Genomic DNA, 130,167 nt, shown 5'->3' on the forward strand with positions numbered 1-130,167 from the left:
CTCTCTTTTATTCCATTCGGACTCTGCTCTATTCTACTCTATTACTCTCTGTTCTTTTTTTCCTATCACTCTCTGTTCTATTCTATTCTATGACTCTGTTCTATTCTACTCTATTACTCTCTGTTCCATTATATTCTATAACTTCCTGTTCCACTCCATACCGACTCTGTTCTATTCTACTCTATTACTCTCTGTTCTTTTGTTTTCTATCACTCTCTGTTCCATTCTATCCAATGGCTCTGTTCTTTTCTTCTCTATTACTCTCTGTGCCAGTCTCTCTGGCTCTGTTCTATTTTACTCTATTACTCTCTGTTCCATTCTATGACTCTGTTCTATTCTACTCCATTACTCTCTGTTCTATTCCATTCTGACTCTGTTCTATTCTACTCTATTACTCTCTGTTATTTTGTTTTCTATTACTCTCTGTTCCATTATATTCTATGACTCTGTTCTATTCTACTCTATTATTCTCTCTTCTATTTCATTCTGACTCTGGTCTATCCTACTCTATTACTCTCAGTTCTTTGTTTTCTATCACTCTCTGTTATATTCTATTCTATGACTCTGTTCTATTACACTCTATTACTCTTTGTTCCACTCCATACCGACTCTGTTCTATTCCACTCTATTACTCTCTGTTCTTTGGTTTTCTATCACTCTCTGTTCCATTCTATTCAATGGCTCTATTCTATTCTACTCTATTACTCTCTGTTCCATCTGTTCAATGGCTCTTTTCCTTCTACTCTATTACTCTCTGGTCTTTTTTTCTATCACTCTCTGTTCCATTCTATTCTATGACTCTGTTCTTTTCTACTCTATTACGCTCTGTTCCATTCCACTCTCTAGCTCTGTTTTATTCTAGTCAATACTCTCTGTTCCATTCCATTCCTTGACTCTATTCTGTTCTATTCTACTCTGTTAGTCTCTGTTCCATTCTATTCTATCACTCTCTGTCCTTTTATATTTTATTACTCTTGTATTTAGTTACTCTATGTTCTATTATAGTACTCTCTGCCCTGTTCTCTTCTGTTATTTTTCTATCCTGTGCAATTACTCTCTATTCTCTTCTATTTTATTAGTTTTTGTTTTGTTCTACTATATTACTCTCTGTTCTATTCTATTCCATTCCTCGGTTCTGTTTGTTTCTATTCTGTTAGTCTGTTTTATACTATTCTTTTATTCTCTTGTTTATTCTATTACTACTGAATTGTTCACTCGACTATTTCATTATTATTATTTTATATTGCTATTGAAATCAAGTCTTTTCTTTTCAACTCCTGTTTTTTCTTTTCCTCTTTTCCTTCCATCTATTACTCTCTTTTCTATTCTTTACTTTTTGTTCTGTCCTGTTCTATTAGGTTAGTCTTCCCTGGTCTATTCTGTGACTCTTTATTTTACAGCACTACTATACTAAATGGCTCAGTCTATAACATTGTTCTGTGTTATTACTGCGTACTCTATTCTATGCTTCTCCATGTCTCTGTTTTTCTGGTCCCCTCCACTTTATTCTATTCCACTCTACTTCTGCGCGGACAGCGAAGTCTAATGATTTTTGTCCGCACTGAGATTTAAAAAGCCCAGGACATATTTAGTGAAATGCAGCATGCCCGCTCCTGCGTGCATCATGAACGAGGCTCGTGGTGATATTTGCGTATAACAGAAGCACCGCCTCCCTCTCATTGGACAATGTCTACGTGAGGGCGTGGCAAGGAAAGATGAGAGTTGCAAGTCCATGCCCTTACTGGGAAGACATGGAGAGCTATGGACACAGTCTACACGAATCCAGTAGGAATCTCCACTAAACACATGAATATAACTCCAGCGAGCAAACCCACGATTTTAGAGTGTTAGAGGAGAGAGCGGGCGGCCCGGTTGAGGATGGAGTGTGCATTCGACGCACAGAATCTGATCTCCATTTCACTGAGGAAAATCCAAAGCTCCAGGACGCAGAGAGGAGGCATCAAGCTCCACAAGAACTTGCTGGTAACGTACGTACTGCGAAACGCCAGGCAGTTTTACATGAGCAAAAACTTGTCGCAGGCGCAGAGGACGCAGCACTATGAGGACGTGGCCGCAGACCGTGACAGGCAAGAATACCTCGAATTGACCGGGAGCTTTACGGAGTTGGCCGATGACTTCTACTGCAACTTTACTGGGGTTGAGTCGGACACTTGGCACTGCGGAGCGCACCAGCCCGGCGGCCAGCCTGCAGAGCTGGCGCACCAAGACGCATCAGCGTGCGCAATGGTTCCAGCAAGCGACTCTGAGCTCATGGTTCCTGAAGCCTGTTGGAGTTGTGCGGACAAATCATCCTGGGACTTACCTGTCCCCAACACACAGGCCAACCAGAAGACGGTGCTCGACCTGGACACGCATGTGGTGACCACTGTCACCAATGGATACTTCCACTCAGACTGTTGCGCGCAGCCGAAACAGCCGCAGGGCGCGCACTGCTACGCCAAGAAGCGAAAGATGGACACAAGTTATCACATTGTTGATCCAGAGTTTTATTTACCAGACTTTGGGCAGGTGCCATGTAAGAGAATGAGGAGTGACGATGACTCTTATTCAGACTCGGACAGCACGAACATCTCCAACCTGATCTCAGTGCTGGGCTCAGGTGGACTCTCTGACTTTGTGAGTTGGCAGCAGACGGACCTTGAGCAAATATTCGCCGCGCAAACAATCTGTATAAAACACACACTGTTGACAGGCAGCGGCTGGACCAGAGCCATCGAGGCGTTTTGATTTGTATGACTGATTTTTCTTTGTATTGCCTATTTTATTGCATTCAAATAAACCATGACACGACTGCAATCCTCTCTCTCTCTCTGTCTTCTGTTATGGGAAGAAAATGTTGATGTACAGAGCACTCACAATCATTCTGAATGACTTTTACGCATTAACACTCCAAGTGTCCATTCATATGACTTAAGATTAAATGCACCTTTAATTTAAACTGATGTGTGTGGTGGGTAGTTGCATGGGGCTGGAGGAGTCTGGCTTTGGTTTGTACATTTCCTGAAGGAATGAGTTTGCCGCTGTTTCTCTGTATAGATGTTTGACGAGCGCCACCATGTGGCCTCTAGAGAGCTGTGCAGCCTCATGCACCAAACAGATAATCATCAGCCTGTAAATGTATTCTTTTATCAGTCAATAAAAAATAACATCATTTAAAAACACTTCTGATTTGTTGGCTTTAAATTACAATATGTTATGAATTATTATAAGCCTGTTATATTGTTAAGAGTGGCTATATAATAGATAGGCCACATGAGTGGGGTATATGGTGACCTTGCACTCTTATTTTGAAATTATCATTCTTACACTAATATAATATAAACTGTTGGACTATGCCACAAGAAAAACGAATGAATAGTCGTTTATTAATAGTTTCTATCATGACAATGATGTATTTGTTCCTCAGGGAAACGAAACGAGGCTTTTACACAGCAGGGACATGTTGTGATCGCCAGTTTAAAGCAGCAGTCGCACATGTAGCAGAGTCCACAGATGAAAGCGTGACATTCAGAGGAGCTGTGTGTTAGCTCGGTGGGTCGGGGGGGGGGGGGGGGAAACAGCCCCTCTCAGCTGAGAATAGACGGTGACTGAGCTTGTCCTTGAGACATGTCAGCCCGAGGCTCCACCATCCACACTCCCCGGGACAGTCCGAGACCTTAGCGCGTCTGTCCGCCAGCATGTGGACCGTGTTAGTCCGAGCCGGGGTGAGTGGGTTGTTAGTGTCGAACTGTGTGGTGTGCTTGTGTTTAGCTTCATGGTAACACAAGGCTGAGTTAAGGGGGTGGGGCGCAGCAACAGGACAACAACAATATGACGATGTTTAGGTTCAAGTCAAACTAATGTTTCCACAGCTACAGGCCGTTCTTATGTTCGTTGCCATGCTAGTAAAGGCAGTGTTTTATTATTTTATTATCGAGTGTCTCTCTGCCTTTCTATGTGATATTTGACCTAATGTTAGCCTAGCCGTTAGCATAACGCTAGCTCAATGCGCATGCTGCAAAGAGGACATCGGAAACTGTGCCACAGTGTTAGCATTGTCGTCTACATAGCTCAACTCAGAGCTGTATTGCTATTTTGTAATAGTGATTGTGGCATTTACGGTCAAAAACATACTATTAACGCTGCAAGCTACGGTTTAAATAACACTTTTATTTTTTTTATCGTGCACCGGAAGTTCCGTTACACCTGGAAACTTGACCAAAAATAAATATGCCCACTCATGTGAACGTTGGAGATTAATTTGAACTCCCATTGTTACTCAGTTTATAAGTGTGAAATCCCTCCTGTTCCATTATACAAATCTAATCATAATTCTACACTATGGCTTTAATGTTGGTACACAGCAGTGATCATGATAGCACAGAACTACTTCTGGTTTCATGTGTTTGTTGTAGTTGTCATTCCAAAGGTTCAACTGTGTCAACCTGCTATTTTTAAGATGGCACAGTCCACAGCAGTGTGTTCAAAGCAACAGTACGACTGTGTCACGTTTCACCAGATCAACTCATCCTGATACATATTTAGTAAATAACTGAGTCCTGTCCTCTCACTTGAGGCCATTTGCCCTTTGAGGCTCCGATCGTGTACAGTAAACATTTAACAACATGTTGACACCTGGATTTGTGAGGCAGTGTCCGTCTATAGAGTCCCATTAATCATCTTGCTGGAGCAGTTATCACTGAGATTAAATTACACTTTTATATCAATGCACTGAGCCATGTTTTTGCCAGGAAGTCAGTTACTATATTTAAGCAAAGAGTAGTTCATATTTTTAAAGTAATATGTAAGGGCAGAGGGGACAGGTTTTATTTCTAACATGTTTTTAATAAATATAGAAATACATATATATAAGTAGGTAAGAAAATGGCACAGCAAAATAGTGAACTTCAATAACAAATGTTCTAAAGGAATAAAACATGTCTGTAAAGGAGTAGGAAGAAGAGAATACTTATCGAGTCCTACCCTATTTTTTCATATTACATCAAAACATTTAGTGAAATGCTGCAATATTCCAGCTTTCATTGAAAACAGCTGAATCACAATCACCAAAACATTCACTACTCAGTGAGAGCAGATAATCAAAGTTAAAGCAGACAAAGCATTAACACATCCTGGTTCCTGTCTTATTGTACTACACTCTGACTCTACATCAGTAGTTTAGTTTTAACCATCAGTTTAAAGTTTAGTTTAGAGTTTGTGCTCATCCAGTTTATGTGTTCCAGCTCCGGCCAGGTGTGGTGAAGCCGTGTCGCCTGCTCAGATCGGTGACACAGATCCCACAGAGGTCCCTGGTGCACCAGGAGAATTTACCCAAGCTGCCGGTGCCGCCCTTGAAGCAGACATGCGAGCAGTACCTGGCCTCTCTGGAGCCCATTGTCAGCAAGGAGGAGCTGGAACACACCAAGGAGCTGGTGGCAGAGTTTCTGAAGGGTGGTGTGGGAGAGAGGCTGCAGAAAGGCCTGGAGCGACGGGCACGCAAGACAGAAAACTGGGTAGATATCTGGACTTATTTAGCATTTTTGATATAGTGGGTGGACACAGAGGATACATGTTGTTTTTTTATAAAGTATCTTTACTAAATTAAACTAAAGCCTCCCTGCTGCTGAGTCAGGATAAAGATCCTGTGTACACCCAGACTTTTTATTTTGCAGCGAGGTCTATGTGGCTGTGTGTAGTCTGACTCCTGCTTCCGTTGCAGTTTGGTTAATGATGAGTTCATGTAAACTCTTCTACAGGAAGTAGTCTGTTGTTGTATCAGACGTCATGAATTCTACTTTCTTACCACTGCTGTGTTTACGTAGCTGTCAGAGTGGTGGATGCAGTCGGCCTATCTGGACTGCCGTATGCCGGTGGCGGTCTACACCAGCCCCGGGGTTGTCCTGCCGCGCATGCGCTTCAGCGATCGCCAAGGACAGATGAGGTGAGAAAGCATCGTCCATATCGAGGACCAGCCACCACAGTTGCTAAGCTCTGACTAAACAAAACACAAAAAAAAGACTTTTAAGGCATGCTGCCAATTTGTGGTGCTCCCTGAATATGGGTTTTACAGTGAAATCCAATGATAAGCAGAAGTCATTAAGTTGTTTCCAAAAGTGATTTTTCTTCACGCTGAAGCAAAAGTATAAACAAGCTTACATGAGGCTGGATGTTCTAGCTGACCTTTGCGCAGGCTTCCCTCCACATGCTGGCTATTTAAAGGGCTCTGGCTGCCCACACCGTGGCTCAGCTGTTTTTGACCTCTGTGACCTGTTGGATATGGTGAATACGTCGGCCCCATAATGAAATACTGCAGTGAAGCCAAGGGTTGAATTTGAAGTATGCAGGGTATAATAAACTAATCATTCTAGTGACACAGTTTGAATTTACTTGTTGAAGTAAACAAGAGGAGATCAGGTGGTTGACAAAGACAAATGTATATCTCTTCTCTGCAGATTTGCTGCCAGACTGATCACAGGAGTTCTGGACTTTAAAAAAATGATTGACACGTGAGTTTGACTGAAGCCAAAACAAGCTGTTGTAACAGACAAATCTCTTTGTCATTGATGTCAAAAAAACTACAAATGGATGATTTGCGGTGCTGTGTCACAGTGACACCCTGCCTGTGGAGTACCTGAGTGGGAAGCCACTTTGTATGGATCAGTACTACCAAGTATTGTCCTCCTGTCGTGTCCCCGGCCCAAAGAGAGACACCGTTGTAAACCACTCCATCGGGAAAACCCCTCCATCTCACATCACTGTGGTCCACAACTTCCAGGTACTCTAGATGGCAGATGGTCATCATAAGCTCATTTTAGTATGCCATTATCATTGGTGCAGTGGTTTATAAATACTGGCTCTGTGGCTGCATGACCCTGACATTGCTATTGTCTCCTTCAGTTCTTTGTATTGGACGTTTACAACAGCGATGGCACGGCACTGACAGTAGATCAGATCTACATGCAGCTGGAGAAGATCTGGAACTCGTCTTTGCAAACTAACAAAGAGCCGATTGGCATCCTTACGTCACAGCACCGCAACACCTGGGGCAAAGCCTACAACAACCTGATCAAAGGTGAGCAGAGGAGGGGTAAACCGTAAGCTGTTATCAGACATGGACTCTGGAACAAGAGGAAAATGTCTGAGTAGAACATGCAGGAGGCAAGACATTATGGATAAATTCTGCTGTGGAAATCACGTTTTAGTTTACAGTACATCCACACCCACATTGGCCCTTATCACTATGAGCTCTCAAACCTGGTTGTGTTTCCAATTCAACACATTTGTCGGCATCTTCTTTATGTATGGCTCCTCTTTTTCTTCCTGAGATATTTGGATTCTTGTATTTTTAGTTTTGCTTCTGTCTAATGGGCTCACATTTTCCATTTATTTAACTTGGGGGACTAACATAATTCTTTTTAGAAAATGTCCAGAGCGACTAACTAATAAATGTGTGGTCTGACATACAGCTTGTTTAAAAAATTCTGGAAAATGTGAGAAATTCAGTGCATGTCTGAAAGCAGCTTTAGTATCAGCTAGATGGATTTTCTAATTTTAAAGCACATTTCAGGGGAAATATAATTTAGTACTTTTAAAGCCATTTTATTCCCCCTCAGATAAGACGAATAAGGAGTCAGTGCGTGCCATCCAGAAAAGCATCTTCACCGTTTGCTTGGACGCCCCGATGCCGCGTGTGTCCGATGAGCTGTATCAGAGTCGCGTGGCAGCGCAGATGCTACATGGAGGAGGAGCTCGCTGGAACAGCGGCAACCGCTGGTTTGATAAGACATTACAGGTCAGATTGAGACTTCAAATATAAAACCATGAACTGGAGTTTGGTGGTGGTTGAGAATTTAAAGGCACCTGCATCATCCACAGTTCATAGTTGGTGAAGACGGTACGTGTGGGCTGGTGTACGAACATGCACCCGCTGAGGGTCCACCCATCGTGTTTCTCGTGGACTACGTTGTTAAATACATGTGAGTTTCATTCAGTTTTTAGATACACGTTTTGTCCCTTTTCAAATTAACTCACCATTTGACCTTTTCTCAACAGGCAGAAGACTGAAATAGTGCGCTCCCCCATGGTTCCTCTGCAGATGCCTCAGAAGCTGCGTTTTAACATAACACCCGAAGTCAAGAGAGACATTGAGAATGCCAAACAAAACATGAACATGTATGTTAGGTGCCGTCATGATAATTATTAGCATCTCAGCTTTTAGGATTTTGTGAAACTTGCTCATCTTTCTTTGTTTCATTTGACTAGAATGGTGCACGACTTGGATGTGAAGGTGCTTATGTTTTCTCATTTTGGTAAAAATGTGCCATGGCAACATAAGCTGAGTCCAGATGCATTTGTGCAAATGGCTCTTCAGCTTGCCTACTTCAGGTAGGAAAGAAGTTTCCGCAGTTGAAAATGATCCTGACATGAAATTAACTGCATTTACATCCTGTTATTTCTGAATTCCAGGATGTATAATATTTGCTGCTCCACATATGAGAGTGCATCGTTACGAATGTTCAAATATGGCCGAACGGATGCAATTCTTGCAACTACTATTGAGTCGTCAAAATTTGTCGAGGCAATGCAAGACCCAGCTAAACAGGTGCTGTTGAACCACGAGACTTTTCTCAATGAATGTAAATTTAAAACCATGTAAGCTCTGACTGAACAGTAAATACCTTGTCAACAGAACACAGAGAGGCTGGAGCTGCTGCAGAAGGCCGTTCAGATGCACAAGGACAACACTTACAAGGTCAGACTTGGGCTCCATCGATATAATGTTATTTTTTTTTCAGAAATCATCAGATTAATTTCAGTTCTACATATTCCACCTTTTTTTTGTTAGGCGATTCATGGACAAGCCATAGAGAGACACCTCCTCGGGCTGAAGATCCAGGGTATTAATGACCTGACCTCCATGCCTGAGATATTCATGGATACGTCTTTTGCTGTGGCTCAGCATTATAATCTCTCCACCAGCCAGGTAAATTTGCATCTAAGAAAACAAACAGTTTATTATTACTGAACAAACGATTATCTGCCATCAAATTAGTTTGTCGGAGTATTTGCCCTCATCTCTCTCTCCCTTCTGCGTGTCCAGGTTGGCTCCAAGACAGACTGCGTGATGTGCTTTGGTCCAGTGGTGCCAGATGGCTATGGAGTGTGTTACAATCCCATGGATGAGCACATCAACATCGCCATCACGGCCTTCAACAGCTGTGAGGAGACACACGCTGCCAAGTTTGCCCAGGCCGTAGAGGAGGCTCTGTTGGACATGAGGGCACTCCTGGAAGACACGGCCAAAGCCGAGCAGTGATCCCATACTGGATCCTGCCGTTGTGTTTGTGTCCCACTGCGGCGCACAGGAGCTGGAACTGAGTCGCTGGCAGAGCGCCGCACTGGCATCAACTCACAATGTACTGAGTGTGTTGGAGCTGAGGGGGAAACCTGTTAACGATGGATTGTGGGAAGAGAGTGGGAATGTCTGACGGTTAATGCACTGCCTTTGAAAGGAGAAGTAAATCTCTGTGATGGGAATTCTATATTTTAACATATTGTGTTATAGCCATTTGAAATTTAAATGGACACAATTTGCTAAATGTAATAGTTTTATTTTTCCTTTCCTTTATTTATACTTAACCAGTTTCTAGAATGACACTGTCCTCGCTTGACTGTCGAGTGTTTTGGTTTGTTTTGTTTATTCATGTCAATATAATTATCACAGAAGTATGAAAATCAAGTTTTGAAGGATTTTGTTCTCTAACCATATACATTTAAATACATATTTTAAACCAAAGATATGTGAGACATAAAAATCAAACCCTCTTCCAGGTGTTTTTTATAAATTAATATCCACGACTGATAAAGGAATATTCCGCTCTGAAGCTTCCTTTAGAATGGAGGTAGTCTCCGTGAAACTCAATCTCTGCCATATTTCCAGAGGAATGCCAAACAAACAGCTGTTGACCTTTGAACACGTTGGTCTTTAAGATGTCCATGTCCCGGATCTGAACAACAAAAAAAGACAAAATATCCCTGTAGTTATTACACTTGCACTTTTTCCTTTGCACTTTGGAGCACACTGAAACAACAGCACAAGTTAAAGAAGCTGGCCCGCACCATAATGTATGTAGACTGCGAGTTGGTGGCGTTAAATGCTAATCCAATGTGCAGTGCTTGGACTCTGATCTTCACGGAGGGAGGGGCGTTGATGAGCACTCGACAGGTGTGGTTGGTGCTGGAAGTCGTCGGGTTCTCAAAGTCACCGCTGGGGGAGAACAGCTGAATGTCACAGTCTGTGGAGAAAAGACCACTTAACCTTTTGTAAAAGCAAACGTGTAAACAAATTACATATGAACACCTGTATGAGTGTTATACGTAAAGATCAAAACATGAACCTTTTTTGGAAACAATATTAGCAACAGATTCAGTTCTATGGTGTTTTTATGGGGAGTTGTATTTCAGCTTCACTGAGTGTTCAGGTTATACATATATCAACCATCAGTTTTGAACCTTTTTGTTGCACTGGGCTCCCACATTTGACGCATTTTCCTTATAGTTGCATCCATTCTAATAGCCAGTGAAACATCTTCTTTCATTAAACATCTTCGTGTTTTTTGACATTACATCCTGGGTTTCTTTCTTTAGTGCAGCTCTGCACACAGAGAACGAACACGCTGTCTCACCCTGATGGTGGCTCCTCTTCAGGTTTTTCTGTGACGTGTAGCTGAAGACAATTCCACTTCCAGGAGTGAGCATATTTTGACGAACCAGAAGGACGTTGGTTCTCGTGGTCAGCTCACTACCTGCTACCTGCTCACACTTCCTTACAAATGCCAATCGGTCAAAAAATGCCACAGACTCCTCTGCAGGGACACATGCACATAGGTACAGGCAGTTATTTTGGTGCAATAGTCATAGCACAGGAAGTGACATCCTTTGCATATTTAAAAAAAAAACATACTTTTTCTGCAATTCAAGGAGCTGGATTCCACTCTAATGTGAATAACCTCATCCAGAGGTCGACCTATGGAAACTGTGCAGCGGTTGGCTACGTTTTTCAAATCCACTGTGCCTGATTCCTCCAGGAGTAGCTGTCCACATGCACCTGGAAAAGAGCACACACCGTTAACCCTGCATCTGCAACCAATTCGCACTGCAAATGGGTCGGCAGTCAAAGAGCTTATGCCTCTAGGGGTTGGGATGGCTGCCGTGGTGGTTTGTGGGAAATCAATGGCCTCTGTTTGACTTGTAGGAGACAGCAGAGGCCCATCTGTGAGGTCAACCATCGGGACAGCCTGCGTTGCGGCGGCGGTGGGCGCCACATCTACACAGCTGCCCCTGTTGCAGCCCTGGATGGTGATGGGTTTGGGCATATGCATGCAAAGCAGAGGGCTGAGGGGCTCTGGCTTGGAGGGGCCCAGGCAGGACACCGGTCTGGACTGGATCCCATATCCACAGGGTACTGAACACTGGTGGAGGAATGCAACATGGGAAGTAAGCTTGGGAAACTGCATCAGCAAAATCATGCATCATATCACATAATAAGCAGTATTCAGGTGGCATAGGGGTATTGACATTTTCTCTTATCTAAGACTGCAACCAATGACGCCTTATGATATCTTGTGCAGACACAAACGTTATATTTTCTGTGACCAATGGCTCAAAACCCAAAGTTATTTAATCTAGAGTGATATATAAAGCAGTAAATCTCCCAGAAGCAGGTACCACAGAATGATTAACAAGTGATTGACATGTTGAGTCAGTTGACTAAATCCAACAAATCATCAGATCTATTCTAATACAATTTAATCATCACATTTTGAGGCCATTCTGTCTCCTGTGAAAGTACCTGGCTCCACGGCTTCACCTCCCACCTAAAGGTGCAGATTTGCACCAGGCAGGGCACCGTGGTGGCCGGTTTGACCACTTCATGGCAGTTTTCCACTGGCACCACACTCTCCTTGCCATGGACAAACTGGACACAGGACACAACCCTCTTAGCTACGCCCAATCCGCAGGACACAGAGCAGGGGGACGTCCTGAACAACTTCCACCTGGATGAGTGAAAGTGGTGGTGAGATCATTTTATTTGGGGAGGTGTGTGTATGTGTGTGTGTCTGTCTTTGAGTGTGTGTGTGTGTGTATACGTGTGTGTGTCTGTGTGTGTGTGTGTGTGTGTGTGTGTGTGTGTGTGTGTGTGTGTGTGTGTTTGTGTGTGCGTGTGTGATTCACCTTGCTGGGCAGATGTGGGTGTTACATGAAACCACTGATGTGGGTTTGAGAGAGTCACTACACTCTGAATCCTCCACAACCTCCTCCTCCTCTCCTGCTTCCAGAGCACAGTACAACACCCTGTTGGCCACCCCTCCTCCACACGTTACACTGCAGACTCCTTGCTTAGAGCGCCACCTGGTAGTTAGAAATATTTTACTGCTGGCATTTGTTAAATCCCTGTTTCCTCTTCCTCTAAATTCCCATATAGAATAGTGTGCACTACAGGTAAATATGAGATTGGGGTTTCTCACATGGGAGGGCAGGGAGAGGGGCTGCAGATCTCAGACTGGGGAGAAGGTTTGGAAGAAGCATCACAGCGGAAGTCCGGCACCCCCAGTCTGCTCTGATGGTCCACACAGGAAAACCACACCTGCAGGGTTCCTGCATGATACCTTATCTGATGAGGACATGCAATCTCTAAATGAAGGCAATTATATATTATTTCCTCTTACCATTGCCACAGGTCTTTGAGCACTGGCTGACTGAAGGGCTCCAAACATACACAGGAGCTTGTCTGGAGCGGGGCAGCAAACCGGACTTCAGCACGGGCTGGGACTGGAAAAGTAGAGCTGTGTTTAAAGATGATTCATTTTGGAATAAGAGTCAGATTTGAGTCATTTTTAACTTTACCTCTCCCTCAGTGTCCCACCCGATGGGACAAACGTCCACCACACATGGCACCGAAACAGGAGGTTTGATCTGCTTTGAACAGAAGCTGTGATCCACTTCAACATCCTGACCAGCTTCTGGACGGACGCATGACACATTCAGTTGGGCTTGTCCTGGCCCGCACACTGCTGAACATTCCCCTGGTTCTGATACACGCCATCTGTCAACATGTGTGAGTGCTGTTGTTCAAACTGGGTAACACCTGGACCCCTTCATATTCTGTGGTCATGGGAAGTTATTTGACCCACTACTCCCAATGATCAACACTACAGACGTCATACCTGGCAGGACAGTATTGTAGGTTGCATCTTTCCACAGCAGGAGGCGCTGTGTCAGGAGAACACTCAGAATCTGGGACAGTCACCACATCAGATCCTTGTTTCTGAACACATCTCACAGTACGCACCCTCTCTCCTCCACCACAGGAGGCACTACAGGGCCCATATTTCCCTTTTTCCCAACTGTGAAACAGGACATTTTTCTGTCAACCTATTTGTGCTGAGCTGTAACTGTATGTCAGCCCAGATGAAAACAAACTGAAACGACGTGAACGTACCCCGGGGGACAGGGTGAGAGCGGACAGATCGTTTGGCGCGGTACATGCGACCTAGGTGTCTCACAGTTGTGTTCCTCCAAATGGCTTTTGCTATCTTCATCTGCACAGACATATATATGTGTCTGTACACCTGCAAATAAAAGAATATTAGTTGGACATCCACAATCGTACAATACATGATTTCTGTTCTAGGGCAGGTGTTTACATTTCAGATGCAGGGCAGGAAATGTACGTACAAGAGAGCATCATGTATGGATCATGTATGTAAAATGTTGTACATTTGCACTACACTGTTACTTTTTTTACTACTATTTATCTTGCTCATAGTTCTTATATCATACAATACCTGTTAATACTGTACAATTCCATATATATTTCTTACTGCTCATAGTTATTATATCATACAATACCTGTTAATACTGTACTATTCCATATATATTTCTTACTGTACATATCTTATTTATTTACATTCCACTTTATATACGCACAATACTCTGCACTTTACTGCCTTTTTTTGCACTTCTGGTTAGATGCTAAACTGCATTTCATTGTACATGTACTTGTACTGTGCAATGACATATTCAACACATATTCAACACTTCAGAGTCCTTGTAACAGAGGGGATAGAAAACGGTTGCTAAATTATTGCTACACACTATTACACACGTTCTCCTTTCATTCAAAACCACTGACTCCTAAAACAAGAAAGCCAGTCTGTGAATTTAAAAAGGCACCAGCCACAGAAAATGTTGCTGTAACTTGTATACTCTTATTTTGTGTTTTTCATTTTGACTTTTGATAAACAGTGACTTACCAGATCCACAGGAGACAGAGCAGGGTGTTGTAAAGACAGCCCATTTGCCTTTAGGTGTGACAGTTGTCGAGTACCTGTTTCTGTTGGGAAGATAGAACTGGTAACTAATGTTTGGATTTGTCTTCTCGCCATATTCTTTTCCATATTTGCGATAAACCTGAAAAGAGAAAAATCGGTGTAAAAGTTGGGCACATGGGATTTTCCATTTCAGTTTTTGGAGTATGTTTTAACATCTGTTCGCACTGTATAAGTTAAAGCTGCAACCTTTGAATTTAGATTTATTCTTATTGCGTGTCCTTACCTGTACGAATGTCTCCTGTTGCAGCGGTCCAGGCAGCAGCAGCTCCTCCATCGCAGGCAAAAAGTCAGGGGTCAGGTTAAGACGGTATTCTAGGTGGTTGTCATCCAATGGGGAGGGGTGGGTCGTATTCAGCGCCATGCTGCCGGATCCGGACACAACGTACCGACTCCCAACCATTACAGCTGAGGACACAGACGTCAAATAACAACCATAAGTTTTAGTGTGTCCTGTGACACCTGTTGTAGAAACATAGACATTTTTGTAAAGTGATGACGTTCACCAATGTGAGTGAAGAGAGGCGCCCTGTTTACAATATGAACCTGCGTGGCATTCACTGGCACAGAGAGGAAGGTGGTGTACTCTGAAACAGAAAGCACTGAATTATAACTCGGTGAAAACAGTAGAGATATTAGAGATGTAACTATGATTATCAGTTAATTATTGATAACTTTTGTGATGAACTGACTAAGCATTCTGTCTAGAAAATAGTTTTCAAAAAAGTGCTCAGATCACACGAGAAAACTTTGAAATTGCAGCCCAAAAGATGCTAAATCAACATTAAGATAAAACTGAAACATTTGACAAGTAAGGTGAGGTGATGTGAGGTAATGTTAGGTAAGGTGATGTAAAGTGATGTAAGGTAAGGTAAGGTAAAGTGAGGTGAGGTGGGGTGAGGTAAGGTAAGAGAAGGTGAGGTTAGGTGAGGTAAGGTATACTTTATTGTCCCACAGGGAAACTTGTCTTGGGCTCCAGGCCACTGTATCATACAAAACGTCAGAACCTACATGTATCACAATACACATACCCTCACACACAAGTACGTACATTCAGACGTGTGTAGAGAACGTGCAAACATTCATATGTCTGGTGTAAACCAGTGGTGGGCAGTGGTGTCAGTGATAAGAGAATACCAGGGACAGTAGTGAACTTAAAAACATAAATAGATAGAGATAAATACATCACAAAATTCTCCTACTTGTTATTTAGTATTTTGATAGAGGATAAAGGGATTCTTGTACCGGTTCAGTCTGCATTGTGGCATCCTGAACCACCATGAGGGCAACGTGTCTTATTATATGAACGTGCGTCTCTAAGCAGAGATTTTTCATGTCACGACTGGAAATAGAACTGATCTCTTTTTCCTACGATCGTCACGGCCGTTTGAATGACGCGTACAGGCTTAGACTTTAACTGTGCTGACAAATTACCAGACCATACTTTTATACCGTAGCAAATTACACTCTCTAATTTGATAGAACGGGGACATAACATTGTAACCTAGAGAAATACATCCTCTGCTGTTAACAAGAGCAAAGATTTTCCACATGTACATGCCCCGTAGGAGAGCTATCATCGTGGACACAGAGGTATTTATATGTTGAGACCTGGTTTATGGGTGCGTTGTGAATGAGTACTGGACTATTCCCTCAGTTTTCTTCACGTTCACAAGAAGGTAGTGAGCATCGCACCAGTCGACAAACTGTTTGAACAGGGATGTGTCTTGATCTGTATGCAGAGGATGTCATTTTGGGGGGTTGTGCTCACACACCCTTTTGAGTATAATGTGAAGAGAACTAGGTAGGAATCAGAGCAACAGCGCCCTCTGCAGCTTCACATGTGGTGATTCATTCTGATGGGCTGCACGTCCGAGTGATGAACTAGTTTTCATGTCAAGAACAAGTTAAATCTATCAGTGTGTTAACCAGAGCTCTGACTGTCACTGAACTAAAACACAACAGTGTATTTTACCCATGATCCCCGGCTTCTTGAATCAGAAGAGCTGCTGCTGTAGCTTATCCAGCAAACTCTATAATCACTTCTAAGTCTTTTTAGCTGATCTGCATTCAGTATTACCCTTGAACTTGCTGGGCCTGGTTCTGACACTTTTGAATGGTGACTCTATCACTCAGTTCCTTACTTCTCACATATCCTGCTCACTCAAGTTACACAGAGCAAGAACAGGCGTTCAGGGTGAGGAGTGGGAATGAAAACCGCTCCATCCTCCTTGCTTCAAGTCAGTGTGCCATCAAAATTATTCAGAAAATGCTATTTTAAAGCAAATAACATGCACAGTGCTTGTAATGATTTAAATCAATTCATTTTCTGGGACTGATTGTGTTTGGTAATTACACGCTGCTGTTACCTCTGGCCTGACCAGCAGTGTAGGAGTCAGAGGTCAAAGTGCAGGACGATCCATTTCCACCGCACACCCCACACTCATCCCACACCTTCCCAGAATGCAGCACACCGTCACAGCCAAACAGCTGATCAGAGACAAACAGTGAACAGAGATTTTTTTTAAAAATAAATGTGAAAGAGTAAAACTGCATCTGCTCTCCAGCATGCTTTGCTTAGTCATCGCTACCTGGCATTTCCCTCTCAGACAAGCAGCTGTAGAGCCGAAGGGAGGCGGAGTGTCTGACTCACAGCGAGTCCCATCCGCAAACTGAGAGCCACGGCTCACCATGAAGTTCTCTCCCTCTGACTGGCACATGTATCTGCATTGCTCATCCCCTGGTTTTGACATTAAGCACAATTTACACGGGGGGGGGGGGGGGGGGGGGGTGTAGCAGGTGTAGTTACTGTCATTTAACTCATAGAAATGAAACGTTTTCTGCAGGCCCACCTTGTGCAAAGCCTACAGCAGGGATCCATGTGTAGAAGGAGGCAGTGTTCGGGAGCAGGTAGAGCGGCTGGAGGTCTGTCATCGAACACTGTTCTGCCATGAAATCTAGCTGGGTGCCCTTACATGGCTTCAGCAACAGTGGTGATAAGATGAACAAGGCATTTTTTACTTTTCCAGCTTTTTAATCATTGTTAGTTTGCCAAATACCACTGAAGAGGCGTTAAAAAATACATCTGTCTTTATCTAAAATTGATTGGAAGCCCAGCTCAATTCTTAACCTCTTTGCATCCTCAGCTATCTGAGTCATCAATGCTTATGTTTCTGGAGGCTTCAAACTACTAACAACAAATCATTAAAATGTGGGATGTTGCACTCAGCAAACAGTACTGACGGACACTATGGAGACTCACTGTAAACACAACCAGTCAGAACTTACCTGCTGGTGACAAAGTTCAGCCTTGATATACAGACCCTGACAATCATTCCCTCCGAAAGCAGGCCTGGAAAAAAACGGCATCACAGACGTTTGATTTTACAAGAATATTAAAGAATGATGGCCATATGTTTGACTGATGCTTGCCACACAGTTGTCACCTGGGGTTGTTGCATTGCCGTGTGCGATGAGTGACTCCCCCACCACATGTCCGTGAACAGGGGGAGAACTCGGACCAGCTGGACCAGGAGCCGTGCACCACCACAGAGGAGCTGAGCTCATCCGGGGACACACAGCGACCCTTCAGACACCACTGCAGGAGAGGATGGCACCTCGTGAAAATAACATACTTGTGCCCACTTCTGAGAGTTGATCATACTTTGGGAGGAAAAAAATAAAGCACACAAATGGCTCAGTGATCCCAGAGCAGTACCTGGTTTGGTGCACACTCGGTCCCGTCCAGCAGTGGGACCAGGAGACGTTTGCAGGAGCTGTCGTCGTCAGGGTTGATTTGACAGGACAGGACACGACAAGCTGGCTGATGGGGAAAGAAAGACAATTTTGGACACATGGATAGAAATGAGGTCATTATGTGTGTATTTGTCATGTGAAGCGACGCCTGGTGGCGCCATGCTGTTATTGCAGGGGACTTACCAGGTCAGGGTTGGTGAAAGAGCAGGCTTTGGCAGTGCTACCAAAGGCTATTCTGCACTGGTCATCAACTCCATAGTATAGACCAGGTTTCCAGTCTTGCAGGGAGCCTCCCATTACAGGCAGGTCTGTCACACATGTAGCCTTCCCTTCACTGGGGATGGAAAACCAACGCACCTGACATCTCATTCACAAACCACTTGTTGCTTGTTATGACAGTTGGATTTAGGGTTAGGGTTAGGGTTAAGTGTACAGCATAAGAGTGGTGCGAAAAAAGCCCCTGAAATATCTAAAAGAAATCTTTTGTCCCTAGTGCAATTGAATTGTTGAATTATAAAGTATGAGCTACTTTAATTTATATAACCTTTGTAATAAGTGTGTTGAACTGTATTTTACTATGATTGAACTTTGAGCTCTGCAGATGTACAGTTTTATTTGTTGTTGTTTTTCTGTAAAGTCAAAGACAATTTAACACATTGTGGACAGTAACGTTTAAGTTTGCCTAACCTCACTGATCTAACATGACCTGACCTAACCTGACCTAACCTATACTAATACAAACAGACCTGGTTTAACCTATTCCAATCGAACCTGCTCTAATCTAACCTAATCTAATATAACCTAACCTTAACTAACCTATTGTAATCCAAACAAACCTATTCTAATTGAATCCAACCTAACATATTCTAATCTAATTTAACCTATTCTGATTTAATCTAACATAATCTAACTATTATTCATCATATCAAACAAACATAAATAAGAATTTCGAACTAAAATCAGATCAAACGTCCTCGAAATGTGAAAACTTCCACCAGCCTAAGGTGATAACTTTTAACTGTGACTTATAGATTAAAGATTAACTCAACGGATGAATGAGAGACATTTCCAGGCACAGCTGCGGTGAACAGGTCGACCCACCTGAAGAACGAGAGCAGCTGCTGTCTGCTGCAAGGGGACCAGGTCAGATCCACACTGTTGTAGCCTCCGTTAGAGGCCATCATGAAGCCACTCCTGCCGCAGGGGTTCCCCACTCCATCGTGGTTGATACCAAAACTGGGAGGAGTGACACAGGGAATACATAGTTTAATGAATTGTAATGCACATTTTTAAATAGATATTGAAGTGTGTTAGTTTTCAGTCTGTTCTACCTGTGGCCAATTTCATGAGCGATGGTTACGCCCAGATCAAAGCCTGAATCTTCTGCAATCACACAGCTCCATTCACTGGAGCAAGCCCCGCCCAGCTGTGCTACTCCCCTGACCAGCTTGTTCCCATCAGGCAACACCAGGTCATACCTGTTTGTGATGCAGGATCCACAGTAAAACACGGTGTGCTCATGCATAAATAATGAAACATCTACTTGTAACACAGCCAGATAGATGCCCCCGACATGCCTTGTGATGTATAACAACAGGTCAGCATGAAGTGGGTCTGTGTCGTTGGAGGGGTTTATCCTCCTGCTCCAGTCACACACACTCCTGAGAGATGACGTGATGTTGGTGGACATTTGGATCTCTGGCTAGAAGAAGGTGCAGAGTTACAAGAGAGGAAGTACTCCATTCTCTCAAATCGTTACACACATGTTAAGTCTGAATATCAAGATTTCACTTACAGCTATTGAACTTTTGGATTTCACGTGTGAACTTGACTCTAACGTGAACTTGAGATGTAACTTACCTCTGGCTCCGACAGGATGATCATGCGGACCAGGTGCACACGCATGTTGGCGCCCAGGGTCGTGTCTCGCAGCAGCTCTGACGCCTGCGTGGATATTGGTCCATAAGTCAATTTAATATATTTCAGGATGTTCACAGTGTGTTGGGACTATAGTGTTGCAGCACACTCTCTAGAGCTGGATATGAAAACATTTCAACGAACAAAAATCCGAACCGATTTTTCACTTAGACTTTAGTTGTTTTTCACTTGTCTTCATAGTTTATTGAGAACACCTTCTTTTTTGCCTTACAGTGTAGTAAATAACGTCAAAGTACCTTGTTTTAAAGAGCGGACATTGTAATCCATATAACAGAGGTTACTTCTCTTGCTCAGACGTACAATATTCAGATTGGTGAGGGTGTATCTCTCTGTATCCTGCTTGTGGACCTGCTGGACATCAGGTCCCACCACCACCAGCAGCTCCAGGTGGGTGATATCTGGCATCGCGGCTGAACGAGGCAGCCGCACACCCTCTGAGAACAAGAACAGAACACAGTAGAAACATAAACCAGAACATTTCTCATGTATATTGTTACTTTTTTCTCAGCAAACAGTATCAGCACTTAAAATATTCTTGATTGTATCTCATGTGTGTCTTCGTACTCCCATAGGAATACATACCAGAGGCATCAGGAGAAGAATCATAAGAATAAACTGTGTCTCTAGGACTGGAGGGGTGAGGAAACAGCTTCTGAAGGGAACAAACATTTTTAGCTACTGCATCATTTAGTTCAATCAAATCTGTTCCTAAATTGAGATCCAAAAATACTAAATGAAAACACAACAAACAGTTTGTTGTTCTACAAGTCATCATGTAACTACAGTCGGACACAGCTGTGACTCTCCAGGCCGTGGGCTTCCACAGGATGATAAACAGATTAAAGTGGGAGAGTTCAATGTACTTTGCAGAAGTCCCAGGCAGTGGAATCACTAACCGCTGTGCTCCTGTTCACCCGCAGCTTTCCACCTACCTCGTCCAATGGAGATCTCATTAGAGCGCTTAGGCCAGGCCGCAGTAACAGCAGACAGAGCAGGGTCGTAAAAACCATGCTTCCCCCTCTTCCTGTGTGTCTACCTGCTCTGCTCTAGGACAGCATGTGATCCTGCTACTCAGGCAGGACAGTTCCACTGGGGGGCATGTGTAACATGTGTTTATGTAAACAAGGGGGACAAAGTTGATGTGTGACACACGTATTTGCTGTTCTTTTTTTCAACGTAGGGACCAAGAGGACATCTCTCATTGGCTGTTCTCCTTTTTTCGTTTCTTTTCTTAATGCTATGACTAATTTGTGTCAGTACCCCTCTTTCATCACTGTATAATAAACAGGAGAGAGAGAGAGCGAAAAGAGAGAGAGAGAGAGAGAGAGAGAGAGAGAGAGAGAGAGAGAGTCAGTGTCGACAGCTGGATGCTTTCATCAAATCCCACCTTTTTGGATTGTACCCATCATTTTTCATTTCGGCTTCTCACAGCTGCTGTCACTGCTGAATTAATCCTTATTATGATATACATAGGATTAAGTGCTGTTGCTTCATGTGGCCATTAGAGGGCAGACACAATCCTGAAAAAAACTGGGAGGGAGCAGACGCACACACATTCCTCCACAAAAATACGTCCTTTATATATATATATATATATATATATATATATATATATATATGATAGACATAACACATTGTCTAATGCTAAAAGTCTTGTTTGGAAGTTAAGAGATTCCCTAGAAACAACACAACAATAACTGAAAAACCTATTCATTTGGATCATGGTTATAATAATTTTCTATTACTACTTAAACTGGGTCAGATAATAGACGTTTCTATCGTTTCAACGTTTAGCACTGATTATATATATATATAGAGAGATTATATATTAATATGGTAGAAAGCAATTTTACATATTTCCATATATGCTGATAATATAGATAGCATCAATCTTGGGCCCACAGATTGTGTCCTACTTCTAACCCTCTATTGATTAATCTTTAGTGCTTAATGGGCGACCTTTTACTCCTGCTATGATAATCATACACATGTCCAGCAACAACAACAATGTATTTCACTTATTGGATAAACTCTTAAGTGTCTCACCATACCGCAGACAGTGTTGCCCCTGCCTTCCTCTCCTGACGGGGGTATATAGTTTATCTCCATAAAGCCAGGATTCAGGCCCATCTGCCAGATATCTGTCCGTTGTCAGTCTGAATTAATAGCGTGTCACAGGCATTACAACATCATCGCCACTCCACTAAAACCTCAATGCCCTGCTGGATTTCCCAAGCACAACAGACTGTGATAAGTGTTGTTGGATCCTCGTGCCCATGTGTCTGTTGGGAAGCTGGTGGGGGATTGTATATTTATGATGTCCTAAATTATATATACGCAGTCATATGGGATACTCAAGTGGGCACAACAGATGACGCCTCGGGGAAAATGCTGCTTGCTTGCAGTTTCTGGAGAAGGAGGGAGTTGTTTGTGGAAGGAACAGAGTTAGACACAAGGAAGTCACAATCTCTGCTATTCTGTTATAGATACAGTTTTGTCGTTCTGTTTCTTCTTATTTCATAGTTGTAATCTATAATTAAAATCCCCCTAAACCATTAAACCGTTACTCGCTTCTGGAAAAACATTTGTTGAAGAAGATTTTCATACTGCAAAGCCCAATCTCTCAGCATGTAGAGTTGCTGTGGCTTGTGCATGAAAAGATTCTCGTCCATTTTCTCCTCATTCCCTCCATCTGTCACTGTAAAATATTCATGTCTGTAAAAACTATAAATTCTTCACCTGCTTTTTTACGAAAACTCATCAACTATAAAGATGACCATCATAGTTTATTATTATCAAGGATGTTAATTTCTGGAGCTGTATCATTTGAACCTTGCGTATTAAGCACATACTTGAAACACTGAGCGATACAATAATTTATCTTTTACCTTGAGCGCAAATGTTTATTTTTACCATGCAGAATTATCAATTGTTATCATAACCAGACAGCCATGGCTAAATCCAGCGCACCTTTCATGTGTGACTCACTGAAGCTGCGTTTCTGTTTAAAGTTCGGTGCGTGCCTATTTATAAAACTGCCAGATTGATGGATCAGCTGTTGAATCAAAGTTAGAGCCATGCATAAAATTATCACCACTAAATGGCCTTAGAACATCCACTTTTGAAATATATGGCTGCTCCTCTCAATCATGCTGCTCTTTGTTTATGAGCAGCTCTATCTTCAAGCTGTAATGTAAGAAATCTGTAAACTGAAGGATATTACCTCCTGCTGATGGAGTTCTTCTGCTAATTAAGACAAATATAGTGTTGATGGTAAATCGTCAGCTACAGAGACTATGACATGAACGCAACACTGAAGGTGGTGAAAGTCAGAGGGCAAGATTATATATATATTTTCCAGGTAGTGTTTTTTTGCTGTCAGTCGTCTCCCAGCTGTTTTTGCATATGCCAGCAGATCACATTGATGTGAAGACGCTACAGGGGCTTTTAATTGTGCCCCTGTGCTGACGATGATCGTCTAATGAGCGCCGTGTCAGGTTTCTCGTAAACGGCCAAATATGTGTGAGTAATTAAACAGAATTGTTTTCAGGGGAGGTGTTTCTGTTCTGGGGTATTCAATGATGGGAAGGGAAAGGAGAAATTATAGTGAGTGACTCATGCTCTGCATTACTGGAGAGAACTGTCATGCACCAAGCAAAGCAGAATGAGAGTTGGATGGCACTGTATATTTCAGTCGAGATAGCTCTAGTAGTGGGATTTAACAAAGTACATATACTTTAGTAAATGTGTATGTACTTAACATTTAGATCCAGGTACTTTTCACTTTTACCTCACTAGGTTTATTAGTTAATATCTGTAATTACTCCACTACATGTTAATCAATAACAATCAATCAATAAGAGAATTGCTCCACTGGAGAGTGGGCAGGTAACAGTAAACCCCAACCTCCTGCAGCAGAAGCACCTACTGCTGAGGCAAGGTAAAGGCCATCGCTGAGACTCAGCCATAATGATGAGGTAGACCATTGCATTAAGGAATAGGCTTCACTCGCCAAGTATGTTTACTTATCATAATACAATGTTTGATTATCTCCTCCCCAACTACTAGAAACACTCTGATACATATGAGTGGGTTAACTTAAAATGTGTTTCCCCTTTGACTTCTGTCAGCCACACAGCTGTAATCAAAAAGGAATATAGACAATGTCCTGAGGTTATAATAATTGAAAAAACAAAAACATAAAAACATATGCGGCACAGTGTTGCAGTGGTTAGCACTGGTGGCTCAAAGCATGAAGGTACTTGATTTGAATCCTTGTTATTTCTCTGTGGAGTTTTGGATGTTCTCGCCATGTTTGCATGGGTTTTCTCAAGGTACTCCGGCTTCCTACCAGTCAGAGACATGCAGATGTTGTCCCTGCTATACACTGGGGACCTGTCCAGGGATCAGCTCAAGCCCTCCTAGACTCTAGAAGGATAAGCGCCATAGATAACGGAGGGATAAATCCAAATGATATCAGAGAGCAGGCTTAATTGATGACCTTTTCCATATAAACCACCTCCAATCGTGACACTGACATAATCAGAAATGATGTACTTACAAACCATGTGGGACTAAATGTGTGGTTATAAACTGCACTAGCAGATAAGGTGAGTATCCTTAGTTCGGTTCACCGTCTGTCTTATAGAACTCAAGGTAAATTATGTTTCTGAAAAGAATCAAACTCCATCTACTCTCAGATCTACAGCATAAAAAGATGAGAAACCCTGCATTGATTTATTCCCTTTTACTTTGGCCCCTTTCTCCTGTGCCTTGCTCCCTCTATTCCTACGAGGCTACTGTAACTGCAGTTGACTGCGTGAGGGACTGAAGGGTAGGACACTGAATACTAAGCTGGCCAAGTCAGACAGCCTATTTAGATACAAGGCTCCTGTGAATGGGCAGAAAGCTTCTATACCAGGCTTTAGGACGATGGTTGTTAATGAATACAACCTGTAAGTGATCAGATGCTGCTGGGAGCTGAGTTTTAATAAGCTGCACACAGAAAAGTCTGACTGCAAAGTTTGCACTTGAGCAGGAGGATCATGAATAACACGCGCGAGCAACAACTGTGATAAATCGAGACTCATGGGAAAAATGACTCGTCCTTGCATCTTACTTGTAGCCCTAATAAGCAATCAATATCTGTGAAGACTGCAGAACATTCATCTTATGCTCCAGAGCAATTTTTACTTCTGTCCTTCTCCTTCAGCAAATATGGTAACCATTTTCTTCATTCCCACACTGCATGGCTGGCCTTATACTCTCCAGATCAGTAATTACAGGAGGCTATGTTTGGATAGACTTAACCTGATTTTTTGCTGGCGCGCTCTCAGCTTGACATCCCACTCTCAGGCTTCTGGGTTTATTTTATAGTCTCAGACTGAGAGGTGGATTCTTTTTTTTCTTCTTTTTTTCTATAAAGAAACATCACAGCAACACTTTGAAATAACTTGGAATGACTTGGAAGGTCCCTCTTTAATCTTAAACATGAAGATCGCATTACTTGTTAAGTACTTTGTTATGTATGAGTTATTCACAGTCTATATTAAAACAGCTGTATAATGTCTACTGTGCTTCTAAATGAAGCCATGAAACGAAAATAGACCTGGAATGGATTTTGAGAGACATCGACATTTACTAGTCCGAGACAAATGAAAAGCAGCATTGCGTTGCATTATTGGAATGATAATATTTTTTAAACTTGATCCACATTAAGGAATTGCATTATCTTGTCTTATCTCCCCTGATTAAATAAAAGTGAAATACTAAATTGCTGCAAACTCCCTTTAATACCAACTTTAAAGCAATACATATTAATACATACAATTAATATTATCTACTGTATTATTATCAATTTAATTGTAGATAAAACACAATATTAAGCTCATTAATCAGCTATACCATCCTATATAACTGTCAGTTTGTCCATTAGCTCTGCAACATTAACTTTCATATTGACATTGTTTTCAAATATAGTACTATAGCATAAATTCATACATGAAATTCAGTTATGGCTTTGTCTTACCTCAACCAAGGAGGTTTTCGTTTTTTTCTGGGTTTGTTTGTTTGCTTGTTAGCAGGTTTACCAAAAAAATACTGATCAGATCTTACATAACATGCTGTTTTGGGGTGGGTCACAAGCTACTGATAAACTCATACAATTTTGGTACAGGCCTGGATCGGGGGGCTAATCCAGGATTTAGTTTTTATATATTGCACAATAGGGCATTTTTCTACATTGTCATTGATTTCTCCGTGAATAATTCATGGACCTTGATGAAAATGGCACGTTTAGGGGAATGATATTTATAAGTGTGTACAGTTGGGTGTAGATCCAAATAAAACAAAAACAGGATGGAGAGATCTAAGATGTGGTTTGGTGGGGGGGGGGGGGGCTGCTGGGCTTTAGCAGAGGCATGGACTCTATCCAGTGCCATCCCAAGATTTTCAGGGGCCTCGTCTGGCCACCCCTGTTAAGAAAATGTTTAGGGGCGCCACTGGCCACATAGACTAAAGCTATAGCCCAAGTAGAAAACTACGTACTTTAGATTGTTGATTATATAAAAAAATAAAAAGGTCAAGCCCCAGATCTCTATAGTGTTAACTTATAATGAGGCACACACGCCTCAGAGTCCATCCTGAGGATGTGCGCGGGCTGTTCAGTGGATGCGACGTGACCTCTTTATGGACAGTCTATGGACATGACACGTGTGAGCGCTCCGAAGCACAAAGAGTCAGTGTGTGAGCGGCGCGACGTCAGTGTCTCTGCGGCGCCGAGCGAGGGTTGGTCGGGACCGGCAGCGGCGGGAGCAACGTCACCGGCTGACGGCGGCATCAGAGCTCCGCACACGGGCTGACCGCGGAGCAGCGAGCCGCTCACTCCGGAACTCGGCGGAGGAAGACAAACAGTGGACAGCGACTCGCACCGGAGCGACTCCCCTGAACTGCGACTGTCCGCCTCTGGAGCTCAGGTAAAACCCCCGAAGAAGCGTCACACGGGTACTTGTTCATTTGTTATACATTCATCCATTTATAAGTGTTTTAATCTCAACAGAGGAAGCAGCGTGGGCAATATAGTTCCATGACTAGCAAAGCGGTAGCCACGGCACTGTAGCCATATACTGGGTTGCTATGGTGCTGCCAGGCAACATCCCACACTGCTGAACCCAGTTCTCTCCTGTTCACCACCAGTATAAGAAACAACACGCACTTTCCTCTGTGTTTCTTCAGCCATTCATCCTTTAAAACTGGGTTATTATGTGTTTGAGTTGGGTTGGTTCCTCACAGCCACCTGTTTCCATTAGACTCGACTGGACTTAACACTACAGTTCATTTGCTCAGACATGACATTGTGCTGATACACAGGCGTGCTGCTGACTAGCTGCTGCCCCACACTGTGTCCTGCTGCCTGCTGGCTGCACTCAGCAGCTCTGGCAGACAGGAGAAAAAGGTCGTGTCTGTTGTTGAGTGTTTTTCCAGTCAAGTGCTCGTGCGTCTGTGGCTCTCGGTGGCATCACGATCCATTTGCCCTCCGCACATAGACTGTGTCAAATATGTCAAAATGTCTGTCACCTCTTTTATAACCACCCTCTCATCTGTTAATGTTCCCAGAGTCGAAGTAACACCCGGGACCCCAAGGCTTGAGCAAACTATGGTGATCCCCAGCGTGCCACCTCTTAAAAGGACATCACAGGCCATGGACGTGAAGAACAGATGTTCCCAGTGAAGGTGCCCAGTGCGTACAGTAGTTTTCCCATTGTGTCCCTCAGACAGCTGCTGTGGTGAGGCATCAGTGCATGCCAATGCCAGGGCCTGTGATACAAAGAAATCCCATTATCTCCCATCTCCTGTCTGCTGTGACAGAGAGAAAGAGAGAGAGGGAGGGGGTTCACCATACCATTCTGTCGTGAGGCCAGCAAGGAGGCAGCGCTATGAGTCAGAATGGGAGCAGAAAAGAAAACTGTCACTCTTCAAATCCAGCCATGAGCTCAGTATACAGCGCACACAAGCGCCTTATTTTAAGAGCAAGACCAGATCCCCTTTTTTTCTTTCGCTTTTCAGCTGGCATCTACGACTGTAGCGCTATGTCGAGACCTGGCTCCTTCTTGCTCTACGTAAATTATTACTGAATCTTTATTTTTTTCTTAGACGGTTATGTCTGTATACATTCCACGGATTAGCGTGGACGCTTTGAGAGAGTGCAAAGTGCAGCGGGGTGCATCCAAGACGAGCTGTGTTTTAGTTTACACACCTCCTTATCTCAGCTGTCAAGAGGGGGGATTCTTCTCTACAGTAACTTACCCTGAGCAATAGAGATAGTGGTGGGAAAGGAGGGGTGGGAGGAGTGAGAAGAACAAAGAATGACTGAGAGGGAGTGAGCGTGCTTAACCCAGCCACTGAGTGACTCTTGTATCCAAGGATGAAGGTAGCAACGTATCTGAACGCCACTCTCCGCCCACGGACTGCTGTGAAGGAATGAGGTGGACACATAGGCGCTCAGCTGCACTCGTATAGGCTCCACAACGTGCCGGCCTCTCTTCACGCAGGGCCCCCTGGGGTTTGACTCATCCGTCTGGAGTGTCAGGGCCGATGACTGAGCAGATCATGGCCACAGCTAAAGTGAACTACGCAGGACGATAGACTTGTTTAGCTTGAATGGGATTTGATTTGATTTTTTTTCTTTCAAACCAAAACAAAAGTGTGTTTCTCTTACTCCGCCGGTGTCACTGCACCTAAACCGGCCCCCGTTTGTTGTATGCTTTTGGCAGAGGAGCAGACCGAGGAGGAGGTAGTGACAGGTGCTTCGTGCCAAGGTGGATTTGGAGGTGGGGAGGAGAGCTGAAGATCATGGGTAAATCAAACAGCAAGCTCAAGCCCGAGGTGGTGGAGGAGTTGACAAGGAAAACCTACTGTGAGTACCTTCGGCCCTTTTTTTGGCTTCTCATTAAAAAGGAAATTCTGCAAAAACTATTTTCAGTTCGAATAATTCAGGGACATTCTTGCCATAGGTAAAACAATATAATATTTATTTAAATTTTACAGTTTTTAAATCATATTTGAAACATATTTATAAAGCCCAGCCTGTTGTATTGTAGATGATGCTACATCATTCTCTTATTATCGATACAACAGAGCTACAATCAACTGCAGCTGGGAGTTCATGTTAAATTTACATTTAAATGGTGTTTTGCAAATTGCAATTGGTTAAGGTCTGGCAAAAGTTGTAATCAGCAACTTTAAATCGTGCTTAAGGGATTTATGAATATGGAGATGGCTGTTTGTATCGGCTGTATCAAGTAGGGGGGGGGGGGGTTCCGAGATGAGCATGTGATTAATATGTAGTCCATGGACGCTCTATGTATGTAAATATTTGATAAATGCATACATAAACAGATAGATGGATAAAATATAACTTGACAACATTAATTCATTTATTGTCTTACCTACCATAACTATAAGTGGAATTTCTCTATAGACACATAAAAACCTGAAGCCTGACCACAACATTGCAAGTACATGGATTCTAGTTGTTTCTCAGGACATGGCAGATTGGCGTCACTAGCTTCTCTCCCCATGCTGCACCTTATTTATTTATGATCTCCTGCTGGACAAATCATGTTTATAATCTTCCACCACAGCTTCCATCAAATTTGAGCAGAGATCACCACAACCATGGCTGGTTCGAAGACACCATATTAATCACTTGCTTATTTCTGGAGCACAGCGTGATTATTATTGTTATTATTATTGGGAGTACAGTGTGCAGGTGTGGGTGGGAGTAGTCATCCATTGGCTGCTTAATGACAGTGTTTTCCATGTGGCGAGTCTGTCCACAGCAGAACCTTGGAAGGCTGTTGTGGCAGGAAATTACTGTGGAGGAAGATTGGGCTTCGTGCTGGGCTGGGCTGCTCGCTACTGTCCTTTACTCACTCCCTCTCTTTCTCTCTGTCTTTCTCCCTCTCTCTTTCTCTCTTACCCTTTCAACCTATCTCCCTCTGCTCTATTCCCTAATTGCCCTCTTTGAGCAGGGAATGGAATAGTATAATTAGGATCTTATCTGGTTAGCATTGCTGAGAGGGGCACAGAGCTTTCTCTCCCAGCATGATCGTTCTCCCTCGGTCTGTTGTTTGCTTGACTTGAGACTATCTATTCTGCCTTTATCCTGTTGCCTCTTCCCCCTGCTCTCCCACGAGGAGCTTTGTCTGCCATTTTAGTCAACACTTTCCTTTGGTTTGTGACAGATTGGGGACTTGGTAACTTTCTGTGCGCCTATGTGCCTTTATTTGTTTGAATGGTAGAAGGAGGGGGGGGGGGGGGGGGTTCTTCCCCAGTAAATAATGCCCTGTGTGTTGACAAGCCACCAGCAGTGCCAGGACCAGAATAAGGACTGTTCAGTTTGTAAATGTGGGGATATTCAAAAGAAAATACTACGACCATATCTTTTTAATTACACACTGTCATGGCCAAATCCGTGCAAAGGCTTCAGCTGCCCAGTGTTTTTCCTCTTCTGAGTGAAAACTGTGGAAAACGGTGGCAGCCTCACCTGTACTTTAGAGAGCGCTTTCAACACAGCGTGCCTAAATATCCACCCTGCCGCCACAGGGAGAGAGCAGCAACCCTATTCAAATGTCTGCAGGCTCTAGGCTAAACCCATGTAATAACACAATGATTTTGTGAGTTGTCAAAACCATGAAGAGGCTCCCAGTGACAGAATACAAGCTGGATGTGTTCAGTGAGACCCTGCAGGGCAGAAAGGGCCTTGCAGTTGGCTGATTGCATTTATTGCCCATTGCCTCTGACTGAGTTATGTAATACATTTTTCCATTGAATCATAGCCATGTTAAATTGCCTGAACTTTTGACTAGAATGACTTTTGAGGCCATTTTAATGGTGGCTTGGTCGAAAGTTGTGAGTTTGACCCTGACATTTATTGCCCTGGAATGGATCACATGATTGGTTTCTTGGTGAAACACTCAGCAGAACAAATTGAGGCAAAGATATTAGCACACCTGGCCTCCTTATCAATTGCCTGCATATAATTCTGCTCCATTACTCTGACAACTAATTCTCATGGTAAAGTGTTCACCAAAATCCCCTTTAACCCTTTGCCAAGTCTCTTAGAGTGTGATAGTGTTGGATAATTGTAATTAGATTCAAACATCTAATTTATGGCAAGTGAATGTTTATGCCTGAGGCTAAACTTATACAACTACATTTGTCTTTGAAAACGCACATTAACTATGCTATTGATTTGTCTGGGGTCCAGACTACTCTCGAGCTATTGAGCTGCTAAAACAAAGAAGATTAGAAACACTGCTGGCCAAGTTTTAGTTTGAAATTCCAGGTGTGCGTTGGAGTCTGGATCGGCAGAAACGTAGATGTTTGGAAACCATGACCTAGACACTCACAACCGCATGCTGATTGGGTCTTCTCAGTCACTACCTAGCCTTCGGTGATCAGTCAGGCTCCTATCGCAGGACCTTCTTCTGGAAAGAAACAACCAGTCTGATCCTCACATAGCAGTGTAGCTTTAAACATGGGTAATTCATTAAAACCGTTGCTCACCCTGTTTTCTTTGTTAATAGCTGTTGTGCAGTTAAATTCTGCATTTTACGATGATAAAACTGATTAGATGCCCAGGAGAAGAGCAATTACTCAAGCAATTCTATTTACATAGCCATGCGCATGCCCACTGTACATGAGTAGTTTTCAGGCATGTTAGTATGGACAGGGGTTAGACCTAATATGGAGCCATAACACTCCTATGGACAAACATTTTTCAAAAATTGTGTTTTCGCACAAACACATAGTAGCCTGGAGCCTGAAACACATTGTTTACTTTCTTTCCCTGGTTGTATATTTTCCTGTAACCATGGCAATGAGCTGCTCAAGGTTAAACATTAGAGAAGGGGAAATCATCAATTAACTAACTAGCTATTTGCTGTATTTATAGGCCTCTTGCTTTGCCTCAGGCTCAACACAAGTTGAAGTAGATTGGCATCTGTCTTTAGACGAAGAGCAGCATGAATTCTAAAAGTCTCTCTCACAGGACCGCCGGATTAAACTAATGCTATTGATTTCCAGCCCTTGTTTTCATTAGTAACCTCAGGGGCCAGGCGGCTGAAAATTGCGTGGGTTATTTGAGAGAAAATACAGAGACAAGGGGAAGCCATGAAGGACTGGTTGATTAAATACTGGCAGACAAACGTGCTGGTGTGGGCACGATAACACATCCCACCTCCGAAACTGTTATCGTTCTTAGATCTGCCGCTGACCTTCATTCCTTTAGCCTTGTTTGTCTTTTTGCGGCTCCCTGGGGTTTACTCCCACTCAACAGTGCTGACCAGAAGAAATGATTATTCATCTCATATGCGGCTTGAACTGTTGAATTCCACACTCTTGGCTACATGTGGCTTTTTTGCGATAATTGCGTGTTGACACTGTTGAATATTTTCGATCAAGTCAAAAGATATGTGTAAGAAATGAGTGGGCCAATATGATGAATGATGCTACTACTTGGCTCCTGTGTTGTTTCTAACAGCAAGCTTCTTTTTTCAAGGACAACCATTTTTAACTAATGCGACTCTTTATTTATTTTACAGTTACGGAGAAAGAGGTGCAGCAATGGTAAGTGTGTTCTCTTATTGTTAATGTGAATGATGCAAGGACCCTATTGTTTCTTTTAATTTTTGTCTTCTGATTTATTTTTTGAGAGCTTAAACGTACTCGGAAACTCAATACATGTGATATCTTATGGCACTCACACATGGGCATGAGAAATTGACTGCCGCCTTGAGAAATTTTAATAAACAAAGCAAGCTGTTTTAACTTTGCCCCATAAACTGTATATAAAGATGGACAATGAGGCAGCTCTCCATAAGTGAGGCCAAAGTTTCTTGATTGCCACCTGGTGGCTGCCTACAGTGTAGGTAATACATCTTGCCTCCTCCATGTTAGTGGATGTGCTATGGGCTAAAAAAGTACATGTTAAATACATTTTTAAGAGGGTTTCTACTGTTTGAGGTAGTTCTTATCACACTCATGTATGTTCAAGTGCAAATTTGTAAATTCTGGTAAATTTGGTTTTAACTAGTTATTCAATGCTATAGAAACAGAGTGAAACGTCACGATTGACTGCTGAGACTGCTGATTGGTTGAGCACATGTATTGGTTAAACCTTGCTACTTCAGCGCAATCCCCTGCAGTGCAGGCTCTGGTTGCAAATGTGCAAGATGACAGTCTACATATCTGTGATATATACAGGAAGTCCGCCATTTTTAATGCAAGTTGAAAATGTTAGATTTTTTTCCGGCCTTTCCAAGTCTCGTACAAAGCCATTTGCATAAGTCATACTAATATACTTTGCCCAGGTTTGAGTCTATAGTGTCTTTACAGTTGGCTTGATAGTTAATGTGCAGCCATCTACCTCACACTACCCTAAAGACAGAAGTGTCCTAAAAATAAAATGACTTTGAAACCCTTTGGACGCTTATAACACCGATACAAACATTTCCATGATGCATTCCTCAACAACCCTATTAGTCTATTTTGCAAAAAGGGACGTCTGAAAACAGTAGCATGGTGATGGCAGAAGGTCGTTTCAATTTCAGGCTCTTAATGACTACATGGCCTCCCAGGCTCCACGAGGATGGCGATTAGTAAACCTTCCTGTCAGATTCTGTACCTATTAGTCAGCGTGACCTGCACCAGCATAATCTTGTAGAGCTGTAGCCTTTGTCTGCTCCCGGCCTGCACTCGCAGCATTGTAACATGTTCTTACATATATCGAAATGAATGAAACACATGAAGGAGACTCCTTGGGCCAGGATAAGTCACAATGCTGTGGTAAGAAATATCATTACTGTTAAGGTGTGTTTTTCTGAGGGCACAATTTGATAGCTGCTGGCACACGGATAAGAGAGAATTCATCTTCATTACAGAGATGACTCAAGCAAGAGGGTAGTCATTGCTTTTGCTCGCTGCATGCTGCTGCTGGGCTTTTGTTTGTTTGAAAATGAAAAAAAGAAAGGAATAGTATATGTCAGAAGAGGGAGCCTTGTTATAAAGTGATCACTCTTCCGTGTTCACACTTGAGTTCTCCTGCTTCGGTTTTGCATTTCACGCCCTAATTCTGCATGCATGAAAAGAGCTCCTGCCTCCAGAGCCGGTCGATGTTTTAAGGGGGGAAGGAGCTATGGCACATACACAGCCACACAGCAGCATCAGCAACATTAGATATCACTGGGCATTGGCAGGTCCAGAGACTCAGAGCTGGCCTGTCTCTAGGGCTGCTTGAGTGCAGTGGGGCGGAATACCCCCCATCGCTCGTCCCTCGTAACCTTCCCCCACACCACCCCCTCCCGGCTGTGCAGCCAGATAGCTCACCATCACTCTCACTGTCGTTCACAGGAAAGTTTGCATGAGTCCTCACTTGAAGATCAGCAGCAATCAACACGGCTGAGTGTGAGGGATGAGAGGGAATTTTACCAGGGGAAATGCCAGATGGCGTGTAATTAGAGCACAGGCACAGACACAGAAGAATTAGCAGGGTTAGATAAATGCCAGTGTTGTGCATTAAATCCGTTCCCCCTTTTAAATTCTCCTCTAAGGGTACATCATTAGCATGCTTGAGGCTCACCTGAAATCAATAGCAAAATGCCATAGCGCAATGATGTTCCTGCCAGCCAGGCAGGAGCAGGAGAAGCATCCTGCACAACTCTTTAGCGAGCCACCAGCTAGATGCCAAGGATCAGGAGCCGGTGCCAGTGATAAATAAGGTATCTTCATGCCGACTCCCCTTTAGCGCCTGATGCACAATGTCACGTCTTCTATGTCCCCGCAAGTACAGTGGGTGGTTGCATTATTACACCGCTTCAAGTACAGTCTGACAGTGTATGTGTCATGGCACCAAGTGTCATCAACTCAGACTTCTCGCACATGATGTGTTAATGTGCTGATCATGACAGCTGAACAGCTCACACTACACAAACATGTATACACTGATATTTTATCTACTGTACCAGTGTACGAGTGTTGTGTTTTGTATAACCGCACTGGTAGCCAGAACAGGTATTCTTATTATGGGCAGTCCATCCCTCATAAAGTGACTATAGAAGAGGGAACATTTCAGCAACAGTAAGATTTTCACAAAAACATTTAACATAATATAATAATTTCCTTACAATTTTTTATAAGAATCCCTTAAATCAGGTTTATGCTGGAATATGTTATTTTGGGACGTTTTAGAGCTAAAAGTTTATTTTAAAAAACACATCACAAAGAGCAGATATAACAGTCAATTTTAAGATTAACAGTGGATGAAACGACAATTAATAAGAAGCACATCCATACATCCTGCTAGTGGGGTTCACCCTGGACAGGTCACCAGCATATTGCAGGGCCGACCTACAGGGCCAAATAACCAGTCATACTCACATTTATGTCAGAGTCAGAGGCTGGGGACTTTCCGTCTACAACCCCTTTGTAAAAACTCTGAATAACGTTCAAATGAGCCCATGTTAGAATGAACCCAGACATTTACCGGAGGATTCAATGCGAGTGATTGGGCTCAATGATGACGATTCTAACGTGCTACGGACGCAAACATTCAAAGGAGAATTTTCTGTTGTTGCAAAACTGTCTGACCCAGACAATCTCCTGCTGTGTCTTTCATATGTGAAAGGCAAACTCCTAAAAATGTCTCGACCCAAATGTTCTGACAGTTCCTGTCTGAAAAAGGCTCCATTAACCTAACCCTCATCTGCATGTCTTTGGACTGTGCAGGAGTACAAAGAGAAAACCCATGCAGACACAGGAGAACATGGAAACACCACAGAGAAAGGAGCCGGAACCTCCCTGCTGTGAGGCGACAGTGCTAACCACTGTCCCACTGTGCCAAGAACATCACACATACAAAAACAATACGATTTTACTAGTAAATATAGTAATAATAAACGGTGGATGGAGTACCAATTGTCTTCACTGCCAAAACCAATCAAACAGTGGTTATTTCGGGGCATATACACTGTATATATAATATATAAGTATATATGTTCTGCACCCACACAGAAGCTATAGAGAATAATACAGTATCATTCAGCCTTTTATATTAGTTTCCAGATATTCCACAGTCACACATAAAAACTGATTGAAGAACTCAGGTGAAATGAGTCTGTTTTGGATTAGGATATGCATTGTGTTCTGCACTTTGAATACCAATTAGGTTGTATTCTGCATTATATGGAGCCAGGCTTTCATTTTCCTGCACATCTCCAGATAATTTAAATGTGAGAATTACATGCTTCTGTTCTCTTCTTTGCTTCCCTACTTGCTGAACCTTTTCCCAGCTGCTCCTCAAAGCTCCTCTCTCCGTCTCTTTGACTAGACGAAGCTGGCTTCATTATCTCCCAGGCAGATTAAAAATAAAGCATGTAAGAGGAGTGAGGAGCCAGAACGTCAGTGCAAAAGATCTTTGCCGACCTTCATCCTTCATCAGAACACACTCTCACTCTCTGGCCTTAATTACAGTCTTGCTTCATTTGGAGCAGCCTTAAATGAATCAGAGACGAACAGGCAGTGCTCCTCTGTGAGAGCTTGCGTCATTTTTGCTGTTGATCGAGAGCAAAAGCTTTTTGCAATGCTTTTTATAACCGCCGTTATTATTTCCTCCTTCTCCTACTCTTTATCTAGCGTTTATTTTCGTAAAGGCTAACACTCTCCCTTGCTCCCTGGCGTGTGGCAGTGTAGTTGGTCTCTGAGGCTGCTGTGTTCCTTTACGAGTGCTTGCAAGGAAACTACCTACCTTTGAGTGACTGCGCTTGAAATTGCTTATGAAATGGTTCTATATTTAGGCTAATAGAGATGTTAAGTCGCCTTCCTGATATGTGATTTCCAGGGGCAAGAGGAAGCTCTCAGACTTATCTATCAGCCACGCATAATATCAAAAGAGGACTAGAGAGTAATTTGATTAGAGCCAACCACTCTGGGCTTGCTATTGGATTAAGGCGATTGTCTTATCTGTGAACAAGACAAATAGCTTTGCACTTTACCTTTTTGATCTTTCAGAGTGAGTCAGTGATGCCGGCTGTGTAACTAGGAATGTGGCCTCAGGCTATCATCATTATTGACACTTTAATATGTGTTAACTCGTGAAAATAATCTCTATCTGTGCTTTATGTTTCAGGTACAAAGGCTTCATCAAAGATTGTCCCAGTGGGCAGCTCGACGCTCTGGGCTTTCAGAAGATATACAAGCAGTTCTTCCCTTTCGGAGACCCCACAAAGTTTGCCTCCTTTGTCTTCAATGTCTTTGATGAAAATAAGGTTTGGATTTAGATTGACATGTTCTGTTACCTCATTTTGCTTCAGAATGACAGATAAATAGTTTCCGACTGCATGTTTTTGTGAGGGAGTTTATGTTAAAAGCATCATTTGCTAGAGGGTACAGCGAGGGGTCTCTATTCAGGTCAAGTCATTTTGTGAGAAGAGCAGTTGCTTCTCTCCGGCCAGCCAGCGGGTTGCACCAAATAAAAAGGGCAGCATGGTGTGCAAATCATTTTCATTTTGCTGCTCCTACTCTACCAGAGGCCTTTTCATTTGAACTGGAGGCGATAGAGGCAAAAGATACAGAGAGCTACACATGTACATTCAAAGCTCTTTTAAATGAATGCTGTTTGATTTAAACATCTTATGCAATTCTATGCTAAAGAAATTCTATCTTCAGTGTACACTGCATACAAATGATTTATTGTATTAATGATTGATCTTTGTATTTCTTTAATGTTAGTACAAATAGAATTCTGATATATTTTTGCACACATTGGAGGATTTTGATAACAACATAACTACATGCACCTTTTTCCAGTCAGTATTGCAACAGTACCCATATTTGAAGACAGGATCATCGAACCTAATTTTTTAAGATCTAAGGAGAACTTCGGTTGTATTATATATATACATATATATTAATATTTGAACACTTAGTTTTGTCTCATTCATATTTTTGGAAGCCTAGTGTAAATTGACAAAACACCATATCTAGATATCTTGTGGGATTTGGCAATAATAAGTACATGAGCACAGCAAAGTCTTTTATTAGACCGGCTCCCTCTTGCCACTAGAATATTAATTGTTGCTTGCTGCGACAAAGTTTGGCGACACGGGTCTAACAGTTTAGGCCCAGATGGTTCACAGATGGTGTAACAAGTTAGTTGTCGAGCTTTCTTTATCGGCAAGCAATTACTGAAACTGTTTTCACTGTCGTTTAAGTAAGAGATTAAATCTAAAGACGTCTATTGTGAAGCTGGTGGTGTCTCCTGTTTGAGTCTTTTTCATTGATTTGTAACTTTAGTCGTGCATTTGATGGCAGCTTTGCTAGTTTTAAGTTGTGGTGCAGTGACCATGCATGGATACTGGCACTCTGCATGCAGATAAGTGCTATAGAAATAAAGCTATATTGGTTTTATTATTATTACTTGTAACCTAGTAGTCTATCCTACTAGATTATGTGACATAGTGAATACATGAGAGACATACTTGATAACAACAATTAAGGTAATAGTGTAGACAACACACCATTAGCTGAGTGCTAATTTTTTTCATAAGTTGTATATGTTTTTTTTTTTTCTGAATAAAGCTGTTGTACTAGTTACTAGTGTTCTCCTCTAAGGATTTGGGAGGAGGTGATAAAGTAAACTGTAATAAGCTACATCTGTCTGAAGTAATCCACTTTATTGCAGCTGTACAAGATTATTCGCTTTGTGTTGAGGATGACAAACTGAGGATGAACAGCTCCTGGGATCTTGGTGAGCCCCAGGAGGTTTATTGACTTCAGTTAAGAGGCTTTGTGTCGGGAAGATCAGATAAAAACCCTGTGTCTGATGTTTATCTCTGACCTTCATTAGCGCTCTGCATCCCATAGTTAAGAGAGTGCATTGATCTTAACAGTTTTTATGACTTATGTAATCAGCAATGCATGACTCGAGCAGTGTCTGGCTGCTCAGATGTCTGATGGAGATAAAGTTTGCGGACCCTCGGGCTATGAAAAGTGCTCGTGTTTTCCTACTGACTGACATGGCCGGACACAGAGGTTACAGGTAGGCAGCTGTTGTAGCAGAATGAGATGCCACATAATCCTCTTGCAGCATCTGAGAATATGAATTGACCACAGACCTGCAGGCTCCACTTCCAGCCAGTTATGCAGTGCTTGTGGTCCACAACCTGTTGTTTTCACCTAGAATATGAATTGCATTTCTTTTATGCAGTGTGCAGCAGTTTGGTTTTAGGGAGTCTCATGCAGTGGCTGGGGGCTGGAGGTCATAACGTGATTATTTGGTCTGAATCATCAAAGTTTGAGCCACTCAGTTTCTGTGTTAGCAGACGTTTCTCTCTGCTGCACAAACTGTGGCCTTATCGACGAGCGCTGAAGGCCTCCGTTTTGGGAGGTTAATTGGATTTTTTTAGCCTTTGTGCTACAATCCAGTACATGGGACTCTAACAAAGCTTAAAAGAACCAGGTGTCACAGATGAATATAGTTTCTAACTCGTCAGACAGATTTATCTGCCCAAAAGGAGTGAAACTTCTTTATCCTCGATATGCAGTGGTTGTATGTTTGTGAGCTGTAACTGTTAAGACTATAAGCCGGAAGAATCCATCTTCCTAATGACCTGAGGTGACATATTTCTGCCTCGAGAGAAAGAGCCAGGTGCAGGGCGGAAAATAGCAACTGACTTGGAGCAAACGTCTGGCCCCGTTTTCAGCAGAATGCAAGAAGGACATGATGAAAAGAAGAGTTCATGAAATCACAGATACCGAAAGCGTGAAGTAGAATACTCATCTTTTCTCTGGCCCCTGTCCACTGTTTCTTCCTCTCCCTCTTTGGTCACTCTGTAGGATGGACGCATCGAGTTCTCTGAGTTCATCCAGGCTTTGTCCGTGACATCTCGGGGAACTCTGGATGAGAAGTTGAGATGTAAGATCGTGCACCCACCTCCCCTACTTCTTGACATTTAAATTGAAAAATGTGAGATTGATTGTCTTGCGTTGCATATGAAAGAGGACTGTTGGGTTCTGAGAGAATAGCAAATAAAAGATTATTAGCAAGATAAAGCCGGCTTCTGCATAAAACACTCCAGAAAAACTTTTTTTACACGTTTTTTATAACTTTAAATTTAGCAGTAACCTTAACTTTTTAATCTACAACAAAGTATGATGATTATTTTGATCCAGATTCACCACTGTACTCACCGTGAAAGGCTGCAGTCTGCCTCCACTCTGCTGTCACCGTTTTCAAAGGCATGAAAGACTGTGTGCTTTGTAATCCATGAAAATATATATTTTATTCTAATCTTTTGTTTTACATTTTGAGGTGACAGCAGCTTTCAGATCTCAACATGAGCTCACCTACCTGAAACAGTTTTCAATCTTTCCCTGCTGCAGTAAAAATAACCATATATTTAAACATCTTTCTCCACACAGGGGCTTTTAAATTATACGATCTCGATAACGACGGCTACATTACCCGTGATGAGATGTTGAACATCGTAGATGCCATATATAAGATGGTGGTAAGTGTCACGAAATATTTAAACCAGTAATCTTTTGTTAGTTGTTTAAAGTGAAATTGTTTTTATGTGTAATATATGGCTGTTATCTTAGGGGAACACCGTGGAGCTGCCAGAGGATGAAAACACACCGGAGAAACGAGTGGACCGTATCTTTGCGATGATGGACAAGGTGAGAAGTAATATATTGAAAGACTAGTCATATACAGCTGCTGGATCGAAGGTGCTGAAATCTGATTGGTCCCTGATGTGCCCCTGTCCTGTCAGAAGTCTAAAAAAAATATCACTTACTTACAATACTAACAAGGAATATGACAGTTTGCTAAGAATTCTTTCTTTCAAGTGTACAGCACAGAAGTGTATATACAGTACAGAGCTAACATCTAGTAAGGAATGACTTCATTGTGCACCTTACTGGTCAGGAGATGTGCATGGATGAACATGATATAATTGGGCCCTCTGTATATTGTGGCCCCTTTATGACCTCTTATTTAGAACAGTCCTAGAATGGCCACTGAAGTTGCACTAGCTATTGTATAATTTTATGTTACTTTCTGCAGTTGGACATCAAACCTGACCTGACATTTATACAAGTGCAGTTAGGATTATTAGTTTACCATCAAGGCGACCGAGTCTTCCTTCCTCCCCTCCCTCAGGGCTCTGACATGTACACTGTTAAGTTTAGAGCCGTTAGCCGCAGCCATCACAGCGTCACTAACACCGCCTGCAGTCTATAAACATCACATATACAGCCGTGGCCTCGACTGATAGCCCTCTGTGCTATGCCCACCCCCTCAGCCCCCAACACTCTCATCTGTAGTGAAAGATGAGACGCAGCCTGCACTGGGTGTTTGTCAGCCCACCACTGCCAAGATCAGTCCATTGGTGTAGGTGGGCAGCACAGCAGCACTTAGTGATTTATATTGGCAGAGAGTGGCCACCATCCAAGTGCAATGAACCAGAGATCAGTCCAACAGCAAAGAAGGAAGAGCAGCATGGCTTTAGCTTGAGAGACTCTTTTGCCCCCTTCTGGTCGCTCTGTGCTAAAGCATCAACATCCTTCAGTTACATTGGGTCTCATGTTCTCGCCTCAGAATGCCGATGGGAAGCTGACGCTGCAGGAGTTTCAGGAGGGCTCCAAGGCCGACCCCTCTATTGTCCAGGCGTTGTCCCTCTATGACGGACTTGTGTAAGGATGTAAGGTGAGTGGGGTAATAATGAGCTTCTACCTGCAAACCTCTCTGCATGGGGGATTTCCAAATCCCAGGTCACAATTCAGCATCGAGAGATAAAACCGTGTAATTCCTTTTTCATCGGAGCGGAAAATAGAAGACAGGAAATGTAGTCCGTGGGCCGAGAGCAAAATGGAGAAGCTGCTCCCGGTTTGTTCTTATGAATTATTCAAATGGCCCACTTGATTGCTGGCAATCAAATAGTCTTGCAGCACTGAGTGAAGAGCGAGACAGCCTCTCCACTCGCTGCCTATTGTGATGCGTCAGCCGCTGCCAATTGTTGCTGACATCCTGCTCAGCTCTTTGTCAACAGGGAAGGAGCTTGTGAAGACATATTTTAGTATCGCAGTAGCTCTGCTCACTGGTTAGCTTGCCTGTTCATTACTCACCCAGGTGTTATGACGCAGCTCTATGTCTTCTATTCAAATGGAAATGTCTCTTCTGACCTCTCAGATGGATACGACGCCGCATCCTCCTGCGCGTCACCACACACGCCAGTCCAGCACCATCACACCTGTAACAGGAGGACGCCACATCAAACTCCTTCACCCAGACGTGGACTGCAACCTTTTGTCGCACGGCCATATGGCATTTGTGTCAAGTAGCTGTTCGTCTCCATTTCCTCCAAGTGTGAGGAAGCAATATCCTCCGATGTGACGGACGATTAAAAAAATATCAGCAAAACCCTCATTTATCTGTGTTTCTACAGCTATGTGTGGCACTGCGCGCACACTGTGTTGTGGACCGTGTGCGAGCGTGTCTGCGAGCCACAGTGATGTGGTTTCCCCCACGGACAGTCCAAGGACCTGACTTTGCTCGGAGATGTCAGTTTGTGTCAAGGGGATGCACGAGAAGTGCTCAGAGGAACTGTGCTGCTGCTATTTCAACACGCGGAGAGACTCCAAACCCGTGGAAATCTTGAAAAGTGTATTCCACTAGCTTACAGTTACAAAGCAGTATAGTGTATATAATATAATGTAACTATACCTGTAATTTATTTTCTGCTTTGCTGCATTTATGGGAATTTATTCCTCATAAATATGGAATGAAGTTTTATTTTTATCAAAACGTGTTGAAATGTATTGCACTGTATTTTTTATTACTATTGTGGGATCGTTTCTTTTTTGCTTTCTCACATTCGGAAGTTTTCTTTTCCTGAGAGAACAGTGTTTTTATTTGTGAAAGAGTGTTGGGAGAGGTGGGAGCTTTTATATGGATGATTTTACTATGTTTGCCAGTCTGTGCATCCCATTGTGCTTTCACCTCCTTGTTGGCACCAGCGTCTAGTGTTGCACGGCCACCACATCATGAACGACTCGACCTAGCAACACAAGTGAATTCTCACAGCTTACATCTGAATTGAGGCTCATTATTTCTTTTGTGCGTGTCGCGGCCCGCCCTCGGCACACACAGAGCCCCGGTCATTGAGGGGCACAAACACACAGCCACTCTGGCTGTAAAGCTTTTTTGCGAGCTCTGTGGTTGCAGTCGTCCACTTCGTATTGGTCCTGTGTGAGGCCGGAGCATGTGATGATGATGATGATGACGATGATGATGATGCTTTTTCTTTTTTCCATTCTTGGATGATTTTCGAGCATTACGATGTTTTATCAGCTTCACTGATTTTATGCCTTATGCAAATGATGATTTACGAAATGATAAATGTCATTTATCTGTTGATTAGCAGTATAAGAGCACAGAATAAAATGCATTTAAGTGACTGACTTTTTGATATGGCTGTATTTCTAGTCAAGGAAAATGTATTTCATTTTAAATGTACTCATTCTTTGGATAATTTAAGAAGCTGCTTTGTGGAATGACTGTCACTTATCCACAACTGCCCACGTCCTATTGCATGGAAAATTAAAATCCAATATCGCACTGAGCCACTACAAGAGAACTGAAGAATTTCACGTGAAGCATTAGTGCCTCTTAGGCTTTGAAAGTGAATGGTAAATGCCTGCTTGCTCCGCGGTATAGGCCTGCACTGTGCCCTTGTATAATGAACAAGGAAGTGTATAAAACTGTGATGTCTTGCTGTTGATGGGGGGGGGGGGGGGGGGGATTAATGAGGCTCAGTGTGTGGGCTCACATGGGCCTGCTCAGACCTGCTCTCCGTGTTCTCCTCATCAGCGACAGATGGAAGTAGGAGGACGGAAGGGCCCTGAGCTTTGACCGGAGACGGCTCAGTCCTTTGGGGTACATCTTCTGATTAGCTTTGTAATTTATATGGGTTTCAAATGTAGCATCTGCAACCAAGTGCAGCACAAAAGGCAGAGGATCAAAGTATAAACCCACACACTGTACTTTGGAAGAAGACACTGAATTATTTAGATTCATAAGATCTGGGGCTGGCTGACTCTGTGAGATCTTATCTCCTTGGACAAGATGTGTCATGGAGAAACTTCAAGTGCGTGAGAATAACGTTTAATGATCAATACCACTTGTATCCAGATCAGCAACTGAGTATAAAAGGGACAGTGACATTTCTGTGTGGCGCGTCAGGTCACCAATGCACCCATTCATATGCCAAGGGGATATTTCTACGTTTAAAATTAGATTGGTGTCGACTGAATATAAACGATGGCTATTTATAAGAACCGGGCTGTTACTGAGACAATGTTATCGCCGTGTCCGAAGTTCAGACCGCTCACTGGTAATGTGCGTAAAGCTGCTGAAAACCGCGTCTCCAGCGGCCCAACTGGATTGAAAAAAAAAGGGATTGAGCGAGAGGGGGAATGTTGGACAGGGTTAAAGTCTGGAAGTCACAGTGGGGTCGAGTTACACACACACACACTCACAAAAAAAAATCAGGTTGGGTCTCGGGAACCTTTTAATACCCATCTCCGCCCCCGTTTGAAGCGTCAGAGCACCAGCTCTCCAGGGGCTTTCAAACGCGGAGCCAGTCCACACGCTGCTCCAAACTTTACGCACGGACGTTTTCCTGTGGACGGATTTTTCTCTGGATTCCGATGCGTTTCAGCTGAGGCGTCTTCTTCCTGAGATCTTTTCTGCCGATGGGAACAATCCCAGAGTTCTTTTTCCCCCTTTGAAATCTTAAAAAAAAAAACTTTCTTATAGTTTAAAAGCCGCACTCCAGCAGACAGATGCAGTAGATCTAAAGACAGGTTACAAACATGAGCGGTGTGTTGAAGTGCCTGGTGTTGGCGCTCTGTATCAGCGCGCACAGGCTCTTGGCAGTGCCCCGCGTTGAGGAGGATGATGGATCCGCTGACAGTGCCTCGACTCTGGCCTTTGTGTTCGATGTTACCGGCTCCATGTACGACGATCTGAAACAGGTGATAGAGGGCGCCTCGCGGATCCTGGAGAAGACGCTGAGCCGGAGGACGAGACCCATCAAAAACTTTGTGCTGGTCCCCTTCCATGACCCAGGTACTGTTTCATCAAACACACTTTGAAGTAATCAGCCTCTGTGACAGTGGTGGTCTCGAAATTTTGAACATTTTCACTGAATTGTTGTGCGTAATTATGATCCATTGCAACATGTAACATCTCCAAAGCCAAAGTTTGCACATACTTCGTGAGACCCAGGCAAACACGACAGTAACGCAGTGTTAAGTGCCCTCATGTGATTTGACTTTTCTCTCATTTGCAAAATTTTACTGGCAAAGATCACACAAACAGCAAAGTGCAAACACATTTCAGAACCTGCAGCACATGGTGCAGCTCATATAGCTGCTTCATTAAAAGTCCACTGATATGGGACGGCACCAAGTCAAGCTGATACCAGCACTCAAAGCAGGACCCTGTGAGTCTATGGGGTGGGAGTGGGACAGGTAAGGGTCCTCACTCACCTCCTGCGTCTCTCCTGCTATCTGGGAAAGCTGCAGCTTGAAAATAAGAGTGCCCTATGGGGGGAGGGTGTGTGAGCACTGATGAGAAACATATGCTGTCTGCTTGTGTGTAATTACCCCAATCACCCTCCCTCACTCACTCACCCCTCCTCACCCCACCCTGCTCCTCCTTCTCCTCCATCCGAGCCTCCGGAAAAAACCCTCACACACCCCAGTTTTAGCCAGCCAGGGGGGTCGGGTTGGGGTGAGGCGGTGGTGGGTCTTCACTAACACCACACATTTTGTCTTGTGTTTAATGTGCCCTGCCCCTGGGGACCTTGTAAACTTCCAACACTGCAAAGAGGCCTCAGTGGCTGACAAGGAGGCGTGACAGTGCTGTCAGTGTTTTACAGGAGGGGGGGGACTTGAAAGCTTCGGCTGTTGGGAAATAGATTGAAAATGAGTCAGAAGTGTCATCCGCTGACGCACGTCTGCAAGAGCCCTGTATCATTAGTCCCACAAAGAATCTTCATAAAGTGATATCTGACAGTTGGAATAACAAGCAGGGGCACAGAGATCAGGAGGCTCCACCCTACCTGATGATGAGGGGCCCTCTCTGTGATAAGCTCAAGTTTGTGCACAGCAGTGTTCTACAGCAAAAACAATATGTACTCTGTGATTTTCTTAATGTTTATTGTTCCGTCGTTTTGGTCCCAGAAGGCGTCCAACTAAGTGTCCCTTATCCATCATGCAGGGGTCTGCGGCTGCTGGAGACCCGAGGAGGTCACGGCAGCTGCAAAAAAAATTGTTCTGTCATCATCAAAACTCTGAGCACATTTCAGCGATTTGTGCAAAAACAAAAGCGTATCAATTTAATTTAGTCAGTGAACGAGCTAAACTCTCTTGTGTTGTGTGAGAATGATTTCCATGTCTTGCACAAAAGCTACAGAACGTCACTCTGGTTCTGATCTGTTAGTTTGGGCTGATTCTGATGCTATGGATGCTTTTTCTTTCGATCACAGAGGCTTATCTCTTGTGTGGATAAACATGTTCTGTTGAGTTTGAAGAATAATCCAGACCTGATGGTCCGGATTCTTTGGTTTTGATGGATATATTAACAAAAACACTGCTTAGTAAATTCTTAACTTTAGAAGCCTCAGTTTGGAATTTGACAATTCTGCCTTTGTAAACCTGCAGAAATCGGCCCAGTTTCCATCACCACCGACCCAAAGAAGTTCCAGCAAGATCTGCAAGAGCTGTTTGTCCAGGTGGGAACAAGGACCTGTGGGAGGATTCTTCTATAAGAGAGGAACCGCTGTATTGTTACCTCCACCAAGGAGGTTACGTTCTCATCAACATTCGTTTGTGTAGTCAGTAAGCAGGATTGCTCAAAAACTATTCCACAAATTTCCATCACAATTTGTGGAGGGGTGGGGCATGACTTAGAGAAGATCCCATCAAATGTTGGTGCCGATCTGGATCAGGGGGTGGGTTCCAGGAATTATTTGTGAGATTGGACCCTTATCAACATTTTTCTTGATTTCTCAGAGTAATTCATGGATCTTGATTCAAAAATCCATATCCATGAGTTTGTGGCATTTGGTGCAGATCCAAATACAAATCTGGATCTAGTAAATTGAAATGTGGTTTAGTGTTGGCAGAGGTATGCACTCTACTTAGTGCCATTCTAGTTCCATATAAATTCAATCACTTCCATGTGGGCTGATGCTGCGTGAAACTATCGTGTTTAATTTTTACTGGCCGGCAGCCACTGTAGCCACAAGGGCTGATTATGTGATAATGGTATACACTATTATGTAGTGTAACGGTAGAGGAGAATCCGAGTCAGCAAGTTGACTCAGGAATGTGTTATAATGGCGAGTCCTATCCTGAATTAAACAAGCTTTTATGTACGAGTTCAATGTTTTTTTAATTTTCAAAAGGTGTATTGTTTTATTACCCCTGTAAAAATGACTTTAATGAGCATTGTATTTTTTATATTTTCCTGTTCAATTTTACTTTAGCTGTTTCATTATATTTTAAATTATATTCCAAAATTGTAGAATTATGCTTGAGTTATTCAAGAGTAAAAAACAGTCTGAGTGAAGTGTAAGACGAGATACTTTGAGTTTATTTCGTCCATCTGTGTTTGATCGTGTGTGATTCTGTCACTAAGGGAGGGGGCGACTGCCCTGAGATGAGTATCGGAGCCATAAAGAAAGCCTTGGAGGTGTCTCTGCCTGGATCCTTCATTTATGTCTTCACTGATGCCAGAGCCAAAGACTTCCGCCTGAAAAGAGATGTTCTGCAGCTGGTGCAGCTCCGTCAGTCACAGGTACACTCAGGGGACCTCACAGATCAGGGCTAGAGTCAGTATGACGGCCTTTCAATGCCAAATATCTGAGTCATTCAAATTGTACAAAGGAGGTTCCTCCTCAGTCATATATAAATCATGTTAAAAATGTTACAATAAGCATTTCTTTCCTCTTAAAGTTGAGAGTATGTTTTCCTTTATCACATGCTGCAGTCAAAGGAATACATTGGCATGCTGTGAAAGATCTACATTCCAGTGAAGTTCCCCCAATGGTCAGCTGAGCAGGAGAAAGTCTCTTCAGTAGTGACTCGGTCTCAGCCCCTACGTTCAGCATGAAAATGAGCATTAGCGTCACTTTGGAGCAAAACTGAGAGTAATTCGGTGGAAAGCAAACACAACACAGTGGTAACGCTCTTAACTCTCCTGCCCCCTCCATTCCCAGGTGGTGTTTGTGTTGACCGGGGACTGCGGGGACCGCTCCCAGCCCGGCTACAGGGTTTACGAGGAGATCGCGGCCACATCCTCCGGACAGATCTTTCACCTGGACAAGCAGCAGGTTAACGAGGTGAGAGCACGAGAGTCTCACTGCAGTGCAACTGAGAACACGAGGAGAAAGTTACATTCACTGACTTCGTAATAAACCAGTAGAGCTCAGTGGTGTGTGTGGATATGAAAAGGGTTACATTCCCTAATAAAGAGGAGCAGCAGGAGCTGGAGAGAGAAAACACTGTCTGACCCACTGATGTAATAATAGCGATTTCATTTAGTGTAATCAAATAATTCCAACGGCGATATTAAACTTCCTGGTCACATGATACGGATGAGTGACCCTTTTATAACGGAAGCAGTGTGTAACAGGAGCCGTGTCTGAGCAGCCAAAGACGGCGGGGGCTCACTTCCCAGGCAGACGTAAAAAGAAGCCAGAGTTTCCTCTGGAAGAGACACTGGTATCCTGCATGTCAACACAGGAGGTGCAGGCCGGGCAGCACCGGGCTGGAGCCAGCAGCTCTGTGCACTGGTGGCCCACTGAACCTCTGAACTCTGATACGTTTGTGTGAAGGGCGGGGGGTCTGTTTTGTGTCAAGTAAGGCTTTAACAGATGATGGCTGTGTGTGTGTGGCAGCTCCGTTCATTATCACTCCATAATCCTTAGAGCTGTTTAAAGGGTGTTTGAAAGTAATTTTGTTTTTGCTGTATAAAGGGAATAAGAAACTCACTCTAGCCGTCACACCTCGACCCCAGATGGCTTTGTGCTAAAGTGGCCTGGGGTGTTTTGACGTCTTCGTGGTATACGGTTACATGTAAACATGTGCATACATATGGACCAAAAAATGTCTTGGATCCACATTGAATTACTTGGTGTCAGTCATTTTTAGACCTGTGTGATTATAGCTCTTGGGTGGCGTGCTTTTACCAAATTAATGCAAATCCTTTAATCCTTAAAAACCTCAGAAGCACTACAGATCTAACCAAAAATATTCCCCCTTAATAGCAGTTTAATGAAGTGGGGCCAAATCAAATATACAAAGTCTTTCTGCAGTCTCCAGGGGGAGAGCGGAGAGAAAACAGACTGCTTATTTTACTCTCTAATCCCAGGATATGATCTGTCATGGCTTCCCTCCTTCCAACACAGCTGCCCAGTGGTGTTTGGCTCCAAGGCCTCACACAACAGTTCATTGTGACCTTGACGTATCGCACTCTTTACACTCTTTATATGTTTGACTGGTTCTGATTAACCAGAGAGGCTGCTAACGAGAAGAGAAAACCACATTTATGTGCTGTCAAACTGGGAATATGATCTGTGCTCTTCACAGTGCTGATGCCATCCATCATCGGTAGCCTGAAGTGCTGATTGGAAATAAGGGCTGTAATGTTTTAGCCTTCAGAAACATGCTTTTAGAGCAGCATGTAAATGAAAATGCAGTTCGTCATTGTGGGCTCTCAGCAAGTTGTTCTGTGCGCTCAGCTCAAATGCCTTGAAGAGTCGTTTATGACCTCGTCCTCATGCTTTCCTCATTATCTGGATGCAGTTGTGCGTTCAGGGGCTGGTAAAGCTTGTCAGACATAAAATAAAACACAGGTAACATTTATCTTCAGTTGTCTTCCTGAGTGTGTTAAACAAAAGGCACCGTTCGAAATGTAGGAAGCTTTTTCAAATACAGACCAAACTCTGACAGGAAAAGCTTCGACAGGTGTGTCCCAAGTCTCACTGAGAAGCAGCAGGGTCTCTGTCTGTGACTGATTTGCTCTAACAACCTTGATGTGTAGTGGGACATCTTCCTGCAAAGGCCAGCGGTTGCAGTATTAAAACCCGGGCAAGGACTAAGCTGACCCTGCCCAATGGGAGGTCTGGAGTCAAGCTGCTCTGCTTAACCGCAGACCATCTATTTGTTCTGCTGGCGACGTACCTGGGCCAGTGAGGGAGAACACAGCATCCCCCCAGCCCCATGCTTTCTCTGGCCCATCTGTCATGCATGCTTCTATAAATAGCAAAGGGGGCTCTTTCCTATAGCAGCCCTGTGGGCCCGTTGAGCTAAGACTCGCCGGATGATGTTTCACAGGACTTAAAATCCCCTGCATTCCCTGTGGTTGAGGAAAGGAGTGGCTGCAGAACTCAGCGTGCTCCTGGAGCCCCACCGTAGCCCGGATAGCTCTTCGTCCCCACCTCCGTGCTCCACTTCCTTTTATCTGAGGTCTAAGGGCAGAGCGATGCCCGCTGCTCTCCGCTCTCTTGCTTACACTGTCCTGAGGCAGATGTAGGTCACTCCTGAGCAGTTTCCTGCCCTGCTGGTGATGGCTGCACATGTGGCAGACATTACAGCTGTTTCCAGTTGTAAAAAAAAAAGGGCGAAGGGAACCAGCTGCTCTCAGTGCCCAGCGGTCCTGATAGACAAAAAGCTGAGGCTTAATAATGAAGTTATCAAAGGCTTACCTCCTTTCAGTTATTCGTAAATGTCTTAAAACGTGTTGCCGTTGGCTCGATCTCCAAGCGCCCACTGCAGACATGTTTCATTGCAGACGCAGCTCTGCTTTAATAACTCTCAGAACAAGGTCAAAACAAATACTAGACAGCAGTTGCTTGTTAAGCGTTAAGATGGAAGACATTTGGTCCATTGCGGCCACTGAAACGATACTGTGAAATGCCAATAGCTGCTTCTGTTCCATTTTAGAGGAGACAAAAGGAAAACTGTGTTCCCAGTCAAAAGTATGATGATGATAATACCCAGAGGGTGAAGCACCTGTCAAGACTGAAATTCTATAGCGTCTGATATTTCTCTGGAAAACCACCAAGGTGTTTACTCTGGTGTAAGTTAGGTTTGGTTTTACCATTATATATAATCAAACTGTCCAACATTATTTTACATTTCAGACGTGGTGAAGGGACTCATTTAAGATGAAAGCCTCCCACATCCCTAATGTGTTGCTGTCTGACCTCATCTGGCTTCTGAATCTTAACCGATTCAGTGGAAAAGTGGGGAGACAGCCACTTCTGTCCAAAACTGATCCTAAAATTAGCCAGGTTGATTTAGTGGAATATGAACTTTTAGGGGTATTTCCAAAACAAAGGCACATCTCCCCGCATTCACCACTGCTTTCTACTCCGAGGAACAAGCCTCATGATTCATGAAAGCTGTGCTGCGGGAGGGGGATGGCTGGCTGACAGACTTCCACTGCGAGAGACACTCTTCTGGGAATACATGCTTGAGAGTGCAGAAAACTGTATGTTATCAGTTTGACAGTTGAGTTGTTTCACTTTTCCTTTGTTTAGGCAAAATCCCTCAGAGGGATACTTCAGCAATGAAAGAATAGTCCGGAGACAAGGAGCAGCCTGCTGTTTGGGCAGGGAAGAGGGTGACAGGGGTTCAGTCAAAGGTCTTAACGGCATCCTTCCTGTGCTTGTTCCGTCTTTCTGAGTTGAAAGAGGATCCCTGAAAGTTTGAGTTTGAAAGATTCCAGTCTCAGCCACCGACAAATGTGTTTTCCACCAGCATGACATTTCTTCTTTACGGGTTGTAATGGCGTTTTTTTTCCTCCTCCTTCCAGGTTTTAAAGTGGGTTGAGGAGACAATTCAGGCATTGAAGGTCCACCTGCTGTCCTCCAACCATGAAAGTGCGCAAGAGAACAAGTGGGAAGTGCCCTTTGACCCCAGCCTCAGAGAGGTCACCGTGTCACTAAGTGGACCAGCACCACAAATCGAGCTCAGCGATCCATTTGGTAGATACCACATTTATATCCTTTTCCCAAAATGTATTTACATTGCCCTAAATTAAGTAAAGACGTATATATATACACACACTGAAATGTTTCTGTTCCTTTAGGTCGAGTAGTTGGAGTGGAGCAGGGCCTTCAAGAGCTGTTGAACATTCCCAACTCCGCACGCATTGTCAACCTGAAGTTTCCCAGACCTGGAGCATGGAAACTGAAGGTACCTCTTTGGAGAATAATTCATAAATCTTGTATCGTTGACAGTTTCAGACAGTTGACTAATTGAATACTTTTGCTTTATTTCTATAGGTGAGCTGCAGCGGGCGTCATACTCTGAGGGTCACAGGAGTCAGCAATCTTGACTTCCGGGCTGGCTTTTCCAGTGTACCAGTTTCTGAATTCAACCAAACCAGGGAAAGGCCAGTAAAAGGTGCCTGGCATATTTATTTTAGCTTCTTTAGGCTTTTTTCAACGGGAATACCCACAGCAGATGAGCTCATGGTGACCTCTCTTCATCTCCCCCAGGACTTCCAGCCCACGTTTTACTGAAATGTACTGGCCTGAAGCCTCCTGGTCAGCTGAGCCACGTGGAGCTGATGTCCGGCTCAGGACGCTCGTTGCGCACAATCCCCGTACCGCTGCCCTCTGACCTCGGCCAACAAGGACTGTGGAGTCTCCCGGAGTTCCGCACTCCCTCTCAGAGCTTCTTCATCAAGGTGACAGGCAAAGACGAGGAGAGCTACCGCTTCCAGAGGCTGTCTAGTGTCTCTTACACCAACATCATTCCAGGCAAGACAACCCACCCCCACCACCTCCCTGCAGACACATCTCACCAAAGCCACTCCACAGTGTCTCTCACACCTCATCAATCTCTCCTAAGACCTTTAACCTTTCCTTCCTCTCCTGTAGATCCCCCAGCTGTGAGCATGCCTGATGTGGTGAAGGGTTTCTACATGCAGCCCACTGTGATTGCCTGCTCCGTGGAGAGCGACGTTCCCTACAGGCTCAGATTTAGCAGAAGTGGGAGTACACTGGGAGAGGAGAAGTTCTTTCAGTGAGTTTTTCGCTCTTCTTCAGATTCCCCCAGATGCTGTAGCTTCATGAGCCCATTACCTGCAGTAAAAACAGCAATTAGGTCAGTTAGCACGTCTGTAGAGCATTAGTGCTGCTTGACTCAAGCTTTATTGGCTCATCTGTAAGGAAACAGGTATACAAAGTAGAGTTTGAGATCATTACATGTTTGGTTGTGTCATCTCCAAAATTAACAAAGTGCTTATTCTTTCGTGGCTCTGACACTCTGCCTTGAATTAAATTCATGAAATTAAGCTGACGTGCAGTGAAAACTATTTCCAGCGTGTGTGAGTGCCAGATATACTATTGAATGTGATGTAAAATGGGCTCTTGTTGCGATTGTCATACTCCAGCCAACGAACCAAGCGTGTCTTTGTATCAGGAACTCTGCCATAGCATCATGGGAGATTGCCCACGCCTCAGCCGAGGATGAGGGCCATTATGAGTGCATTGCGCAAAGCAGCGCAGGACAGGGACGTGCCTTAACCCAGTTGACTGTTCGAGGTAAAACACTCGAACACTAATACACGCATGCACACATACACACGCATTCACAGTCATCATTTTGCACAAATGGATCACAGTTGCAGCAAAGCTTTGAAATCAGTTCCAAAATTTTTTCTTAAATTCATGGCTAAAACATCAAGGTGATACAAAGCAGGCCAGTACAAACATTTGGATGCAAAAGTAAACTTTATCCGTACGGTTTGTATCATGGCTGATAACACCAGTTTGATGTTTTGGTTGCGTTTCAAACAGAGCCTCCTCCGGTCCTGAAGCCGGCAGTTAATGTGACTGCCGTGGTGGGAGGCGTCGCTGTGCTGTCCTGCCAGGTAGAGGGATCCATGCGCCACAACTTGACCTGGCACCATATGGATCGTACCATTCGAGCCCGCGCAGGAAGAGTGAAGATCCTGCCGGACTCGTCCCTGCAGGTCAATGGGGTGCAGCCTCAGGATGCTGGGGAGTACCACTGTGTGGCCACCAACGCCCACGGAGATAGCAGAATCAATGTGTGGCTTCTCGTCCCAGGTACGGTAGGACGATACCCCGCAGGCCATCTGCTTAACCGCTTAACACGCTGAGGGCCTCACGGCTCCTCTCAGGCGCCCGTCATCTGTTTTCCATTATATGCTCAACCTCCTCGCAGTCAGATCGAGCCACTTTCTCATCAGAAAATGTTTCCCATCAGAACCAAGTGATGCATGTTGAAAAGAGTGGCTTCATTTCAAAAATAACCAAATACATGTGAAACATGTCCTCCCTGGGATCCAGGAGTCATAATGTCAGACATGAAGTGCTTGGTAATTGCATTGAAGCGCACATCATTAGGAGCTTAACGCTTGATGGGGAAGTTGTAAATGACATCATGCAGCACTGACGAGACCCTGAGTCACTTGCCTCTGTTTGACTCCACTTCTAGAGGCTCCTTCTGTGGCGGTTCACCCACAGAGCCAGGCTTTCTCCCGAGGGGACGAGATCCGCCTCGTCTGCTCGGCGTCCGGCTCCCCCCCTCCCCAGCTGTTCTGGAGCCATGGAAACATGCTCCTCACTAATCGGCCGAGGTAAGGGAACTCTCAGCCCACTCAACACCTCCGGCGCAGCGGAGTCAGAGTCATTATATTCAACCTCAACAACATCAACTTCCACATCTTGTTTGCATCACTTTGTAAATTTACATCTACTGATCTGAAGTTTTTTTTATTCCTTCAAAACACAAGTGTTATATGTCTCAATATGTAAAAGTTGATGTATTCAAAAAACACGTCTCCCATGATATCCAAGAATCAAATTGAAACATACTGGAGTTCTCACGATTGTATAATGCAGGCTGAGTATAAACCAGTATGGAGTTCTGACCATTGGAGGGGCCCTCCCAGAGGATGCTGGGAACTACACTTGTCTGGCAACCAATGAAGTTGGAACTGCTTCTCAATCCGTGTCACTGACTTTCGCAGGTAAGTCAACATTATTCCTGTAGAAGACAGATGGTGCCTGTGAGATTACCTTTTATTTGTTGAAATTAACAGTTTGGAATCATTTATTTAGATTTCTGTCCTGAATAGTATTTTTTTGTCTGTGTTGTTGACTATTCCTTAGAAACATTTGTCCTGAATTAATCCCTGAATAGTATCCATTGTGAGTGGAGCTCTGGCTTTGAGTAGAGCACAAGCAAGTTGTGGCCGCACTTTGCCTTGTCTCACACAATAGGAGATTTCTCTCCTTGCTTTGTGAGTGCTGACAGTTGTAAGCCTGAAGTTTCAGTCATGGCTGTCAGTTAGTGGTTGACAGACACATCAACACTGATGGACTGTGGCAGCCTCTTCCTGGGGCTTGCTGGTTTTATGCACACTTTTGTCTCTGAATGTCATTTTTAACAACATTAATCTTCCAAGGCAGCAAGAGCCTGGTAAAATAGATAATTCCTTCCTCGCGGCTCTGCTGTCTACCTTTTTCCAAAAGCATCTATCCCTGCTCTGTTCTCACAAAATGTCTATTTAATGTAAGTTTTCAAATTACTGGGGTCTGTCCTAACACTGCAGGAAAAACGAATTAATTTCTATAAATTAAGAAACCTTATGAATTTGAACTTGTCCTTTTTTATTTATTTTTTATTCCAGAGGTGCCAAGGATAACAGTGACACAGCAGATTGTACTTGTGTCTGTCGGTGGCGATGCGACTCTAGAGTGTCAAGCCACGGGCGTTCCCTCTCCCCTCGTGCACTGGTTCAAAGGTTAGTTGAGGTCAAAGAGAGTGTTCACACATCGACATGACTGTGGGAATGTCCATGTTAGAGAACAACAGGCTTCTTCTGTTTGCGTTTCCAGGTGAGCTTGAGGTTGGCTCTGCTCCTTTCGTTGAGCAGGACATTCACCGGGGCACCCTGCACATTCGAGGAGTGCAGGAAGTCGACGCCGGCCAGTACGGCTGTGTGGCCAGCAGCTCTGCTGGTAGCTCTGCTGGCACTGTCACTCTGGAGATTGGAGGTTAGACCACATGTCAATGTTACCCATGAAGCCTATTTTTCTCTCAAATATACGCAAAGGGAAATCCATCTTACACCACCATTCCCTCCACAGGGGAGCCATTGTTCTCTGAGGCACCGGCCGACGTGGCAGCTAACGTAGGAGAGAATATCACTCTGCCCTGCGTTGCCCGAGGTTTCCCGCAGCCAACGGTGACCTGGCACCGACAGGACGGCAGACAGATGGTCACGAGTATGGACGGCCACAGCAGAACCATGCAGCTGGAGAACGGCCATCTTTTAATCCAGAGTGAGTTATCCATGAAAAACTGCCCCAGCGAAGAAGTTCAGTCCAATACCGCTTACTGGTTGCATTCAACTGACATAACTCACTGACCGGTTAAATATGGAGGAGGTGCAAACTTTTTTTGTGTGTGTGTGTGTGGGGGGGTCAATTACAGTGTAACTGTACAAATATCCATCGTGCAACAGCACATCTACTCTACACAAGACAAAAATGTCGATAGGCTTTCGAGATATTAATCATTCTGCAGGAGCAGCTTAGTGTCCCTTCCTCCATTTGAGTGTCCTTCAGCGTGAGATTTGAATCTCATCTGTGCAAGTTGTGAACTGTGAGGCAGCTCAGCCTGCATATGACTAATGTCGGCCTCTGAAGGTGATCCTTTGTGCACCTGAGACTCAATGCTTACACAGGGCGTAACATTATATAGGAGTAGCAGACTTATTTGCATGTGCTGCTTCTGTGAGTGTTTCCATTTGTGGCTGCCGTCCGACCCAATTAGCTTAATCTGCTGCAGATGGCTTTATTATTAGAATTTTTTTTTACCTGCCATTGTCTAAGAAAATGTCTCCGCTTAATGTCACCAACTCTTTAAATATATGTCTGGATATCAAAACACACAAACTGAATGATGTGTACATCTTACAACATGTGATCTCCTGGGGAATTTACAGAGTGGGACATTTGTGTCGGCAGGCGGGCAGCTGAGCCAAACCAATGAATCCTTTTTTTTTTCTATTTTTAACTCTTAATCATAGCCAAGTCAAACCAATAATACCACTTATTATTGAGCAGAGGACTTAACTGCCATTAGCATGGATTTCTTTGGGAGATTACGTGTTTTCTTTGTCAGTGAGTGAAGACATGCTGCGTGCTGTCAGATCTATAGAGAGTGATGTTGAAGTAAGGGCTGTTTCACTGTGTTTGACTGCAGGTGTCTGGCTGGATGATGAGGGGCTCTACATCTGTGAGGCCAAGAACCAGTTTGGAACCAGCAAAACTGAGGCCAGAGTTACTGTCACTGGACTGCGTACGCTTAAAGCCTCTCTTCTATTTTACAAACAGTGGCATTAACTACAAATCCACCTTTAAATACTTTCCTGCTCTTGTTTACTACTTACATATGTCGTTGCACTTGCTTTTCATGCAGAGCCCCCAGTCTTGGCTCATGGTGCACCAATCATTACCACTGGTGTTGGTCAGTCCCTGAGTATTCCCTGCATGCTGCTGGATGGAATACCTCTTCCAGAAAGACATTGGTCCCAAAATGGAAAACCTGTAAGTCTAATATTTAACTGAACTGTGCATCACACAGATAATCTTTGTCTTCCTGTGGGACAGAAAGTATTTTTACCTTTTTGCACAGGTTCAGCTAAATGGGAGGATGTTCTTGAGGAGCGATGGCAGTCTATACATTGCAAGAACCACCCCAGAGGATACTGGGACGTACGTCTGCACTGCTGTGAATGTAGCAGGCTCCATGAATATCACGGTCACCCTGGAGGTCCAAGGTAAGACAAGATGTTAAAGGAATAGACAAGAGACGTCAAACACCTGTGTATATCTGCTAATCTTGTTATAGAAGGTATTAGTGAACTTGAGGTGTTGATGGTCTGTGGCTCCACTCAGTATTTACTGCTTGAGAACTACCATGGTACAATGCTAATGTTGCTAGCAGCAGATTGGTACATTTCACCGAGACACTGTGATACAAATCAGCTGCATTTACATGCTTATATTTTAGCAAGCAGATATATTTTTCGCCTTTTCTAATTATGTGGCTTATTGTGGATAAAGGCTTATTATAAATATTGTGGAAATTCAAAACCATAATGGATTCTTGTACATCTTTCTGCTGAAGCACTTTGGCTGCATCGCACGTCATCACAGCTTGGGGTTTGACAATGTTTGACGAATTTGAACACAGGCAGCCGCGCACAGCTGTCGCAACACACCACTCACACAATAATGAGAAAACACAGGCAAAAGCTCTTTTAATGTGAATGAGCCTTTAGTCTTCACACTGACATAAAAGTGGTCTCTCTTCTTATCTAACATCTAAATAGGATTATAAATAAAACAAGAATGGCACCAAGTACAGCGCAAACACTGCCAAGGCACAACACTCAAATGTTAATGTCAAAAGCCTGTCTAAAATGAAAGTGAAAAATAGTTTTTAGCACATCTACAACGGAATTTAATGGGTTCTTCCTTTGCTCATGTCCCATCCTTCTCCCGCTTTTGTGAGAATCTGTTCAATAGTTTTTACATAATCCTGCTGATAACAAACCAACATGCAAACAGACAATCAGACAAAAGGACAGGGGGGAAAACATAACCTCCTTCAGGTAAAAACTTAAAGCTATTCCTAAAGTTTCCATTCTGAATACAGTTTCTCCATATAAGAGACACGGGCAGGTGTGGACCACAGCTATGGACAGTCAGGCAACTATGTGCTGACTCAGCTTGGAAACAACAATATGTCAATGACTTGACCACCTGCTGTCATCATAGTGAGGGGGTTCATTTACTGCACGCTTTGATGAAAGGGCCATTTTGTTCATAAACACGTAATGACAGACGGGCCAGATTATAGTTATCATCAGGTTTGTAATGAAGAAATGCCTCGAGCGCCAATACCGCCAGCCGGCTGTTGTCAGTGATAATGTTGTGAGTCTGCTTCTTCATGAACAGTCAGACAGCTGTGTGCTTTGTAATCTCCTTCTTCCACAGTGCCCCCTGAGATCAACGCCGGTCCGTACCACTACATAGCCAACGAAGGCGTGGACATCACACTGTCGTGCGAGGCCAGTGGCGTTCCCAAGCCAAATGTTGTCTGGTCCAAGGTAAGATGTTACACTTGCAGTGCAAATCAGCATTTAAATGATTTAAATGATCTATTTTTGGCTGCATCCCAGACACTCATGCATGACTAAATGGGTAGTTCTGATTCCCACAGCATGAGAGAGGAACATTCCATCATTAAAATTTGTAAATAGCTTCTGAGATAAAAACCATGTTAAGCATGTTACAGTCAAACAAAAATGTCCAGGACTGTACTGGTGAGGGGATGTAGATTTAAGTTAACTATTAACATAATGAGCATGTGTATATTCATAGATGAATATACTCTCAACTTAACCTTCACTACTGTGAAGAATCTGGCTCCAAAAGACATCAAGAGATGGCAGATGGATATTCTGGCTTCATTTTTGTACAGAGAGACTAAATCGAGACATGTCATCCGTCTTTATTTAAAGTCATGCTAGCACCAAGACCCTCTGTTTATATCTGGTATCTTCGTGTTGGCAAATGGGCAAATTAGGTTGCAAAATTGCAATAAGATGAAAATTTACTATTTAAATTATTTTAAGTGCATTTGAAGGCTCTAAACACTATCTTCCATTCCACTTTTATCAAGCACTTGTAGCACGTATCACTTTGAATACAATTATTTGCATGACTATTGGCACATATATATAGCAAGTTTTTCCTCCTACACTTCTGTTTCTCAGATTTCCGAAACCAACAATAACAGTTGCAATCAGGACTGGGTGTAACCATGGCAACGCTACTTTATGTTGCCTGACTGTGAGAAATCGCAGTCTTTTATTGTACCTTAGAAATCTATTTAAAACCTTTCTTGCAGCAACTTCCAGTGAAAAGAGTGAAAAGGTTTCTTATCATAAGAAACTCAAAAAAAGGCAAACTGGAGACCAGATAATCAGTAATATGATCATTCTCTGCAAGCAGCTGTTTCCAAATGGTCATATATAGATAACTATATAATAAAGTTAGGCAGTGCAATCATTAAGAACAGTGATATGAATTTTCCAGAAAGAAATAAACAGCACGCTACCCTGCTACATTACGTCACGCTGCTGTTGTCGATTTTTTCTTCCTTGCTTTGCTTTTTTTTAAAAGCTATTTCATGTTCACAGCAAGTGTGTGTGCATCAGACCGCGTTCTCGTGTGCACGTAAACAGAGATACAGAGTGATGCTCAGTTATTACATTAGACATAAAAAGGTCTGGCTGTAAACCTCAAACTAAACTTGGTGTGCCTCCGCTATTGTATAAACAGTTTTTATCTGCAGTATAATGTTTCTGCTGTTCCTCTACAGGGGAGGCAGCCTGTGCTCAGGGACCGCTCCTCGCTTCAGTATGATCTTGATGGATACCTCCACATCCCCCATCCGACCATCGAGGATGCAGGTATCTACATCTGCACCGCCACCAGTCCCGTGGGCTACGCCAGCCGTGAGATCCAGCTCAGTGTCAACAGTAAGGACGAATAAATGTTTTTCACAGTCACCCAAACATAGCAGGCCCTGACCCATGTCTATTAATATTCACGGATCAAAAAATCCTTTTTGGAGAAACAAAGCAGTTTGATGAATGCGCCTTTTGGAGTTTTCTTAAAACTTCTTGCCCTCTTCCCTAGCCATGCCCACAATAATGGGTGTGAGCGACCATGACAACAAAGTGAAGATGACAGCAGAGGTGGGAACAGAGGTTGTTCTTCCGTGCGAGGCCCAGGGGAGTCCATCCCCACTCGTCATATGGAGCAGAAACGGGCATCCCATCCCCCCCGTCACAGCTGGGTAAGAGGAAGTCATACGTCACTCTGGCGACGATGCTGTAAAATGAGTGAAACATCATGTAACAACAGACTGTCCCCTTCCCTCTGACTTTAGCTAACGTCTGACTCAGCTTTTAAAAGAGCCTCTGACTGAAGCTGGCTGCAAGTCAGAGCTGCTGCACATGTCTGGAGTTTATTTGCTGATGCCTCGTGAAGGGCAGTTAGACAGAGGCAGCTACAGTCTGTCGCTGAGCTGTGTGCAGCCTAAACTGAGCAGGAACATCTGGTCCCTCATGGTTCACTGACTCCCAGCTTTCATGTGTGGTCACTGTGGGTGCAGACAGGCCGCCTGAGTCGAGACACAGAGGATGGATGACAGACACACACGTTTTGGGGCAGACACCAGACTGAATGGTTTTGGGTTGATAGAAGAAAGATGGAGGAGGGGGGTGGGGGGGGGGGGGGGGGGAATTGAAGAGGGGAGGAAAACGAACTGACAGAGGAAGAGATACAAGCCCCGTCTGCCTGATGTTTGAACTCCCTGGGGTGCTCCAGTAGTAAAACAACATGCTGACTCTTTACTGGTCCTGTCTGATGAGAATAACACATCTCTGTGAACAACCCCCACATAAGCCCCGTGCTTTGCATATGCAGGACGGGCGGATACAGGCAGGCCGTGTAAAGGGAGATTCATTCCCTCCAGCTACACTCAGAGGGGTGTGGGTCAGAGGAAGTGACCAGAGGGCAGTGATTGTTGAAATAACCGACATCAGTGGGTGGTGAGGTTTCTGTCATCGTCATGCATTTAGCCCAGTCATATCAAAAAGAAACTCGCTTGGGTCACTTCAGGCTTAATCCTGATGAGGCCAATTTGTCCCTGTTAGTCTTTGTGTCCGACTGTGTAAACAGATGACTTGACACCAGAGTGGGGAGTGATGGATGGCTAAGAGGGGGGGTTTACTTCTGGTGTGCTCGAGCTTGTTGTGTTGGTCTTAACCGTGAAGTAGCGGCGTCGCAAGCTGACCGCTGCAGAGGCAGTCGTTTGGTTTTGGTCTTGAAAGTTGCTGCCTCTCCTAAGACTTGTTTGAGGAAGCGGGGGAGCGACATTACACCACATGTGCGGCTGAAATAGAGAGCTCTTTGTGCTTCTAGCTCATTTCCACTCAAACACAAACATGTTATTGTTATAATTCGGTTACTTAGCAGACACACTTATCTAAGATAAATCATAGAGGCGTGTTTATATCTGTGCATATTATTAATTTACACAGCTGGATAGCCTCTCGTGCAATTCAGGCTACCAAGCAGGCCTCGAACATTGACCTACATTTAAATTCTTTACCCTACTTGTAACTGTTGTTTCTGGAGACGACGGCCGTGTATATGATGGCCATATCTACATGTGTTCACTTGTCCCTGTCTGTGCCAAACTTATAGAGTTACTTTGCGGCACAATCAGGCAGGCGCTCTGAATTTCAATGACCCAAAGTTCCTTAGTAATAAATACGTAGTTTCTGCAAACATCAATGTTCCCAACAGGACAACACACATTGCATTTTATTGGCCTATGACCTTTCCCACACTGACATCAGGCCAAACTCTGGCTGCCCCTTTACTCCATAATTACCTCGGACAATAGTAATTGTTAAAGTAAAAATTCACTGGACAGATTTTGAGTCACTGGCTAAGGTCCAGATTCCACTTATTGCTGTTGACAACTTTCATCCATCACGGATCCATTTTATTTTAATGCTACCAAACCAAACAAATGAAAAAATACCATCAACAGCTTTGAAATATATGTCCATCCATTTACTGATGTCATAATATTGGACAGTTTAGAATTGTGCCCCAGTTCTTTAAGAAATGCTAAGATTTTCTTGAAATTATTTTTTACATCAGTTATTATCTTCATTAACGAATCTAAGGCAGCAGATTTAACTGATATTCCTGTTTCATAAAGTCATCTTCTACCACAATAGTAACGGAAACAAAATTTTCAAACTCATCCTCATAGTCAGGGTTGATATAACAATGCACATCAGTGACACATACACATTAATATTGGCTGCCCGGTACTGTAAACACTGGAGAGCCTGTGTAAATATTTCACTCTTTGTTCTCTCATATAGATGTAAACATGCTTCACCATGTAAATAGCAGACATGGGGAAAATATTGATTGGAAACAGGAGCACCTCTTCTCCAAAACACAGCGGTTGTAGATCTTCAGTGACTCATGACTTGTGTTTTCTCCATCTCTTTGCCCTGCACCCCGAACCACTCCCCAGGTTCACTGTTTTGCCTTCGGGCTCTCTGAAGATCACTGACGTGCGCCTGATTGATAGTAAACTCTACACGTGCACAGCAGAAAACCCAGCGGGCAACGTGTCCGTAAGCTACAATTTACACATTCAAGGTAACTCTGCAGGGCTTTATTACAAACTTTAAACTTTTTAAAAACCTTAAAACTTCAAAAGGATGTAATGTTGCTCGACTCCACATGAAAACATCCCTTCTAACATATGTTAAATATGTGAGATATGTATGTAGGCTTGTAACAGATGTGGGGAGAGGTGCATTTACGATGTTTGATTTTGTCCTCAGCTAAGCCCAGGATTCAGCCGGCGCCCTCCCTCCTGAAAGCCCTGATTGGCCAGACAGTGACTCTGCCATGTGTGGTCCAGGGAGAGCCGAAGCCTGAGGTAACTTGGTTTCATAATGGGCTTCCTGTTGGGGTCAACACGACGCCCCTCAGGATCCAGCAGGTCAAACTCGCTGACCAGGGCACCTACCAGTGTGTGGCCAGGAACAGTGCAGGAGAGGAGACCCTGGAGATCAAGCTGGAAATTCTTGGTGAATATCAACAGTTCTGCTCTTCAAACCGCGGATGTTCCCTTTAAGAATAAGCAGAACAAACCTTTGCAGTATATACAGTATGACGTGAATCCTGATTTGTATAACCATTATCTAGCAGTGCCCATATGAACATGTAAATTCTTTTACAGTGTCCCAGTTTCAGGCGCTCTCTCTGTGAGGAGAGGAGTATTCTCTGGGGGTACAGTAGCTCCATGCTGAAAGAGGATAAAGGCCTGTTATACCAGAAAATAATTGTTTGTTCTGACAGCCACAAAGGAAAGCAGATGTGATACTGTGTCAAAACAGAGATAGTGACCCACATTTTCAGACTGTCTCTTCTGGAAGACGTTCAACAAAAAGTATCAGAAATAGTTTGGACAGGGAATGACAAAAGGGAGCTAGAGAGTGTTCAGAGTTCAAACCCTTGCGCCTTCCTCACCTTCGCAAATCTGGTTAACCACAGTGTGAAATGGGGGGGGGGGGGGGGGTATCTCTATCAGTTTAGGGAAGTTAAAGAAGTGTTCGGCCACCATGGGAGGAGACATTGTCCAAAGCCATGTGACCATCTGATAAGCAGTTGTAATTTCCTCCTGAAGCTGCACTTAAAGCCTCAGCGAGACAGTTGTGTACAGCTGTGCTGAATCAAACCTTCTTCATATCAGTCATGGGATGCTGCAGGCCTCTATTCTTAGTCCATTCATATTTACACTATTCAAACTCTAAATAACATTATTCTTGTTAATCAGTCCTTCAACATCCTCTTTTGTAGAAAGGATAAACATAAGCAGCTCTGGTATCCCAGACCGCCTCTGGTTCTTTCCTGTTGTTCAAACTTCATCAGAAAACTTGTTTTACATCAGATCAAATACATTATGTACTTAAATGAAGATTTCAAATGTTTTTCACCAAATGTTTTTTATAACTTTGATTTGTTCCATTATCCTCCGTTTTCCGTCGGAGGGAAGGAAATCTTGATCTAAAAGACTAACTAATTAGACATCAGCCTGACTGTTAGTCTTAGAGGTTGATTTAGGTTCTCTCTTGTTGTCAGAGGTTATCTTGGCTTTATGGTCAAGGATTTGATTTTAGCAAGTCTGACTTCTGAATCAGAGATTTGAGGCAGAACAGTGTGAAACCAAGAGCCTCAGGCTGATATTAACTGATGTTTAATTCAACCTGTGAGAAGTCTTTAATCTGACACCTACAACCGACCCTCACACCCGGAGCTCTTATACTTACAGTAAATACCCACACTGGAACGTTTATTAATAACTGATACTCATTATCCTTTCAATTTACTGCTGCTGTGTGTTTCGACCGCCCTCGCTCTTTGAACCAGCATTTACCATGGTTTTTTTATGTCCTCATAGAGGCCCCATCGTTTGCAGAACCTGGAGATGCCGTCATGGAGAAAGTAGCCAACAGCAAGGTCATCATCCTCTGTCCCGCCGAAGGTAAGAAATGATTCATGGATGAGTCAGCCTCAGTCAAACTGAAAAGAAAAGGGTGATGGCAGGTCTGGTGTTTGGAAAAGTTGCAATTAAAACTGACTTTTTTCAGTTTTAAGAACAGCCGGAAAGGGATATGTCTTTTTATAGGTTTGTTTTCATGACACAGCAAAAGAAAATGTTATCTAAAATGTAGGACGGAGGTGTATTTGTGGTCCATCAACGAAATGTTTTTTGTTACCGCAAACTTTAAGTTGTCGAAAGGGGAAAAAACATCCTTTCCATCTTTAAAGGATGAGCCGCTTTTGATCGCAGCACCTAGAGATATGCTGTTGTCTATCTATTTTAACATCTGAGTGCAAACACGGTGGCATCCTGGAGGGTTGTTTAGGACTCAGAACACAGTGAGAGCTTGTGTGTGTCTGTACATGCACCGGTGGATACTCACCCTCAGAAAGCCTGTGCATACAGGTATGTTTGTGTGGAGCCATGCCATGGTAACAAGCTTGGCGAGAGAAGGTGAAGACTGTGTCTAATGTGGAGCAACAGCTGGAACATCAGTCCGCCTGCTGCCTCAGTGAGCCACATCTGCTTTCCTCTGCGTCAGGGCCTGCTGGGAGAGGAATCCTAATTACAGGCTGCTGCTGGCAGATAAAGGACAGGGATGTCTTAGGTGCACCATGAAGCACAGGAAGTGGAAGATGAAGCTGCACGAGCCCACCTTCCATCCAAGTCACACTGGCAGGCAGGCAGGCTGTACCAGACCTCAGAGGTCGCCACGTAGAAATGCATGACTCTCTCCATGCTGTAGAGATGCAGCTTGCACCAGGAAACAAGGACCCCCTCATTGTTCTCTAAAGATCTGTCTGCATGTAGGAGATAAAGCGCAGCCTCTGCCAGAAGGATATTATTAATTCACCAACGAGTGCAATTCATTTGATAGAGCTAATTATTTGAGAAACACACAGAGATAATCTGCCACTTTGTGAGCCCCAGAAAATAAATTTAGAGTCTGCTAATGAGATCTATTAACATCTAAATCACAACATCTGTCCATATTTCCTCCCTGAAATGAGATAATGAATTTTCGTCAGAGCTTCTTAACTCTGAACATGTGTTCAGAGAGGTTACCCTCACCTTTGGTTGCGCTGCATCTTCTGTAGTTTTAGTGTGTTTTGGATTGGGGGATGGGTGCTGTGTTTGATTCTCCTACCCCCTCTTTGGTGTGTCTGTTAGTCACACTGCTGTAAATACACAGACAGTGGTGACCTTAACATGTTAGGTAACAGCATCCTCCACCTTCTGCCCCCATTCCACCTTTCCCTTCTCCACCAGTTTTCGTCCACCCAGTAATCCACAGCACACATCTGTTTCAGGCTCCTGAGCACCAGTGTCTTTGAACTGCTCCGTCAACCACTCCCATTCCTAACAGTCACTCTCACCTGATAAATCTTGATGGCAGTATTTTAAATCTTGCATCTCTGAAGCATTCTGTGAACTACTTTTTTATGCGACTCTGACCTTGAAATCTTGAGCTCCCAGGTTACATGGACTCTAACCGTTTGGCAGGGTCCTGCCTGCTGTCCCACAGATAAATGTAGAGCTGGCTTTTTCTCGTCTTGGCCGCCTGCCCATTAGGTTCTACTTTAGCAAGGCACAAAGATGGAAGTAACTCTTTCTTTCTGTCAGACGTGATAAAAAAAGTTCCTTTTACACTTGCTCAGAATTACTTTTTCTTGTCGCCTCACCTGCAGGTTCACCTCGCCCCAAAGTGCGCTGGTTCAAGAACGGCCTGGAGATACATCCGGAACAATCAGAGTTTTCTGTGGCGAGGGATGGAGCGCTTGTAATTAGCACAGCATCTGCCAGCCACAGCGGGGATTTCAAGTGCATGGCAACCAATGAGGCGGGCTCTGTGGAGAGAAAGACGAGGCTGAAAGTAAATGGTAAGAATTTTGGTGTTTTCTGTTGTGTTAACCAATTACATGGCAGCATGATGACAATACAATTCATGCCTGTTTTTTTCCCTTTACTGTTTTAGTTCCCCCAGAGATCCAAAAGGATAACCAGCCTCTGAACCTCACTGTCACCTTGAAGCAGCCTCTCACTCTGGGCTGTGATGTCTTCGGAATCCCCTCCCCAACCATCACCTGGACTAAAGATGGTCATCCTGTGAGTTTGTATTTCCAAATTCAAATTAAGAATAGCACTGTACAGTCTATCTTGTTGAAATCTAGCTATATAATGCCACCAAGTGGTTGTCATTGTAATTACAATGTGGCTGCTTTCTGTACTTGCAGGTGAACAGTCCTGGGGTATATCTGCAGAATGGAAACAGGATGCTGAGAATCTACAGAGTTCAGCCTGATCATGCAGGACAGTTTGCCTGCACGGCTAAAAACTCAGCAGGAGAGGCCAGGAGGGAGTATAATATAGTGGTGCAAGGTGAGCTCATCAAACAGCTTTCAAACCGGTGTTTGAACGACACAAGAACTGAGTGGAGAAAAAGACAGATGCAAGAATACTTACCACATTAAGTAGAGAATTAAAAGGGATATTTGTCTTGTCATCAGTGGATTAAAATCGCCTGGAACAGCAGTTTAAAGCTCTCAAAGAGCTTAAACTCTCTGATTAAACTTTAATACTCGTTGTAGCAAACATTCCAAAAGTTGACATCCCAAATCTGCTAACACTAACCATTAATGCAAGTGCTCACGTCCTCATTAACCACTAAACTGGTGTGAGATGTTTTTTTGTCGCAACAGTAACAATGAATTTAAATTGATCTGTATTTCATTCAGTATTTTGAGTTTTGCCATAAATTTCTTGATGTAAATTATATACATATAGGTGCATCTGTGGTAGAGTTCCACCTTTCTTCTTCTTGACCAGTTCCATCTTTTCTTCCCAGCTCCTCCAGTGATTTCAGGAACGTCCCGACTACAGGAGTTAACCGTGGTGCTTGGACAGGAGGTCGATTTTCAGTGCAGAGTCAGCGGACAACCACCACCCAGAGTGGAATGGAGCCGCGATGGAGAGTAAGCATCACTTGAACACACTTATTGATCATCGGCACACAGAGGATGGACAATTTTCTGGCAGTGATTTGATCTTCCATTCTTTCCTCTCTCTGCAGGGTCCTGTCCCGTGACGGAGACCCTCACGTGGAGTTTCTGGAAGATGGCCAGTTGCTGAAGGTGAAGTCAGTCAGACTGAGGGACCAGGGGATTTACCAGTGTCTGGCCAGTAACAACGCAGGAACTCAGATGCGCCAGTTCAGACTCACAGTGCAAGGTCTCTGCTTTTCTCCTGACTTTATCTAAGACACATAAAGCTAATTCAACCACTCTGACCTGAAATCAGCTTGTGTATTCTTTCTACTGAAGAAAGAAAAAGAAGGAAATAGATCTGAAAATCCAAGGTTATCTGCATACTGACTTGACTTAATTTCTAAAGGTCTTGTAGACAATGTTCAGACCTGGTATCAACATCTGTCGTGAGCGATCCGATCACAAGTGGTCAGGTCTGAACCCACCTAAATGTGATAATGGTTTCTGAGGTGTGATCATTCAAACCACATTGGGAGGTCTTGGATGCATGTGGCCACATTCCTTTGACATCTGACACATCTGTAAACTCACACTGGGTAAAAACAACAACATTTGGTCTTTGCAAACACAAATGATGTAATTATTTGCATATATAGTGGGTGAGTGAGATTTGGTCACAAGAGACACATTCAGGACTCATTTTAATACCAGGTGTGAACAAACGTACTTAATACTGGCCACTTGTAATGTTAATTCCACGTCTGAACGGGGCCGTAGGAGCAGTGATCTTTTCAGAATAAAATCACATTTATTTCATGTTAAGACTTAGCATCTAAGGCATGACACACTGCCTGGCGCATGAGCGCATACTGAATTCCCTTTGTGCATGCCAGTGGGGATTTATGTCAGCAAAGGAGTGTTTGCTCCAAGCTCCCAAACTAGTGCACACTGCATTTCTGTTTTAGAAATTCTCCTGCACAAACAGCTCAATCCCCAGAAGATCTGTTCATTTTGTGCTACAAGCCGGTGAAAATCTAACTAGCTGTTAAACATACATGTATTGTCTGTGTTTCTCCTCAGCTCCCCCGACCATCAAGGGCCCCAGTGAGACCTCAGAGGTGTCAGTGGTGCTGGGTTTCCCCACAGTCCTCCCCTGTGATGTTGAGGGCTCACCAACGCCCAGCATCACCTGGCTAAAGGACAACCAGCCCATAGTATCCAGTCCCCAGCAGACCTACACCCGCAGTGGGCAGGCCCTGCGACTGGGCTCGGCCCAGGGAGACAGCACGGGACTCTACACCTGCAGGGCCACGAATCCTGCGGGCACAGCCATCAAGCACTATTCTGTCAGTGTCCTGGGTAAGACACATCTGCACCACTCACACATTAAAGTGGCTGAGACAGTACTTTTACTGATTAATCTTTTATTCAGTCCCACCACAGATAGAAGGCGAATCCACATCTTTGAAGTTCGGTGGTCAGGAGGAGAAAGTCCGGATCAACGGGAGCTTAACTCTCTCCTGCTTATCCAAAGGTTTCCCTGAGCCCAAGGTCAATTGGTATAAAGATGGACAGGTTGGTTTTCTTGTCTCTATTAGCCTCTACTGGCAACTAGTGCAAATTACATCAAGCTTAACAGATTTTACATCCTCTTGCACAAGCCACCTCCACTCTCTCTGATTAAACATCATGATGTAATAACACTGTATCAATGCTGCTTTGTTTATACAACTTTTTGTGCCTGAGCTACTGTATCAGTCTGAGCACCTTCATTTGTACATGTGCAGAATATATGAGTGCATTATGAAAATAAGGTGTCATAAATCCAGACATTTAAATCACCACTGATACCTATTGACAACATTTTTTGAAGTATGGAAATCTTAATGCCTAATGTGGAGATAGTGTTTTCTACACACAGTATTTCACCTTTTATCTGATGCATTTTGTTTGTCTTAAGTTGCTGATTGGAAACGTCCATGCTGGCATCCAGGAGAGCGGCCATTTCCTCCACATAGACAACGCCCTGATGTCCCATGAGGGCCAGTACACCTGTGTGGTCACCAACTCTGCAGGGGAGGACAAGAGAGACTTTCATGTCAACATTCAGGGTGTGTTCGGTTAAATGAGAGTTCAATCAGGAGAGACTTTGATTCAATGTTATTGACATGCACACAGAAAGTGATTTTATAGTCTTTAGGCATTTTAGACCCCTATGGGATTTCACCAGGATTAGGAGATGGTGAAGCTGAACGTAGTAGAGGAATTGCACTACATTTGATGTTAATATTTGTATTCTTAACAAAAGAATCTTGTGAATCAATAGAAAGCAAGCTGACTCAAACATTCCATTGTCTTGCCAGTTCCTCCGGTCTTCCACCGGTTGACTAACAGAGAAGCAGCCTGGGGTCTGGGACATGAGGATGACAATAACAACGAGGACATGGTAGAGAAGCGGGAGGTGGTCCTGGGTCATCCAATCAGCTTGTCCTGTGAGAGCAATGCAATCCCCCCACCAAAGCTCAGCTGGTATAAAGATGGAAGAAAACTCACCTCTGCAGATGGGGTGGTGCTACTTCCAGGTAGAGTCTCATTCCTGTGTTAAAGCCTGTGGCTGTGATTTGTGAGTGAGGAGTCATAGTCACGGATGAATCTGCTGATGTATGCATGGGTTTGACCTTTCAGGTGGACAGGTGCTACAAATCCCCCGAGTGCAGAGAGAAGATTCTGGAAAATACACATGTCAGGCTGTGAATGAGGCAGGAGAGGACCACATGCACTTTGAACTGGAGATTCTGGGTAAGAAAGTTCATCAATACATCAGACTTCATTTGTGTTCTCCTACAAACAATAAAGACAAAGTGTTTTTCAGAACCAACCATCCACGTGCAGTGCAAGACAGTATTAACAGGCACTGAGGAAAAACAATTGTAAATCTCATAAATATGAAATTTGAGAATGCTAAAAGCTGCTCAAAAGGGGATATTAGAGGAATAAATAAAACAGAGATACAAAGTACAATATTAAAGCGAAAACAATTAATATGAAAATAATTTGAATAGAATAAAACGATAAATTGTATCTGTAAAACTGTCTAAGATTTATGAATAAGCAGAGATAAATATGTTGATTTTCTTGGTAATCAAACTTGACACGGGTGGAAATAAATTGATTATCTGACTAGATCTCTTGTGTTTTGCCTCCTCAGTCCCTCCTGTGATCACGGGAGCATTGGAGGAGTTCATGGAGGAGATGGGAGCAGTGGTCAACAGCACTGTGGTCCTCCACTGCGACGCTGCTGGACAGCCTGCTCCTGTCATCTCCTGGCTGAAAGATGGACAACCGCTGCACAGAGACACACTGCACCACATCAGTGAGGATGGGACCCAGCTCCAGGTCAGTTGTTGTTCACATGTACACAATCACCAGTAAACAGATCCAACTGTGAGGTGTGACCTCAAAGAATAACACTCAAATCTCATCTGACAGCTCCTCAGTGTCCAGGTTTCCGACATGGCTGGGTATTTGTGTATCGCTGAGAACAAGATTGGAACAGTGGAGAAGTTGTTCAGTCTGACAGTGCAAGGTAAGAAAAGAGCTTTACCCCCTTCTCTGGATATTCTGAAGAACATGTAATCATCCACTCATCCATTATCTACACTACTGAACTTTTGAGGGTTGTGAGGGACTGGAGTCAATCCCAGATGCTATCGGGCAAGAGGTGAGTACACCCAGGTCGATGTCAGCATATGGTGGGGGTGACACAGACATCCACCATCCATCCTGAGTGATCAGATCATAAGTGGTCAGCACTAAGTACAGGTGTGAACGCACCCAAAGGCGTCCTTAATGTGTCCTGACATCTGATCCCTCAGACCACATTTGGAGGTGTCCTTGGTCACATAAGTGGGACCTCCAACTCAGCTGATGGCCACCGACCAACCAGTTTCACAATGAATCAAGCATATTTACTCTTCTCTGTGCTCATACGCTGATTTGTTTGTGGCCACTGCCCCAATATCAACAATGATCACTACATAATGATTGATAAGTCTCTTGGTAAAATCTGACTTCACAGTAACACAGCTGCAAGAAATTCCTTCAGCCCCTCCTGACTCCCCTCTCTATACCGCTCTCTCCTGTAACGACACGGACACAATGACAACGGACACATCTGTAAACTCAGACTGTGTAAAAAAAAAAACGTCAGGAACAAAAAGGATGAATGTGATTATTTGCATATAGAAGTGACAAGTGAGGAACACTCAGGACAGGATTCCAATGCCACTTGTGATTTCTCAGGATGGATTTTAATACCAGATCTAGACATGGCCAGAGACAAACAACCACTCACGCTCGCATTACCTCCTACAAACCATTTAGAGGCTCCCATTAACCAAAGCAGTAGGTCTTTGGACTGTGGGAGGGAGCCGAAGTACACAACTCCTGCCCTCGACTTGTAGAACATAACTGTTGTATTCTCTTCCAGTGCCTCCGAGAATAATTGGCAGCAAGGAAGAGGAAGTTAGTGTGATCGAAGGCCACATGGTGTCTTTGCTGTGTGACGTCCAAGCGTACCCTCCTCCAGAGATCACCTGGACCAGAGATGGAGAGGTCCACTTGATTGGCAACGGCATCAACATCCTGCCAGGTCAGCACTCGGCCACGTGCAGACAAATAATTCTTTTTACAGGAGAATTTTCTTGTTTGAATAAAGATCAAGCAGTGATATTATATCCTGTATTGTTCTTTTGTGTGTCAGGCGGCCAGATGCTACAGTTGACCCGGGCGAGACTGGAGGATGCCGGGCAGTATGTCTGCACAGCCACCAACTCAGCAGGCCAAGACCAGAAGAATATTCTCCTGAGTGTTTACGGTGAGCAAACACATGGTGACACATCTGCACAATTCAGCTACATATATATACAGATGATCAAATCTCATAACACTGTCTGGGCAAAATATCTGTTTACCCCAGGCCAGCTGTGAGCATGCATAGTCCAGAAGTGAATCATACCAACTCTGAATGAATCAAATGAGATCATGTCCTCTGTGTATCTGCCAACCAACAGTCCTGCCCACCCTGAAGCCCCGACTTGATACGGAGTCAGACTTGGTTACCCCTCAGGTCGGCTCCTCTGTCACACTGAGATGCGAGGCCCATGGTGTTCCCGAGCCTGAGGTCACATGGTATAGGAACGGGCTGCAATTGGCTGCAGGGAACGGACTGAAGATGGATCGTCACCAGCTGGAGGTCACAGGAGTTCAGGTCGGGGAAAATGTTACATCATACACGTTTGAGGCAGCAAACAAAACAATAAAAAAAGTTTTTGGGAGTGCCTTTTGACAGGGGTCACATTTGATTTCCAGCCTTTACTTGTGCAACAACAATGTGCAAATGCCTGAAAATAATGTACCAATAACAAAAACAGCTCGTTATTTAAAGATTATTAACAAACATGACCCTAGTCGCCTTTAAAAGGTAAAATTTAAAGAAGTTAGTGTAAAAGATACTGAACCAAATTTACAGAAGCACAAACATAAGACACAAAAGTATTTTTAGTGTGGCCTATCTTAAAAAATGAAAGTACCTGTTGACCTGCAACTTTTGTACAGAACACATTTTGAGGCCATAGCCGCAAGCTGAAACCTATACTGTGTCAACAGCTGTTACAGAGATATGGGGATCCTAAAATGCTTTTGTCCAGGAGATTTAGAGTTTTCAAACAAGTTGTCAAAGTTGTATAAATACGTGAAATAGTAAAATAGTGCTACCAGGGCCACAGTGGCCCACAGGCGGAAGAGTGTATTTTAAAGCGTATTAAAAAATAAATATATATATATACAGACTAAAAAAGAGTGGGTGAGCAGGAGACATAGCTGCATATGTGACAAGACACCCGTCACCAAAACAACCTTCTTCTTTGGCTTCTAGATGACAGATGGTGGCACCTACACTTGCAAAGTGTCCAACATGGCGGGACAGGTGGACAGGACATTCAGACTGACGGTTCATGGTGAGAATACCTTTGCTGTGTTCTCAAAATAAAAAAAGGTTCTCTAAAAGACAGTAATTTTATCCTACAAACATATTTCCACAGTGCCACCTGTCCTTGCTGGGTCTCTCCAGGAGTCTCTAAACTACACCCTGGGCTCCCATGTAGGGCTGATATGTGAGGCCACAGGGGTCCCTGTCCCCAGCATCACCTGGCTCAAAGATGGAGCACCTATTGGTAAGATAACAGATAAAAGATGTACAGAATAACTGAGGAAATGGGAACAATAAGGACTTGGGCGTGACAGCTTGTGTTTGTCAATACGTTTGCTGTCCAGAGAGCAGTCTGCAGTGGCAGTGGTCCGTTCGAGGGAACCGACTGGAGCTGGGGCCTCTCACTTTGTCACATGCTGGAACATACACCTGCGTGGCAAAGAACAGCGAGGGCCACACACAGAAGGACTACATACTCACAGTGCAGGGTAAAGAGCTCTCTGCAAAATAAGACACTTAACCTTGAGCTAACTGTACATGCTCTTTATAAAAGTGCCATTTAAGAGTAATCCTTGTCCTACTCAGTATCGCCCACCATCCTGGACTCTGACCACCCATCTGACCTGAGTGCACCCATGGGAGAGGAGCTGACCTTGGAGTGCAGAGCAACTGGAACCCCCACACCCCGCCTCAGCTGGCTGAAAGACGGAGTGACTTTAGAGGGATCGAACAGCCGTCACATCTCGTAAGTCATTAGCAGTTACTGCCAGCGCATGGAACAGTGTGAATTAATAGGTGTAAGAATTGTTCTGCATCAATCGATCAACACCCACCTCTAGAGGTTTAGGAAATTACAATATTAATCATCAATGTCAAAGATAATGTGCATGACAGAGGGATATGTGTACAGATGGAGTCGTTTATAATTCTTTGCCTAATTTCATCATGAGGAACATAAGAGCAGCTGCTTTACAGCTGTTCAGAAGCTTATTTGGTCATTTCAACGACAACAGCCAGAGACAACAAATGTCTGTGTGTATGGGGATGTACATGTGCGTGTGAGTGACTGTGAGAAAATCGTGGGATGATGATAATGATGGGAAATTGATTCAGCGATTCAGAGGGTGGGGTAGGCGTATAATCAATGCTAGGTGAAACAGGATGGCAAATGGCAACACATGGCATTAATGTGAAATCACGATGCGTCTTTGTAACCCGACAGTGTGACCCCTGATGGCAGCACGCTAACATTACTGAGGCTGAGTCCCGAGGATTCCGGGACGTACACATGCTTGGCTTTCAGCCCGGCCGGACAGGAAAGCAAAATCTACACCCTCTTTGTTTTAGGTCAGTTGGAACTTTTATATTTGTGCATCTTTGTTAGTCCTGAGTGATTCCCTTTAATCCAATATGACTTGCTGCAGTCCCTCCATCCATCTCTGGGGAGACCACTGTCCCCAAGGAGGTGCAGGTCACACAGGACAGCGCCGTGACTCTGGAATGTCAGGCGGCAGGAAACCCTCCACCTCAAATCAGCTGGCTGAGAAACGGACGGCCGCTGCTCCTCTCTCCCCGTGCACGCCTCCTCTCTGGTGACTCTGTGCTGAGGTCAGTTTAGACAAGGAAAGCTGAAAGAAAACGTGGTTGTTTTGCAAAGAGATTGCATGTTAATAAGTGGGGTAATGCTAAACGTCCCCTTTTCTTTATAAAATAGGATCTCTCCTGTGCAGCTGTCAGACTCTGGAGTTTACACATGTGTGGCACGCAGTCGAGCTGGACTAGCTGAGCTTAGCTATGACGTCCAGGTCCAAGGTACAGTCATAACATACCACCCAATGATTTCCGCAAGAGCTTTTACAGTTTAGCATTTTGGATCTGATGGTTTTCTACAGATGTTTTGTGTGTATGTTCCACAGTGCCTGCAGGTGTTGATCATGTGGAACCAGTGGAGCCAGTTACAGTCGTCCAAGGATCCTTGGTCACGCTAACCTGCGAGGCACGTGGGGTTCCCCCTCCCACACTAACGTGGATGAAGGACAGCCAGCCGCTGTCCCTTCACCGCAACCTGCTGCTGGATGGACAGGAGACGCGGCTGCAGCTTCCCGACGTGGGGCCCTCAGATGCTGGCCTCTACAGCTGCGTGGCCAGTAACCAGGCTGGAAGCAGCACAAAGAGCTTCAACCTCACCGTTCTTGGTAATTCCAAAAACAATCCCATACATTTAATTTAACTCCTTGTACAACTGACCCGACACATTCATTTCTCTAATCCAGAGCCTCCAAAGATTTCCAGCTCCAGCTCTCCAGAGCTGACCATAGCAGTGGACAGTCCACTGGAGCTGGAGTGCTCGGCTGTGGGCGTCCCATCCCCCACTCTCAGCTGGCTCAAAGATGGTCGTCCCTTAGAAGGAGCGGACATTGTTCAGCAGGATGGACACTTTGTCAGGATTAGCAAAGTTCAGGTAAATTACAAACTGAGGGCATGAGACAATACTGCAAAGTTGTTCAAATAATTTGATCATTTAGAATTGGTGATACAGGTGTAACTTTATGCCAAAGATAAACAATACAAATATTATCTTGTTTAAAGAAAAGACAAAAATACATTTATGCTTGATGCAGTTTACATTTGGGATTTAGATTATAGATAGATACATTTGAAGATGCTTAAAATGCACAAGCATTTGTCTGAATAGCCAGAATTTAGATGTTCTAACTAATGATAGACTGACATTTTAACAGCATTAGCTCATGTTAATACCTTACAGTTACTAGTTATGCAAGACCCACTCAAACTGATTAATACCATGTGTTTATAGGTGCAGGATGCAGGTCTGTACACTTGCTTGGCCAGCAGCCTGGCTGGAGAGGATGGAAAAAACCACTGGGTCAGAGTCCAAGGTGACAGCAGCTGTTCTTTTCTATGTCATCCTCACTTCTTCCCCCTGAGCTTGTGAACACCTGCGGTTTGAGCTGTGCTTTCAGAAGTACAAATCTGTGTCTGGACTAAAATAAAACAGTCTTTGTTTGGCAGCAAATTCCAGCTAAGGTGTTATCACACACATCATTTCTGGTTTGATTAATGCCAGAGTTAATTTGTTTTACACCATGCAGCCCCCTTGTTGAACGTCTGCACATTTGCTTTTAATAAAATTTGACACAGTAGTGTTTAGACTTATTAAACTGCTGAGGTTAATGCTCCACGTAAACTTAAGTGATTTGGGTAATCACGCACATCTTTATAAATTCTGCATTCCATTTCTAAAGTTAAGAATTTAAGTTTATCTGTTCAACAGGTCTTCTTTAGAATCTATCACATTTTTATTGTAATCACAATAATTCTGGTTTCACCACTGGAAACCTTTTGTAATTCACCTTAGAAAAGTTCATCACTTAATCTGTGTTTGTGTTTCAGTCCCCCCCACCCTCCTCGGCTCTGGTGATGTAAGAACATTGACAGTGCCAGTTAATGGACACCTGACCCTGGAGTGCCTGGCAGAAAGTGACCCCCCTCCTGATATAGAGTGGTACAAGGATGAGGCCAAGCTGCAGGTACAGAGTTGGTAAAAACACAGGTATTGAACTAAAGCCATCTCCTGACTCACACTTTGTCTTCTTTCTTGCCCTGCTCTAATGATATTAGCCAGGGGGTCGTATCCAGAGGCTGGCAGGGGGTCAGTACCTGGAGATACAAGAAGTCAAGCCGGACGACAGCGGCCAGTACAGCTGTGTGGTCACCAACATGGCTGGAAGCACCAGTCTGATTTTCACAGTGGAGATTCTGTGTAAGTCTGCCTGTCAGTAATCAATAGTCAAAAATATTTTTAACTTGTTAAACCAGGTCTTAACCAAATGGATGTCACTAACTACTCTTCTAGTGCCACCAGTAATAAGGGAGAGCAGTTCACTGGTGACCACCCATCTGGGCCAGGATGCCCGTTTACCCTGTGAAGTTGAAGATGACTCATCACCCACAGTCGTATGGAGAAAAGATGGCTTCACTGTGTCTCTAGATAACAAAAAGTATGTCAATTAACAATGGGTCAACCTGCCATATCGAAAGCAGACACAGCTTCAAACTTTGGTGCGTCTGTCCATCCATGCATCTTGTCATTGTGCATTTGTTTCAGGTATACGATATCAGAAGGCTCATTGCGTGTACACGAGGCTCAGATGAGTGATGCTGGTCGCTACTACTGTACCGTGTCCAACCAGGCGGGCTCGGATCACCGGGGGATTGATCTACGGGTGTTTGGTAAATCTAGCAAAGGAAAACAGTACTCCATGTGGTGTTTCCTTTCCATGTTTAAGGCACAGATATATGGTTCTGTCCCTGTGTTTGATTTTAGCGTAGTTTGACTTGTTTAAACCCAGATATCCTCTGTAATGCTGTAGCTAAAGCTGTCCTTACTCCTGCAGTGGGTCCTTCAATCAGTCCTGGTCCATTCAACATGACGGTGACCGCAGGGATTAGAGCTGTCCTGAGCTGTGAGATTACAGGTACACCTCCACCTAAGGTGTCCTGGAAGAGGAACGGCACTCCACTTGATATCAGTCAGCTGCCAGGCACTTACAGGTAAAGACTATGGCTGGATCCACTGTGTATACACAGCATGTGTGCATCACAACTCACTCAGCTGTAAAAAGTGTAAAAATTTAGGCAGTTTATCTTCTTTGTCCAGGAGTCTGTCTTCGGGGTCCCTTGTTCTTCTTTCACCGTCCACTGAGGATGAAGGTTACTTTGAGTGCACTGCCGTCAACGATGTTGGGGAGGAGCGCAGGGTCATTGAGGTCATTGTACAAGGTATTGAATTTTGTACTATAAGCAGACTGCAGAAATAATCTCAGCTGGCTCAGTTGATACATGTTCTATTTTCTCTTTTAGTCCCACCGACTATTGAAGACGATGTCACGACTGTGACGGCTGTGAAAATGTCTCCTGTGGTGCTGCCTTGTCACGTACAAGGACGTCCTCAGCCCACCATCACATGGACGAAGGGAGGCACCAAACTGGGCGCCAGAGGAGGAACTTACCGTGTCCTTCCCACAGGTAAGACAACATGTCTGAGCAGCTCTAGTCATCTGTTATTATTATACATCATGTACTAATGTGCAAGGACTATATTCAATTGTGTATCTCTACTCTTCTATTCAGGAGTGTTGGAGATTACTGCTGCAGTTCCGAGTCATGCTGGCAGATACACATGCTCAGCCCGCAACCCAGCCGGAGTGGCACACAAACACATGTCTCTCACAGTGCAAGGTGGGCTCTTAGGAACCAGCTGCAGGTCACTCTGTGAATGTTGTGTGTTGGAATTATTATAACAAAACATTTGGTAACATGTGATTATGTAACTGTTCCTCCCTGCCCGTAGAGCCTCCAGAGATCAGGCCAATGGCTGAGGAAGTACAGGTGGTGTTGCATCATGGGACTGTTCTATCCTGTGAGGCTCAAGGCTTCCCCAGACCATCCATCACCTGGCAAAGAGAGGGAGTTCCCATAGCAGCAGGTAACAATATATCAAATATCAGAACAGCTTTCTACACTCCATAGAAGATCGACTTTATCAAACTGATTAGTGAAGATTCTGTGGTCAGACTGTCCAGCGCTTGCAACTTTATGTTTTATCTTAGGTCACAGACTGGCTGTGCTCTCAAACGGAGCCCTGAAGTTCTCTCGTGTCACGCTTGGTGATGCGGGGACTTACCAGTGCCTGGCAAAGAATGAAGCCGGCTTGGCTGTGGGCAGGACCAAGCTAGTCCTACAAGGTAACATGCACAGATGTGAAGAAAGTGGTGAAATTATGCATCACAGTGGCATGGGCACAGAAACAAAACTCCCATTTCCATGTAACCAGTTGCTCCTAACTCCCTTCAAAGTAATTTTCGACATTGATAAATGAAATGAATAACTGTTCGCCACATATTTCTCCAGTTCCCCCGGTGTTGAGCATTCCTCGTGTGGAGTACACTGCAGTGCTGGGCCAGCCAGTCAGTCTGGAGTGTGCAGCTGATGGGCAGCCACAACCTGAAGTTACTTGGCACAAAGAGAGGAGGCCTGTGGTCGACAGCACACATATACGTATCTTTGCCAATGGAACTCTGGCAATTACTTCAACACAGCGCAGTGATGCCGGCCTTTACACATGTACTGCCAAAAATCTCGCAGGCAGAACCAGCCAGGACATGAGACTAGTTATTCAAAGTGAGTGAAGGATCTTCAAGATAGTTTAGTTGAGTTATAGGAGTAATATCATTTTTTTAATGATGAAATTTCATTTCAGTCCCGCCCCTGATTCCTCCTGCACAGACAGAGCTGTCAGTCATGCAGGGATTTCAGGCTCTGCTGCCATGTGCTGCTCAGGGTTCACCAGAACCCAGAGTGTCATGGGAGAAGGATGGTGCAATCATGGCCAACCGTCCTGGCAAATTCACTGTCCTGCGATCAGGAGAGTTGATAATCGAGAGAGCTGAGGTACGAGCCATAATTCTTCACTGCATTAACAACTTCATCTCTGTCCAAGTCTGCGGTTTTAGAATAAGCAGTGATTACTTTTTTCACACAGCCAGGGGATGCTGGATTGTTCACATGCATGGCCACCAACGCAGCGGGCTCAGTGAAACAAGACATCCGTCTGTCCATCAACATGAGGCCTGCCTTCAAGGAGCTGCCCGGTGACGTAACCCTGAACAAAGGACAGAGTCTGGCCTTGTCCTGCCACGCCCAGGGAACACCTTCTCCTGTCATCTCCTGGACTGTTAATAACTCCCCCTACTCAGGTATTGCTTTAAAATGTTACACTTCTACAGCAACACGTCTTTAGTTTTTCACGTTCATAAAGCTTGGTGCTAAGGTACTTAAAGGGGAATTCCAGAATTTTTCAAACTGATCCCTATTTTTTAAATGTGTGTAGGTCCAAGAAAGTTCCACTAAAAAGGACTTTTTCCCCCAATAAAAAGGCTCAAAATGCTATTCTAGGTTTTTGCCAAGAGTCTGGCAACATTAAACACGTCTCTCTCAACAAGATTTTACTGTATTCAATATATGGAGACAATCTTACCACAGTTAAGTCAGTCAAGCGTCTCGTATAACAAAGGTTACATATTTCTTATATAGCATTTCTTGAAGCCAATAACTTCAATCCGATTGGTCTTAGTCTCTGATCACACACCATGCAGACTGTTGTCCAGGCCAGAGATTTTTGCAGAGAAAAAGTGTTTCCTTGTATGGACACATGGTCAGTCTTGAGACAAGTAGCTTAACCTATATCATGTTTTTGACACAGACACCCCATAATGGAATTGCTGACAACACCAGAGAAAGAGGATTGTGTAATCATAGATCATTGTGAAATACATTTGGTTGAAGGATAACTAATGTCAAAAAACCCTTTCACTTCTACACTTCAACATCAGAAAAATGTTGCTCAAGTTGTTTCTCTCAGTAAATCCAAACAGATTTCTTCAAATCTCAATCACCCATTTAACGAGTCTTGTTTACTTATGTGAGCCAGAGTATGAGACAAAGAGCTCCTACAAATTGAAGAGAGCTAACGAGAACAAAGAGACAGAGACAGAGAGACAACAAGCAGGGGAGGTCACAAGACTTGAGAGTGAGACTTCTCATTGAGCAAGATATTTGTAAAGTTGCCAGACTCTGAAAGACCCAGAATAACAATTTTTGCCTTTCACTGGTTACTTAGTGAACATTTCGCTGAGTGTCACAGTTGCTTCATTAGATGACACTTTAGCGACTGCTGCCATGTCACAGCTCCTGGTGGAGGCGATCTACTGGGACTGATTCAAAACGTTTTTTGGAAGTATCCTTCATTTAGAAAGCAAAGGCCCACATCAGAATCAGAATCAGAATTCTTTTTATTGCCATGTATATTTGCACATACAGGAAATTGCCTTGCCTTGGTGTTACATGGAGAAGTACTGGAATTGTATGTAGCCCAGGACTGTGGGGTTTTGTTTCAACTGAATTCAAATGTAACCACTCCTCTGACACTTGTGATTGAAAATGTTCCAGGTGCCACTATAGATGAGGCCGGCAGGAGCTCCATCATCATGGACAACTTGACTACAAGTAATGCTGGGACCTATGTGTGCATTGCAGAAAACAGCGTGGGCTCAATCCGAGCGCTGTCATTTGTCCGCATTAGAGGTGAGTTTCTTGTCAAGAATCCATCCAGGCTGCTCATTTAATTTTCAACAGATAACCTTATCTTAGTTATATGTTGTACTACCCTGTGCTGTGTGCCTACAGAGCCTCCGGTGCTGAAGGGTGAAGCCCACATGTCTCAGACAGTCGTACAGGGTGGCTCGGCCATGCTGGACTGTCCAGTCCACGGAAACCCCAGCCCTGTGCTACGCTGGCTGCGGGATGGAAAACCCTTGCTGCGTTCCATCCGAATGCAGGCTCTTCTCAACGGATCCTTGGTCATTTACAGAATCACTGTAAATACAAAGTCTCCTTTCCTTCCTGCATTATACAGCAGAGCTCAAGTGTTATTCAGCAAAGTCACTCAAGTTTGAATGATGAAGCTCCCCTGAGCCCACTACTCACACACCATTTATTTTCATGTCTCGGAGAACAATGGAGCAGCCCTCATCCTTTCTGAGCTTCATCTGCAGTATCCTTAGGCAGAGAAACAGCGTGTGACTGTCCTGCAGCGTCGCGCTTCCACCTAAATCAGATTCACTTCAGTCAGAGGCTAACCGCATTAGCAACAGAGGGAGGGGATGAACAGCAAGCTGGATGTTCCCAGACTCTGCTCCTCTTTCCTCAGCCTCTAACCTCGTTAGGTCTCTAACTGCTGCTGTAATTGCAGAGCCTGCAGCTGAGACTTTCTCACAGACAGATCACTGGCCTTCCCACGGAGCATTCTAATGTGAAATTTCCTCTTCCTGGTCCAATAATATATTATGACAAACAGTTCAATATAACTAAAGTCTCAACTGCCCTGTAGAAAATGTCAGTTTTGTTTTTGCTGTAATTTTAACTGTCTTTAAACACAAAACTATAGATGAACAAAGGTTTGTGTGTCTGTCAGAGAATAATCACTCCTCAGAGTGACAAATTAAGCCAAAGTCTCCTCTTTCCCTCGTGTGATCCACAGGCTGCAGATGAAGGGGAGTATCAGTGTGTGGCCGAGAGTGAAGCTGGAAAAGTTGAGAGGACCATTACTCTCAAGGTTCAGAGTGAGTTGTGAGCTTTTAATCACAAACAACAGCTTTAACGAAGCATGAAATGAATCTAAAAAAAAATACACACAAGTCGGTAGCTCTCAAAGAGTCTAAGAATTCTTATGCTGTCTTCTCCATTCCGCAGTCAATGGAGGCTACTCTAACTGGCAGGAGTGGAGTCCATGTAGCATCACATGTGGACAAGGTTTCCAAGAACGAATCAGATTATGCAACAACCCGGAACCAGCCAATGGGGGCCGATCATGCAGCAGTCCCAGTGTCGATTCCAGGAAATGTCATGCTGGTCTCTGTCCAGGTGCAAATCATTTCTATCTTTTCTATAACCACAATTCCATTGCTTTTGTCTTTTAGAACTGATTAACTACATAATATCATTTAATTATCAAGGACATATCCATATCCTATAAGTTCCGACTGAATGTTTTTGTGTTTATGGATAAAATAAGTCATTATCAAGTTTACCTTACAGACAGAATACACACACTAAAGGCACATTACCCTATGTCAGCCATGGCTGTTATTACTTCATATGTACCAGGTGTCTGCAGGTTTCAACAAGTTATATTAAGGATATTTGAACATCTTTTTAAGACCATAATTAATAAATTATAAGACCTACATCAAATATGACAAATGAGAAGGAATATCACAGTTCCAAAATTATTTACAATAACAACATAAAAGAAGATAAGATGAAAAACCCAAGACAAAATAACCATTGAAACCTTATCTTGCAAACTCCAGGCAGAGTTAACCATGGTCTAGTGTCGCAGCCAAACCAAGTGTACTGAGATAAATTCTGATCAGGGTGTTTATTGTAAAACTACAACCAATGTATGACTTATACTAAGGACTACTGAGTGTGCTAATATTTGTATTGTTGAGAAAGAATTACAACACAGATATATTACAAAATATACAGGCCGCAATAACATTTCTCTTGATAAAACAACACAAGTAGCGTTAAATGAACGCTTAAACGATTAAGACCTACTGAAACGTAATAAGGCCCAGTTTGTAGGCTTATATTTTAATTTCTTGAAGACGTTTTACAGACTTTTAAGATTCCTAGAAAACCCTGTTATGTGGATATGTGGTAATTAGGACACAAGTACTAAGCTAAACTTACTAAACTAGAAAGAATTACATGCCTGACTTCAGTACCTGTAAACTCTGACTGACAGGAGAGACTCCTCGCAGGACCAGAGGCAGCCTGATCGGCATGGTGAATGAGAGGGAGTTTGGCGTGTCCTTCCTGGAGGCCAACATTTCAGACAATGTGGAAGAAGCCAGTAGTACTCTGCAGGCACGCCTGGACAACATACCTCCCAGCGTGGGTGAGTGATCACACATTATAAACACCGGAGGTTGAAATCCTTCATTCTACACTTTGAGCTTTTTTATTTAGACGAGCAGTTAGGTAAAATCAAATGCATGTTTTGTTTCCACTTCTTAATTACTTCTATGGGCAGATGTGAGTAGCAGAGAGTTTAGGTTATAGATTTTTACAAAAGAAGTTACAGCATATTTATTATGTATATTACATATATTTTGGGATATAATCCAGCTGTTGTTAAGTATGTCCATGAGCTGCAAAAGACCCTGAGCTGTTGTATTGCAGGTCCTTTGCTGGGGGTGCTGGTGTCTGTGTTCGCTCCCATCTACTGGACGACTGTGCTCCAGAGCGGAGAAGCCAGAAATGGCTACTCCTTCACTCAGGGCCAGTTCAGACAGGAGTCCCAGCTGGAGTTCGAGACTGGTGAGTGTTATACTTATTTGTAATTAGCAAAACAACCAGCAGATGGCAGCACTCACTTCCCCTGATATGCATGAGTTGACAGACGAAAGCTATTACCCAAGTTTCACCATGCTTCCCCTGCTTGTAAATCAGTGAGCTTTTTATTATTTCCTTTTTATCTCTTCAAACAGGTGAGATCCTCCGTCTGACTCACGTTGCCCGGGGGGTGGATTCTGAGGGAGTTTTATTAATCGACATCGTAGTTAACGGATTTGTTCCTCCTTCATTGTCGTCTTCTCATCTGAGCCTCCAGGTTTGTTCACGGCTCAAAGACCTGAGATATTTCTGAATGGAGAATTTGTCGACTTGTCCTTAATTCTCAGATTTTGTTCGCGTCCTGCAGGAATTTGATGAGTCATACGTGCAGACGGGCCAAGGGCAGCTGTACTCGTGGTCATCGCAGACCCACCAGAGAGGAGGAAACCCCATGGTGCTCCGCTGTAATCACACCATTATTTACGAGGACCAGGAGGAGCGCCAGGGCCCTCTGCTCCAGCTGCTCAAGGTCTCTGGGATGAACAGCGTCTACAACATGTTTACTCTCACTTTGGATTTCCACATCACTGCCAGCCTACTCATACCAGGTCTGTGGAACACATTAGAATCATTTAAAACTATGACCACATTACATGAGAGCCTGGATCTAAAATGCTGACACGACTAACACTGAATGGACTCTGTGTTTGCAGACGGTTATGAAGACTCATGCCCTAAAGGTTTCACTCTTGACACAGCCTCCTACTGTGCTGGTATGCTGCTTTCCTTTCTTTAAGACCTCATTTATCTTTTGGCAACATTTATCTTTGAACATTTGTCACTATGCCCCTTTTATTTTTATCAAATGATTCCTCATTAGATGAAGATGAGTGTGCACTGCAGACTCCCTGCTCTCATTCCTGTAACAACATCATGGGAGGTTTTACCTGCGCCTGTCCATCTGGTTTCACCATCTCTACAGAGACCAACACATGCCAAGGTGAGACAAAAAGACCTGTCTTGTGATAACTACCAGGTATTCTATGACACTGTCCCAGTTTCCGCTCTCGTCTTCATCTAATCCTCTACCTCCACATTTGACTTCTTGTTTCTATACCACCATGCAGATATCGATGAGTGTTCCCAGGGCTCACACATGTGTCACTACAACCAGCAGTGTGTCAACACAGTGGGCACGTATCGCTGTCAGGCCAAGTGTGGCCCAGGATTTAAGCCCAGCATCACAGGAACCAGCTGTGAAGGCAAGTCACTGTTAATCACTGTTAAACCGTCTGCTCAACACTGCATATGGAGGCACAACCACTTATCTCCGACTGTGGAGGTTGTACACTGTCACTTTCTCAGTGATTGCCCTATCATATTTGTAGAAAAACGTCACTTCTTATAAAGTGCCAGAGTAGATTTATTAAGCCTGACGTGTGAATTGCATGTTTCAGATGTGGATGAGTGCCAGGAGTCTGCTCTCTCACCATGCCAGCATCAGTGCCTCAATACTCTGGGCTCCTTCCGCTGTATCTGCCACCCTGGATATCAGCTGTCAGGACATCGCTGCATAGGTCAGTCAGCTCAATATTTAAACTTGCACATGTTAAAGAGATTATACAAATGTCAGGGATATGCAATTCAAACCTTTCAATTCAGACTTTCACGTTAAGGAGTATTTTTTATCCAATCTGGAATATTATCCCTGACTACATAACTTAATTGTTGGTCGCACTTTAACAGATATCAATGAGTGCATGAGAAACGTCTGCCCGGCTCACCAGCAGTGCCGTAACACAGAGGGAGGATACCAGTGTTTCGACAGCTGTCCGGCAGGCATGACCAAAGCAGACGATGGAGCCTGCAAGGGTAAGTGGCTGTCATACATCCACTCTGTTTTCATACAGGCTGCTTAATGTACTTTTCCACCAAACATAAACCATTTCTACATCCATGAGAGACTTCTGCACCAGACTCAGCCTATGAAACTCATAGAATTAGTTTTGACCTCAAAAGATTCCTGTTTTCTTTCATTTATAACATAAAATGGAAAAGCCAACAAGACCATTTGTGATTTAAACTGGAAGCTTCTAACAACCTCAAGCTGCATTTTAAGTTGCATAACACCATATCAGATTTCACAGGATGGTTTAAGCACATGAAACAGCAAGAGGTCACTACTGATCCCCCACTAAGCTTTGAAAAGTCTGTTAGTTGTTAATGAGACAAAATTTCTGACGGACGAAACAAAGATCCTCTATATAACAGGAGGCAACACACTTAGGAAACCATCGTCCCAACAGCACCTCTGACATCTTAACAATAGTCTCAACTGCTTTTTTACAGAGATAAGAGAAAACTTGTTTTTTTCAGATATTGACGAGTGCCAGGATGGAAGCAACATGTGTCGCTACACTCAGATCTGTCAGAACACAATCGGAGGTTACGGCTGTGTATGTTCCAGAGGATATCGAACACAAGGAGTAGGACTTCCATGTCTTGGTAAGATATATGCTGCATCTGTTTTAACATACAACTCAACAATGATGCTATGAGGAAGGGTACAACAAACATGAGTGTTTTTTTTTTACCTTCCAGACATTGACGAATGCCAGCAGACACCAAACCCTTGTGCCTTCCAGTGCCGCAATGTGCCTGGCAGCTTCAGGTGCCTGTGCCCACCCGGTACTGTGCTGCTTGGGGATGGACGCTCCTGTGCGGGGCTGGAGAGAGGGCAGACCTTCACTAATGGGACCAGAGTCAGGGCAAGAGTCCGTCCACAGCTAGTGTCGACTCTGGGGAGGCCAATCCTCTCGCGTTCTCACGGAGCGTCTCGTATCACCAGACAGAGCTGTCCTGCAGGGTACACCAACAGAGACGGAACGTGTGTTGGTGAGTATGCATCCAAACTAGTTTGAATGTGCAGTATTTAAAACAAAGAACAGTATGTCCACATCATACTGTCATTGACCCCGTACAGATGTGGTACTAGCTTCCGTCCCAAATAATCCGATCACAAGTGGTCAGCGCTAAGTGTGTGTGTGTCTGTGTGTGTGAATGCACCAATATGAGTCCTGAGATCCAATCACCCTGAGGTGGTCTGATTGATTAGGTTCCTTACCTGGTCAAATCTTTCTTCAGAGCAGCGCTGCATGTGAAACATTTAACCCAGCATGACTTCTCTCTCTAATGCCGACACACAAACGCGGTGACTTCTGACACATTTGTATACTCTTCACTGGTCTTCACAAACACAAATGAAAGTCGTGATTATTTGCATATAGTGCAGGGGAGTGAGATCTAATCGAAGGTGGTCACAGGAGAAACATTCAGGACACATTTCAATACCAGGTGTGAACAGGCAAATCTTCACACTGACCACTTGTGATCAAACCACAATGGATATTAATACCAAGTCTCATCACTCCCTTTGCAGATGTGGATGAGTGTCTGCTCAGGAAGCCATGCCAACACGAGTGTCGGAACACCATTGGCAGTTTCCAGTGCCTGTGTCCCCCAGGTTATCAGCTCTTACCCAATGGCAGGAGCTGTAAAGGTAAGAGCTTACTTAAACCCTTTACAAACCAAGTACTTAAATTGGTTACTTTACATGATTACAGCAAACCTCTCCTCTCTGTCTCTACCGTTAGACATTGATGAGTGTGTAGAACAAGGCATCCAGTGTGGACACAATCAGATGTGTTTTAACACCAGAGGAGGATACCAGTGCCTGGATACACCCTGCCCCGCTTCCTTTCAGACTGGTGCCAGTCCTGGGTAAATTGCATGACTGCAGTGTATTGTTGAGTGTTTAAAAAAACACTAGGAGCTGTGAGATATTTTAATCCTGACCTGGAATTGACAACTTTCATTTTCCTGTTGACTTTTGTAAAGGACATGTTACAGGCCCTGCTCTTTGGACTGTGCCACAGGCGGCTCTCCTCTGCTCCTGCAATACAAGCTGCTCACTGTGCCCTCTGGCATTCCAGCTAATCACAATGTGGTACGACTGTCGGCTTTCTCTGAGTCAGGTGTCCTGCAAGATCGCACGTCTTTCACCATACTTGAGCAACAATCAGAGACGGGAGTGATGGGCCGGGTGTTTGGCATTAGAGACGAGGCCGGCAGGGGGATCATCTCCACCCTGCGGGCTCTGGACCGAGCGGGACTTGTGCGGCTGAAGGTGCAGGCCACCACCATCTCGCTGCAGGGCCGCATCACCTACCAGAGCATCTTCATCATTTACATCTCCATCTCTTCGTACCCCTACTGAGACTCTGTGCTGCTTTACAGATGACTCTGCCACCCAGTTGCCCCTTGGTCCCCTTTCACCCATAAGGCAGTTACCCAAGAAATCCCAGTGCCTTGGACACATTTGGCCACCCAAAGAAAGAAGAAACATAGAATAGGTGGACATAGTGGATTTCATGAAGCAGGTAACCCCCTGTTCTGTGACTTGAAAGTCAATGAAAAAAGTAAGAGAAAAGACCTCCCTTTTTTTTGCCTTCAGTTGGAAAAGTGAATAAATTATAGAGAAGATCATTCTCAACTGAAGACATCGGAACTGAAAAACATGCTGGATGAACTTTTTTTTGTTCACATTTTATTGACCATATGCTCCAACTGGGAAAATGCCAAGAGTGTATCTTTCTTCATCAATATCTGAAAAAGTACAATACCAAAAAAATGTAATATCAACCAAGCACTGACGTTATTTAGTTCCCATCAGGCTTCTGCTATCTGTCATTTTGTATGTTAGTTTCAAATGTGGAATTAATAATTCTGGGGCAGATTCCTTCTCATATAAAAGTATGATCGCTGCCCACACTTGGGAATATAAGCCTATTATATTGTTTGGTGTTCCCCCTTTTGTTATAATTTATTGAAGTCATTTCAACACAACACTGCCTCCTGACACAGACGGTGTGATCTTATAAGGATCTGTCAGACAACCCTTCAGTGGCACGTTGTAACAGTGGCTTGTAGCGGTCGAGTTAGCAACAGTGTTTAGATCTATCATATGTGTTTTTGTACTATTTTCTAATGTTTTTTTTATCATGTGGTAAAACTATTTTTAAAACACTATTCTGAATGTACTCAATTGCTCTGAGTGGTGCTGGTGTTTCAAAGAGAACATGCAGTTAATAAGAAAAAACACTGTTGGACTGTGCTAACACACTCTGCAGGGTGGCTTCTCTGCATTCGTGGTGATACACATAACATGGAAGAGCTGCTGTTCAGTCTTCAAACATGTGTCATCATACAAATCAGAGAAGGGAAGTTATCTGAAAACCATTTCACGCTCTCAGTTGCAGTTAAATTACTTTGCAGATTAAACAACTATTCCTCTGTTGCTGTAAATGAGTGTCAAATATTTGTAGAAATAAAATGAACAACACTTTGCTTTTTGTCTACTTTATTCTTATACGATAGTCTGGGTCAGTCTTGGGTAAAACCTGACCAAACATTCATCAGCATTTTGTTGCTGCCAATATTGCTGCCAACGTGATATATAACAAAGGGCGGAGTTGCACAAAGTTAGATTGATGAACAGCTCTTTAACCCCAACCAGATGCTTTTAGATTATTTTACCTTGGCTTACCTCAACACTAACCTTCAGTAAAACAGACCTCTTGTTGCACATCCAGTAAACTGTCACACAACTTAAAGAGGATGTATGCTGTTTACACTGTGTGGCTCTGTCAGGTCGCACTTCTCTGTTTGACTCGGAGAGAAAACGAACCAACCCTGAGCCAAAGGTCGTCCTATTTGTTTATGTCCGTATCTGATTAGAGCCCGATGTTTTCCAGCAGTGCAAAAAAAATCAAGGAGATGCGTCAGCAGACGTGACTGAACCCGGTAATCGTTCAAAAATGTTTGTCCAAACCCTGCCCAACCCGTCAGGTCTTGGCAGGCCGGGTAGTGAGCTACACTCTGTACATAATGAAAAGTTCAGTGACTGCTGATGTCTCTCTGGCTGATCTGGTGAGTTCATGTGCACAGACATTGTTCAGTGATATCATCTTTTGAGGTTCTGATCATCCACTCAAATGTACCCTAAGGGTTTCTCATCAACGTAAGACAAGAAGTGATCCAAACATAAACAAACTGAAATATATTCATCACCACTGTCTTCCATCAGTACAAACATGCTCTGTTTTGATATGAAGTGACAATGTGTAACTACAGTAAATGTGTTTCTACAGTAATCCTAGAACAGGACTGAGCCTCTGGTCTTGTGCATAAATCAAGACTGTTTTAGACTCATCCTCACTCCCGAGACAGGACTTCATATCACCATGAATCACTGGACTTTGCTAATTGTAGTAAAACTATGGTCTGGCTTTTAGGTTTTTCCTCCAGTGTTGTCATCACTGCCTTGTGTTTGGATGATGCTCGTAATAACTGTTGGACTTGAGGAGAAAAAACACAAACAATATTTAACAGCTCAATCTCTACAGGAGGGAATTCCAACATTCCCCACTTTTCTAAAGAGACACGTGGCTGCTGGGCAAGAGGCGGGCGGCTTCACGACAAAACTTCAAACCCCCTGAAACCCTGTTCATTTCGTTAACTGACAAAAGCTGAAGAACTAAACTGTTTTGCATCTGATATAAAAGTTAGATATTTGATCTTCGTTTCTCTGAAGTCAGTTATGGAGAAGAGTCAGGAGAGGGTGTCTGCTGATAGTTCAGGCTGCCTGGAGTTGTTTTTTTACTGTTTATGTAATATTAACTCAGCCTGGATGATATGAATTACTAGAGAATGTGAAAAAAACAGTTGATATCATTATTCTTGTTGGTTAAAAACTGTTGCTCAGATAATCTACAGTAGCATCCACATGCTCCACTGCTATCATGAGGCTAGATGGACAGACGGACAGACAGACAGACAGACAGACAGACAGACAGACAGACAGACAGACAGACAGACATTTTCTCAGTTACATTACAGAGAAAGGATTCCAAAGCCACTTCCTGATTACTGTGTTTCTAAACAGACAGCTATTAAACTGAAACCTTCAGGATGATGCTGCATGTGAAGTTAATAAAAAACACTCTGATCTACGTCTATAAAATCACTGCAATAATCAAAACAGCTCGGATTTTAGGACTAAAACAGATGTAAGGATGTAAATGGCGTAATCAGTGGCAACAAATAATAAAAAAATCGTATTAACAGAAGGGAAAAAGAAGCAAGTGTTACTTTCTGAGAAAAACAGCAGGACAGCTCACCAAACTGGAGGCTCCTCATTCATTAACGCTTTATAAAGCTTCGCAGATTCCCTGCAACACATGTGTGTTCTGTAAGGCAGACCGGAGGCCTTCTCCTCTCTTCTATAAAACACTAAGTATTAGTAGGAATGAATGCTTACGGCTGCGTGATGGCTCCCACCACCATCTCCCCTACTGCTTTACACAGTTAGGATGTCAGTAGAAATGGGGACTCGCTGTGCTCCACTTACTAATGAGCATAGCACTGTTGTGTATTAGTAAGTATAAGCAATGGAGCTCAGAGCAGAACAATCATTCACAAATTAAAACTGCAAACAAAAGAATTCTTCAATTCAAAGGCAAACATTTCCCTTTGTCCTGCAGTCTGTCTGAGATCTGTTGCCCTTCATGGGCCATATACACTTACAAAGGAAACATTTACAGCTGTCCCAAGCAACATTTGATATGAACACTGGAACTAATTGTTTTATGCACCTCGAAAGGTGTCGCTTCTATTGATGAACTCACAGACAACCATCTCCAGATGTGAGGTTCCCTTCAGCTCTGACCCGCAATTAATCTAAATTATAATGCTAAAGAGTGCTCGGTACCAAATGTCAAAGACATAGTTAGCAACTGGTAAAAGCAGTGATGTAGCCACATTTTTCCTTAGGAAATACAGAGAACAAAACGTATATAACGGACCTGTACCCTTTTCTGTTACAAGTCTAGACAAATCCAGTCACAACCATGGTTAGGTGCATTCAAAATGACAAAGTATTGACAATTATGTGCCTACAAATCACAGCAGTCTAGGAAGTGATGCCCCAAAAGCTGCGACATAACTCCAGACATCGTTCGGCAGCTGCAGGTTTGAATGCAAAGAGGAGCTGTTATGAGTTTTTTGAACGACACAAGAAAAACATATTTAGCAAAAACAGCTGGAAATCGGTCCAATGGTATGATTACAAACCTGTTCTTCATCTGTGCTGGAGACATAAAAACCAAGAAGCTTAACAGAACCCTGTTATGTATAAATTCCTGTGATGTCTAATTTCACATGTCAGATGACAAATCCCACACACATACCATGACTCTTTCTGTAACTGTCTCGGAAAGTCTTACTAAATCCATGTCGAACATTGTCAAACTGTAAAAGTAGCAGATTTGCGTCATTCAAACAGGGTTGACTTTTGATTTAAAGACAACAATGACATGACCCGATGTGTGAAAAAAGCTTTACATTTATCAGGTCAGGTGACGCCTGAGGTTTAAGGTAAAAAAATATATATTAACATGTAAAGTCTTCACAAATAATTTCAAACTTTGTAAGTCTTCATTTACTTATGTATTCTGTGTAAATTAAATGTGTAAAATGTCAAGTTTGCACATTTTCATGAAAATAGTGTATGTAATTTTTATTTGTTTTCATTAAAAAAAACTATTCGACCACAAATTGCCAAACCATTTACTAAAGCAGCTTCAAACATTAATGTCTAGTGTTAGTAACTGTATTAGAAAACACATTTGTAAGGGATGTTGCAGATGAGATAATAGAGGATGAGAGAAAAGCTGAAAGTTATCATGGACAACCCCTCTTATCCTCTCTGTGCTGAGCTGAGGCAACACAGACACATTCAGCTACTGACTCACCCAGTCACACGCCTCGAAGAGCTCCTTCATGCCATTATCCATCAGACTGCACAATGTAACTTTAGTCTAAGTTGTAAGACCAAGAATCACAGTAATCACATTGTTGTTTTATGTCCAATTGTTGTTCGATGTCCAATGCACCAACCACACCAAGGCAATTTCCTGTATGTGTAAATATACTTCTGAAAATGACTGCTATGCACATATTGCATATGTACAACCGAATTTGGATTTAAGGAACACTCAGTCATCCAGGTCAAGTGTATAAGTGAGGATGAAATAAAGTCCAGTTGCTGATGTGCGCTTTTCCCAATTCCTCAAGATTGCACATATACATTAACATTCTGGATTTCCCTTACATAATGCATATGTATTGAATAAGTATCTTGTTCTACTACTTCTATTATGATTTTATTTAGTTTGGATTCTGTTTCTATTCTTTTTTTATTTCTTACTACATTTCCTCCCAGGATACTCCATTTTAGTTCTACTGTATCAAATTGAATTTCACCTACAGGGGATCAATCACGGTAACCGTTTTTGGAAATCAAATTATTTTTAGTGTTATGAACTTTACGTATCCGTCAAGCTGCAAAAGAGCAGATTCACTGATTTGCCAAGTTACATCACTAACATAACTACATGTTATTTAAAAAAACTTGATATGAGATCATTCATCGCTCATCCAAAAAGCTCTATTAAATTTCGCAGAAAACTCTTTGACATTGCACAAACATGGAGTCACTGAGATGGAACAACACAAACTGGAATTCAAACCAGTATTGAATATGAGTAATGCTGCAGCTTCAGACGGTCATAACTCCACTGTCTGTAAATAACTGTGGGGAGGTTGAGTAATTCTTTGATGTGGTGATGGTGAACTAATGAGGATGTGGAGAGCCTGTCAGGACTCCTTGAGTAAGGCAATAAGTAAATACTGGACACTGTTGTACAAATATACTTCATTGTTAGAAAAGTGTAGTGTTCAGAATCGTTTGGCACAGAATCGATAACTGAAGATAAGGAAGCTTTGAGTAATGGTAAGCCTGATCCAATCACCTCAACCTTCCATGGGCTCCAGCCAGCCTGACCTCTACCTCCTTGTTAATTCAAACAAGATGAGGGTCCCCTCGTGCCAAAAATGTAAATGCAATCAGGCTGCACACTGGAGTGACTGTGTATGCATATAAAAGATGCTGGCAACATGTTTTAAAACCATTAACAGAATCTGCTAGCACACACTTTGTCAACATCACACTCGAGGAACGGAGATGAGTGTATGAAACAAGCGTATACTTTCCAGATGACACATAGAGTTTCCCTCTTCATCTGGCCGTGCCGCCAATAAATGTGATAATCAACATCCACGTGCAGTAAACTCTTACAGAGCTTTACCCTGTGCCCTGCTGGAAATTACTTGTGCACAGATGAAAAGGGGTGTGATGATAATATTTGCTTGTTGCCATAGCAGCAGTGAAAACATATCTATCTAAAAATCTCCCAGGGGGGAAAAAGGGAAGTGAGGAATAAGGTAAGCATGGCACACAGACGATAGGGGGTACTTTGTGTATTAAAGAGCTGGTAATTTCTAATGCATGGGCTCTGACGTTTTACATTTGTGTTAATAAATTGAAAAAAAAGCATAAATAGAGGCTGACACTTGGTGCGGAGGAGTCGGGGGTTGCATGAGCTCATGGAGACTTGCATTACACACATCCGTACAAACACGAAGCGCTGCTAAAGTGAAGCACTCACAGCTATCGCCGCATTCAGAGGGGGAATAAGAACACAAGCACATTGTGTGGTATACTCCTTGACATCAATCTTCTCAGCTAGCTTGACAATATTTCCTGCACACATGAGGTTACAGCTTGCCAAGAACATCAGTGAGTGTTGGACTGATGTTTACCCTTTACAGACTTGTGTGAGGCTTCTTATGGCCGCCTGTAGAATACGCAGCCGGTGATGACGTCACCGAGACAATCACACTCTGCCAACCACCCACGATGCTCTCTCATTAACATATCTGCCTCCAGGAAATGCAAAAGGACACCAGCTTTAACGATAACTCGTTCATGTGTTCGAAACATGTTGGCTGGAATGTGGCTGTTGTGTGAGTGCATGCGCCTGGTTGAGTTTTTTTTAATGTGGCCCAGACGCTGACTTCATCGGCACAACGCTTACCACAGTAGTTCCATCCATCCTGCTTCCCAATCTGCCAGCCAAACATTGCTTCCTACCATTACACCCGGGGACTGCAGATGAGGGGGAGGAAGAATAAAAAAAAGAGAGACTTGCATCAAATTCAAACATTTTGTAGCTAGGGATGGAAAGAGGTAAAACGACCACCACCTGCTGAAAAAAAAGAGGGAATGCACAAAGTTCTTTGGATCGATTCCACAGAGTCTCAAAGCTACTGTTTTGGGTTCGGCTCTACAGTTTATATCATTCACATGAGTCCAGGCATTACAGCCTGACTACAGACGCCAGGTTTTCTTGTTCCTCACATTCACATTTTTTCCAAGCACAGGGGCTCTCGAGGCTCACTATTATATAAGCGTTTACAGCAAAGTTCCAAGCAAATTAAAATGAAATAATCAGGGCTCCATGTCAAAGTAAGTGGATTTTTCAGCTAGACAAATTAATGGAAAAAATAAATTAAGTCATTAACAAAAAAAAAAACATTTCTCCATGCTATGTGCCGCTCATCTCTCAGCTCTTCAGTTAAATGATCGTTATGTTGAGAATACTGATTTAAAACATTTGCACTATTTCCCAATAATATATCCAACTGCTCCTTTTCGATCACTGCTTTGATTGAGTTGATCCAAATATTCCACTCACAGTTTAAACATGTTACCTCAGAGGAACAGTGGCAGTGATCTTACCTATGGCTCTGGTAAACTCAGAGAGAACGTCAACTTCTCAGAAACTGCAGAGATGAATTTGTCTGAGTACATTAGATTTCACTGAATCATTCACTCTGACCCAAAATGAAGGCTCTGTGGCGAAAGGTAGCTGTGGCACAATCCTTGAAACAAATAATCTTGTTAAAGTTGTATAACAAGATCGCTCACCTTATATTTCACCTTGTAGTTTTATATGTCCACCTCATTTCACGCACAAATAACTCTTATAATCTGTGTACACCTGACAATCTGTAGTATGCGTGTGGTGCACACATTTCACCGCACATTCCTCTTTTATGAATACAGGCTCTCCATCTGGGGCCTGGTGTGCTGAGGAATTTTGTCCATAAATATCACACTCAACTTTAACATGTCTGAATTTAGTATTAACAAACACAATGAAAGTTGTGTTCGTTATTATTTTTTTTTATCTGGACAAATTACTTGTACCTGGACTAGTGAAAAGGGAATTTAATTGCTTAAAATGCTTAAAAATTTAAGCTCTGAGAATGATATGATATTCATTATAAGCATAACATTCAAGAATTAATGATAAATAAAACGTTATATTAAAAACTGCTATAATCAATGTTTTTAATGCCTGACATAAAGAGTGTAAGGTGTAGCTAATAGTGATGAACCTACAGACAATTATTAAAACTCTCCTGAAAGTGTCTTTCAGCTCATTGTCCCTCTCACTGCATCATAACACCAAACAGCAGAGACACTGACCGTCTGTTGTCCTCACATGGCCACAAAAGAGCAGTTTAAGTAAATCAACAGTGTCCTGATCATTTGACGATGACATCAGCCCCTCAGCCACCACACTCAACATTTGGCTTAACAAGTTCGCTGCCCCCTCAGGACATTTTGCGCCTGCTCCATTAGTGCAGCCAAGGCCTTAATTTTCCAGACACACAGTTGTTTCACTTCTCACTCTGCAGGGATTTACTGCCCCGTTGGTCAGGTAATTGTCAATCCTGCTCCAGTGATTACGCTCAGACACAACCCATACTGTGTAAGACTAGTGATAAAGAAGTACTTTCTCACGCCAGAGCTACTGTAGAGGCAGTAACGACGAGGTAAGAACCTGAGGGCATCAACAAAAATACCACTGAGGCAACAAGTTAGGTGCCGTACCACAAGGTAAAATGAAGCAATGCTTTGTTGCAGGTAAACTACATCTGAATATATAAAGTATCAGAATGAAAATCAAGGATAACTTGTCAGGAAACAGGGCGTAAACTGTTAAAATGCTGAGCTAATACTTGTATTATACTTTAATTCAAAGTCTCCTTTACACTGCTTTAAAAGAACAGTCTTAGACCATGTGTGTGAGAAAGAGTGAGAACAGTCAAACCAAACCACACTTGTTTTCCCTGTTTTCAACCAGATGCCCCATCAGCCCACGCCTGTAATCACACACATTGTAAAATAACTTTTTAAAGTTCAAGTTGTTCGCTTTAAGTGTTTGACAGCTGTTCTCCAATCTGCAGACGTTAGCGAGACTTGTGTTTCCCAACTTCAAGATAAGCTTTAATATGCAAACACATTAGATGCATCAGTACTATCCGCTGAGCACAACCCTCCTTGCACTTATTCAGAAGCCTGGAATGAGATGAGATGGAAATATCATGGTCATAAATACCTTTGCAGAAGGCAGAGGTAAAAGAGAAAGCCAAAAGTAGCCCCCCTACAACAGTCCGGATCCTCCCACACACTGGCCCTGGAGTAACTGCGTCAGAGCTTTGAATGAGATGTTGTAAAATAATCAAGTCATTATCAGGAAGCTTCTATGGCCTTAATACAAACAAGAAAGAATCTGTTATTATTGGCAGGAATTAAGAGGTAATAAAAAAGTAACAACTGATATACATGTAGCAGCAGTTGAGCCTTTAAACAGAGGCTTAGAATTTTTTTTCTAAAGCAACACAAAGTTATTGCAGCAACTACTTATTTCCAGGCTCTGAGGAGACGTTCAACACTACACAGATCATTCAAAAAAAAACTGCAAAGAGAACAGTGAGCAAATTGCAGGGTGACATCACTGCCCCCACCCCCACATACACAACGGCAAACACAGAATTACCTCATGAGAAAAGAATTGGCCTCAACAACGGGACACAAAAGAGTCCAATAAAGACATGTACTACCACTTCTAAGACTTATTCACTGCAGTATATTTTTTAGCAGAGGGTTTGGGGTGAAACCAGAAGACAGCGTCCCACGCTACGAGGCCCGTTTGTCTTGGCACACTCATCATTTAGTTATCGGCACTCCAACATCCACACTTTCTGCTTTGGCTCCACTGGACAGTTTATGAGCGTCTAGGATGTATCGCATCAGAGTTTTTCTTCCTGGAACCGAGAGAGCTGGCGGTTGACTTCCAGGGGGACGCGACCTCCAGCGGTGTGACCCCAGGAAAATGGGGTGGTGCCGGAGGGGCTGACAGCCATCTATCACAGCTGGTGCCCTGGGACACGCTGTGGAGCACTGCTACACCGTGCTCTCTGGCTTTACTCTCAGCACTGACCATTCCACGCTTCTTGAAATCCAATACACGTGTATATTTAGCTTGTCCCCTTCACATTTTACAACACAGACTGTGCCAACAAATGCCCCAGATTTCAGTATGAAACTTAGACATTTGTGGCAGTTGTATGAAATATTACAGACCACGTCAATAAACTATAACCGCTTTGCTCCTTTTTGGTGTTGCGAAGAACACGTAGCACACAGTGACCACAGAGATGAACAAATAATATTAAATGATTTGAATGAAAGGAAAGTCAGCTGTGGATGATAAGTTATGACACTTGAGCAATGATGTTGGAGGAGTTTCATACTTTAAAAGAACCAGTTAATATAGCTCATGCCCAGAACCTTTCATCAACTATCATATTTCAAGGTCATTGCACCAGTTGCAAGCCCAAGAATATCTCTTGAAAACAGAGAAGTGCTCTGTTCTACAATAAGCATATGTATGCTCACACAAGGCATCTCTCCACTCTCTCATAGATGTGACTGTGCACATTCCCATCATATCCTCTCTTTTGCTTGTTCAGCAGACACTGAAGCAGCTGAAGATAAGACAACATTTGTTGTCTCTAGTGATTAATCTACCAGACTGTTCACATGTACTAATAAAATCCAAACTGTGACACATGGGTCAGTGGCATCACTCCACAACAGCAAATGTGCTGGTTTAGAACTTAGTCTACATCAATGCTAATAAGATTTCATTTTGAAACGGCATCTTAAAACTGAAACAAGTCCACAATAAGTTTAGCTCCGCATCATGAATAATCCTCGTCCATGTAACCCACCTGAAAAAGCAAATCACATGACCATTCACATACACTGGGTATGTGTGTGCAGGTGTAACCGGGAAGCAGATTGTCAGCAATTATTGGTGACCGGGTCATCGTTTCTAAATATCTAAATATTTTGAAGTCCATACTACTAGGCAGGGCCTTTAGAAACTTCTCCTTGAAAACTCTGGATTACTGTGGACAGCTGGCATTAACGTAGCAACAGTAATGCATTTTAAAGCTAAACATAGTAGTGTGGATGTGACCATGAAGTCACTCACGGAGGGTTTTACAGAGTTAGGTTTAGGGAAGCATTAAACCAACACAGTAAAACCAGCACCACAGTAAAATGAGAATGTTGTCACACATAGAAGACACAGGTCGAAATCCTTTTACACATGACTTGCTATACATACATAGAGCTGGACTCTTGCTTTAACGTCATTCAAGAAGATTCTTTCTCACTTCAGAAAGTCAATATGAGGATTTTTAAAAGGTATGCTCCCTTATAATACATATATATTTATATATATATATGATACAAACTTTAGACAATGAATGCTGGTGTAGTGCCAAGAAAAGTGGCCATGCATTATCATATACAGCCCTGGTCAATGATGGCCAACATATTCAGCTCAACACGTCAGTGACATTTATCCAAAATACTAATGTCCAAATACGGATAAATATCAGACTCGTACTATAAACTCATCTCCAGAATGAGTATGTGTTTTAGTCTTTAAAGATCAGGAAGGAGCAGACACATTCTGGAGGAACGATACACCAGAAAACATGCTCAAGAACTGTACCAATATTAATAACAGGTTGATTAACAGTAAACAAACACGACTCCAATGAGCACAAACGTTATAAACGACGACTGGCAGCTCCTGCTTTAAGGAACATGAGATTTGAAACTTTACATATCACCAACGGTACAATTTTATCAGCCGACTGTCAACACCAACTGATCCCGACTGGAACAGATGGAGTCCAATTTGGTCCCAATAGATGTCAGGCCAAACTCTGATTCAAAATTAGCTGAACAGTTGTCTTTAACATGTATACTAGGATACTATGATATCACATCTGGCTCCTCTCATTGCAATAATCTGTATCTGTCCTTATCACCATCTCTGATGAAAAGGGCTACAATTGAATTATGAGTTAAATTGACCTTAAAACCCAAACTGGACACACTGTCCAGAGGCTGTAAAAATATCCTTTGGAAAAAACAAATTCCTTTAAACTTGCAGCTGGCTTATTTTGAACATCCCTGGAACAGAAAACTGAAAGATTTGTGAGCACTTGCTCAACCACTGTACAGCAGACCTCGCTTTGCTCAACCAGTTCAGCAAATGCAGTTTATGATTCATATGAGGACACTTGTTTGACACAATGTTTCTACGTTTATTCACAACTGAGAAATAAACTAAGTTGTGAATTGCATCCAGAAGAAAAGTGGACTAGCACAAAGACAAACATATGTAAATGAGAATCCTCAAACCTTTGCAGATTCAAATAAATCTGAGCTGTTGCAGCCAATGATACCATGCACTACAAATAATGACTAAATTTTATTGCTTTTCACTTTCGTAATGAAGGCTCCCACTGAGCTCTGTCTTCTCCAGTCATTTCACACACAACACGGGTGATGAACAAGCTACGTTATTGGTTAGTATTGAGTCCCAGATCCAGTCGAGCTGAGAGTGAAGAAATCCAAGCTGCTTTTCCGTATGTTTAAAGAAACGGAAAGTTTTGGGTGTAAGACTGAAAACAAACAGGTCAAGTACCCTGACCTGTCTTTTACTTAACTCTCTGGGACATTCCTGCAAAATGACCTCATAGGGGAGAGCAGGCATGGAAAGCAATGAAATCTGTTTCAGAGGAGATGGTTTTTCCATCAGTGGACCGGTTCATTTTTCAGGGCTGAGGTTCAAACCTGGAGTCTGGGACCCCCTGTGGCAGCTTCAAGGACAGGGGGAATAGGTTGTAACAACTTATATTATGTAGGTATAAACTCTCACACCGTTTCCTTTTATAATATTATAGTCACTATAAGACCGTTTTATAGGCTTTGGTTAGTAACTATACGCCAACCATCTCTGTGCTAGAGAGCCTTATAAGCAGATCGAGACAGTTATCTATTAAAAAAGAATATTGAGAAAGGAAATGCTGCAATCAGTCTCAGTAACAACCATGTTGACAAAATATTTTTCTTGCTTTTCGTAAAAAAAAAAAAAAAGGGACAATCAAAACAGTTTATCGGTTTTGACGTTATGTTAAAGATATGTTGCAAAGATTTCTTCTGAAGTTAGCGTGCTGACTAACTATTGCTGGCTGTCCTATCGTGCAATATCGCTTTGTACTTCAAGAGGCAGTAGTGAGTCATTGTATCTTCCCGTTTGTCCTCAGTCCAACATTAGGATGAAGAAATAGTAATTGAAAGCAGGATATACTGTAAATCCTGTTGGAGTCGTCTTCTCTCTGCAACATTCCTCCACTCTTTTCTCAAGCTCAGTTACTGATGCTGCTCCAGCCGCTCTCCCTTATGTTCCTTGACCTCCTGTTCTTCATCCTCTAACTGGGCAGACTGGGTGTGAAATCTTCAGTAAAACTGAAACTGAAGAAAGCACTCTCCCAAGTTACAGGCTGCAATAAAACCTGTGTCGCAGTTATAATTTTATTTATATACACTCCTGATCAAAATCTTAAGACCAGTTAAAAAATTGCATGAATTTGCCATTTGCACTGTTGGATCTTAGGAAGGTTCTAAGTAGAGCTTCAAAATGCAAAAAGAAGAAATGGGAACAAGAGACCAAAAGTTGTGAGCAGGCAATTTATTGAAAACAACAATTTAACTCAAATAGGCTGTTCATCAGCTGATCAAAAGTTTAAGACCACAGCCTTTAAAAGCCAAAATCTGTGCAAAAATTTGGATTCCATGTCATTTCCTATCAAGTAATCACACTGTGAAGATCTCTTGATGGCAAAGGCAAAAAAGCTCAGTCTTTGAACGTGGTAGGATTGTTGAACTGCAGGCCTCTCACAACGTGCCATCGCTGCTGAGGTTGGACGCAGTAAGACAGTCATTTTGCATTTCTTAAAAGATCCTCAGGGTTATGGAATAAAAAAATCAAGTGGTAGACCCAAAAAAATCTCACCGGTGCTGAGCCGGAGGATCCGAATGGCTGTCCGTCAAGACACGGGACGATCCTCGTCCCAAATTAAGGCCATTACTGGTGCTGACTGCAGCCCAATAACCATCAGACGGCATCTGCGAAGGAAGGGCTTCAAAAACAAGAAACGTCTTCAAAGGCCACGTCTCCTTCAACGCCACAAAATTGCCCGTTTAGACTTTGCAAGGGAGCACCAAACATGGGACATTCAAAGGTGGAAGAAAGTTTTATTCTCTGATGAGAAAAAATGTAACCTTGATGGTCCTGATGGCTTTCAACGTTACTTGCATGACAAGGAGATGCCATCTGAGATGTTTTCTACGTGGCACAGTGGAGGGGGCGCCATCATGATCTGGGGTGCTTTTTCCTTCAATGGAACAATGGAGCTCCAGGTTGTGCAGGGGCGTCAAACAGCAGCTGGCTATGTGGAGATGTTGCAGCGGGCATCCCTCATGACTGAGGGCCCTCGTCTGTGTGGTAACGACTGGGTTTTTCAGCAGGACAACGCTCCAATTCACAATGCCCGTCTGACCAAGACTTTTTTCCAGGAGAATAACATCACTCTTTTGGACCATCCTGCGTGTTTCCCTGATCTTAATCCAATTGAGAACATTTGGGGATGGATGGCAAGGGAAGTTTACAAAAATGGACTTCAGTTCCAGACAGTGGATGCCCTTCGTGAAGCCATCTTCACCACTTGGCGCAACATTCGCACTAGCCTTTTGGAAACACTTGCATCAAGCATGCCAAAACGAATTTTTGAAGTGATCAACAATAATGGTGGAGCTACTCATTACTGAGTCAGTTTTTGACACGTTTTTTTTTTTTTTTTGAGCTGTGGTCTTAAACTTTTGATCAGCTGATGAACAGCCTACTTCAGTTAAATTGTTGTTTTCAATAAATTGCCTGCTCACAACTTTTGGGCTCTTGTTCCCATTTCTACTTTTTGCATTTTGAAACTCTTACTTAGAACCTTCCTAAGATTCAACAGTGCAAAATGTGCAAATTCATCAAATTTTTTAACTGGTCTTCAGATTTTGATCAGGAGTGTATATCCCATACTGACAGAGGACTAAAACAGACAAAAATAAAAAGAGATAAGTGATAAGTAATGCAATCCTCAGGAAAGGTTTCACCACGTGTAAATCACAGGATATCTTTGCTCATTCAAACAGCCCCCTCCGCGACTTCCTGACTCCAGCTCAACATGCTGAATTGGTTAAACAGCCAACGAGAGTGGCCATCAAAAACCAACCGTGCTGGACACACTGCAAAAACGACATATAATCGTCTGAAAAAGGAGGACCTGACTGTCAGCTTGGGATGTGTGTGTGCTTACCTTAAAAGTCTCAAAAGGGGAAATGGGTGTTAGAGCATTTAAGAAATCAGGTTTCTGCAGAAAGCTGGATATACCATTTCATTTATGTGCATATAAATACAGTGGTTTTGTGAGGCAGCTTTAATACACACAGTGGATAATAATTTACATCTGAATGTAGAACTTCATTGTGAGGTCTGATGTCCAACTCTATCTATGCAATACAGAGACATAAGCGGAGAGGACTTTGGATTTCATCCAGAGTAAGTACATTAACAAGAGTAGCCTTGAACCAAATCACACTAATGACAGAACGGATGCAAACATTGAAGGTTATACTATTGACTTAACACTCAGCACTGTAACACAGTGTTTACATCATCTGGGCATGTTGACTGGACAGGCAGACTATAGTGTAATAATGTCTTTCTGGGTCTCTGGCCTTTTATGCCAATGCTTCTTTCGGCCAGTGGAAATAGCTGACTTAATGTTGGCTTTTAGTACATGGAAGTTATGACTAAGCAACATTAGGTAACAGTGGTTCTTCTCTTTTAATTTAAGGTATTTAGACAGAGAGGTAATACAATTCAAGTGTAGTGCTTGGAATTTAACTTTTTTTGAAGCAACATGTCACAAGCTATTTTTTATCGAAATGAATAACCCAGTAATTAATAAAGCCTACTTTATTCATCTTTTAAACAATAAGGGCTCTAATCAAGATTGGCTATCACCACAAATAACCGTGCAAATAAGAGCTTAGGTTTGACTAGAGCAAAGCTCTAAACATGCAGAACAATAAGTCTTTTGAGTGAACACTTAACAAATTGCTACCATAAGATCATCTAGGCAGGAGTTCAATAAGACAGCTGTTGGAGAAGAAACTGCTGCACTGCTCTTGAGTAACAGCTATTGTTATAAAGTTTTACTCAGACAATTCAGGCACCTTATAGTTCCAGAGGGAAAATGGCACCCAGCTTTGTAAAGGCACACTTATAAAATGTTTCATCTGATTGCTGCAGCCACATGAATGTGACGTTTGAGGGCTTTCAGCAAAACTTTCTGCCCCAATGTCATGTCCTCAGCAACGACAAGTGATATTTAGAACGATCTGTCAAATGGACAATAATATGGCCGCGTGCTCCGCCACATGGAGGAAGTTAAACACTTGACACTTTAAACGGTGCGCATCCATCTGCATGGAGTCATTGGCACAGGAGTAGCATTTCACTGGTGAACAGTGCACATTTCATAATTCCCCTGAGCTTTACATTATGCTCTACACTGATGAGCTTCCATTTGTCTTGGGCTTCTATGGAAAAAAGGTGGACGGGGGACAATCAGGATATGTTTCCCAGGCCTTGATTCCAGTACAAACTGCCCGTTCACTTCGACCAAGTTTAACCAAATTAAAATCTGAAGGTCATGTCATCCTCATAATCATGGCTGTAACCGAAGAAGAGGAAGAAATAATAGACTTGAGCTCATATGATCAGAACAGTTTCCAAGGTAAATTTCCAAACTAAACACACAAAAGTTTGCGCAAGGCAGGAGTGCAGGACTGGTATTCTGTTGTCGTCTGACCGTGTAGCACAAAGAGTCTGCAGACACTCAGCCAAATTATGAGCTCAACACTGGCCTCTGAGAGCAGCCTGCGTTGAGAGAGTACTAAGTGTATGCATGTGTTTGTTCTGAAGTGTGGGGTTATTAAGCTTGTCTCTTTTCTGATGTGGTCCAGGAAATGCCTCACCGCTCCACTTAAGCCATGTTTAGGTTATAGCAGTAGTAAACATTTTGTAGCCAGATTTCCTTGCAGTAAGACTCATGGTGTAAGACCCGTATAAAATCTTTTCCGAAGGCATGGGCTCGTTATTAACTATAAAATCACATTGCGTCACTGCAAGCTGTAGAATCCTATAAACTATAAGAAGGATACCACCATTTCTCCATTAACTGCACATTTCTGAGAGCCTGATGATGTGAAACTATTGAGTCTCAATCATACTCTGGTCTGTTAATAACGGACCTGTGAATATAATGCTACAGTTTGGCTGCTGAATCCAGGCACAAAACTCTTCAACACATTATCTCATGTGCAGTGGAAAAAGCGATTCCACCTCTGTGGTTGCTTCGGTTTTCTCCTGTGAAATTGGGGTCTGTCTTCGGAGTAGGGGCAAAGAGTGTATTTTAATCTGGAAAATATTACTGGGGATGGAAGAACATGGGAAACAATAACACAAGAAGGATTCCTCTTTCATCCTCTGGGCTCTGTGATTTGGAGATATACTTGAGTCTGCAATTTTAGATCACCACAACTACCCGCTTGGCCCGGTCCTTTGCTACTCTTTTTCCACCTCCCTCTAAAGTGGGCCTTTGTCTTGGCCAGCCCACGAAAAGAGAATGGACGGAGAGCTCCGCTCAAGAAGAGCAGAAGATCCCTAAGGTGAGATTTTGGGTAGAGTTGGCCTGAACTACAGTGACCTGTGTGTGGTGCAGATCTTTAAAAAGTTCATTCAACTTTAGGCTTTCATGTTACCATAGCATCCTCCTGCCAGCAGAGTTGTAATAGATGAGACTGGTGTGTTATGTGGTCATGTTACCCTGCATGGAAAGCTCCCTGTGTTGAGGGTAGGTCTTCCTCTTCACACATGGAGAAGCAATCAAAACATGGAGGCAAATGGAGCAAGTAAGTCTTCCTTCAAAGCAGAATGATCCCCTTCTGTTTTTGACATTGAGGGAGCTGAAGCCTTCCGGAAACTGATTAACTACTGTTTTCACAGAGGAAACCATAACAAATGATTTGTATGCTGTTGTCTAACAAAAGCCACTACAGGGACACTAAACGGAAAATCCAATCTGCTTTTACTTCCTGCTGGGATGAATTGTGGAAAATACCTCATAAAAAGGTAAAGCTACAGAGAGAAGAAAATAAGTAGTAGAGAATAATTCAAAAGCAGACTCTCTTCTGCTTGATGTCCCAAGATTAATGACTGAATTCTTTGGATAATTGTGGAAATTGATAAAAGTCGTTTGACAGAAGTGATTTGAGGGTTGTGTTAATACTCCCTGAAGCAGCCTTATTTTGAGAAGCTACCGTTCAATGAAATGTAGCGGCAAAGTCCTCAAACAACTTTAACTGCTTATTTGACTTAGAATGATCCAAGACAAACAGTCAGCGACTTCACAGTATAGCTTTGCTAACTGTGTGGTCCATTTCCATCTATAAGGACTTTCTAATGTAAACTGAACACAAAGGCCAACAAGTCAAGTTATATGTCTATGTATAACTGGTGCAAATGCAGTATACAGATCAAAGTATATATATCCATATATCAGAAATAGCGAGTGAACAAACCTTTTCTAACTTGTTGCAGACTTTCAGTGAGTTTGGCACTGTATCTGCACAGAAATATTATGCTCATTACTGAAGTCATAGAAACAGAAATATTCAGGGTCTCATGTTAACTGCTGAGTTCAAGTAAGACCTTAACTGCAGTCCGGGCCAACTGTCAGGTTACACTTACTCTACATGTGGAAAGTCTGTGATTTCCAAACGAATCAGCAAAAAACCTTCCCTTACAGCAAATTTAACCAGGATGAGGTTTTTCATTACACATACAGGTCTAAAGTAAGGAAATACACTTAAATACATTCTGTTAAAGAAGAAAATTGATGTCCTATGTCTGTCTGGTAACTATGAAGCTAAAACCAGAGGCCAGTTAACTAAGCTTAGTATAAAAACAGGGGGAAACCGCCTGGGTACAAAACTAGCACCTTGTATCTCATTTGTTTAACTTGTATAAAAACCAAGAAGTAAGATTATAATAAATGCTTTTGGCTTTTCTTTCACACGATCCAACCTGGTGTTAATGATGGATGGCAGGCATGAAGTCCACTGTTTGTTATAGCCATCACCCCACATGCTGTTACGTCACTTAAAAAGTACGATACGATGATGGAAATGTATGTTCAACTTTTGCTTTCCATTTTTTTATTTACAAACATGTCTTCTAACGTGTGATGTATTGTTTTTCTTGCACAAACAGTATCATAACATTATATTAAGTTGGTATCATGGAATTTGCCCACATTTACCACTGGTATTTAGCATTTTGCCAATGTTCCAAGGTCAATTATCCAGTTGTCAACACGGGAATTTCTGATTTCACGAGTTGTCAAGGCCCAACAAACGCACATTAGCCCTGGTCTCTGAGGAGGAAAAGACTTACAATGATGGTAAATTCTCTGAAGGCCTTTTTATTTAAGGATCAGAACAGCTGTTCTGGAGGCCTGTCGTGGTCCAACACCTCACTAAACACATTTTATTCATATCAATGCTTGTCAGGCCTGGGGAGAAATTACAAAAAGAAATGTTGTAACTGTTGATTTCAATTATTTTGGAGCTCATTAGTAAGGCCACACTCAATTTGGTCTAATAAACTGGAACGAGTAGTAACTTGGACTTTGATGTCAACGACTTTCACTTGGAGACCTATTGATTGAATGAAAACGCAAATACATTCAGAGATGGATAACGGAGAACAAGGCAAGTTTTGATTTATATTTTTCCAACTTACAAATGTTGCCAAGATGAAATAAGATGATATACACACACCCTTCAACATCAGGGATGCGCCATGGAGAAGAGGCCGCGAAGACGTTTAATTTAGTGGTTGGCCACAAAACAAACAACAGTATCCAATAGTATCCAGATCCACATATCATGCACATCTGTATTATGAGTATGAGGCCTTGTGGGGTTTGGTTGCAGAACAGATTCTGACTGCTGGTCCCAAATTTGCTCTAAGCAGTGTAATAAATATGGTTTTGACTTTTCCCTTATTCCTGCAGTAATGTATTTATGTACTCGACTTAGATTTATGCACAGGTTACACATGTACACAATAAAATGTATTATTATTATTATTATTATTATGTAAATGCACACGTAAACAAGTATTTTTAATAAAGTAAAGCTTATCCAGCAAGAACAATATGTAAAATTGAAAAGGTAACAAAATACAAATGCACAAATAATTTAAAATAAAACATACCAAACACTTTTCAGGATATTGTTATTGGATGTATTATTTTGGCACTGCTGTACTTCATTTGAGTTTCCTCAGACAGGAAATGATCACACATAATTTCTCTAGTAGGCCATAGACCAAAATAAAGAACCAACATGTTCTATAAAGAAATGAAACGTTCCCATAAACACCTTGAACCATGATTTTATCCAGATACTGCTTCTCTGCTACTTACACTAGTTCAGTGTCAGGCACTATAGCGCAGCTGTATAGTAACAGTGTTTAAAGTTGGGCTGAGCCATCAGCCTGCTGCCACACTAACTCCTTAAACAGCTGGGAAATGAGCTATGGTTTACCTTGAGCCAGGGTGCCGTTCCACTCATTCCCCAGGCTGTTCTTTACCCAGGACATTAGTGATTAAAGCAACCAGACCTGAACCTAAATACACAGCCACAGAATACACCTTGTTCTTCATAGTCCAGAGGCTGAAAGCAAACAGAAACAGGCTACAATCCCAGCATTTACAGTCACACCTGGCTTGGAGGCTGGCCTGTTCCACAATTATATTGTTGCCTTGTAAATGTCCAATAAGTTCTGAGACAGCCAAATAGATGACTTTTAAAGAGTGATCACTCCTGCTATAAAACAAAACTGTCACATAAATATATAAACTGAGATCCAAGATTCAGGAATTTCTCCAAGTGTGACTCTGTCTGTAAACCCTCTCTTTGCTAAGCAGGCCCTTGTGTGCTTGCCAGCAGAGTTGCAGACCAGAGAGTATTGTCTCGTACAATGCTTGACTTTCTACAATAGGACAGAATTGTGGGGACAGTTTTGCATGTGCACAACCAATAGTCATTGGTCCAAAAAAAGTAGGTAAAATACGCTGCAGCTGACATAATCCACACAGAGAGTCACCAACGTCACTGAGAGCTCTCTGAAACCTGAACTCTACTACTGACAGTTTCCCCTGGTCACAGAGCTCTGTGTTTACCATCAAAACTCAGGTTACAACTCTTTCCTCCTGAGGCTTTGACAGGTCATCATGTTGCCTCCCTGAAATCTACTCATACGTAATACACATATAGAATAACTGCCATTGTCTATAACCCCCCCCCCCACACACACACACACACACACACAGACACACACCATTCTGGTGATCTTCCAGACACAGGCCTTTATTTGTTGCTATGCCGCTTCCATTGATCCCAAACACCTGTTTAAAAAGTCTATTGAGCGTGTCACTTTGGATTCTTTCCAAATGATGTAAAGACGGCCCTCGTGTAAAACATGTCTGGAAACCATACGGTAAATGTTGAGCACTCATGCCTAATAGGTATTGTGACTTTGAAGATGATGAGCTGGTTTAGGGATTAATGCTTGTAAGAAAGAGTCTGCAGGAATCAACTCAAATAGATTTTTTGTTCAATCACTGTTTGAAAGTCAGACAAGGCCACACAGGTTGACCATGCTTTCAACATCACATTAATGAAGGCTGAAAGAAATCCTGTTCCTCACACGTTCCATTTTTACTGGTCTCATTTGGTGGTTTCTGCAACAGTCAGGGTGAGCTTGACAAAATCCTGAGCCAGTCCCATTCTTTCCACTCAGATCATAAAACCAAATTTTCCTCCCAACAGAACGCTCCTTGTACGTCTACCCACCAAACACTGGGAGTCCTACGCAGCAAGGCCATGGAATAATTAAGCAGACTCTTTCCACACTACATCACATAGGAAAATATTAATATTTCTATATGATACATCTTTTACGGTAAATGCCTTTTCAGATAGGGGCCACACAGAGCGACAGAGGTCAATTATAACAACAATTTTAGAAAAGTGAATTCACAGTTGTAATAAGAGTGTCAATCAAACATGGATAACAACCAGCGAGCAACAGTGGGCCGGGGTGAGGGGGTCAACAGGTCACCAGAGAACCATCCATCATGGCTGGCAGACAGGGAGACACGCTGGTCTTGTATATGACCGTGTTTAAACAAAGGTCACTATGGTGGCCTCACACAGTAAGCCACTCATATAAGGTTCATCACACTGACAGCCAAACCTCGTCACATGTGATTCCGTTCATGAAAACACACTACGTGGATTCACTTAAATATAGTGGAACACATAATGCAAACACAAATTTCAGTAGCATTGATGGTTGATGTTATGCTAAGGACAAATGGGAACTAGGTTGTTTGACATTAGTTGTACAGCTAACATGTACACAGTATGTCAATGTCAAGGTTGGAAGTAACGAAGTGCATTCATGTCTGTTAGCTGGGTCGATTATTGGTTTATTTGTGGCTCTAAAATCACTTGAAACTGGAGGACTAAAGCTAGAGCATTTAAAGCAAGTCAGTGTTTGAGTGAACCAAAAACAAATACAAGGACACTAGACACAAGTGCATACCTTCACCAAGGGCCAACAGTCCCCAAGCCCGACCGTAATGCACACACTCATACATATCAGTCCTCTAAATATGCCAGATTTGTAGGGGAAATTGGAAAAAATAGCCCCATCTCACAATGATAAAAGAAATTCCTGGATACACCCTTTGGTCCGGTTTCGTGACACAAGTTAATGGTCTGTTTCTTGGCCAATTTCCCATCTCTTCACCAAGGTTTGTGTATTGTGGTCCGTTCTGTATCTTTTGCATAATCCTTCTGACAAACAACCAAACATGCAGTTGCAAAAATTCTATCTGAAAACCAACCCTATACAAGTATACACCATTTTTGCCTTTCTTTTCAAACTAGTTTAGTCTTACACAGAGGTATATGCATTTTACCTCTGGAAAACTGCACCTTTTTAACCTGTGGTAATGTATTGAGCTCGTATTTGTCTCTCTGGTCTACAAATTAATCAAATCTGAGATGATGAATTTATAGAGGTGTGGAAAGTTCTCGATTCTTAGATACATTGTGATGCGGAGAAATGTCATATTTGTATGACTGATTGTATTGACTGATGAAAAAGCAACCATGTGCAGTAATATAGAAAATAGCAGTTGTGATAAATTGAAATGCACCGAGGCGCATTGATGCGTCATTGAGCATTCTAATCGTTGACTGCTTAATTGTAAACGAATCAAATCGTGAGGCTTTTTAAGACGGACACCTTTATAAATATAAGGCTGGATTTCCAACCAAGCAGAGCAGATCACAGGGTACACTGATTACTTACACCTTTGTTTGGGAATTTAAACCTAAATGTGAAATTTTGTAGGAAATTCAGCCGTGCAGTATAAAAGCATTGTGATCCTGTTTTATAAAATCCCCCTTTGTCAAAATTTTGCAAAACAATTATTTTACTTTATATTGTGCTTACATTGTGCATTTTCACTAATAAAGTTACTGTCACTACTTAGGTTAAACCTGTATGTGTAATCACTATACATTCAAGTCTCTGCGAAGTTGAAATTTATGACAGTAGCCAATCCACTTAAAGATGTTCACCTTAGAAATCCATCTCCGAGTGTCAGGTTTAGTACTTATTGCATTATTTGTTAGATGACGTTGTACATACATTTGCCTTGAAAGTGATAAAAACCATCATGGTTTTCCTTTCAGCTTTAATAGAAGGCACGTTCTTGCTGAAATATTAGCTAATGGAAAAACATCTATGGAGGTGTATTTGTCATTGTAAAGCACTCCTAATTTCTCTGTGAACTGTTACATTTGTTTTTTGGGACACTACAGTGCTTTTTCCAACCCCGGTTGTCATAATGAACAGAATCAACAAGTGGACCAATCATGAGTTACAGACTACACAGCTTTTGTTTTTTGTATTTTAAGATATGAAACACCTGAAGAGTAATTTTAAAAAGCTGTGCTGATCTGAAAAAGATGTGTTTGACACACAAAGAGCTGCAGGGTTACTACTCCCCCTTCACTTCCTCATATCTGTGAGAGCTTGTTTTCGAAACTTCGATGTAAGACACTGTAAGAGGAATAATTAATTTAGCAGCTGTTACTGACTATTATTTTGTAATTCACAAACAACCGCTATATTCTCTAAACATGCTCCTTCAATCCTAAACCCAGAAACTCCTGTAAAACATTTCAAACACGGAGCCACTTTCCACAAACCCTGCAATGTGGTAAAGCTTTAAAATGCATTGATTTCCACGAGGTCGTCAGATTTTCCCCCTGACATTATGATCGGATGTTCCTCAACCTGCTGAGGATTAGAGATGGAAAGAGAACTAATCACTGCGCCCACACCGTGGCTTTGGATGACACCCAGCGAGTCACTCAAAACACCCAAGATTGAAAAGCAGCTCAGCTTCCCGGCCATAAAGCAAGTTCACCACTTCACCACAAAGTCAGCTGCAGTTGTCATTTATGAGAAAAAAAGAAGGAGGAAACAATTGAATATTACTAGTCCAGTTAAACACATTTGACTAGACTGGTAATATTCACTTGTCGCAGGAGAGCTTATATTTAGTCAGATTTTCGTTGATCAAAAATCTCTTTAAGGGATTTATTTGTCATATGTGTTACTGCTCCTTCTGTCTTAAACTCAGATGATATGAAATGAATTTGTCCACGTCGTCCTGGTCCAACAACTTCAGCCAGGAACTTTGTCTCATGAAGCCAGGTGGACATTCTTGGTGTGTCATTAGTGGAATTATTTAGACGTTCCATTCATTGAAATTTGTGGAAAACAAAAGAAACCCAACTCTATCTGCCTTTAAATACTGATCAACACAAGATCTGAACTAAAAAAAACATACCTAAACGTGATCCTCTATGTATATACAACATTTTACAATGTCTATGGTGATGGTGTGGTTCAGCATTGTATATAATTCAATATTTTAAACTACAGTAAGCCTTTCACTGTAGCTGAATGCAACTTCAGCACTTTGCCATTTACAACATTTTCTTTCACTTACTATTAAATCAGGCCCCAGGGATATTACAGCAACTCACTTTAGAAAGGTTAATGCTACCTATTGTAAATAGCTTTCCAGTCTAACTACACTTGGTTAATAGTGCATGGGAACATTTCCCCAAAGTATGACGAGAGGATTCCCTGATAAAAAACACATGACAACACATGCACACTGCACGAGAGTCTGGATTTGACTGATGCAGTGATGCAAATGTTTATATATAGGCTCAAAAGGAATTGTACATAGATATTTTAAACAATATAATTGAAAACACTGATAGTACAGTATAAAATCTGTTGGATCACCTGAATGATTGCTAACATAGTAGAAAACAAGAAATGTAGCCTGCACTTTGGCATTTGCAACTTTTTCCTCATTGTACTTTTTTTACGCTTTTCTATTTTATGCACATCGCAACACTTTAAGAGTTTATAGTTGACACACATAAAAGTTGGGCAACATCTGTAACATGTTTAATTTTTATACTCGAGATAGTAGAATCACACATCCTGTGCATAGTAAAACAAACTCCATGGCCATAAAAACACAAACAAACTTTATGAAACACAAAGCTACAATAAAACACAGAGGTAAATGTTCAATTAGCTGATAGTGAATGATTAACTGGCACTTGATAGGATGACTACTGTAAGGTATAGGAATGATACCTAGTTAATATTTGCTAGAGGCTATAATCCAAATAAAAGTATCAACAGCTGCCCATCTGGTAAGGGAGGTGTCAATTATTTTCTAAAAGCTGCTGGAAATGTTCCAAACCTTCCGTAATTGTGCATTTCGAAAAATACAATTCTAAAGTTTCTCTTAACTTTCCCTTTAACTCTTAAATAATCGTAGCAGAAAGAGAAAATCCAGTCATAACAATACTGGCTGGACAAAAGAAAGCGCATTAAAAAGAGGAAAACAACAACATAACAAGAGACATCAGCCATAGCAACAGTAACCAAAAGCCAAGTCTTTGTATGAGACATTTATAGATCATTGGCAGGATGGTCCGCCCTGCAGGACACACTTCATATCCTATTGTCCACCCACACGAACATGGACACAAGTTCATACAGCTCTGCTTTTGAAGTTATTATGTGATTACCCCAGCAACATTTAGTTCAAGTGTCCTGCACTATACAGAAACCCTGCCTGTTTCTGACATTTCACCTCCAGGGTGTACAAAGCAGGGTCGGCAGTCACTCATCCAGACCCGGTCTAAGTCAAACACCTGGATCTGCTTCCTATCTGTCAGCGTCTTTCCGTCTCTCAGGGCAAGTGTTCATTCACGCCCAATTAGGATCTGATCAGTGTAACATCACTGCTGTCCACCACCAGAAGAACCATGCAGTCTCAGGCCAGAAATAGTGCTGGTGGTGGTGAACCGGTGGCCAGGGGGCAGGGGGAGGAAATTTGAGAAGTGCGTGCGTGTGTGTGCGTCTTGTGCATGCTTGTGGATCTCTTTTGTGCCATGGGGAGGAGGGGTGGAGAAAGAAGGCGGTTGCTTTAAACAAGAATGTGTTCATTTTAAGGGAGAGGGGGGAGGCTCTGAGCTCAATTTGTCTGCCTACTGAAACACTGCTAGAGGATTTCTCATCATTTAAAAGCACCAAGGAGGGGGAGAGGGAGAGAGAGAGGTGCAGTTGAGAGAGACAGCCTCTTAGAGCTGTGAGGCAGAAGTGATGGATTCAACCCAGAGAAAAGTGACAGTCTTCTCCTAACGGCCACAGGCAGAACACAACCTGCCCCGGACTCAGACCATTTATCAGGGAACTACCTCCACCATCCTACTGAAGTTACCAGTTGTCTCTTGAAAGTGCTGCAACATTTTCAAGTGGAGTTTGAAACAATCTACTCAATGTTTACTGAAGAGTTGCCAGCAAGTTAAGCTTCTGTTGGGCTGATGACGGTCTTTTAATAATAGTCTCCTAAGGTAAGCTACCTCTTCTCTAGTGGAATGAACTGAGGCGACAAAGTGTGAGTAACTAGACAGAAGAGCACCGACAACTTTGAGAAAAGGACACAGGCGTGCAGCTTTTACACTTGGGATGACTCTCAACCAGGGGAAGCTTCAATCTTCTCAGGCAGGAGGACAAGGAAACTGAGGGAGCTTCCTCAATATTCAACTGTTATCTCGTAAGTACTGTGGAACATTTGAATTATATTTATCTAATATATTGGTTTAATTTATTAGAGACACTGCATGTCACATCAATTCACTGCATCGATCAATTGTCCACCATTGTTATATATTAACTAAGTGAAAATGATGACCCTTCTTGCTGAGACCCAAGTTGTTGGTGAGCCCCAAGTTGTTGTTGAGCAAAGACTCAGTCAGCCAAGTGGCATTTTTAACATGATGGAAAAGCAATTATGAGGTAATTTATTTTATCTGATGTAAGCCAGACTGTAACTGCTCTGTCTCAAACTGCTGCAGCCTGCATTATTTCCTTTTAATCCTGAATTCAGCGGTTGTTATGCAGCTTCTCTTGTCTGACTCAGTGTTTGGTGCCAACGAGTAATTCTACTCTCTGATGACTAATCAGTCTGATGACGGATGGACTCTATTAAAGAGAGTTTAGTGCAGGCTGCAGAGACTTAGCGCCTCTTCACTACTGATAAAACACTGTCAAAACACAGGAACCTAAAAGTGTAAAACAAGGCACAAGGGCAGTGAAACAGGCATCGTAAAGAGGATATGGTATAAAAGATTCATGATATCAAAAGATGCCACTTGCTTCTAAAAAAGGAATAAAAGATCAGTTTACTATGTCAAGGAGTGTGCAGCTTCAGGATGTTCCCCTGGGCTCAAGAGGACAGGGAAGCCGGGAAATGAATCCCGTCTTTGTTTCTGTTGCCAGGCTAGTGTTTGGATAAAGCGTCTTTGAGGTAGCATGCTGGAACTTATCGAAACAATTTGCGAGACCCCCTACTTCCCTGTCTGACTCAGATCACAACAGAGGCAAGGTAAGAGAGACAGGACCAAACCTAAATTCCAACAAAAACTTTACCTCTCCTGCGGAAGGGAGAATCAAAACAAACACTGAGCAGGTACTTGAGATTAATTATGTTCCAAATGTCATGTTACATGCTTACAAGGATAACATGCTTGAGGAAAGAATAAGGTCACCCTCTAGGTAAGGTAATAAGGCTGATTACCATGAGCAAATTGAAAATGTCTCGGAACCCACACATATTGGGTGTAAAGCTGGAGATTGCATGTTCTCAGTGGAGTTGGCACTAATTTAAACATGCAGCACAAAGCTGCCTAGCAAAGTGCCCACTTCTTTGTGGCTACTGACAAATTAGGTGCTTTGTAGTCCTGTTGTGATCTCCTGCTGTAGTTGATGATGATGTGATTATGAAGCATTCACATAGAAAGTAGGACATTGGGTTATGAATTGGGTCAGTAGATACAGTACGTCTTATAGGTACTTATAGGTGGGAGAGAGTAATGGTCCGGTGTCTGAGGGGTGTAGCTCTCACCGTCTGCCTCAACCACTGACTCTACAAGTGTGTATGGTAGCTCACACTAATGAGGTGACAAAGAATGTGAGGAATGCCCTGCTCATGCTGAAATGAGAGGGGCTGGGGAGCGAGACATCAGCCAGTCTGAGCAAGGCTGCCCACCTTCTAATTAATATGTGCTGAGCATGACCAAAAGGGCTGGAGCTGGTCGGAGACACACTGACCTGCCTATCACACTTGATTTCACATTAAGTGAAATCCGCTAAGAGGAGTCGTGTAAACACAGACTTACCACCTGAAAACAGTAAAACCAAAACATTTTGGTGTGAAGCAGGCTTTAGGAAATTATCCATGGGGAGCTGCCAATCAAATTAAAACGAGAATGGCCCTTCCGCCTTTAGGTCCTTTCGATTCAATGTCTTATGCGTTTCTGAGATAAGTCATTGCAGATAAGATAAAAACATTATAATAATAAAATAATTAAGGTATTTATCTGGTGAACTTTATTTAATCAAATTTTGTCTTATTCAAAAGCTGTACATAAAACTCTTTCTACAATTGAAACCTAATATTGATCAAAAATCTCTCTGCTTCTGAAAATTCTCATGAATTTGTTTGCTTTGGTTTCATCTTCTGTCCATTTCATCCCAGACCAGTTCAATGAGGTTTAAGTGGAGACTGTGCTGCTCTTCATCATGTGAAGCTCCGTCTGTTTCCCTTCTTCTCATGCTCAAAGCTGTTATAGTTAACTAACTTCTTAATCCCTAAAAAAGGGATGTTAGCTATTAAATTCACTCATTTTTAGGTACAGTAATCAAAACTATCTTTTTATATTTTATCTTGAGCAGTTCAGTGGTTACCTTTCTACCATTGGGTTAATCACTGTACCTGATCGGCTTTAAAAAAAGGAAATAAAAATTGACCGGTTTTGACTGGTATCATATACAACATTTAAACACCAGTTAATCATTAAAGCTATTGGCCAGTCAATAGCAGCTTGTTAAAGGGAACTGATGTTCGGACAATGATGAGCTGTTGGGGTGTGGGGGCTGTTACCAGCGAAGACGGAGGAGGAGGCTTTCTGTTGTTCCCTCTGGCAGACTGTGGATGGGTTAATAACAGGCTGTCTCTACTGGGGCAGATGGGACTCTCTCCGGTCCCTGGGAGACTGAGCCCAATGAGTGTTGTTGTTTAAACACACACATTAACCACAAAACTCTTTTACAGACGCACACATACCGCATGCGAGTGCACACAAACACATTTCATCACAAGCTGCAAACATTTTCCCCTCCGCTTTGAAGTGTAGTGAAGCCTAGAGCAGGAGATTCCAGGCTAACAACGTCCAACATGGGACTCCTCAGCAGCGGGGGCAAATCACACAGCATTTCTCAGAGACAGAGCTCATGTTCCAGGGGCAGAAACCACAGGAGCCGCTAGCTAAATACAGTCATCAGCACATTACAAGGGACAGGCTATGACCGGCTTGGTTATCTTGGTATGAGCTTACATGCAAGATATTATTAGTGATTTCATTAAGATGAATTCAGCGATGATAGCACCTATCTATTTGAATGGTGTGAAAACTATTCAACATTATACAGTATTTCCATCAATGGGCTTTTGCAGAGTTGATTTTTAGCAGGATTAATAGTAAAAGATCTTACTGTGCTGACAGAAGATAGACTCGTGGTGAATCTGAAATGGAAACTATACTCTGAAGGATATTTTGTGCATATTCCAGCAAATGACTTGGGTACTTTGTTAAGAAAATAGAGACAAGAATCAGACTCAACATTCTTGTGCAGCGTGTGGTGATTTTGTTTGGGCCTACTAAACAATTATATCAAAAAGGCCAAAAGGTTGCATAATAGTAGTATACAAATTTGTTTCCAGTAAGAAAACGTGTTTACACATATTATTCAGATGAAGCCGAAAGGGGTTGAATGTGCCAGGTTCATGTGCTTGGAAAGTGCTGCATTTCTCCTCTCCGTGTCTTCAACCTAATGTGCTGGCAACATGCCCAGATTAACAAGACAAAAACATTTCAACTCTTCCCAATTTTCTTTCAGGACATCATTTCACATAGAGAAAAACTTTAACAAATGTATGAGAAGCCCTTTTAAGATTGGAAATCCTTACGCAGCTCTTCAAGAATCAAGCCAGTATAGACCTCACTATATCGCTTTCTGATTAGACAGGCCCCCCACTGAGTCTGGGGAAGTGTTAAACAGTAGTCAACTGTAATCCAATATACAGCAGCTTTCAAACAAGGTGTCCCGGGAGTTCAAGGCCGTGTTATCCTCACACAGGAGTTACATTCTCCTCAGCAATGAGTGGCATACCCTCCGCTAACTAATAACACCACATTATCATTAAATAATGCCTGCACTTATTTTTCTCTTAAATTGTCTATGAATTCATAATGAACCAGCTCACTCTCACTAGCTCTTGAGGAAAATTATGGGTTGTGCCACAAGGTCCAATTAGGCAGAAAAGAACATTTAGAGCGATGGAAATCTAAACATGAATATATCTAAGATTTGATCAGAAGTGAACACAGACACGGTAATGTTATGCAAGATCTTTTTCTCAGCATTCTTGATGGTTAAAGTAAGCTTTTAGTCCAACAGTTGTATCAGAACCAGACATGTTCAAAGAAGATACAAAACTTATGATTAATTCCCTATTAGTGTCTGCATGCAATGCATTTCCCTTACTGAGGACTGATGCAACACAATCAATATTTTAAACAGCTCCATGAATAGAATCATCTGGTGGCGCTTCAAATTTTCCATAAGCAAAGATGTCCAGGCCTGCAGAAGGGAGTGTTTCTTAGTGTCACGGACAGACAGTGGCATTCTCCCAAAGAGAACCTGAGCCAGTACGGCAAGCTTAGCTAAACACAGTTCCCTAACAGCAATGTGTCTGACGTGAAAGATCAGCACATCATTAGACAAAATAAATATTTTTCTTAGGGCCAGTGAGGCGATTAGTCACTTTCAAACAGCTTGTACAACATGGATCTGATAGAAGAAAGCTGATTTAAACAAATCAGGATCAAGGCCCTGTCATGGTGAATAACACCAGCCAGTGAGGCTCTCCGCAACACGAGAGATTTCCTCTCAGATCGAATCATTTTTGGTAGCTCTTATTTTTGGGAGCTGTAATAACCTCCAGCTTTGCTAAATCTGAGATTTGTATGCAGAGGACATTGGTTCCTAGTGGACCAGTGTCTCCCGATGGCCAGCCTTCTTCTGGTCTCAGTAAGCATAGCTGTGAAGGACTCCATTGATGCCCTTTCACAATGCATACAACCCAATCCTGAGAGCTTTCAATCAGAGGTACAACAGGTAGTGAGTAGGTACTCAATGATCAAGCTCCTGCTTACCAACAACAAAAGTTTTTCCCTACAATATAATCATGTTCTCAATTTTCCAACCCATTCTTGTCAGGCTTGGGTGATTTGGACACACTCATGGAGACCCCTTCAATGGTCCTGCTGGGGCTCCTTATTTATGGACTAACCTGTGGTGCTCAACAGACTCAGGGGAGTCCATCCGACAACAGCCGTGGCAGGACCCAGGAATTTGAGAGCAGTGAAGATGGTTTTGAGAGAGAGTTTCTCTATGCCGGGAGAAGCAAACGTGCTCCAGCTGACCAGCAACAGGACAAATGCTCCTACACTTTTATAGTGCCGCAGCAAAAAGTGACTGGAGCCATCTGTGTCAACTCCAAGGAGCCAGAGGCTATGCTGGAGAACCGGGTCAACAAACAGGAGTTAGAGCTGCTAAATGTGGAGCTACAGAAACAAAAGAGGCAGATTGAGACCTTGCAACAATTGGTGGAGGTGGACGGGGGTATTGTCAATGAGGTCAAGCTTCTGAGGAAGGAGAGCCGAAACATGAACTCTAGAGTCACCCAGCTGTACATGCAGCTGCTTCATGAGATCATCAGAAAGAGAGACAATGCCCTGGAATTGGCCCAGATGGAGAACAAGATCTTGAACCAAACCTCTGAGATGCAGCATCTCACCAGTCGATACAAAGATCTTGAGCACAAGTACCAGCACTTAGCTTCTTTGGCCACTAACCAATCAGGTCTAATTGTCCTGTTGGAGGAGCATTGCCAGAGTCGCCCTCCACCACGTCATGTGCCCATCCCCCAGCCACGACCTCAGCCCCCTCCACCATCCCAGCCCGTTAACAAGCCTTACCAGCCACCTGTCCTTCCACGAATCACCAAACCAATCAGCAACGAGATCCAGAGTGACCAAAAGTCCCCGCCTCTTCCAACAATGCCCGCTGGCACACACAGCCCCTCCACCACTGACAAACCCTCTGGTGAGTCTAACAAAGTCGATTATAAACTTTTATTTTATGCATTCTTACCAGCCGAACCAGATGCCATCATAAACAGTAATCACAAACAAAGGATTGTCTGTCTTAAACAAGACAAAAATCAACCACTCATTCTTCATAGCCAATTTAAATTAGTCCCACGTATTCCCACAACAGAAGGCCAAAGAGAGAACAGAAATTCTGTTGTCCAATGCCTTTTGAGATGCATATTATCTGTCCATGATACAACTCACACAAAGCAGATTAGCAAGGTAAATACATGTGCCTAAATCTAAGCCCATAGGCCTCGGAATCCACAAGTTAATGGATGATAAAGCTTTAAATTTGACGGGTAGAGTGTTTTGTGGTATTTGTTGCACGAAAGAGCCTGTAACTGTCTTCAGAATTTTTTTTCGGGAGCCTTTGTATAGAATTTTTTAAAGGAGGCAAATAATTTTCTTCGCGCAACTACCAACACCCCAAAAGTAGCATAAACCCTTAACACGAACAGAGCACAACAGACAATGCAGGAGGGAGAGAACTGAAAGAGGAACACAGAGAAACAGAGGGATGGAGTCTATGAAAAGGGGGAGGGGGAATGTAGGAACAGAAAGAGATACCGGCAGTCGGTGATGTCATTTGTTCCACCAGGCAAGAATCAGTCATATGTTCCACCAAATCATCAGACTTTATCAGGCAGAACAGAGCAGGCAGCGCTCTGGCTTGTATCTGCTCAACAGAGACATTCCTGAGAGTAAATGGATGGCATGAAGTGGGCCAAGAGACAGATTATTCGCAGTGAATTCATTAAACCAATAGCTATCTTGTTATTGAGACAACTGGGTAGTCACTTTTGGTTCTATCAGCTGAGCAGGACCTCATGACATATGTGTGTTGTTTCATCTTTCAAACACCTCATTTGTCCTCATATGTCTTGCAAAATCCTGATGCCACACCTCCCTCACCTCTAACATTTTGTGTGACGCCTATTCTCGATTTTTGTTTGTTTCCATTGTATATAAACTCTGTAATCTGTTCGCGCTGGTAAACCATTCACGCGTGACATCTTTATAACTTAAACTCTTTCACAGCCAATTGAAGCTAGGTAGCCAGTAGCCCCATTAGTGCTTTTCCACCTCTACTAGGTTTGGAATAAAATCATAATGGCCCACAGGCAACTGTTTTGAACAATCAAATCCAGTAAAGTGGTACTGACTGTGCATGCAATCATCAAAACATTTGAAACATGAATTATAATGCTGCAGAATGATGTTGGGATGTAGTTTGTATAAATTAAAACACAAAAACCATAGCGTAAGTAAGAAGAAATAATAATCCCAGTCTATAAAGCACAGATGATTGAAATTTGTTCTCCCATTTCATCATCCAGTAGTCAGGATTCCCTTTGCCCTCATGCCTGTGTTTCTTTTGGCTGCACAGCCGGCAGCCATTTCCCTTATGAGAGGAGCAGCCAAAGTCAATTCCACTGTTAAAATGAAGCGTCTGCTGAAAATTGGGGTTTCCTATGGCAGAGTATAACAACTCTTTTGTGTCACTGACTGTTTTTAAATTTCCTTTTGATAAGTTTTAATATAGACACCAAATTAGACATGTTAATAGGAGTGTTATGAATTTCCAAATCCACGGTTTGGTTCAGACCCTCAGTTCAGTTCAAACATTGATTTATTATCCTTTTTTTTTTTCTTTCTGTTTTTTTTTCTCCATCTTTAGCCTAACATTTAGCACAGGTGTAATCTCTATAGACAAAATGTATGGATGTGGGACAAGATTATGGGGCTAGAAGCTGTCTGGTTTCCATTTCAAGTTGGGCCAATCACGCTTGACCAGACTTTGGTTGCCTGCAAGTAAAAATACAGTTTAATTTATCTGCATATGTAGATTGATGTTAATAGAGTTTAGCCAAAATGCCATCTGGACCTAAAACAGCAACAAAAAGTATATAGCTGTTGGTTTTATGTAGATGAAAAACATAAAGAAACAAGTCTGACTGTAAACAGTATAAAGAAAAAAGGAGATTGAGTCTTGGCCTGAATATCTGGAGCCTGCACCAGAGGCCTCAAAATACTGTCTATTGCCCCCAGAAGATAATTCATTTGACAATAGGCGATGGGCTCCGAGTTGCCACAGGTATGATCACATAATGATTGGACATTAGAAGTCACATGACACATCCTCTTGGGCACAATCATTTTACATTTAAATATGTTATTCTGTTACTTGTGAGATGAAAAAAGTCTGTTTTAATAGTATTGTAATCAGAGGTGACAGCAGGTTGGGGTGGAGGTAACATGGCTTCTTTAGCAAGTATCACAAAACACTATTGTGGAGGTTTGTATCATGGATTCTGTCTCAGTTTCGGAATGGTTGCTATATATGTAATGCCATCTGTGTTCAGGTCCATTCAAGGATTGTGCGCAGGCTATGGAAGATGGCCACACTGCCAGCGGCATGTGCCTGGTAAAGCCCGAGAATGCCAACCGGCTTATGCAGGTGTGGTGTGACCAGAGACATGACCCAGGTGGCTGGACTGTGATCCAGAAGAGAGTGGACGGCTCTGTAAATTTCTTCAGGAACTGGGAGACATACAAGGTGCAACAACCTCACACCAAATCAAGGCACTCATAGTTTGGAGAGAAGCTGGTGCCTCATGTAGTTGGTCTTGACACTAACCAGATGTAAACATGTAATGACTAGGTAATTGTTAAGCTTTCAAAGTGTCTGATATAATACCTGCATCAGTCACTGCTTGGCCTTATGACTCATACGTCTGTTGGTCTTTATAAAATTACTGATAAAAATTGCAGGATTATTGGTCTTTTTTTAAGCCTGTACCAGAAAAAAAAGGGTTGTGGTATTTATTTCGTCTATCTTTTCTAAGGAAACCCCCCTCTCACAGGAAAAAAGCAATTCATTGGTAAATACTTGTTTGCAGGCCAACAGTTAACAAGGGTCCTGATTAAATCTTAGCTGAGGGCAAAATGGAGACATTTCCATGACTTTTGCAAAAAAACGTTTAACCACATGAGATGTGAAATTTCATTTGTAAACTCATCAGAAGGGGTTTTTCCATGACTCAAAGCATGTGCAGGGTGGGGGATACCACAAACCAATTTACAGTATGACCAGAGCCAGAACAAAGCAAGAGAAGAGTCCAGAACATGGGATTTCATAATATACGCACTTACGCACATCCTGTTGTGTTTTCAATAAACAAAATAACAGTGTAAATCTGGACACACGATACAAGCTATAAACCAGACTCAGAGGGTCCATTTATAATCATGTTCCTTAACAATAAACAGACCAATAGAAGAGCTAAACTCATAATTACCTCCAGATCTCTGAGTGAAGACCCTGAATTATAGACATCCAAACTAACGGTTAAAAACTCTATAATACTGACTATATATTTTTCTATCACTGCACTTTACAGCAAGGTTTTGGCAATATTGATGGCGAGTACTGGCTGGGTTTGGAGAACATCTACTGGCTGACTAACCAGGCGAACTACAAACTGCTGGTCACGCTGGAGGACTGGTCTGGCAGGAAGGTGTTCGCGGAGTATGCCAGCTTCAGAGTGGAGCCTGAAGCCGACTTTTACAAGCTAAGGGTCGGCCGTTACCATGGCAATGCTGGAGACTCCCTTACCTGGCATAACGGCAAACAGTTCACAACACTAGACAGAGACCATGATGCATATACAGGTAAAAAGCTGAACGATACTCAATGTTAAACTGGATAAATCTGGGCAGTCATAAACCAATTATTAACATGATTACAATGCATGTTGCCTGACTGTTTATTTATTTATTCATCTTTCTAGGCAACTGTGCCCACTACCAGAAGGGAGGATGGTGGTACAACTCTTGTGCCCATTCAAATTTGAATGGAGTTTGGTACAGGGGAGGACACTACCGCAGCCGCTACCAAGACGGAGTCTACTGGGCTGAGTTCAGAGGAGGGGCCTACTCACTAAAGAAAGTGGTCATGATGATCCGTCCAAACCCAAATACCTTCCACTAGGCATCCATTGAAAAGACACTGTACTGTAAAGAAAACGATCACATCTAACATCCATGCAAACTGTCTCTTTTGTCTAATGGAGTGGCACCAGTCTAAGCCGAGTACAAAGAACGTTACGTGGAAAGTACAAAATCAAATTGTCAGGCTGATATACTGGTCCCTCAAGACAATTGATTAAATGTGTGTACTGTTATTCAGGTGTCTCTACAACTCAGTTAAGATGTTCTCATTTTACAGGAGTTGTTTTAAAATAGTCCGTTCATTTGACCTGACTGAGAAATACCATGTGAACCTAATTTGACACGAAAAGACCAGATTAAAATCATTCAGTTAATATGGATCCTTAAATAAATATATATATAAATAGTATGTATGTCAAGTTTTGTTTTGTTTTTTCGCGGTTGGAAGAAAATGAGGATGACACAGGAAATGTATCCAGTGACTTAATTTCATTCGAAATACATTATTCAAATTATAGGAACAGTATAATTTTCTGTGTAATGCAAAGGCCAGGTTCATCAATAACATTTTTATAACAAGGACTAAATTGTTAATACAGTAACAAAAGTTACCAATAACAAAATCTATTCTATCAAAATTTGAGGAAGTATAATATATTATATACTATAATACTTGTTTTGAAATGACTTGAACAGGTATTCAGCCATTTGCTTGTATAAACCAGGCACTGTATTTACTGTATAAATCTAGTGGTTTATTGATGTCAATAGATCCAACACATTGCGTATGTACATAAGATTGTTGTAATATAATGTATTAAAACCTGCTATGTCACTAATAATTTGGAATAAAATATGTACAGCTTGTGTTTTAATTTGGTCTCTTGGTTTTAGCCACTACTAAAAAGTGAGAAAGAGAAACAGTTGAAAGGTTGTGCATAAGACCGTTATAAATACATTGTGTTTCTCAAGACTTCCATTTAACTTAAATGACATTCTTTAGCCAATGTCACTTAATGACAGTAGTTATTAATATTCATATAATATGAGACATTTCTTTTCAGAAGAGAGTGAAACCAAGATCTCAAATGTTCATGTGTTGACATATTTATCATTGTTAAGATCACAAACTAATGTTTAATTTAATGCACAACTTCTTGGCTGTTATCTCTTTAAAAAAAACAGTGTCATCATTCATTGCATCAACATTTAATGTCTCTGAATATATTCAAGCATGGAAGGAGAAAATGTTTAAAAACCCATGATATTAAAAAAATCTTTGATTAAGTGAAATAATATAATCTTCAGCTTTAAGTAACAATGTGGAAAATGTAGTGTTTGTATTGTGAATAAAATAAGAATCTAATTAAAACATTTCAAAATTAATTGTACAGTATAGATTATTATTATTATTAAAATTCATTAATTTTCTATACTGCTTCACTTTTGAGGGTTGTAGGGGAGCTGAGGCCAAAATATACTTAAATTGATTGTATTTGTATTATTTTGTGAAATAATTAATTAATATCATCAATACTTTATTTTATGTATGTGTACCAAAGATTACTGTTACTTTAAGCCATGTACTTACCGTACATGCCTCTATCATGCAGCAACAATAGCTTTAAACAAATTGGATTTTAAATATGTCCTACAGTGCAATACCTTGATTGTTACTTTCATTTGCTGTAAACTGCATTTTTGAAGCTCAGCAACAAATAATGTTTAGTAATAGCATTATGTAAAACTACATAAAATTAACACATGCACAGCAGAGTACATTATGAGATGTGATTGAATAAAAGCATGTCTCAAACATTATCACCACTGTCAGTGTTTGCAAACAAAGCCAGTACACAGAGGAATGACAGTCATGAAATGTGACAGGCTTGTAAAAGTAATGCATCCACCAGGCCCCTCCACTGACAGCAGAAATCACCTTTACTTCATTATGTGTCAATGACATTTCCAAAGAGAGCTGGAAAATAAAACAAGAAGGAATTCGAACCGAAATAACCAAGCTCCATTACTGTCATTCAATGACTAGATTTGAGCCGAAGAAGGTTGAGACATTATAAAGAGCATTGAAAATCAATTTAGTGGGAATTCCTGTGACTGACAATGTGAGATCGTCTGAAGAGACCAATAATCAACAGAGCAAAATGTTACGTTTTCCATTTAAATTCCCTCACTCAAAATAAAAGTTAACATAGCATGTTAGCATTCTGTGCTGCCAAAGTGAAGATAGATGCTTATGTGATAGTAGCCAGAACACCTACATTAAAACGACAAACATTGGCTGTTAAAACTGGCTCATAAGTCAAAAAGAGAAAAAGCTTATTTCCTGTGACAGAGGCTTTGGATAGGACAGAGGCTGAAGACATTCATCACTGGGACTGTCACTCTAGTCAGCTGTGTTTTTATTAAAGATAGATGGGATGGTAAAGTGCACCTTTTACCAAAGTCTTCTTTCTGGCAAGACAGGTCAACACTTTCTAAAGAAATTACATAATAAACCAGTTGCAGTCTGCTTTGTCAATTAACCAAATCGCGGTAAAGCAGAGGACGGTGTATCATCGTCTCCATAAACAGAGACGACAGACTCTTTGGACGCCGAGTATGTCTGAGGACTCACCACGATGGAAAACCTTCAGTAAGGGAGGCCTTTGCAGCCCCCACTCCTCAACCAACATGGAAAACCATGAGCTCACACAGTGCTCACTCAGCACAAAGAGAACCGCATTTCCTGAGCCTTCAAACCTGAACCTTCAAATTGGCGTGTATTGTTGTTTCACATCTGCAAAAGTCCATGTCCTTGAATTCTTTGAATGGAACCATTTTTAGCTTTCCTGTGCTCTCATGAATCATTTCCACTCCACCTTTTGAGTAAATGTAGTCAAACCACCAGAAACCCCGGTACAATTTTTTCATTGGAGCCTTTAACCACACACATTGCAAGCTTTCAGTCTAAGCAAATGTAGTCATCCACAAATGGACTACACATGTAACGTAAGGATGATTAATGGTTAATTACTAAAAGCTCTGCCAAATGAATCATTGATTGGGCTAAACATTAGAGGATTAAAACAATTACATCACATTTTAAAACAATGTGACCCTTGGATAACTTTAACTTGCATGTGAAAATCATTCAGTTTATAAAGACTTTCAGGATGTGTAAAACTTTTTCACATCTATCACATTGAACAGACTGTGTAAACATAGACTGTATATAAAAAGGGACCACATGTCTCCATGTCCTCCCAGTATTCAGAAATTAAACCATAAATATCTGCTATAATATATAAATATACGAACACTGCTATCTTGCATTGATGACGTCATTTGGAGCCAGAGTCTGGGCAGTAGCGATTGGTGATAGTTGTG

The 130,167-nt window shown here is 42.6% G+C and overlaps 6 protein-coding genes and 1 long non-coding RNA gene across 9 annotated transcripts; 5 read left to right on the top strand and 2 right to left on the bottom strand.

Moving 5' to 3' along the window:
- The first annotated feature begins 1,683 nt into the window (after positions 1-1,683).
- Positions 1,684-2,817, top strand: LOC128438213 (immediate early response gene 5-like protein). Its single transcript, XM_053420691.1, has one exon. It carries the CDS (start codon positions 1,879-1,881, stop codon positions 2,746-2,748), a length of 870 nt encoding a protein of 289 aa, XP_053276666.1. The 5' UTR covers positions 1,684-1,878; the 3' UTR covers positions 2,749-2,817.
- A 710-nt stretch (positions 2,818-3,527) lies between these two features.
- On the top strand, positions 3,528-10,625 carry LOC128438215 (carnitine O-acetyltransferase). The gene is made up of 14 exons (XM_053420694.1): positions 3,528-3,725; positions 5,244-5,513; positions 5,823-5,941; positions 6,453-6,506; positions 6,610-6,775; positions 6,898-7,072; positions 7,614-7,792; positions 7,876-7,976; positions 8,053-8,172; positions 8,263-8,385; positions 8,467-8,602; positions 8,690-8,752; positions 8,846-8,983; positions 9,101-10,625. Exons 1-14 carry the CDS (start codon positions 3,699-3,701, stop codon positions 9,314-9,316), a joined length of 1,887 nt encoding a protein of 628 aa, XP_053276669.1. The 5' UTR covers positions 3,528-3,698; the 3' UTR covers positions 9,317-10,625.
- Positions 9,680-21,204, bottom strand: adamts13 (ADAM metallopeptidase with thrombospondin type 1 motif, 13). Of its 2 annotated transcripts, none has more exons than XM_053420693.1 (29): positions 21,017-21,204; positions 20,667-20,733; positions 20,385-20,518; positions 20,007-20,090; positions 19,724-19,848; positions 19,478-19,624; positions 19,248-19,382; positions 18,330-18,480; positions 18,109-18,213; positions 17,837-17,988; positions 17,679-17,742; positions 17,243-17,369; positions 16,982-17,130; positions 16,760-16,880; positions 14,897-14,977; positions 14,617-14,798; positions 14,316-14,472; positions 13,502-13,631; positions 13,227-13,406; positions 12,907-13,105; positions 12,729-12,831; positions 12,528-12,657; positions 12,235-12,411; positions 11,852-12,056; positions 11,189-11,471; positions 10,964-11,107; positions 10,686-10,865; positions 10,120-10,295; positions 9,680-10,007 (listed from the first exon to the last, which is right to left on the bottom strand). In XM_053420693.1, the coding sequence occupies exons 1-29, from the start codon at positions 21,092-21,094 to the stop codon at positions 9,846-9,848; spliced, it is 4,128 nt and encodes a 1,375-aa protein (XP_053276668.1). In that variant the 5' UTR covers positions 21,095-21,204; the 3' UTR covers positions 9,680-9,845. The 2 variants fall into 2 exon arrangements, with proteins under 2 accessions (XP_053276668.1, XP_053276667.1); XM_053420692.1 differs by having other exon boundaries at positions 20,667-20,736.
- Positions 21,205-26,916: 5,712 nt separating this feature from the next.
- LOC128438367 (neuronal calcium sensor 1) lies at positions 26,917-43,550 on the top strand. Of its 2 annotated transcripts, none has more exons than XM_053420924.1 (10): positions 26,917-27,058; positions 27,699-27,822; positions 28,856-28,998; positions 32,690-32,714; positions 37,270-37,408; positions 39,978-40,056; positions 40,563-40,651; positions 40,743-40,820; positions 41,743-41,850; positions 42,334-43,550. In XM_053420924.1, exons 3-9 carry the CDS (start codon positions 28,935-28,937, stop codon positions 41,839-41,841), a joined length of 573 nt encoding a protein of 190 aa, XP_053276899.1. In that variant the 5' UTR covers positions 26,917-27,058; positions 27,699-27,822; positions 28,856-28,934; the 3' UTR covers positions 41,842-41,850; positions 42,334-43,550. The 2 variants fall into 2 exon arrangements, with proteins under 2 accessions (XP_053276899.1, XP_053276898.1); XM_053420923.1 differs by having other exon boundaries at positions 27,699-27,815.
- A 1,467-nt stretch (positions 43,551-45,017) lies between these two features.
- Positions 45,018-90,848, top strand: hmcn2 (hemicentin 2). The gene is made up of 81 exons (XM_053420829.1): positions 45,018-45,273; positions 46,872-46,942; positions 47,851-48,009; positions 48,431-48,553; positions 52,033-52,204; positions 52,309-52,415; positions 52,505-52,625; positions 52,721-52,984; positions 53,105-53,249; positions 53,649-53,770; positions 54,026-54,298; positions 54,690-54,831; positions 55,097-55,224; positions 55,888-56,001; positions 56,096-56,254; positions 56,348-56,542; positions 57,468-57,563; positions 57,684-57,811; positions 57,900-58,044; positions 59,267-59,379; positions 60,657-60,816; positions 60,977-61,136; positions 63,405-63,532; positions 63,721-63,969; positions 65,343-65,426; positions 67,175-67,366; positions 67,462-67,592; positions 67,721-67,865; positions 68,332-68,458; positions 68,557-68,714; positions 69,551-69,829; positions 69,903-70,045; positions 70,431-70,581; positions 70,834-71,052; positions 71,156-71,269; positions 71,679-71,866; positions 71,960-72,056; positions 72,960-73,121; positions 73,233-73,346; positions 73,543-73,739; positions 74,406-74,487; positions 74,572-74,703; positions 74,804-74,947; positions 75,045-75,204; positions 75,682-75,806; positions 75,884-76,067; positions 76,174-76,271; positions 76,376-76,654; positions 76,733-76,920; positions 77,278-77,359; positions 77,874-78,010; positions 78,102-78,243; positions 78,337-78,481; positions 78,589-78,713; positions 78,878-79,034; positions 79,141-79,262; positions 79,344-79,508; positions 79,614-79,721; positions 79,834-79,968; positions 80,093-80,227; positions 80,394-80,663; positions 80,743-80,933; positions 81,025-81,238; positions 82,491-82,625; positions 82,728-82,918; positions 83,581-83,662; positions 83,793-83,963; positions 84,853-85,005; positions 85,290-85,427; positions 85,598-85,719; positions 85,810-86,050; positions 86,156-86,215; positions 86,323-86,442; positions 86,570-86,704; positions 86,900-87,019; positions 87,189-87,314; positions 87,819-87,947; positions 88,044-88,337; positions 88,882-89,001; positions 89,096-89,222; positions 89,340-90,848. The coding sequence occupies exons 1-81, from the start codon at positions 45,018-45,020 to the stop codon at positions 89,716-89,718; spliced, it is 12,594 nt and encodes a 4,197-aa protein (XP_053276804.1). The 3' UTR covers positions 89,719-90,848.
- On the bottom strand, positions 70,273-73,627 carry LOC128438312 (uncharacterized). Its single transcript, XR_008338316.1, has 3 exons — positions 73,488-73,627; positions 71,024-71,197; positions 70,273-70,539 (listed from the first exon to the last, which is right to left on the bottom strand). It is a non-coding gene; the product is annotated as an uncharacterized LOC128438312 (long non-coding RNA).
- Positions 90,849-116,524: 25,676 nt separating the features above from the next.
- Positions 116,525-127,655, top strand: angptl2b (angiopoietin-like 2b). The gene is made up of 5 exons (XM_053420957.1): positions 116,525-117,104; positions 121,892-122,779; positions 125,193-125,386; positions 126,231-126,501; positions 126,621-127,655. The coding sequence occupies exons 2-5, from the start codon at positions 121,915-121,917 to the stop codon at positions 126,818-126,820; spliced, it is 1,530 nt and encodes a 509-aa protein (XP_053276932.1). The 5' UTR covers positions 116,525-117,104; positions 121,892-121,914; the 3' UTR covers positions 126,821-127,655.
- Positions 127,656-130,167: the final 2,512 nt, after the last annotated feature.

This window comes from Pleuronectes platessa, chromosome 4, assembly GCF_947347685.1.
Source record: "Pleuronectes platessa chromosome 4, fPlePla1.1, whole genome shotgun sequence".
Taxonomy (NCBI): Eukaryota; Metazoa; Chordata; class Actinopteri; order Pleuronectiformes; family Pleuronectidae; genus Pleuronectes; species Pleuronectes platessa.

Coding starts and splice junctions, on each gene's coding strand:
- LOC128438213 (XM_053420691.1), top strand. CDS start 1,879: ATGGAGTGTGCATTCGACGCACAGAATCTGATCTCCATTTCACTGAGG.
- LOC128438215 (XM_053420694.1), top strand. CDS start 3,699: ATGTGGACCGTGTTAGTCCGAGCCGGG. Junction 3,726..5,243: donor CCGTGTTAGTCCGAGCCGGG/GTGAGTGGGTTG, acceptor TATGTGTTCCAG/CTCCGGCCAGGTGTGGTGAA. Junction 8,603..8,689: donor TGCAAGACCCAGCTAAACAG/GTGCTGTTGAAC, acceptor CCTTGTCAACAG/AACACAGAGAGGCTGGAGCT.
- adamts13 (XM_053420692.1), bottom strand. CDS start 21,094: ATGGTTTTTACGACCCTGCTCTGTCTGCTGTTACTGCGGCCTGGCCTA. Junction 18,481..19,247: donor CAGCTGCTCTCGTTCTTCAG/GTGGGTCGACCT, acceptor TTCCATCCCCAG/TGAAGGGAAGGCTACATGTG. Junction 14,978..16,759: donor CACTGCTGGTCAGGCCAGAG/GTAACAGCAGCG, acceptor TTTCTGTTTCAG/AGTACACCACCTTCCTCTCT.
- LOC128438367 (XM_053420924.1), top strand. CDS start 28,935: ATGGGTAAATCAAACAGCAAGCTCAAGCCCGAGGTGGTGGAGGAGTTG. Junction 28,999..32,689: donor GTTGACAAGGAAAACCTACT/GTGAGTACCTTC, acceptor TTTATTTTACAG/TTACGGAGAAAGAGGTGCAG. Junction 40,057..40,562: donor TCTGGATGAGAAGTTGAGAT/GTAAGATCGTGC, acceptor TTCTCCACACAG/GGGCTTTTAAATTATACGAT.
- hmcn2 (XM_053420829.1), top strand. CDS start 45,018: ATGAGCGGTGTGTTGAAGTGCCTGGTGTTGGCGCTCTGTATCAGCGCG. Junction 87,315..87,818: donor AGACGATGGAGCCTGCAAGG/GTAAGTGGCTGT, acceptor TGTTTTTTTCAG/ATATTGACGAGTGCCAGGAT. Junction 88,338..88,881: donor CAGAGACGGAACGTGTGTTG/GTGAGTATGCAT, acceptor CTCCCTTTGCAG/ATGTGGATGAGTGTCTGCTC.
- angptl2b (XM_053420957.1), top strand. CDS start 121,915: ATGGAGACCCCTTCAATGGTCCTGCTGGGGCTCCTTATTTATGGACTA. Junction 122,780..125,192: donor CACCACTGACAAACCCTCTG/GTGAGTCTAACA, acceptor ATCTGTGTTCAG/GTCCATTCAAGGATTGTGCG. Junction 126,502..126,620: donor AGACCATGATGCATATACAG/GTAAAAAGCTGA, acceptor TCATCTTTCTAG/GCAACTGTGCCCACTACCAG.